Genomic DNA, 144179 nt, shown 5'->3' with positions numbered 1-144179 from the left:
ATCCTAGGGCTCCTGGGACTTTGAGTCCTTTCGAACGCTCTCTCTCACCCCCAGCAAGGTCCAACAGGGTCCAGCAGAGTCCTTTACAGTGAAGAAGCACAGGTGCCGCGAGAAGTTAAGTAGCGTCTGTGGGCGGGCCTCAGGCAAAAGTGGCAGCAATCCTTAGTCTCCTGGGACTTTGAGTCTATCTGGAACGCTCTCTCTCACCCCCAGCAAGGTCCAACAGGGTCCAGCAGAGTCCTTTACAGCATTCCATACATTTACAGCATTCCATACATCATCTGTTCTTTTTGCTTTTGTTGCCGTAAGTGGAAAGGATCTGCCCAGGTGTGCGTGCCATGCTCAATGTGCCACTGGATTCAAGCTAGCCTGTCTGATAAGGTGGTGATACCCCACAATCGGTCCCAGGAAGCTTGCTTCTGATCTTGGGGGACCTTGCCTATCTGATCCACGATGCTACATGACTCGCTACACACCCCCTATCCTCTCCCACAATTATTTTTTTGATCGTGGGAGAGGATAGGGGGTAAGTAGCGAGTCATGTGTTTACACATTCACTGTTTTGTAGAATATGCACGTAGCATCGTGGATCGGGCAGTTAAGCTGTTTATTTTATTTGTTTTAGAATTCCCTGATTCCCTGACGAAGAGCCTTATGAGCTCGAAATGCATTGGACAGATCAACTTCATGCTTATTTTTTGAACCACATTGATTTAAATCCGTGCATACCGTTGTACGAAGCCTAGAATGGCATACAGTTGGTATTTGAAACGTTGAATAAAGATTATGGATTGAATTCCACTGTCTCCGTTGTGATGAAGTAAAAAACGTGAAACACAATAATGGATGGTGAAAACAAGAGAGTATAGTTCTACAGTGGAATACCGGGATTATTTGGATACGTTTTGGGGGACCAGTCCCCGATTTTCGCAGTGCGACAGTGATGAGCACGAGATGAGTGCTCACTTCTACCATCAGCATCTGGATGATCTTCATAGTGAAATTGTTAAATGAGCCTCAATTCTTCTTTTCTTCTTCCAAAAGGAGTGGTGATGGTGAGACAAAACCTGCTCATCAGTCTTGTATAACAAACTATGTATTGTTTGTATTAGCCAAATCTCAGTGACAAAATGATGGGCCCCCTCTACTGAACGTGATGAGGGGCCCCTTAATTTGCCATATCACACTATATTCATTGTCCTTGGGCTGAATAGAACCCCTTGAAGGTCGGGGGGGCCCTGAAGCATTGCTCACCCCAGCACCACAAGGGCTGCAGGGGCCTGTGTTCCACCCCTGCTTAACCCTAATGCTAAGGAGTGGCAGTACAGAATTATTTATAGTAGGTAAATAGTTCCTCCGCCATTTTCAGCAACATATATTTGTTGTGTGTCTGACAGTAATAGGAAGCTGACTTGAAACTCACTGTCAGGGCTTCGTGATGCAAAAAGGGGATCCAGGTTCTCATGTGGTCTTAACAAGAGAAGTATTTGACTTCCTCCCAATGGCAGCCAGAAGGTTTTTAATGAAGGCACTTCAACACATTTGTAATACTTCCCATGTAATAATGTATAGATAAACATTAGAAGAAGTTATGGCTTTTTTCTGTGAAAATACAAATTGTTCAGCTCATTGACATATTCAGATTTACAATCTTTGTCTTATACAGACAACATTATGTTTGAGTGAATGATTGGGAAAGATAACTGAGTAACAATACACCAGCAAAAAGACTGAACACACAATCTAGAATCGAGGGATAACAGTTTCTGGATAGAGTACTTAATCTGTGTGGTGGAGGAACATGACCTGATGGCTTCAGCTCTGGATTCTGCATTTCCTTTAGAAATCCAAGGAGTTTCTTTGGCCATTGATTTTTAACTCAGGCTCTGCCTCCCAGTGTGAGCACTCTTGTCTTCAGCCATCCTGAACCCTGCTGATCTGATATAAAAGGGAGATTTGTGTAACTAAGACTACTTGCCAGCTGTCAGGTATGATGCAGTTTTACTCCTGACACCTTTTAAAACATAAATTTAAGGTCTGAAATGTCCATTGCTTTAGTTCCTCAATTTTTTTTCAGAGGTCTGTGGCCGGCTTTTCACCATATGACATGCTGTGTCAGAGGGCCGGTGGTTTCTGGTTCCTGTGCACGGTATAGAAAGCAGTGAATAAGCCAACCAGCCCCACAAGAAACCATCCACAGCTCAGATCCTCTGTCCAAAAGCCTGGTTTTAGAAGTTTAACAATGGAGGGTGAGGAGGGATGGACAGCTCTGCAGGTGAACAAGAGGTGCAAACTAGAAGACGAGGAGGGATACAAAGCTCTGCAGCTCAAGGAGGGGAGGAAATCCGAGGACGTGGAGGGATATAAAGCTATGCAGGTTAACAGGAGGAGCAAACTAGAGGACGAGGACGGATACGCCGCCCTGCAGTTCATGGTGGGAAGAAAACCAGAGGACGAGGAGGGATACACAGCTCTGCAGCTCAAGGAGGGGAGGAAACCAGAGGACGAGGAGGGATACACAGCTCTGCAGCTCAAGGAGGGGAGGAAACCAGAGGACGAGAAGGGATACACAGCTCTGCAGCTCAAGGGAAGGCGAACACCAGGGGATGAGGAGGGATACACAGCTCTGCAGGTTAATAGGAGAGGCAAACCAGAGGAAGAGGAGGGATACACAACTCTGCAGTTCATGGGAAGGACACCAGATGACAAATGTGAAGATGGACTGAGAGGTGAGGCCTCACCTTATCCCTGCTACCTTCCCTCTTCCCTCATAACATATGCACATACATTCCACCTGAAGTGAGAATCAGCATCTTTTTCTCACTGAGTGGAACATGCAAGCACTGAGGATGGATATTCCCATCAGAGGCAGTCCCATAGAATAGTAATTTCCAAATAGAGAATTGCGTTAAGACCTGAAAAGTATCCCTTTTTATAGTGCATTTTATGGCTTTGATGTATCTGTATAATGCCCCTAACCTTAAGTTATGGCAACTAGTTCTGGTTACCTGACTACTCTTGAGTTTCCCATTGCAGTGAACAACACCGTGGTGTGTCTTCATTCCATCTGGAGAACAATTTCTGCTTGTACATGCCTTCGCTTTTTATGGCGTGATGTATGTGCTGCTGGTGCAGGGCTGCTCTTTGTTACATATTCCTCTATAACTAGCACAATGATTAAATATAACCTTATAAGAAGGTTTTAGCTGATGTTAGCAAAGGGAGAATATTTTTTATCACATGCACTCTTACCAGGAGCCATGAGCAAATAAGCGTTAACTATGTATACTTAAAACTCTCTCAGAAATGCAAATGGGACAAACCCATTCCTGTAGGCCAACCCCACGGGGTCAGACAGCCCGTCACCAGCACTGTAGGCCAATAAACCACATTCATGTTACAATGTCGCCTCCACCCATCTTCACATGTCACTACCTGCCCGAGGCTTAGCCTACAGCCTTTCAATCATAGGGCCACATGTACGTAGCTTTTTATTATTTCGCAAAAGGGTCACTTTGCAGAATCGGAGTGTTTGTGACTTGAAAAAGCTTTTTTCTATGTACATAGGCCCCTTTTATGATTCAGTAACCTATTACTGAATCGCAAAATGGGCTAGCGATTCGGTATGACGATGGGGCGTGTTAATGGCGTCCCTTCCTATTGGCGACTTGCAGTGGTATGTAAGAATGTTGTGTGACCGAAATGTGGTTGTAAAATAGCCACATTTTACCACCAACTAGAAGTTGGGGTAACCCATTCACAAATGGAATGGAGTACCCAGGGGACCTTTTCCCCTTTGTGAATGGATGCAAAAAGTTGTTTAGAAGCAGGCAGTTGTGCCATGGACCACTGCTTACTCTTACAAAATGAAGAAAAAAAATCATTTTTGTTTTTTTAAACATATGCCATTTCCCTTTAAGGAAAATGGCTTGCATTAAAAAAATTTGATTATTTAAAAGCAAACACAGACATGATGGTCTAGGCCACTATCACTGTGTTTTTAGCGATTCCAAATGGGTCGCAAATTGCGACCTACCTCGTGAATATTAATGAGGTTGGTCAATTGTGACCCCATTAGGAATCGTTAAATGTGTCAAAGACAAATTAGTGCAAAGGTGTTTGCAATTGCCTGATAGTGAATCGCAAAAACTTGCTATTACGTAATTGCAAAATGAAACCTAAGAACAGGTGGCCCATAGTCCTCTATTCTGAAATGAAAATGACGGTTCTAGGTGAGATTTACATTGAAAATGCATTGCTGTTGCTGCCGTTTAGAAAAAATATTAAGACATGGTTGTTTCCTAGAATTTGACTCTGTCCTCTGAGTATTGCCCATTCCCTCTGTTGCCTCCCTGATTAATGCTAGTTCTCTAAATTACGTATTGCAGTGCCAGGGTACGCAGGGGGTGTTTGTTGCGCTCAATAAATATTATATACATACATACTTTGGACTGCCCCAGAGATCAAAGAGGGAGCATTGTTGGATAGACTATGCAAAAGGAGTGAAAAAAAGGACAGAAAATACATGAAGGATATTGTAACAGAAAATAAGACACTAAGGGGCCGATGTAGGTAGGCATTTACCAGTCGGTAACGGTCGAATTCAGCCGTTACCGACCGGTAAATGACTTTTCCAATGTAGGGGGCATGTATTTACAGATTCGGTATTTTTACCGAATCTGTATTTACCGAATCGTTAAAATTACCTAATTGGTAAATACAGACTCAGTAAAAATACCGAATCTGTAAATGCAGATGTAGGTGGTGCTTTAAACAGTGCCACAGGCCCCTAAGAATTTGTTATTTACCATGTAATACTATTGCATGGTAAATAACGAATTCAGGTGTACATGCACATCTGTGCATGTACACCTATGCCATGTGACACACAGACATGCCCTTAGGGCATGTATGTGTGCCACATGGCACAAAAGCCTGACATTGGGGTGCTACAGGGTGTCAAAGTGACACCCCGTTCCCCCTGCCAGGATTCGGTATTTACCGATTCGGTATTTCCCATTGATTCCTATGGGCTTCAAGGCTTATAGGAATCAATGGGAAATACCGATTCGGTATTTACCGAATCGGTAAATACCGAATCTTACAGAATTGGTAATTTTAAAAGAAAAATTACCTACATCTGCCTACTTCCAATTTACCTACTCTTAAATACCGAATCGGTATGATTCGGTATTTAAGAGTCGGTAAATTGGAATTACCTACATCGGGCCCTTAATATGGGAGGAGGATGAACTGGAAAAATGTTGAAGGTTTCTACACCTCTTTGTACTCAAAATGTCATTGCTGACTACTTTTTTGATTTTGTTTTTACATGAAAGTTATATTATGACCTTAATATCTTTGGAATGTTAATATCAGAAGATATTTTTGGGATAAAAGATACTTTTGAAGTCTTGTTCCAAATGTAACACCAACAATGTTTATTAATGCATTTCTTAATATTGAAGCTTTGTGTCAAAAGTTGTAAAGGGCATTTATGATGGTAAACAACCTGAAAGCACAGCCGGTATGGCAGATTTTCTGTCATTACATGTGTAGGGTCAGAGGGAGGTAAGTTTGAGTGTAAGGTCAGCTGACCAAGCAAAATGAATAGAACATAAATAACCATAAATAACCATGCAGGGCACGAGTCGGGGTTACAAGCGGGCGGACGTTGTCCACCCACTATTTTCACAGGGTTAACGCTGTCCACCCTGAAAAGAATTTGGGCCCCACTGAATAATGTGCTGAACTGGTCCCGGTGTAATTTCCAAACAACAGGACACTTTCAGCAGCGCCTGCACGTTGTCTGCTTTCCATTTGCCACAAGCAACAACGTGCAGGAGGGGACCGGGCTTTCTTCTTTTACACTCCTTCTGGGCCCATAACAAAGGCCTAATTTGAGGGTCATCAAGCCCCCTTTTGTTCGAGTCTCTTCTTTGCTGGAGACAGTCAGGAGTTTCACACCTGATGCAAATGAAGTGGAGGGAAAACAAAGGCAAACACCTTGTTAGCACTTCACACTTACTTAAGAGAGGCAGCTTTTCACTTCCTTCAGTCCATGGTTAGGAGATACACATGCACTGTAAGAATGTCAGATGTGTTGTTCTTTCCCAGTATTTACACAAAACAAATTGCATTTATATAGAGCTTACTTCCCCTGAGGAGACGTTGAAATAATTTAAGTACTACTATATTTTCTTGTATAGCCCTACTCATCCTAACGCATGGTTTCAGAGCAATTTACATGAACACGTGCATATTACATGTACAATAAATTATATAAGTTTGTAAATGAATGAACAATATGTGTTACATAAACCTGGGGATTGCAAGGTGTAGAAGTCACATGTCATCTTCCATAGCTCACAGTGCTATTATCCTCGCAACGCGCTTCAACATAGGCATGATAGACCTGCTAAACATACATTTGAGGACTTTAGATCTGATGTCACTTCTTGTGATGCCACTTCCTGTAAAGTCGTGGCTTGTGATGTCACTTTCTATGATGTCAATTTCTGTGAAGCCATGTGTGATGTTGCGCGCCGTGATGTCACGTGCCGAGATGTCGCGCGCTGTGATGTCACACACCGTGATGTCACTTGCATATTGCCTAACTAGGTTAGTCCCCCTACTTCTGTTTTTTAAGACTTGCGCCCAGTAAACACATAAGTTTGTGAATACTTAAATCGTTTCCACTGACATTCCAGTCATAGAAATACATAGAAAGTTACTGCTAGAAAGGGAAAATGGAACTGTGCTTCCAGGGCAAGCATAGGAATAACACTCCTCCAGAATCCACGGAGGTATAAGGGGTTGGGAAGCTTCACAAAAGAACCATATTGTCTCTGTGGAGTAAAACACATCAACAGTTAATTGTGCCAGTGCACATCTCTTACCACCTACAATGTGGAAAACCTCCTGCCAAAGGCTTCCACACAGCTGTCAGGGAAAATACATTGTCGAGCAGACTAGCACCTATTGAGAGCCGATGGAACATTACTTCTCTTCTTAGAAACAAACATTGGTAATTGGTAGGAGACTTGTGAAAAAAACTTCGGTCCCCGGTACTTATTCTTTAACTAATTGCCCACAGACAAAGTTTACTTGTGGTTTGACAGCAGCTGCGACATTCAGTACATGTTGAGACAACTGATGCCTTCTTTGTGGTAGGAAGGGATGCTGTTGCTGTATAAGAAAGTGCGCGAAAGTTGCAGAGACAGAACTGAAGCCAAAATCACCTAAACCGCAGCACTGCATGGGAAGCGCCTCGCAGACCACTTCTACACCCTGTCTCGCGCGCAGAGAGCTGCGCACGAGACGGCTCGGTTCCCAATTAAATATTTCCATCCAACACAGCTCGCATCCTGGCACGTGAGCCAGTGGTCAGCACCAGCGGTAGAACAGCGCCACCTCATGTTCTGCTAGTGAGACTGCTCTGTTCACCAACAGCGGTAGAACAGCGCCACCTACTGGTGTGCTAATGCGGCTGCTCCTGCGTCAGTCCCGCAATGGTGAAGAGGGCTCAAGGCCTCTCGCCTGCTTCCTATCCGACAGGGTTGGTATCAGTTAATACCAGTCCTGATGCTAGTTATGAGCAGGGCCCAAGTCCTAAAAAAAGAAGTGGGGGGACGCTGACGTCACTGCACAATCAGGCTCATTGCCTCCCCTCGATCACCCCTTAAATGCGAATGCATCAGAGAAGCCAGCGCGTAAGCAGCGTTCTGAATGGGCTCCGATCTCGCCCCAGAGAGGCCAAAGAGTGAATGTGTGGCTCCATTTGCTCCAGCAGGTGAAATAAGTGGAGGGACGCCGTCCACCCGCGTGGTACCCCGACTATGAGAATCAGATCGAGGCGTGGGAGACATTTGACAATGCTCTCGTCTGTGCAATTCAGTAAAATCCACCTTCACTGGTAGAAACGAGAGTTGCAAATATATGCAGACCCTGTGGCGAGGTCTGGTGCCATGTATTAAAAAACACGTTGACAGAGTTTTCTATAGCGCGAACTTGACCCGAACCGGGTATCAGAGCGCTTTACATAGCATCAGTTGCATTACATGAGGACACATCAATTTTTGTTAGGCACGGGGAGCTGAAGTGATTTGCCCAGAGTCACAGGATGTTCAGCTGTCCATGCCGAGACTCGACCCCAGGTCCCATGGCGACAGCCCTAGCAGTTAGGACAACTCGGAATTGTCGAAATTGGACGTCTCTATTGTTCATTGAGTGGGGCACATATGATTTTTTTTATGCCATAGTGATTGGTTTGGTTATGGCAAACATGTCAGGGCAGTAAAGTTATTATGAAGGGAACTACTTTTGTACAGATATGCTCCGTGTGAACAGAATGCTGTCACTCACAGTGAAGTTATCCAATGGCTGAAGTGGGCCGACCCATTGCCCCATGCTGTGTACTGTAGTTGGCTAAAGAAAAATGCGAATGACACAACAACAGACCTGTGGTGGTTTAATGGCTTACTTAAACTATGTAAGGAAAAGAAAAGCTGTTCTAAATTGGCTATTATTTGGGTGTGGTAAAATAGTAATATGGATACAGCAGAAGGTGGTGTTTTCCCGCTGCGATTCTCCTGTGTATGGGATCCATAGATTATAATGGGAGTCAGCACAATACTATTGCTAGCTTTCCACTGTTCTGGCCTGAAAATCATCTGGAGTTTCCGACAAATTTTGCAAGGTTTATTTAGTGCACTTTTGCCATTAAAAAATTGCCAGGTCACGGAGACATTTGAACAAGATTTAGGACGCTGTTTCGAGTGAAAACCCAGTTTGTGCTGTTTACATTTAGGTGCAGCTCATCATGACGGAGCCCTGCAGCAAACTGTTTTATTTGTTATTTCCAAAATGAAATTCCCGAAGCAGAATTTTCTGTTTTAAAATAAAATAGAAAATACTCCCATCACCACGAGAGTCCTCATACATGATGAGGTGAGCATTTAGCAGTTTTCACTGCCCCTTGCCACCAGAGTGGTCTTGGCGGTGATAGGCAGTAAAAACTGTCCTGAAATTCTACGCATCTAAATTAGGTGGGTGGAATTAGAAGTCTGCCTCTTTATTCCGTAGGGCCACTAGAGGATACCACCAAAATATATATGAGGGCCTAATTGCTGTCGCTGGTGTCAAACTGGCCAAGAAACCGACGATTTAGGCGAACCATTTGGTACATATCAAAATACAATATTTATTATTTATTTATTTTACTATGGGCTGTAAAAAAAGAATGAGTGACCTGGATTATTTGTCTTAATTTTCAGCAGCCGAAGTGCAGAAAAATGCATTGAAACTGTGATCGGGACTGCCTTGGGGCAGGGGAAAGTGAGTGCGTGTGTGGCAGTGTCAAAACATGACTAAAACGAACAAAATATTCTGTAACTATTCTTTTGTGCTTTCACTTGAATTTGAATTTGAATTTGAGTCGGATTTCTAAAGCGCATAGCTACCCATGGGCGTCCCAGCGCTGTTGCTCAACATGCTAGATCCAGGGAAGGGGGGATGTTCAGGGGAAGAGCCAGGTTTTTAGTAACCTACGGAAGGCCAATAGGTTGGTTTCCCTTTGGATATTGAGGGGAAGGGCATTCCATAGCTTTGAGGCGTTGTATGAGAAGAGGCGTCCCCCTGAGCGTGCTCTTCTTATTCTGGGGACACTGGCCAGGGAGAGGGTACTTGATCTCAGCTGTCTATTGGCTTTGTGAGGTTTGATGAGCGGTCTCAGTATGGGGGGGCCTCTGCCATGAAGGTTTTTGTGCGAAATACAGAGGGTTTTGAAGATAATTCTTTCATGAATTGGGAGCCAATGTAGTGATGTGAGAGCAGGTTTAGCGGAACATCTGGGCTTTGTCCCAGTGAGGAGCCTGGCTGCTGCAACCTGGACGTGTTGCAGTTTGTTGATGACCAACTGTGGGGCCCCTAGGTACAGGGCATTTCCGTAGTCCAGTCTTGAGATGATTAGGCCCTGGATAAAGAGTTTTCTGGACTGGAGGGGGATTAGGGGGAGGATTTTCCGTGCTGTCCGCATGAGGCCAAAGCATGTTCCCGCGGTTTTCCTCGCTTGGGCTTTAAAGTTGAGGTCTTGGTCAATCCAGATGCCTAGGCTCTTGATTTCCTTTTTAGGGGTGGGGGTGTTCCCATGCAGGGTGGCCATAAGATGTGGTAGGGAGTTTACATGGGTCGCCAAGAAGTAAAATCTCTGTTTTCTCCTCATTAAGTTTAAGGCGAGAGGCGCTCATCCATTTTGAGATGTTCTGAAGGCAAGTGGCTAGGTTGTCCAAGTATTGGGCCGACTGATTTAGGGAGACGACAAGTTGGATGTCGTCGGCATACATGACTACCATTATGCCAAAAGGTGTCACGATATCTTCCAGAGGGGACATATACACATTAAAAAGTATGGGGCTCAGGGAGGAGCCCTGGGGGACCCCACACTGAAGGGGTAATGCTCTGGAATGAGCATGCCCGTCAGCTACCTAGAAAGTTCTATGCTCCAAAAAAGATTTGAGCCAGGCCAGGGTGGTGCCAGTGACTCCCACTCTGTTAAGTCGGTGGATGAGGATGGCGTGTTCCACGGTGTCGAATGCAGCGCTTAAGTCCAGGAGGATCACTGCCACTGATCCCCCTGCATCCAAGATGGTTCTTGCTTCTTCGATCACGGCTATGCGGGCGGTATCTGTGCCCTGCCCTGGTCTAAACCCTGTCTGGGAGAGACGCTGGAGGTCATTGAACTCCAGAAAGGTGAAAAGCTGTTGATTAACACATGTTTCAGCCACCTTGCTGATACCGGGGAGACGTGAGATCGGTCTAAAGTTGGCCAGATCTGAGGGGTTAAGGTGGGGTTTTTTCAGCAGTGATCTGATTATGGCCCTTTTCCAGTTAGGGGAGGAATTGATTAGGTTGGTGAAGAGGAGGGTCACCGTGGGGGCTACCAGTTTTATTTTATTCAAGGGGGCGGGGTCTGTCGGTGCTCCGCTCTTAACTGAGTTTAGGGTGGCTAGAAACACCTCCGTGGTTACCTGGGAGAAGGAGTCAAGGCAAGGGGCATCGGATGCCATAGGAGAGGATGGCAGGTCTGGGAGGATGTGGAGAGTGGGGAGGGTTTTTAAGATGTTGTTAATTTTAGAGGAGAAGAACTCAGCTAACTGATTACATCTGGAGCCTGAGGGATCAGCAATAGGCTGTGGTTCAGGTACTTTCGTCAATAAACGGTTGATACGGTAGGTTTCTTTAGAGGAGTAGGCTGCAGCTTCGAAGAAGGCAGCTTGGGTGTTTTTTAGGCTGACTTTGTAGCGCTTCATGGCTGCTTTGTATTCTCCTTTACTCTTTGCAGCCCAATCCTTTCTCCATAAGCGTTCAAGCATTTTACAGTTTTTCCTTAATTCGCGCAGCTCGGGTGTAACTTTTGCTAAGCTGCAAAAATGGCCCTGTAACAAAAATGGCCTCCACCCGTGCGGACCACTGGGGGATTGCCCGGTGCCTGCTACGGCCAGTCCGGCCCTGCTCTTTCCTCACTTACCCTAGAGTTAACACTAATTTTAGCTGCTGTGTGTCACGTACACACCTTAGCGCCATAGCGCAAAGGTGTGTGCCTGAATCTATCATCGGTTTTGTACAGGAAGGGTGTCCTTCCTGTACAAAATACTGTGCCTGGACAAGTTTCTGTTCCTACTTTGTATGTGTGCTGCACATTGCATCACACATGCATAGTCGGAAAAGCACCGAGAAATTAAAACATTTCTCCTATTAGCTCCTCCTTTGAAGTGGCGTTAACCTTTGGCATAAAACCCTGTTTACATTTCCTTGTAGATACAGTTTTGAGTCAAAAAGCATGGGTTGTTGCATAGGAATACCCATGTACCACTCACGTGGCACCCCTCTGTGCTAATTAACACAATTGGTGCATTGCACTGTTTTGCCCTACTTTTAGGATGCTTTCCGGCACAAAACAAGTTTTGTGTTTGAATGTAAATTCCCCCAAAACATTTTGTACTGGTTAGTGTCGCTTTTGTGATGCTAACCCAATGCAAATTGTTTGAAAATCTACCCCAAGACTTCTGAAGTTGAGCCGTAAAGCTGCGTCAAGGCATCACCCACTTTATAATTCATTCACATGCCATTTACTCACCACACACAAGACTTTCATACTGCCAGCAACCGGCCCAATCAAACAGATCAGTGCACATCAACATAACTCCGCCATGCCAGGGCCCAAAACAGTTGTAAACCATAGGACAGATTTATGTCTAGAAATGTTGACAGTTGATGCATCCACAACCACCTGTCAAGTAACCGCCTCCCTCCCGAACATTACCACACCCATTGCTAATGAACCTTTACTAAAAGCTCCCATACAGTCATGTCTTACATGCGTCTTTAGCTCACTCACTGTAGTAAATCCAACTCCTTTCAGTTTTTGGATGCAAGTTTTGGGTGTCCGGGTATGCCACCGAGGCTCCATTACTCAAACTGAGTGAGCATATCCACCTTTGAAACTAAGGCAATCATGCTGGGAAATACTGCTGAAGGTCCCTAAATAAAATATTTGAAACTATAAAGAACTGTAGATTTTGACACACATGGTGATCCAAGAGAATATAGCATATGTCCCATCCACTGTTATGTGAAGTGCTGTGACTGTAATGCACTTATCACACAGCAAACTGAACATCTACTAAGTTCTGATGAAGGATCATTTTGCCCTTACATGTAGCATTGGGTGCAGCATTCTCTGTTGTTAGAAATTGGGTTTCTTCTAGTGGGCAGAGGTATGCACCCTATCCAAGCAGGAACCACCATGTCAGGGTAAGATACACACACACTTAAAGTATGTCTGTGCTCACCCTCTGGTAGGTTGGCACACAGCATTCAGGCTAAACTAACAAGTAAAGTATATGTGCATGCACAAACAGTAACACAATGAAAACAGCACAAAAGGACTCTACACCAGTTTAGAAAAATAGCCAATATTTATCTGAGTAAAACAAGTCCAAAATGAAAAAAATCTAATAAGTAGAAGTCAAAGTATGAATTTTCGAAAACATAAATGTGTTTGTGGTGCTTAAAAATGGATAGCGCCAACCAGGGCTATCCGGTCATGCTTGACCAGAGCAAATCCCAAAGTTCAGACCAACTGCGATGGAGTGCGGGACAGATACAGGAGCCATGAAGGCTTGCTAAACAGTACCTTTGATGCTTTGAATATGATGTGTGGCACAGTAGAGGGGATACGTCACTGTCAATTGTGAAGATGCCAGCAATGCGAAGGTCCTGAGCTGCATAACAGTGAAGATGCATCGAGGATCAAGCTGTGATGGGCAATGAGGTGATGTGTCATTGTCGAAAGGCTGAGCTGTAGGTAATGCGTATATCACAAAGCGATGTATTGGCGCTGGGCTGCCTAAAGTCAATGGTGCGTCAAAATCCGGGGGCGTTGAATGGGGGTGTGGGGGGTGGTGATGTGGTGTTTGCGGCTCGGGCCAACAGTCAGTGTTGTAGGAAATGCGATCCGATTGGTGCAACGTCGATGATGTGTGGATTCTCTTGGGTTGCAGCAAAGAAACTCACTTCCAAGGGCCTAGGACTGAATTGGCACCACTTGACAGAGCAGGAGTCACAGCAGACAGCGCCCAGGTGCAAATACCAAGATGCAGGGTGAAGTCTTTGATATCCATGAGCAGGAGTAAGTCATCAAGCCCTTAGAGAAACTTAATGTCTGGGATGTAGAGAGTCAGGTCCAGTCCTCCTCACTCCAAGACAATAAGCAGCAGGCAGCAGGCCAACACAGCAAAGCAGTTCAGCAAAATGGCAGTCACTCCTAATAGCACAGCAACCCTTCTTCCTGGTAGAATGACCTCAGTTCTGGAAGTGTCCTGTTATGGTGGGGTCAGAGACCCAATACCTATACCCAAATGAGCCTCTGAAGTAGGGAGACTTCATGGAAATGCTTTGAAGTGCGCAAGACCCTGCCCCTCTCACTCCCAGACAAGAAGCAGCAGGCCAACACAGCAAAGCAGTACAGAAAAGTGGCAGTTGTTCCTGGCAGCACATAAGTCCTTCATCCTGGTGGAATACCCGAGTTCCAGAATTGTTCTGAAATGGGGGGGTCAGAGAACTAGTAATTATACCCAAATGAGCCTTTGAAGTAGGGAGATCTCAAAGTATTGCTTTGACGTACGCAAGATCCTGCCTAGGCCCAAGACTCACTACAGGAGGGTATGCAACCCTATATGCAGGGGCAGGACCCAGCCCTTTGAGGTAGAGTGTCAGCTCCTCCCTTCCATCCTGCTCAGGAAGACCCATCACCATGTAGATGGCCACTCAGTCACACCTACCCTTCCTTTGTGTGGGGCTGCCTAGAGAGTATGCAGAAAGCCAACTGGCATCCACCCTAGATGTGTATTCCAGAGGGGCACCAAATGGGTTAAGTAAGAAAATGCTAACTTTCTAAAAGGAAATTACAAGACCCAGATATGTATCTGGGAGAGCCAAGTGCACTACATACAAATCACTTATAATAAGTGTAAACAATTTATATCTAGAGTGCTTGTTAATGTTATTGCAAAAAGTAATGTTCTTGAAATAGTAAACCATCTGGAATTAGTGCATCCTAAATTCACAATCATTCTGCAAACATGAAAACGTGTTAAATCTGCTGTAATTTTAATGGTACCAGATAGTTCATAAAGTAACTAAAAGAAGGTTTAAAAACAACAAAAACGCTGACAACATGATGTTTCCCAATGCATGTCAGGCTCTAAAAGGAGCCCTTCTTCAGTCTGTTACAAATTAATAAACAGAATTGTTGCATCCTATGCATAATGCTAAACCTTATCTAAGACAACTAAATTGTCAACAGGGCTTCAAGGAAGACGGGACGATTGTGTTATGGTCAGTAAGGATCTCAGTGTTAAACCTCATGCTCTACCCGATGTTACAAATGAAGGAAGTGCATCCAAAACAATCCACCTGAAGAGCTCAAAGAAATGTGCAACATGTGCTTGTGTTAAATGGTGCTTATGGAGCACCAAGGTGTTTTCATTTGTCGCCTGAAGTGGTAAGGGTATGCCCAGACTTGGGTCCCGTGCTCATCATGCTACTGGAGTCAAGCTAGCTCGGCAGATGAGGGGTGATACCCCGAAACCAGTCCCAGGATGCCTGTTTCCGGGCCAGGGAGGGACAGGCCTGCCAGTTCAGGCTGGACTTTTCCTATCAGGAGCAGGGTCAAGACTGATTTGCATATGCCTGGGTCTAAACTGGAAAGGCATGGCAGAAAAACAATGGATTTGGGTGCAGATCTCTGTACTGAGGGTGAATGCTTGACATTGTTCAGCATTCAGTCCAGCAATTGTTCTTTTTGCATTTGTCGCCCTAAGTGGGATGGTATGCACTCTCCTCTGGGTAGAGGACATGGCGCAGTGGGCAGAGCTGCCGACTCAGGAGCTGGGGATCTAGGTTTGAGTCTCTGCATTGGCGCAATATTCTGTGTTTCAGGGCAAATCACTCAATCTCCCCGTGCCCATCGGCAGTGCCTGGATACCGTCAAGGGTGATAAGTCACACTATATAAATCTAAAAACAAACAAACAAATTCCATCCATAAATTGTTCTTTTCAGATTGAGTCTATATAGTGTTTGCGCTGTTAGGTGATCTGTTGTCTGTACTTTGTGGAATCTGACTCCTCCTGTGCTTTGAATTGGCTTTTTTTCCTGAGTCACATAAAAATTGTAGCCTCCAAATGGCTAATAGTTGATGCATGTCCCAACTTTTTTCAAATGTTGACCCCCCTGGAGTATTGCCCCGGGAATGAGCAGCAATGCCCAGGCAGTTCTTATGCACAGCTGTTCCCCCTACCTTTCCATTTTCTGTGAGACGCGAGTCATCGGCCTTCCTTTGCTGATATGTAGTGTGCACTTTACAGTGCTCCTGGGGCACAAGCAGGACCGACTGGAGTGCTCCTGTATCAGTATGCATTCGATGGTCCACCCGAGGCAGAAGCAGGCATCCACTCAAGCGTGCCTTTTTGTTGGGAAACCCGTGTGCTGAGGTTTTTCCCAGAGACCAGCGGCTTTTCCAAGGACTCACACTGCACTGATGGTAAGCACTGAGTCCATGGAAAACCTGTTCCTTGGAATGCCGATGCCAGTAAGTTACTCCAGTTTTTGGTTCGTCATGTCGTTGTCTAAAAGTGCTCAACTTAAGTGGTCATTGTAATTGGCCGAGAAAAACATTTCTTTGTTGCTCGTTAGTTGAGCAATGTCAGAGGAGTTGTCATAGTTTCTGATTAGCTGTTAAACCGTGTATATATTGTGTATTGGACGTGATGTGTCTGAGAAGGCCCGCCCTTTCCTTCATCAGTGAAAAGGCTTCTTGACTCCTCACACGTGCTCCGCTCTGTGTCTAGGAGAGTCGATCCCAGCCGGATGAGCTCCAGAGCCATGAGAGCACCGCTGGTGCTGGTGAGTGTACTCTTCCTCCAGGCAAGCATCTTGTGACTGGAATGGCACTGCAGCTGCATTATGGCACCATGCAGTGTCCAGAGCCGGAGCGGCAGTGCTGTATGGGGTCCCCATGTGTGGATTCTCCCACCATGGTTCTGGGAAAAGCATGGGAAGAGAGCTTCTTATAGGCGTGGTCACGATCCTCCTCCTACTCCCATCTGTCTGACAGTGGGCTCCTTGATGGGGAGGTGCAGGGCTGACCCTCTGCGGAACTACACTACCCCTAGGTAGATTGCCCCCCACTGCTCCGTGAGGCTATACACTCTCACAGCTCCCTCAACTCCAAAGGCCCTTCCCCTCACACAGATACTGGGCCCACTGCTCCACGAGGCTGTACCCTCAAACAGCTCCCACAACTCCACAGAGATGTCCCCTCTTACTGGCCCTGCATCCAATGCTTTGCGAGGCTGTACCCCCCACCAAAACTAGACAGGGCAACTCCCTCTCACAGATCCTGCGCCCACTGCTTTCCAGGACTCCACCTGTCCCCAACTGCATATTAGTGCCCTGTGGCTAGAAGAGAGCTGCTCTTCTTTATGCCCTTCACCCACAATTCTGTGAGGTTAGAGAACCCCACCATCATGCCCTGGCTGCACCCACAGATCTACAGGGCTAGTGTTCCCCTCAGGTAAGTTAAACATCCACTGTTCTGCGGATTACCTGCTTCCACAGACCCTGCACCAAAAACTACACAGGGCTCTTCTCTCCCACAGAGCTTAGGTCCACAGCTCCACACAACTAGAGTCTACTGGGGTTGGCTCACGATGTGCCGTTAGCAGGACATTTGGGGATGGACAAGACCTATGACAGGCTAGTCACCCACTTTTATTGGCCCTAAATGCACAGGAGCTCCGATGCTCACTTTAGGACCTGCCAGACTTTCCAGGCAAGTGGTAAGTGTGGAAGGAAGAACAAGGCTCCACTCCAACCATTCCCCGTCGTCAGTACCCCATTCCAGCGAGTGGGAATTGACATTGTGGGGCCTCTGGACCCCAAAACAGCCCTGGGCAACAGGTTCATCCTGGTCTTGGTGGACCATGCCACCCGGTACCCTGAAGCCATCCCTCTGAGGACAGTGACGGCCCCGTGGTGGGACGAGCACTGTTGGGAATTTTCTCACGAGTGGGATTCCCTCTAGAGGTGGTGTCTGACAGGGGCACCAATTTCATATCCAAGTATATGAAGTCTCTTTGACAAGAGTGTGGTGTAACCCACAAGTTCACCACCCCTTACCACCCCCAAGGAAACGGGTTGGTTGAGAGATTCAACTGAACATTGAAAGGCATGATCATGGGCCTAGAAGGACCGATGAGGTGTAAGTGGGACGTCCTCTTGCCATGCCTACTCTTTGCGTACCTAGAGGTGCCACAGAAGTCGCTCGGGTTCAGTCCCTTCGAGCTTCTGTACGGTCACCCGGTCCGCGGACCTCTGAGTCTGGTTAGGGAAGGCTGGGAGCAATCTCCCAGAAAACCTCCCCAGTCTGTATACAGTTACATGCTGGCCTTCCGAAACCAGAACAGGCGATTCAGGCAACTTGCTGAGGCAAATGTCAGGAAATGTAAGTCCCCTTGGGCACATGAATCTAAGTAGAACTACTTACAATAACACACTTCACTAGGTATATATGTAGCAATCACAAAAGTCAACGCAAAAAAGTTAAAATACAATCAATGCATATCACAAATTTATTAAACAAGACAGACAGTAAAAATGACCAATATGATCCATGTCGCGAGAACATATATCAAAATAACATAATTCAATCATAAAAACACATTAAAAAGGGAGAAATATAAGGAAAAGTGAAGTTCCTATTAGTAAAAAAAGGAGACACAAGAAATTAATGATTCAGAAAAGGGGGTGGTGATGAACAGAGTGCCTGAATTAAGCAGACCACTCTTACCCAGTCCAAAGATCAGGGCTTGATCCATCACTGTTTTTAGCTCACTGCACCATCCCAGCTCAGAACTTGGCTATATGCAAATTAGTCTGTTCCTGTCCCAGTGCATGATGGGAACAGGGCAAACCAAACTACCAAGCCAATTCTTGTACTGGGAAGGAAACAAGCTTCCGGGGACCGGTTTCTGCCATTTCAGGCGTCTTCGGCCCGGCTTGCTTGAATCCTGATGGTGCAATGAGCAAGGGACTCACATCTGAGTATACCCTTCCACGCTTATGGTGGACAAAATGATTCAGAAAAGGGGGTGGTGATGAACAGAGTGCCTGAATTAAGCAGACCACTCTTACCCAGTCCAAAGATCAGGGCTTGATCCATCACTGTTTTTTAGCTCACTGCACCATCCCAGCTCAGAACTTGGCTATATGCAAATTAGTCTGTTCCTGTCCCAGTGCATGATGGGAACAGGGCAAACCAAACTACCATGCCAATTCTTGTACTGGGAAGGAAACAAGCTTCCGGGGACCGGTTTCTGCCATTTCAGGCGTCTTCGGCCCGGCTTGCTTGAATCCTGATGGTGCAATGAGCAAGGGACTCACATCTGAGTATACCCTTCCACGCTTATGGTGGACAAAATGATTCAGAAAAGGGGGTGGTGATGAACAGAGTGCCTGAATTAAGCAGACCACTCTTACCCAGTCCAAAGATCAGGGCTTGATCCATCACTGTTTTTTAGCTCACTGCACCATCCCAGCTCAGAACTTGGCTATATGCAAATTAGTCTGTTCCTGTCCCAGTGCATGATGGGAACAGGGCAAACCAAACTACCAAGCCAATTCTTGTACTGGGACAGGAACAGACTAATTTGCATATAGCCAAGTTCTGAGCTGGGATGGTGCAGTGAGCTAAAAAACAGTGATGGATCAAGCCCTGATCTTTGGACTGGGTAAGAGTGGTCTGCTTAATTCAGGCACTCTGTTCATCACCACCCCCTTTTCTGAATCATTTTGTCCACCATAAGCGTGGAAGGGTATACTCAGATGTGAGTCCCTTGCTCATTGCACCATCAGGATTCAAGCAAGCCGGGCCGAAGACGCCTGAAATGGCAGAAACCGGTCCCCGGAAGCTTGTTTCCTTCCCAGTACAAGAATTGGCTTGGTAGTTTGGTTTGCCCTGTTCCCATCATGCACTGGGACAGGAACAGACTAATTTGCATATAGCCAAGTTCTGAGCTGGGATGGTGCAGTGAGCTAAAAAACAGTGATGGATCAAGCCCTGATCTTTGGACTGGGTAAGAGTGGTCTGCTTAATTCAGGCACTCTGTTCATCACCACCCCCTTTTCTGAATCATTTTGTCCACCATAAGCGTGGAAGGGTATACTCAGATGTGAGTCCCTTGCTCATTGCACCATCAGGATTCAAGCAAGCCGGGCCGAAGACGCCTGAAATGGCAGAAACCGGTCCCCGGAAGCTTGTTTCCTTCCTAGTACAAGAATTGGCTTGGTAGTTTGGTTTGCCCTGTTCCCATCATGCACTGGGACAGGAACAGACTAATTTGCATATAGCCAAGTTCTGAGCTGGGATGGTGCAGTGAGCTAAAAAACAGTGATGGATCAAGCCCTGATCTTTGGACTGGGTAAGAGTGGTCTGCTTAATTCAGGCACTCTGTTCATCACCACCCCCTTTTCTGAATCATTTTGTCCACCATAAGCGTGGAAGGGTATACTCAGATGTGAGTCCCTTGCTCATTGCACCATCAGGATTCAAGCAAGCCGGGCCGAAGACGCCTGAAATGGCAGAAACCGGTCCCCGGAAGCTTGTTTCCTTCCCAGTACAAGAATTGGCTTGGTAGTTTGGTTTGCCCTGTTCCCATCATGCACTGGGACAGGAACAGACTAATTTGCATATAGCCAAGTTCTGAGCTGGGATGGTGCAGTGAGCTAAAAAACAGTGATGGATCAAGCCCTGATCTTTGGACTGGGTAAGAGTGGTCTGCTTAATTCAGGCACTCTGTTCATCACCACCCCCTTTTCTGAATCATTTTGTCCACCATAAGCGTGGAAGGGTATACTCAGATGTGAGTCCCTTGCTCATTGCACCATCAGGATTCAAGCAAGCCGGGCCGAAGACGCCTGAAATGGCAGAAACCGGTCCCCGGAAGCTTGTTTCCTTCCCAGTACAAGAATTGGCTTGGTAGTTTGGTTTGCCCTGTTCCCATCATGCACTGGGACAGGAACAGACTAATTTGCATATAGCCAAGTTCTGAGCTGGGATGGTGCAGTGAGCTAAAAAACAGTGATGGATCAAGCCCTGATCTTTGGACTGGGTAAGAGTGGTCTGCTTAATTCAGGCACTCTGTTCATCACCACCCCCTTTTCTGAATCATTTTGTCCACCATAAGCGTGGAAGGGTATACTCAGATGTGAGTCCCTTGCTCATTGCACCATCAGGATTCAAGCAAGCCGGGCCGAAGACGCCTGAAATGGCAGAAACCGGTCCCCGGAAGCTTGTTTCCTTCCCAGTACAAGAATTGGCTTGGTAGTTTGGTTTGCCCTGTTCCCATGATGCACTGGGCCAGGGACAGACTAATTTGCATATAGCCAGGTTCTGAGCTGGGATGGGGCAGTGAGCTAAATAACGGTGATGGATCAAGCCCTGATCTTTGGACTGGGTAAGAGTGGTCTGCTTAATTCAGACACTCTGTTCATCACCACCCCCTTTTCTGAATCGTTTTTGGCCACTATAGGTGTGGCAGGGTATACTCAGACATGAGTCCCTTGCTCACTGCTCCATCAGGATTCAAGCAAGCCGGGCCGACGAGGCTGAAATGCCAGAAACCGGTCCCCGGTAGCTTGTATCCTTTCTGGTGAAGAATTGTCTTGGTAGTTTGGTCTGCCCTGTTCCCATGATGCACTGGGCCAGGGACAGACTAATTTGCATATAGCCAGGTTCTGAGCTGGGATGGGGCAGTGAGCTAAATAACGGTGATGGATCAAGCCCTGATCTTTGGACTGGGTAAGAGTGGTCTGCTTAATTCAGACACTCTGTTCATCACCACCCCCTTTTCTGACAAGAAATTAATGAGCACAGTGAAGCTTTGCGTCAAAAACTGTTTTCTATCAAAATATAATGTGTTTCTCCTTAAGCATCGACGCGTTTCGGTGAGCCACACTGATATTGTCACCTTCCTCAGGAAAATGTATTACCATCCCATTAAAATCTGTAATATTAAAAATATATATACATATAAAAAACAGTGTTTTTATGGTCTGCTAAACACACTTAATGCATGTTACATTCACTTTTTTTGACAGAGCCATTAATGTTGCTACATATTCCTAATCGCAACACATTTATCACAAACAATGAGCCTCTAAACATTAAATCCTGTTGTTCAACCATAGATTACATGTTAGATCTCACACAATGTATAACAACAGTTCAACGTACAGAAATACAAATCAGTATAATAAGCTTATCGCATCATCATAATTTGAGGTTCATCTAGCATACCGAAGAATAGATATTACTGTAGACCTAGATATGTGTTGTAGTGTCATATCTCATAAGAATGAAAATTCTTTAAATGAAAAACATCAACAGACATTTAAGAGCAGGCAGGCTGGTAGCCTCATTACTGAGCAAATGAATGCATAGAGAGAAGTAGACCAAAGATTAAATGCAGTCTGGTTTGTACCGAAGAAGGTCAAACGTTATTCTTTGTCAGGGTTGTGATACGCTGGACACACAGATATACATGTTATCAGAAGGGGGATCCAACTAGGCACAAGGACAACATACAAGAGTCCTGTCACCTACTCGGTGAACTTGCAAACTCCCAGGAACCCTTTGAGGGTCCTACATGTTAACCGCCTTAAGCCCCACTTGGAGAGGTCCGAAGTGGGCATGCTGTTGGCCACCGATGATGGAATGGAAGAGGAGACCGTGCCTGTCCCGGACCTCTTGGTAGCCTCCGTGCGAGATGGGTCAGTGGACGGAGTTCACCTCTCACCCTCCCTGACCCCGGAGCAGCAGGATGATTGCTGCCAGTTGCTGGGGCAATTCTCTGACTTGTTCTCCCTGGTTCCTGGTGTCACAGATTGGTGCGTCCATGATGTGGACATGGGAGACAGTTTGCCGGTGAAGCACAAGGCTTACCGTGTGACTGACAGGGTATGAGCATGCATCAAGGAGGAAGTCTTGAAGATGTTTGCTCTTGGGGTTATTGAGTCCTCCAGCAGTCCTTGGGCCAGCCCAGTGGTCTTGGTCCCGAAGGCTGCGACGCCGGCAGCCACACCCGAACTACGGTTTTGTGTGGACTATCGAGGACTCAATTCAGTCACAAAGACTGACGCGCACCCCATCCCCAGAGCTGACAAGCTCATCGATCGGTTGGGGGCTGCACGGTATCTCAGCACGTTTGACTTAACGTCTTGGTACCGGCAGATCACCTTAACTGATGGGGCCAAAGAGAGGTCAGCGTTTTCAACACCAGATGGGCATTACCAGTTCCGGGTCATGCCATTTGGGATGAAAAACACCCCTGTCACCTTCCAGAAGTTGGTCAACCAGGTGTTGCTTGGACTTGACGCGTTCAGTGCCGCCTACCTGGATTACCAGGATGACATCGCAGTGTTCAGCAGTACGTGGACGGAACACTTGTGACACCTGTAGGAAGTGTTGACAGCACTGCGCAAGGCAGGCCTCACGATCAAGGCAAGCAAGTGTCAGATCGGGCAGGGTTCCGTGGTGTATTTGAGACACCAAGTTGGGAGAGGCCAGGTGGCGCCCCTTCAGCCCAAAATTCAGACCATCCTGGCTTGGGAACCCCCCAAAGCCCAGATGGAGGTGAGGGCCTTCCTTGGCCTCACCGGGTACTACAGGAGGCTCGTCAAGGGGTATGGCAGCATTGTTGCCCCCTTGACAGAGCTGACTTCGAAGAAGCAGCCCCGGAAAGTGATCTGGACTGTCGCCTGTCAGGAAGCATTCGACACTCTGAAGACGGCCATGTGCACGGCGCCCGTGCTCCTGATTTCTCCAAAGAGTTCTTAGTGCGGACAGATGCTTCAGAGCATGGGGTAGGGGCTCTCCTTTCACAGATGACTGAGGAGGGCTGGGACCAGCCGTAGCCTTCATCAGTCGTAGGTTACTTCCACTGGAATAGAGGTGGAGTGCGATCGAGAGAGAAGCTTTTGCTGTGGTCTGGGCCCTGAAGAAGCTAAGACCCTCATTGTTTGGGTCTCACTTCCGAGTTCAGACAGACCACAGGCCCCTCAGGTGGTTGATGCAAATGAGGGATGAAAACCCAAAACTGTTGAGGTGGTCCATTTCTCTACAGAGTATGATCTTCACGGTGGAACACCACCCTGGCATAGACCACGCCAATGCTGACGGTCTGTCGAAGTTTTTCCGCCTTAGTGATGAGGAACTCCCTGGGTAAGGGTAGTTCTCCCCACATTTCTGCTGGAGGGGACACGTGTTAGACCCGGCACCTTGGCGTAGGTCTCCCTTCCACTTTTTGCTGATGTGCCTCAGATGTTTCGCTGGTGTTCGATGCTCAGGGCACTGCGCCACGGCCAATCCGTGCCGCAGTGCAAGTGCGCCCAAATGTAAAGTGTATCCGTAATTGATATTCCACGATTGGCTTATTTGGTTTACTGTCAGTCCCCAGTAACGGGCACGAGGAGTGCAGGGGCGTGTAAATACAAATGCCGCTAGTGGGCTTGTAGCGCTGGTTGCGCCACCCACAGAAGCCGCCCTGTAACATGTGTCTCGGGTCCACCATTGCAGACCCTGCGTACAGTCTGGTACTGCCACGCTGACTGCACAAGTGCCCACACTTGCCCGTCCCTAAACCTCCCCTAACCTTCATATCAGTCACCCGTATGGTAGGCCTCCGGGCAGGGTGCATTGTAAGCGTAAGGTAGGACAAGCCTAGAGTGTGGCATGTCCTAGTAGTGAATTACCGCCCTTTTGGTTCTTCTCTATTGAAGGGCTACCTGTTCTCTTAGGCCAAGATGGGCTGTCGGAACTATTACAAGCTATAGTCCCGGCAGGCTCAGGGAACACGGTGGCACGTCGAGTTTAGTGTGCCTGAACTCAGGATAATAAAATACTTCCTTTTGTAAGGTTTATTTTAATATCCTGGGTTTGCAAACGCTACTTTTAGAAAGTTAGCCTTTGCTCACCTAACTATTCGGCCCGAGTCTCTGCCAGGATGTGTATCTGTTGTCTGGGTTGTATGAGTGACAGGGCTGGGGAATTCCCGGGGACAGTCTGGGCCTCCAGGTGGTGAATAGGGTGCTTACACCAGGATGGGTGGGCGGAGTAGTCCTTGACTCTAGATAGGGTTGTACTCCACCACCACAATGCTGGCTCCACCTCCTGTGGAGCGTCTGATGTCCCTGCCCTGCACCTGAAAGAAGACGGCAGCTTCCTGTAAACAGAGCACTCCAAAACCGGGATGAACTAGGCTCAGGCCCCCTGGCCTGCAAAGACAAAAGAAACGCAGTTTAAATATAGGAGCTCCGCTCCTTACAAATCAGATCCAGTTTTGACCACGAAGAACCTCTGCCTGACTAGAAGGACCAAGAGAAGCTTAAGGACGGAAACCAGTCTCTATCCTGTAAGACTGGCCTGCAGTGGTGCCTTGCTGAGAACGGAGAGGAAAGGACCAGAGAGGACTTTGTAGACTCGTGCCTGAAACTATCTCCAAGGGCTTGATTGCGAGCTTGCCCCCTGAACGGGACCCCAGGACCATTGGGTTCTATTCTGCTTGTGCCCGTCTGCTGTTGGGCCTTAAGTTCTTATTCCCTCGCCGGAGTTGTGACTTTGGTGCCTTCGCCCTCCAAGGTCGTGACAGCTTGGAGCCTGGTCACCCTGCCGCAGAGAGCCCCGCTCATCCCTGAGTCGCTCTTCGCTTCAGTGCCGGGCCGCCCGCTCTCCTGTCACTTCGCCTGCTACGGAGCGCGTTGTGTGCCTCTCATCTTCTCCAGCCAGAATCTGCACGGAGCGCATGCCATAGCCTTGGACGGTCCGTACGTCGTAACGTACCCGACTCTCTCGCTTTGCCTTCCTGCATACCAAGGCTCGTGCCGCACCCCAAGAAAGGCCTCCCCGTACAGTGGTACCGGAAGCCTGGTGCTGCACCCGTCTGCCCGAGAACGCAACGCCCCTCACAGATCCACGAGTACGACCTGGCATGCTAAGAAGTAGTACGCCCCGCAGGCCTGAACAGCGTCTCGCCCCGTGAGCTGCATCGACCCCCGGATGGCCACAACCCTCCACAGTCCTGCTCCCCCACCTCGCACCTCGAGGGGGCTCCGAGCCGGAGAGATCCTCTGGAGAACCGTCGGCCTCGTCCCGGGTCCGCCCTCACCAGTAGCCGCGCCTGAAATGCCTCAGACACCCACAGCAAGGTACACTTGAACTCCGTCTCGAGTTCATATCGGATCCAGAGTCCGCAACGTTCTGTTTTCCCTGTCATCGTACCTTGCTGAACAATGAACATTGAAAGACTAAATTGCCTATCTAAATGTGGTGGCCTCAAATCGCTAAACGTTATATGGTCTTGTGATAACTCTGCAGCTGAAGTATTTTTACATAAAGTTGACGTATTTTTGATACAACCTTACGACTGGTGTCCATTTGTGGTGGGTCAGTGGGTTTACTGTGTATGATCATAAATGCTTAACTTACTATCGCCCTGAAGATTAGCCTTGTCTGCTCGTGCCACACTACCTAGAGGGTGAGCAGGGGCTATTCGAAGGAGTAGTTCCCTTGCCCTGACTATAAGAGGAGGCCCCTGCTTGTCGCAAGTACGTACTTGTGCCAACCAGAGTCCCCCGAGTCTAACAATCAGCATAAGATAAGGCGTATTTTGGCATACCCAATAGTTGCTAGGAGTTTTTAAAGTGCAATAGCCAAGGGGTGGCCCAGCCCGGCCCTCCTTTGGCCTCAGATGGCCCCGCCCTCGTCCCAGGCTTCCCCCGGCATGCGCCCGTGCACGTTCCGCGCAGCGGGTGCTGTGAGAAGTTAAGTAGCGGCTGTGGGCAGGCCTCAGGCACAGGTGGTGGCAATCCTAGGGCTCCTGGGACTTTGAGTCCTTTAGAACGCTCTCTCTCACCCCCAGCAAGGTCCAACAGGGTCCAGCAGAGTCCTTTACAGTGAAGCAGCACAGGTGCCGCGAGAAGTTAAGTAGCGTCTGTGGGCGGGCCTCAGGCAAAAGTGGCAGCAATCCTTAGTCTCCTGGGACTTTGAGTCTATCTGGAACGCTCTCTCTCACCCCCAGCAAGGTCCAAAAGGGTCCAGCAGAGTCCTTTACAGCATTCCATACATTTACAGCATTCCATACATCATCTGTTCTTTTTGTTTTTGTTGCCGTAAGTGGAAAGGATCTGCCCAGGTGTGCGTGCCATGCTCAATGTGCCACTGGATTCAAGCTAGCCTGTCTGATAAGGTGGTGATACCCCACAATCGGTCCCAGGAAGCTTGCTTCTGATCTTGGGGGACCTTGCCTATCTGATCCACGATGCTACATGACTCTCTACATACCCCCTATCCTCTCCCACAATGATTTTTTTGATTGTGGGAGAGGATAGGGGGTAAGTAGAGAGTCATGTGTTTACACATTCACTGTTTTGTATAATATGCACGTAGCATCGTGGATCGGGCAGTTAAGCTGTTTATTTTATTTGTTTTAGAATTCCCTGATTCCCTGACGAAAAGCCTTATGAGCTCGAAATGCATTGGACAGATCAACTTCATGCTTATTTTTTCAACCACATTGATTTCAATCCGTGCATACGGTTGTACGAAGCCTAGAATGGCATACAGTTGGTATTTGAAATGTTGAATAAAGATTATGGATTGAAATCCACTGTCTCCGTTGTGATGAAGTAAAAAACGTGATACACAATAATGGATGGTGAAAACAAGAGAGTATAGGTCTACGATGGAATACCGGGATTATTTGGATACGTTTTGGGGGACCAGTCCCCGATTTTCACAGTGCGACAGTGATGAGCACGAGATGAGTGCTCACTTCTACCATCAGCATCTGGATGATCTTCATAGTGGCATTGTTAAATAAGCCTCAATTCTTCTTTTCTTCTTCCAAAAGGAGTGGTGATGGTAAGACAAAACCTGCTCATCAGTCTTGTATAACAAACTATGTATTGTCAGTATTAGCCTAACCACAGTGGCATAATACCAAATGATGGGCCCTCTCTACAGAACGTGATGAGGGGCCGCTTAATTTGCCATATCTCACTATATTCATTGTCCTTGGGCTGAATAGAACCCCTTGAAGGTTGGGGGGCCCTGAAGCATTGCTCACCCCAGCACCTCAAGGGCTGCAGGGGCCTGTGTTCCACCCCTGCTTAACCCTAATGCTAAGGAGTGGCAGTACAGAATTATTTATAGTAGGTAAATAGTTCCTCCGCCATTTTAAGCAAAATATATTTGTTTTGTGTCTGACAGTAATAGGATGCTGACTTGAAACTCACTGTCAGGGCTTTGTGATGCAAAAGGGGATCCAGGTTCTCATGTGGTCTTAACAAGAGAAGTATTTAACTTCCTCCCAATGGCAGCCAGAAGGTTTTTAATGAAGGCACTTCAACACATTTGTAATACTTCCCATGTAATAATGTATAGATAAACATTAAAAGAAGTTATGGCTTTTTTCTGTGAAAATGCAAATTGTTCAGCTCATTGACATATTCAGATTTCCAATCTTTGTCTTATACAGGTAACATTATGTTTGAGTGAATGATTGGGAAAGAAAACCGAGTAACAATACACCAGCAAAAAGACTGAGCACACAATCTAGAATCGAGGGATAACAGGAAACCCTCTTATTTCTGGCTGGAGTACTTAATCTGTGTGGTGGAGGAACATAACTAGTTGCCTCAGCTCTGGATTCTGCATTTCCTTTAGAAATCCAAGGAGTTTCTTTGGCCATTGATTTTTAACTCAGGCTCTGCCTCCCAGTGTGAGCACTCTTGTCTTCAGCCATCCTGAACCCTGCTGATCTGATATAAAAGGGAGACTTGTGTAACTAAGACTACTTGCCAGCTGTCAGGTATGGTGCAGTTTTACTCCTGACACCTTTTAAAACATAAATTTAAGGTCTGAAATGTCCATTGCTTGAGTTCCTCAATTGTTTTTCAGAGGTCTGTGGCCGGCTTTTCACCATATGACATGCTGTGTCAACTCAGAGCGCCGGTGGTTTCTGGTTCCTGTGCACGGTATAGAAAGCAGTGAATAAGCCAACCAGCCCCACAAGAAACTTTTCAAAGCTCAGATCCTCTGTTCAAAAGCCTGGTTTTAGAAGTTTAACAATGGAGGGTGAGGAGGGATGGACAGCTCCGCAGGTGAACAGGAGGTGCAAACTAGAAGACGAGGAGGGATACACAGCTCTGCAGCTCAATGGAAGGAAACCTGAGGACAAGGAGGGATACACAGCTCTGCAGCTCAAGGAGGGGAGGAAACCTGAGGACGAGGAGGGATACACAGCTCGACAGCTCAAGGAGAGGAGGAAATCAGAGGACGTGGAGGGATATATAGCTATGCAGGTGAACAGGAGGAGCAAACTAGAGGACGAGGAGGGATACGCCGCCCTGCAGTTCATGGGGGGAAGAAAACCAGAGGACGAGGAGGGATACACAACTCTGCAGCTCAAGGAGGGGAGGAAACCAGAGGACGAGGAGGGATACACAGCTCTGCAGCTCAAGGGAAGGCGAAAACAAGGGGATGAGGAGGGAGACACAGCTCTGCAAGTGAATTGGAGAGGCAAACCAGAGGAAGAGGAGGGATACACAACTCTGCAGTTCATGGGAAGGACACCAGATGACAGATGTGAAGATGGACTGAGAGGTGAGGCCTCACCTTATACCTGCTACCTTCCCTCTTCCCTCATAACATATGCACATACATTCCATCTGAAGTGACAATCAGCATCTTTTTTTCACTGAGAGGATCATGCGAGGACTGAGGATGGATATTCCCATCAGAGGCATCCCCATAGAATAGTAACTTCCAAATAGAGAATTGAGTTAGGACCTGAATTCACAAAGAGTAACCCTTTGTATAGTGCATTTTATGGCTTTGATGTATTTGTATAATGCCCCAAACCTTAAGTTATGGCAACTAGTTCTGGTTACCTGACTACTCTTGAGTTTCCCATTGCAGTGAACAACACCATGTTGTGTCTTCATTCCATCTGGAGAACAATTTCTGTTTGTACCTGCCTTCGCTTTCTATGGCAGTGATGTATGTGCTGCTGGTGCAGGGCTGCTCTTTGCTACATATTACTCTATAACTAGCACAATGATTAAATATAACCTTATAAGAAAGTTTTAGCTGATGTTAGCCAAGGGAGAATATTTTTATCACATGCACTCTTACCAGAAGCCATGAGCAAATAAGCGTTAACTATGTATACTTAAAACTCTCTCAGAAATGCAAATGGGACAAACCCATTCCTGTAGGCCTACCCCGCGCGGTCAGACAGCCCGTCACCAGTACAGTAGGCCAATAAACCACATTCATGTTACAATGTCGCCTCCACCCATCTTCACATGTCACTACCTGCCCGAGGCTCAGCCCACAGCCTTTCAAACATAGGGCCACATGTACGTAGCTTTTTATCATTTCGCAAAAGGGTCACTTTCCAGAATCGGAGTGTTTGCGACTGTAAAAAGCTTTTTTCTATCTACATAGGCCCCTTTTATGACTCAGTAACCTATTACTGAATCGCAAAGTGGGCTAGCGATTCGGTATGAGGATGGGGCGTGTTAATGGCGTCCCTTCGTAATGGCGACTTGCAGTGGTATGTAAGAATGTCGTGTGACCGAAATGTGGTTGTAAAATAGACATGTTTTATCACCAACTTGAAGTTGGGGTAACCCATTCACAAATGGAATGGAGTACCCAGGGGACCTTTTCCCCTTTGTGAATGTATGCAAAACGTTGTTTAGAAGCAGGCAGTTGTGCCATGGACCACTGCTTACTCTTAAAAAATGGAAAAAAAAATCATTTTTGGTTTTTAAACATATGCCATTTCCCTTTAAGGAAAACGGCTTGCATTAAAAGAATTTGATTATTTAAAAGCAAACACAGATGGTCTAGGCCACTATCACTGTGTTTTTAGCGATTCCAAATGGGTCGCAAATTGCGACCTACCTCGTGAATATTAATGAGGTTGGTCAATTGTGATCCCATTACGAATCGTTAAATGTGTCAAAGACAAATTAGTGCAAAGGTGTTTGCAATTGCGTGATAGTGAATTGCAAACATTTGCTATTACGTAATTGAAAAATGAAACCTAAGAACAGGTTGCCCATAGTCCTCTATTCTGAAATGAAAATGACGGTTCTAGGTGAGATTTACATTGAAAATGCATTGCTGTTGCTGCCGTTTAGAAAAAGGATTAAGACATGTTTGTTTCCTAGAATTTGACTCTGTCCTCTGAGTATTGCCCATTCCCTCTGTTGCCTCCCTGATTAATGCTAGTTCTCTAAATTACGTATTGCAGGGCCAGGGTACCCGGGGGGGTGTTTGTTGCGCTCAATAAATATTATATACGTACATACATTGGACTGCCCCTGAGATCAAAGAGGAAGCATTGTTGGATCGACTATGCAAAAGGAGAGAAAAAAAGGGACAGAAAATACATGAAGGATATTGTAACAGAAAATAAGACACTTAATATGGGAGGAGGATGAACTGGAAAAATGTTGAAGGTTTCTACACCTCTTTGTATTCAAAATGTCATTGCTGACTACTTTTTTGATTTTGTTTTTACATGACAGTTATATTATGACCTTAATATACTTGGAATGTTAATATCAGAAGATATTTTTTTGATAAAAGATACTTTTGAAGTCTTGTTCCAAATGTAACACCAACAATGTTTATTAATGCATTTCTTAATATTGAAGCTTTGTGTCAAAAGTTGTAAAGGGCATTTATGATGGTAAACAACCTGAAAGCACAGCCGGTATGGCAGATTTTCTGTCAATACATGTGTAGGGTCAGAGGGAGGTAAGTTTGAGTGTAAGGTCAGCTGACCAAGCAAAATGAATCGAACATAAATAAACACGCAGGGCACGAGTCGGGGTTACAAGCGGGCGGACGTTGTCCACCCACTATTTTCACAGGGTTAACGCTGTCCACCCTGAAAAGAATTTGGGCCCCACTGAATAATGTGCTGAACTCGTCCCGGTGTAATTTCCAAATAACAGGACACTTTCAGCAGTGCCTACACGTTGTCTGCTTTCCATTTGCCACAAGCAACAACGTGCAGGAGGGGACCGGGCTTTCTTATTTTACACTCCTTCTGGGCCCATAACAAAGGCCTAATTTGAGGGTCATCAAGCCCCCTTTTGTTAGAGTCTCTTCTTTGCTGGAGACAGTCAGGAGTTTCACACCTGGTGCAAATGAAGTGGAAGGAAAACAAAGGCTCACACCTTGTTAGCACTTCACACTTACTTAAGAGAGGCAGCTTTTCACTTTGTTCAGTCCATGGTTAGGAGATACGCATGCCCTGTAAGAATGTCAGATGTGTTGTTCTTTCCCAGAATTTACACAAAACAAATTGCATTTATATAGAGCTTACTTCCCCTGAGGAGACGTTGAAATAATTGAAGTACTACTATATTTTCTTGTATAGCCCTTCTCATCCTAACGCATGGTTTCAGAGCAATTTACATGAACACGTGCCTATTACATGTACAATAAATTATATAAGTTTGTAAATGAATGAACAATATGTGTTACATAAAACTGGGGATTGCAAGGTGTAGACGTCACATGTCATCTCCCATAGCTCACTGTGCTATTATCCTCGCAACGCGCTTAAACATAGGCATGATAGACCGGCTAAACATACATTTGAGGGCTTTAGATCTGATGTCACTTCTTGTGATGCCACTTCCTGTAAAGTCGTGGCTTGTGATGTGCCTTTCTATGATGTCAATTTCTGTGATGCCATGTGTGATGTTGCGCGCCGTGATGTCACGTGCCGAGATGTCGCACGCTGTGATGTCACACACCGTGATGTCACACACCGTGATGTCACTTGCATATTGCCTAACTAGGTTAGTCCCCCCACTTCTGTTTTTTAAGACTTGCGCCCAGTAAACACATAAGTTTGTGAGTACTTAAAAATCGTTTCCACTGACATTCCAGTCATAGAAATACATAGAAAGTTACTGCTAGAAAGGGAAAATGGAACTGTGCTTCCAGGGCAAGCATAGGAATAAAACTCCTCCAGATTCCACGGAGGTCTAAGGGTTTGGGAATCTTCCCAAAAGAACCATATTGTCTCTGTGGAGTAAAACACATCAACAGTTAAATGTGCCAGTGCACATCTCTTACCACCTACAATGTGGAAAACCTCCTGCCAAAGGCTTCCACACAGCTGTCAGGGAAAATACATTGTCGAGCAGACTAGCACCTATTGAGAGCCGATGGAACATTACTTCTCTTCTTAGAAACAAACATTGGTAATTGGCAGGAGGCTTGTGAAAAAAACTTTGGTCCCCGGTACTTATTCTTTAACTAATTGCACACAGACAAAGTTTACTTGTCGTTTGGCGGCAGCTGCGACATTCAGTACATGTTGAGACAACTGATGCCTTTATACATAGCCTTGTTTGTGGTAGGAAGGGATGCTGTTGCTGTATAAGAAACTGCGCGAAAGTTGCAGAGACAGAACTTAAGCCAAAATCACCTTAACCGCAGCACTGCATGGGAAGCGCCTCGCTCACCACTTCTACGTCCTGTCTCACGCACAGTGATCTGAGCACGCGACGGCTCGGTTCCCAATGAAATATTTCCACCCAACACGGCTCGCTTCCTGGCACGTTAGCCAGTGGTCAGCACCAGCGGTAGAAGCGCCACCTCATGGTCTGCTAGTGAGGCAACTCTGGTCGCCACCAGCGGTAGCACAGCGCCACCTACTGGTGTGCTGATGCGGCTGCTCGTGCGTCAGTCCCGCAATGGTGAAGATGGCTCAGTCAAGGCCCTCTCCCCCTGCTTCCTATCCGGCAGGGTTGGTATCAGTTAATACCAGTCCTGATGCTAGTTATGAGAATCAGAACGAGGCGTGGGAGTCATTTGACATGTTCTTGTCTGTGCAATTCAGTAAAATCCAACTTTCACTGGTAGAAACGAGAAATGCAAATATATGCAGACCCTGTGGCGAGGTCTGGTGCCGTGTATTAAAAAATACGTTGACAGAGTTTTCTAAAGCGCGAACTTGACCCGAACCGGGTATCAGAGCGCTTTACATAGCATCAGTTGCATTACATGAGGACACATCCATTTTTGTTAGGCACGGGGAGCTGAAGTGAATTGCCCAGAATCACAGGATGTCCAGCTGTCCATGCCGAGACTCGAACCCAGATCTCATGGCGACAGCCCTAGCAGTTAGGACAACTCGGAATTGTCGAAATTGGACGTCTCTATTGTTCATTGAGTGGGGCACATTAGATTTTTTTTTTATGCCATAGTGATTGGTTTGGTTATGGCAAACATGTCAGGGCAGTAAGGTTATTATGAAGGGAACTACTTTTGTACAGATATGCTCCTTGTCAACAGAATGCTGCCAGTCACAGTGAAGTTATCCAATGGTTGAAGTGGGCGGACCGATTGACCCATGCTGTGTGCTGCAGTTGGCTAAAGAAAAATGCGAATGACACAACAACAGACCAGTGGATTTAATGGCTTACTTACCCTATGTAAGGAAAAGAAAAGCTGTTCTAAATTGGCTATTATTTGGGTGTGGTAAAATAGTGATATGGATACAGCAGAAGGTGGTGTTTTCCCGCTGCGATTCTCCTGCGTATGGATTCCATAGATTAGAATGGGAGTCAGCACAATACTATTGCTAGCTTTCCACTGTTCTGGCCTGAAAATCATCTGGAGTTTCCCACAAATTTTGCAAGGTTTATTTAGTGCACTTTTGCCATTAAAAAATTGCCAGGTCAGGGAGACATTTGAACAAGATTTGAGCCGCTGTTTCGGTTGAAAACCCAGTTTGTGCTGTTTACATTTAGGTGCAGCTCAACATGACGGAGCCCTGCAGCAAACTGTTTTATTTGTTATTTCCAAAATGAAATTTCCGAAGCAGAATTTCCTCTTTTAAAATAAAATAGAAAGTGCTCCCATCACCACGAGAGTCCTCATACATGATGAGGTGAGCATTTAGCAGTTTTCACTGCCCCTTGCCACCAGAGTGGTCTTGGCGGTGATAGGCAGTAAAAACTGTCCTGAAATTCTACGCATCTAAATTAGGTGGGTGGAATTAGAAGTCGGCCTCTTTATTCCGTAGGGCCACTAGAGGATATCACCACAATATATATTAGGGCCTAAATGCTGTCGCTGATGTCAAACTAGCCAAGAAACCGATGATTTAGGCGAACCATTTGGTACATATCAAAATACAATATATTTTTTTATTTTTATTTTACTATGGGCTGTAAAAAAAGAATGAGTGACCTGGATTATTTGTCTTCATTTTCACAGGTGAAGTGCAGAAAAATTCATTGAAACTGTGATACCGACTGCCTTGGGGCAGGGGAAAGTTAGTGTGTGTGTGGTAGTGTCAAAACATGGCTAAAACGAACAAAATATTCTGTAACTATTCTTTTGTGCTTTTACTCTCAGGTTACATAAAATAACGCCAAATGTGTATCCTTTTTTTCCAACATCTTGAGGATTCTAAAAGTACTTAGGAGTGTGGATTCTCCTGGAGGGGGTCGAGAAAATTGGTGAAATATGGCAAAAGTTTGAATTTTTTTAGAAAAATAGGGAAAAAAGGGTTCCAGATAAAAGTGTATTTTTTTTCCTAAAAATGACATCAACAAATGGTTTGCTGTACTAAAGTCACCATTGTCCCATCTTTCAGGAACATGCAGGGCTGAATCAAAAAACCTAGGGGCACATGTATAAGCCCTTATCGCCTAGGGGTATCCAAGGTGGGCTGACTTGCTTGTCTATTTTTTTAAACCCAGAATCTGTGTCAAATCTCAAATTTTGACTATAAAAACACATTTTCCTCACATTTCTTTGATGGAAAATTCTAGAATTTGTGGGGAGTCGCAAATTTTCATTCATCCCGCATTCTCCTGTGTCACCTGATAAAAATATTTCCTCACTTCTGTGGGTTGGCCCATGCTTGTGACAAAAACAGTACAAAAGGGGGTGATGATGGACAGAGCATCCGAACCAATCAAACACTCACACCCAGTCAAAAGATCTGGGTAGAATCCATCACCGTTCTTTAGGCCACTCTGCCACCCCAGTTCAGACATGGCTATATGCAAATCAGTCTGACCCTGTGCCTCATGGGAACAGTGCAGCCCGAACTGCCAAGCCATGCCTTCCCTGGACCGGAAACAAGCTTCCGAGGACCGGTTTCTGGCATTACAGCCGTCTTCAGCCCGGCTTGCTTGAATCCAGTGGCAAAGTGAGCAAGGGACTCACGTCTGAGCATACCCTGCCACACTTATGGCGGCCAAAAGCGGTACAAAAGGGGGTGATGATGGACGGAGCATCCGAACCAATCAAACACTAACACCCAGTCAAAAGATCTGGGTAGAATCCATCACCGTTCTTTAGCCCACTCTGCCACCCCAGTTCAGACATGGCTATATGCAAATCAGTCTGACCTTGTGCCTCATGGGAACAGCGCAGCCCGAACTGCCAAGCCATGCCTTCCCTGGACCGGAAACAAGCTTCCGAGGACTGGTTTCTGGCATTACAGCAGTCTTCCTCACATTTCTCTGATGGAAAATTCTAGAATTTGTGGGGAGTCGCAAACTTTCATTCATCCCGCATTCTCCTGTCTCACTTCTGTGGGTTGGCCCTTGCTTGTGACAAAAACAGATCAAACGAAGGTCACTGAGAGTCCCATGGCAAGGGCTCCGATTGATTTTGGTTTGTGCCATTCCTGTAGCGGGCACCAGGCCCAGCCACAGAATTGGGCAGTGTTTTTATCGTCACAAGTGGGCTAATGCAGAGCAGTAGGAATTTTGTGGATTCCTGCGAATTCCAGAATTTACCATCACAGAACCTAAGGAAAATGTGTGACTACAGTCAGAGTTTGAGGCCTGCAGAACATTGTGGGTAAGAAATTCTCACCGGATCCATGCAAGGCACACCACCCTGGATACTCCTGGTTGACTGTGGTTTGTAGGTATGCATGGATGGGGGTTTCCTTTTCGCTGTTCGTTTGAAGACGAGAAGAGCGCAGGATTCTGAGACTGGAAGAGGGCTGCCTGCCGCCAAAGATTCGACCGCAATAGCGCCTACACCTGGGGTCATGACTACACCCCCCCAGGTTGCACCTGTGCCCACACACCTGCACAGACTCGGGGGGAGGCATGGACATCGCGCACATAAGCGCAGACACAACCCCATGAAGTGGGTTCCTTTTCGCTGTTCGTTTGAAGAGGAGAAGAGCACAGGATTCTGAGACTGGAAGAGGGCTGCCTGCCGCCAAAGATTCAACCGTAACAGCGCCTTCATCCGGGGTCAGGACTACACCCCCCAGGATGCACCTGTGCCCACACACCTGCACAGACTCAGGGGGAGGCGTGGACATCGCGCACATAAGCGCAGCATCTACCCCTGTGAAGTGGGTTCCTTTTCACTGTTCGTTTGAAGAGGAGAAGAGCGCAGGATTCTGAGACTGGAAGAAGGGTGCCTGCTGCCTAAGATTTGACAGTAACAGCGCCTACACCCGGGGTCAGGATTACCCCCCCCCCAAGGTGTACCTGTCCCCACACACCTGAACAGACTCAGGGGGAGGAGTGAACATCGCGCACATAAGCCACTCCCCATACTCCGAGGCGCGGGACGCGGGTCGAAGCCGGGACGAAGCCAGGGACCAAGGGTGGGCCTGTTTGTGCCTGTTCGTGACCTGGAGGGACTGGACTGGGCTACCCTCTTTACAACTCGGTATTTCCAATGTGTATTGGTGTTAGATCTGGGGGTCTCTAGTTGGCAGAGGTAGGTACCACTGTCCAAATAGGGACCCTTGCTTCTAGTCAGGGCAAGGAGATAACCCTCTGAGATAACCCCTGCTCACCCTCTAGGTAGCTTGGCACGAGCAGTCTAGGCTAACCAGAGGCAATGCGTAAAGTATTTGTACCAACACTTACAGTAACACAGTGAAAACACCACAAACTGACTCCACAACAGTTTAGAAAAATAAAGATATTTTTAATCTAAACGACACAAGACCAAAACGACAAAAATCCAACATACACAGTTCAAGAATATGGTTTCAAAAAGAGTTCTTAAGGTTGCGTTAAAATTCTTTAGGTTGCAATAGAATTCTCTACGTTGCGATAGAATTCTCTACTGATGCGTGAAAAGTTCATAGTTGTGTCACGTTTACTCACAGTACCTTTTAGTTGCAACAAAGTTCCAAAAGCAGAAGCTGGTGCGGTGGAAAACAAGCGATGCGTTGCTCCTGAGACCCTGGGGAGGCGATGCGACAGCCCCGCTGCAGCAGCGGGCGTGTTGCGACGAATCCGGTCTGTATGGGGAGGAAGGCCACTTGTATGGATTCCGATGCGTAGGTTCCGTAGGAAGTCTGTTCTCGCAAAGGCACGATGCGACGATCTCGTAGGGGCGTCGACGATCTCCGGGGCGACGATGCGCGGTCCAGCGGTGATCCTCTCTCTCGCAGCTCCTCGATGGTTCTGCGACGATGCTCGCAGCGACGTGATGCGGTCCGCAAGCAAGCGGTGCGGCGTTCTCACCCAGGGACGACAGGCTCTGCGACGACTCTCGCAGCGATGTTCGATTCTCCCGCACCGGTCTGGTGCGTCCCGCAAACGAAGGATGCGACGTCTCTGGCAGCGGCGTCAGGCGCTGCGACGCTCTCGACCTCCGTAGCGGCTGGAAACTTCTCGCACTGTCGGGGATGCGCTCCGCAAACGAGCGATGCGACACTTTTCAAGTTCAAAAGTCACTCAAGCTTAGTTTCAAGCTTCCCAGCTCAGGTACAACTTCCAGAGGCCCCACAACTGGATCAAGCACTCTAGGAAGGACAGAACTCTCTCAGCAGAGTTCAGGGAAGCTGGGGGTGAAGTCCTTTTGTTCCTGGGACTTCAAAACAGGGAGCCAGCTCTTCTCAGGCCCTTGGAGATTCCTTCAAGACAGGGGATACAGCTCAACAGCAAAGTCCTTCCCCTCTCCTTGGCAGCAAAGCAACAGGTCAGTCCAGCAGAGCAACAGCAGGACAGTCTTCCTTCTTCAGTTTCAGCTTTCTCCTTGGCAGAGGTTCCTTCTTGATTTCCAGGATGATCTAATTTTCTGTTGTCAGGGGTCCTGTACTTATACCCCTAAAGTCTTTGTTCTCTTGGTGCATGTTGGCCCTGAGCCCGGTCTGAACCAGTTCTGGGTGGATCCTGAGCACTTTGTTTTGCTGGCTGATCTTTCCTTTCAGAGTGAGGGGCAGGGTCCTCAGCCGCCCAGCAGGGGGGTGGAGCCAGCATTGTGGAAGGCAGGCACAGCCCTATTCAGCCCAGGTGCTAACTCCTCCCACCACTCCAGTTGAAAATGCAGTCATTCAACCTAGTGCTGACTCATCCAGCCTCCTGGGGAATCCCCCAGCCCCTGTCACTCTCAAACCAGACAGTCAATACACAAACAGGCCCAGGCACACAGAAGGGTCAGACAAGAGAACAGCAACTTTCTAAAAGGGCTGTTCTCAAACACAGGATTTAAAAACAACCTTTCCTAAAAGATGTGTTATTAAATTCTTAGTTCAGGGATACTAGATACTTATGTCCTATCTTGTTCCTATGGGAAGAAATGCTGTTAACCACTGTAGCCAGCATCCCCCATGTTAACCTATGGAGCAAGATAGCCTTACAGTAGTGAAAAACGAAAATGGCTGCCATTCACTACCAGAGCATGTCACCTGCACTAGTACATGCTCTACCTTTTACATACACTGCACCCTGCCCAGGGGGGTACCTTGGGCCTTCCATAGGGGTGACTGATGTGCACAAAAAGGGAAGGGTTAGGCCTGGTCAGTGGGGACACTGACCAGGAGGACATGGCAGTTTTAACTGCCCATAGGCACTGCAGTGGCAGGCCTGAGACATCATTTTAGGGCTACTCCTGTGGGTGGCACAATCAGTGCTGCAGGCCCACTAGTAGCATTTGTCATCACCAGCCCTGGCACACCCAGTGCACTTTACTAGGGACTTCATGGTGATACAAATATGCCAAACATGTATATCCAATCAGAATAACAATTTACACAGAGAGCATATGCACTTTAGCACTGATCAGCAGTGGTAAAGTGCGCAGAGTCCTATTGCCAACAGCCACGGGTCAGGAAAAATAAGGGAGGAAGAAGCAAAAAGTTTGGGGATGACCCTGCAAGAAGGGCCAGTTCCAACACAACCCCCTTCCAGCCTAAAGCCAGGGTAGACCAAACGATACCTCGATGGGATTCCCTGCTTAAGGCGATAGAACACGGAAACTGGCCCACACAGCAGGGCAGTCCTGTTCTACGCCGTCCTAAACCCAGTTGGATCACTCTATCCATACTCTCAGAGTCCACCATGCCAATCCATGTGGAAACCTTCTCTTCACCTGTGGACACCACCTGTACAGCACCTAACCTTAATTTACTCACAGGTGTGTCCCAACAGACCGACAGCAAGCCACAGTGACCACCAACAGTGATCAGGGATGAGACCCAGGCCTCATGCCTCTCATGGCTCTCAAACCCCTGTGGCATCAGACGTTGGGGGGCAGTAGCCCCAGGTGCTTGGCACCCTTTGTCCACTCCCTCTCTTGACAGGTCAGGTCTGACATCCTGGCACTGACCCACGAGTGTCGGACCAGTATCCGGCGGCTGGACAAGAGGCTGAGGTGGGCTTCCCCACACCAGGTCCTCCTCTTCCTTGGGGCTCTGTACCCTCCCACCTGGAGCGGTACCCCCTTCTAGAATAGCCAGGGCACCTGTGGCAGGTGTCCCGCACCATTCATCCACCAGTTCAGGGGTGCTATCCTGCAACTGGTTTTCCAGGTCAGGGGGGATACCCCGGGCCTGGCCCTCAAACCTAGGCTCCCAAGCCTCCAGGTCAGACAACACCTGAACCTGGCTTCCCCACCTAGGGTTTAACCCCTCAGGTTGTACCGGGGTCAGAGGCGAGGACTCCCTCCCTCTGTACCCCCTTCCAGAGCGCTGCACCCTCCCTACTGGAGGGGTACCTCTGGGAACCATATTGGTCAGGACACTGATTACAGATGTCCTTCCTTCCAGGTCAGGCAAATCCTGAACCTGGTCTCCCAACCCAGGGACCAAAACCTGCGGTTGTGCATTTGCCTGGCACGCCAGGACTTCTGGGGACTCACATAGTACCCCCTTGAGGGTGACACACAACTCATGTGTCCTGTGACAGTCTGCCTGGCGCAGATCTCCCGACCCCTGTCCACCTGACAGCGCGGGAAGATCCCCCAGGACAGAAGTGAGGTCACCATGGTCACTCACTGGGGACTCAGCCCTTCTGACTGGTCCCTGACCCACTGGCTCTCCCACTGGGGACTCCTTCCCCCTCTCACCCCTCAGTCTGGACTTCTGTACCCTCCTAAGTGGAGCGGCACTGCCAGACACCAGAACTGATGGAGGCCTGGTTACAGGCACTCCCCGTTCCCCAGACACTAGGAGATCCTCCTCAAATGGCCTACAAGTACAGTCTAGGTCCCCAACCTGGTGTTCCCCTAAGGAACCCTCCAGGCCCTGAGACTGGGTTTCGGGCACCATGAGACACGCCGTCCCACACTCATTCCTTCTCCACTGAGACCGGACATGAGCCCCTACACCCCTCCCACTATACTGGGACCTACCTGGGCTACACTGAACCGCTTCCACCTCACAGGTCTGGAAGATATCTAAGCCACTCCTTTTGGGATCACTCCCCAATGCCTCCTCAGACTCTCCGGAATCCACCAAGAGGTCTGCCTCCATCGCAAGATCTCTGGGATCAGAGAACTCACACTCCACTGGGTGCTGGCATAGCTCTGGAAAACAGGGACTTAAAATATGCTCTCCAACAAATGAATCACACAGCCCCCCACAGTTGTTAACCAAGCTACCCTTTGCCTCACCCTCCAGTGCCTCACACAAGTACCCCACACCACTCTCCTGAGACTGGCAAGACAGTATCTGACTGTCTCTGTCACACAACCCACACTCTTCTGGCTGGTCTTCACACACACACACCAAGGTTTCTACCATGGGGGAACCCCTCTCCCTGTACCTCTCATCTAGAGTCAGTAGAGTGTCCCTCCCACCACTAGGAATATGGTCCCCTGTGCCAGTCCCCCAATCTACTTCAGGGACACTGCACTCCACTGGAACTACATCATAAACCGGAACCCCCTGGTGTATGTCGACCCCCTCCCTCAAGTCAGGCGCCACATCTCTGGGTGTTTGTACCTTTCTCTCAGCACTGGATATCATAACCATGCTGCCACCATCTGAGCTGGACTCCACCTCCAACTCAGCAAAGCTCACCTCCTGAGCTACCCATGTTTCTTCTGCAGCTGAGACCCTCATGGCCTCACGCCTCTTGAGCTCCAACTCAAGCTTCCTCATTCTTACTTCATGAGCCAAGGTCAATTTAAATTCCTCCAGGGCACGGGCATTTTTTCTCTCCTCCGCCGCCCTTTCCATTTGCTTCAGCTCCATTTCAAGCCTCAACATTTCTAAATTATGATCTCTAGCCCTTTGGTTTTCCTCCAACTCCTCTGGGGAAAAACTTTCAGCTGAATGGTTGCTGCCAGCCCTTGAGGCTGCTCTGGACACAGACAGATCCTGTGGCTTGAAACCATTCCTTTGTCCATCCTCATCCACTTCTGCATCATCTGTCTCCCCAGCCTCTTTGGTCTCCCACCAGGCCCTTAAGGCCTCTTGTAGCTCCTCCTTCTTGGAGCGGCGCTTCATGGGGCATCCAAAGTTCCTGCAGAACTGCCTGAGTTGACCTACTTTGTAATCACTTAACATTTCAATATCAAACTCCAATTCTGCAACATCACTTGCTGGTTTACTATTCAGAGACATGATGCTTGGATTCCTTCAGGGTTACGATCAAAAATAGAACAAAAAACAGTAGTATGCGGTGGCGTAGTGGTCTGCACTCACTAGTGATGTACACCAATTACTGTGGGTCAAGTACAAATACAAGTTCAAATCCCACCACCTGACCACCAATGTTAGATCTGGGGGTCTTTAGTTGGCAGAGGTAGGTACCACTGTCCAAATAGGGACCCTTGCTTCTAGTCAGGGCAAGGAGATAACCCTCTGAGATAACCCCTGCTCACCCTCTAGGTAGCTTGGCATGAGCAGTCTAGGCTAACCAGAGGCAATGCGTAAAGTATTTGTACCAACACTCACAGTAACACAGTGAAAACACCACAAACTGACTCCACAACAGTTTAGAAAAATAAAGGTATTTTTAATCTAAACTACACAAGACCAAAACGACAAAAATCCAACATACACAGTTCAAGAATATGGTTTCAAAAAGAGTTCTTAAGGATGCGTTAAAATTCTTTAGGTTGCGATAGAATTCTCTACGTTGCGATAGAATTCTCTACTGATGCGTGAAAAGTTCACAGTTGCGTCACGTTTACTCACAGTACCTTTTAGTTGCAACAAAGTTCCAAAAGCAGAAGCTGGTGCGGTGGAAAACAAGCGATGCGTTGCTCCTGAGACCCTGGGGAGGCGATGCGACAGACCCGCTGCAGCAGCGGGCGTGTTGTGACGAATCCGGTCTGTATGGGGAGGAAGGCCACTTGTATGGATTCCGATGCGTAGGTTCCGTAGGAAGTCTGTTCTCGCAAAGGCACGATGCGACGATCTCGTAGGGGCTGCGACGATCTCCGGGGCGACGATGCGCGGTCCAGCGGTGATCCTCTCTCTCGCAGCTCCTCGATGCGATGGTTCTGCGATGATGCTCGCAGCGACGTGATGCGGTCCGCAAGCAAGCGGTGCGGCGTTCTCACCCAGCGACGACAGGCTCTGCGACGACTCTCGCAGCGATGTTCGATTCCGGTCTGGTGCGTCCCGCAAACGAAGGATGCAACGTCTCTGGCAGCGGCGTCAGGCGCTGCAACGCTCTCGACCTCCGTAGCGGCGGGAAACTTCTCGCACTGTCGGGGATGCGCTCCGCAAGCGAGCGATGCAACACTTTTCAAGTTCAAAAGTCACTCAAGCTTAGTTTCAAGCTTCCCAGCTCAGGTACAACTTCCAGAGGCCCCACAACTGGATCAAGCACTCTAGGAAGGACATAACTCTCTCAGCAGAGTTCAGGGAAGCTGGGGGTGAAGTCCTTTTGTTCCTGGGACTTCAAACCAGGGAGCCAGCTCTTCTCAGGCCCTTGGAGATTCCTTCAAGACAGGGGACACAGCTCAACAGCAAAGTCCTTCCCCTCTCCTTGGCAGCAAAGCAACAGGTCAGTCCAGCAGAGCAACAGCAGGACAGTCTTCCTTCTTCAGTTTCAGCTTTCTCCTTGGCAGAGGTTCCTTCTTGATTTCCAGGATGATCTAATTTTCTGTTGTCAGGGGTCCTGTACCTATACCCCTAAAGTCTTTGTTCTCTTGGTGCATGTGGGCCCTGAGCCCGGTCTGAACCAGTTCTGGGTGGATCCTGAGCACTTTGTTTTGCTGGCTGATCTTTCCTTTCAGAGTGAGGGGCAGGGTCCTCAGCCGCCCAGCAGGGGGGTGGAGCCAGCATTGTGGAAGGCAGGCACAGCCCTATTCAGCCCAGGTGCTAACTCCTCCCACCACTCCAGTTGCAAATGCAGTCATTCAGCCTAGTGCTGACTCATCCAGCCTCCTGGGGAATCCCCCAGCCCCTGTCACTCTCAAACCAGACAGTCAATACACAAACAGGCCCAGGCACACAGAAGGGTCAGACAAGAGAACAGCAACTTTCTAAAAGTGCTGTTCTCAAACACAGGATTTAAAAACAACCTTTCCTAAAAGATGTGTTATTAAATTCTGAGTTCAGGGATAATAGATACTCATGTCCTATCTTGTTCCTATGGGAAGAAATGCTGTTAACCACTGTAGCCAGCATCCCCCATGTTAACCTATGGAGCAAGATAGCCTTATAGTAGTGAAAAACGAAAATGGCTGCCATTCACTACCAGAGCATGTCACCTGCACTAGTACATGCTCTACCTTTTACATACACTGCACCCTGCCCAGGGGGGTACCTGGGCCTTCCATAGGGGTGACTGATGTGCACAAAAAGGGAAGGGTTAGGCCTGGTCAGTGGGGACACTGACCAGGAGGACATGGCAGTTCTAAACTGCCCATAGGCACTGCAGTGGCAGGCCTGAGACATCATTTTAGGGCTACTCCTGTGGGTGGCACAATCAGTGCTCCAGGCCCACTAGTAGCATTTGTCATCACCAGCCCTGGCACACCCAGTGCACTTTACTAGGGACTTCATGGTGATACAAATATGCCAAACATGTATATCCAATCAGAATAACAATTTACACAGAGAGCATATGCACTTTAGCACTGATCAGCAGTGGTAAAGTACGCAGAGTTCTATTGCCAACAGCCACGGGTCAGGAAAAATAAGGGAGGAAGAAGCAAAAAGTTTGGGGATGACCCTGCAAGAAGGGCCAGTTCCAACAATTGGCTAAATGACACAATAATTCTGTGCTGCTGGATAATCCTACGTATTTATGGCTAGAAAGGTCTGATGAGCGTATTGTAATATTTCGAGTCATCGAGCGGGGTATCTCTACTATCTATATAATCGAAGGGGTATAGTATTTACATAGCTTACTTTCACCCTCTGGTTATAATATCGGAAAATCTAACCCCCCAATTTCCCGCCCACAGACTCAGCAAAAAACTTTAACAACCGCCCAAGTATCCAGCGCAACAGCTATTGATAAAATGTTGCAAAAGGCAATTGGAGCAGTGTCATTGGCAATAGAGAATACCGAGTGACGCCTCTCAATTACTCCCGCAATTTCAGAAGCCATAATGTTACAAGGGTCTACAGTTGTGCCATCTATGGATATTTCTGGCACATTGCATGACCCATTTATTAATGAAATTCCATGTGTCCAGCCCATACAACATGTTACCCTTAGCCCCTGCCCACCTCCTACCCAAGTCTCGAAACCTACCAAAAGGCCCTATAAGGGCCATCCCAGACCCAAGAAATCTAAAAATACGAAGATAATTTCAACTGAGGAACCCAAACAACACGAGGGCCTGTCGGTTGCCTCGGCACCCACAAATCAAACCCTACTACCTCCCCTTTGGGCCTCCCATCTTTTAATTGACTTGCAAACTCACCTAGAACAATTTATTAAGATCCAGTTTAGGTCTGTAATGAGCCGGATCGACAGGGTAGTCTCTTTGTTAAACAACAGGCTTGAGGGTGGAAGTAATCCTCTTCCCCCCAAAAGGAATAACGTTGATGAAACTGATCTAGATAGCATCTCCCGATCTTCCTCAGGACCCCTACTAGTAATGGCTCACACACAGTAAATCCTGTACCTGAGAAGGCCCAGGGGAACCCTAACTTAACTGATCTAAAAACGAGTCAGATAGTTCCTACCACCTCAAACGATGCTATTTTTACAAAGCCTCATTATACCTCCCTAGGAAGGCATCCTCAAGGTAAAAATTCGAGGCAACTAGGACTGACAGAGGTACAGCAAGTTAGTAATTTACAATCGGAACCATCTGAATCTCGACACCCACTACCATGCTTGCACTTGCCCCCTGCAGCTTCACCCTACATAGTCGTTCTTGCGGAGGTAGCCCCCCTATCCTCAGATCGGGATGAAACTTTTTCTGAGCTCAAGAATAAGATCGTTCATTGGCTCAGCAGGACCAGACCATTAACTGGACAAGGGCAAGGAGACATTTTGTTTGCCCGTAGAGTCAGGTGGTTGGGTCTGAAAAACAAGGACATTGACAGGCATTGCGTGGTCATACATTTCAGAGATAGGGGGGTGGTTAACCATATACTCAAGTGGGACAGTTTTGATTTGCATGGCCTAATCCACACCCTCCCCCTAGCCTACTTTTACCCCTTAGACCCAACATCTAGAATCAGTACCATAAATCAATATCCTTTTGGAGCACAGGGAAAAGACTTTATCCTCCCTTTAGAAAACAGATTCAACCCCCTGAATGCTGTAGACTGGCTATCTCCACTACTCACCTCCGAGATTGAGCAAACCACATCTGGTCGAGGTACTTCTTGGGAGATGAAGGGGACAAATAGGCGGTTCTCCTTTATTATGAATAGTGGCCATGCTGGGAGGAAGGCAATGACTCCATCTCGCCCTGTACCCCGATCCCCCGTACTCACCGATTATAATGAAATCGAGATGGCGAGTCCAAACCCTGTGAGGTGCTCCTTTCCTGCTCCCACCACTCCACAAGAGGAGACCCCTATTTTCAAGCTCACTTCATGGAATCTAGCTAGGATTTCCTCAAAATTGGATCACCCGGAGTGGAGAGAATTAATAGACCAGTACGACCTTTGTCTATTTCAAGAAACTTGGGCCCTGACCGCCCCCCATAGAGTGGGTTTTGCAACCTTTTTTACAACTGCTCTTCGGGGGATTATGGGGAGACCTTATGGGGGACTTTGCATTTGGATGGCTACTCACCTGGGTTGCACAGTGAAAGTGTTAGGTACCCATGCCTCTGATATCCTTTCTATTCTTCTCAGCTTCCCAGATGGCCTAAAGGTGGCAGTGGTTAATGTTTACCTTCCTTCTTCACCACCAACAGATGCATCTACAACATTAAACCAGGTAGAAGAACTCTTTTTATCGCTCCCTGCATAGGGGGTGACTTTAACTGCCACTTCAAACCCCTATGAGGCACTACATCTGTTACCCAGGAGGAGTATTCAGCTTGGTCCATTCCTGATTGCTCCATGTATCCAACAAAGGGTTGGACCTCACTTGTTTTACAACTAAATAGATTAACTATCTCATACTCCCTCAGAGCCTGCAACTGAAGATTTCCCACAGATACTCCTGGCAAGGTAACATTTAATAGACCAGGAAAAAGTACCACTATTGACTATAATATGGTCAACCTCGAACTGTGGTCATACATTAGGGCCTTTGCAGTTATCTCGAGAGTAGATAGTGATCACAATCTTCTATCTTTAGACCTTAAGTACCCAACCGGTCTTATCCAAAATCCCCGATGTAAGGATGGATCCCACCACCAAAATGTAATCGCCACTGGTGGAGGTAGACGAATCAGATGGGGGAATTTTGTGCAATCACCTGACAAGGTTGCTGAAATGTACCAGCAAGTTTCAAACACTTTACAGAAAGCTTCCACGTTTCCTGTGGACAAGCTTGAAACTGACCATTTAAATGTATTACACAATATTCATTCCGATTTCATTGACAAATTTGCTACTTTTTTTTATTCTACCGCTATTAATAAGGCTCGGCCACCCGCCAAAATAAATGGTACACTAAATGTGCAGACAGGCGAAATCCGCTCTCTTACGGCAGGTTAAGAGTGGTTCCAGTGAAATAATCAGATAAGCAAGGACTTATTAGAAGAACATTATTGCGAAGTCTAAGCTAGAATGGGAGGAAGATAGACGGGCTGATATTAAAACAGCACTTGATAATCGCGATTATAGGGCCTTCTGGAATCTGGTAAAAACAGGCAGGGCTGATGGCTCTTCTGGCTTAGCCCCTAATGTAAGCGAAGAGGCCTGGACCTTGCATTAAAAAAAACTATTCTCAAACTAACAACTTATCCTCTGAGGCCTCTTTTTGCTCCTCTGAAGAGTTATTAGAGTGCAAAGTTCTCGAACATACAGATTTGGTTGTCCCACTCTGTACCATGATAGAAGCCTTAGTGGCCCTGAGGAACTTACCCCCAGGAAAAGCGCCGGGCCTGGACAGGATTCCGGGTGACTTGTTCCTAAGCGAGCAGAAGGGCCCCGTATATTTGGGTGATGTTTAATGCCATTCTCCGGGGTATGGAGGTACCGCACACCTGGTTAGGAGCAGATATCATTCCCATTTTTATAAAGGGCTCCCCCTTGATCCGGTGAACTATCGCCCCATTAGCTTAATCGACATCTTACAAAAACTGTTTGCCCAAATACTACTCTCAAGGCTACAGCTATGGCTAGACGAACATGAGATTCTTACCCCCTTACAGGCGGGGCTTTGGGCTAAGGATTCCACCACAGACCAACTATTCAGATTACAACTAATCCACTGGAAAGTGGTGATCAAGGGGGGAGGTAGCTTGTACTTGATCTTCGTAGATCTCCGATCTGCATTTGGCCTCGTACAAGCTCCGGGCCACATTGCAAAAAATGGGCATTCCACCTTATCTCTACCATATGCTACAACGCCTGCATCAAGGCAACTATGCAAGGGTGCGCCATGGGAAAAAGGAGGAGCTTTCGGCACCATTTAGAGTTGAAAAGGGGGTAAGGCAGGGGTGTATTTTGGCCCCATACTTTTCTCCCTATTTCTCAACGGCCTGGTTGACCATCTTCAGGGAACAAAGAATTTAGATTCTCCTCGCTTGGCAGACCGCATTGTACCAGCTCTAATGTTCGCTGATGATACGTTACTTCTTTCTAAATCATCAATGGGTATCCAGCGAACATTGGAATTATTCTGCAATTTCTGTTCAATAAGGAACCTGGAGATCAATCTTTCCAAAACCAAATATATAGTTTATCACGCAAGATCGGTAAACTGTCCCCATCCTCATATGAACGGTCTGGCCCTGGAAAGAACCTCCACATTTGATTATCTGGGGATTACCTTCAATGATCGGATGGATTGGCGGGCCCATGTGGCTAAAGCAAACTTAAAACTTGCACAAGTTTCAGGGGGCATTTTGAAGGTACATAATGATTGCCCTCAAAAAATTCTAGGCCCTCCATTAGAAATATATAAGGCCCAAGCAAGGGGAGGTGCGCTGTACGGAGTTGAGCTCTGGGGACATGTCAACGCAACCTCTTTGGTTGTAATTGAGAATGGTTTTCTCAGACGTCTTTTACGTCTTCCCCAGTGCACCCCCCTGCTTCCATTATGTTTAGATGTGGGCTTGCCCCCATTTAGGGATATAATTGCTAATCGCCCCCTATTTTATTGGAGGCGTCTCTGGAGCACCCCCGAGCTAATTAACTTGTAAATGTAAATGTGAATGTGAATGTAAATGTGGGATTCTTGTAAAGCGCACTGTTACTCTACCCGAGTGTCCTGGCGCTGTAGACCGCTGGGGAACCCGTCCTGGTTTTCCCTGTGAGATGGTCCCTTTCTGGGTATCTCCAGGGTGAAACCAGGCATCCCCGGCGTCTGTGGGGGGCCGTTGTACAGATGAGGCAAGCTTAATGCCCAGAGTTACCAAGTGTGTTCCGTGGTTAGAGTAGGCACTGAGGCGAGAATTATCGAGTCCGTTGACCCTGGTCCCAGACCCTGCCGCGTCGGGAATTGAACCCTGGTCCCGGGCCATTCTCTGCTTACAGGTCTGCCACCTCTAACCAGTGAGCCACACCACTCTACACTAACTTCAGGGAGGAATAGAAGCATTTCCTATCTACTTTGGGTGCAGTGAAGATCCCTTGGCTCATGCATATTAAACATCTTTGCTATGCAATGGGAAGGGCTGATCTATGGCTTACACCAAAACAGACATGCCCCTGTATCTCCCAAAAATCTCTGACACTTATACTTAAGGAATACCATCTGGCTAATCTACTACAGAATAGTGCTATAGGGGTGTTGAGCTCAAGATTTCTGGAGGTCAAGTCCACATATCATTTTGAACAATTCTTGGACTGTATTCAGCGCCCCCTAGCAAAAAAACTTTATGTGCAATTCAGACATGGAACACTACCAGTAAGGGACCTTACGAATAAGTGGGCAGGTGCAAATTCTCCACCCAAGGGCTGCCCAGGTTGTAACGCTAGTGTAAAATTGGATTTACACGTTCTACTATTCTGTCCTTTATATGCCAAAGCAAGAGCCAAATGGATTATTCAACTCTGTAAAAACCTAGGTGTCAGGAACTACCAGGAAGTGTATCGTATTTTAAAATATGATTCCTCCCCTTAATTGGTATTTGTGACCTCTAGGTTTTTATTTTCCATGTTGTGCCATAGAAGTGTTAAGCTCAAGGCATGAAATTGCTTCTAGCGCCCAGGTGGTTCCTATCTCTTACCAACAAAGAAGGAGGACGGCAAATGGCCAGACTTAATAGATTAGACCACTAGCCTAGCATCTAAAGTCCCATTTTCAGTAGTAGAACAGCTTTGTGATTATTTACTTTTACCTATATTTTTTAAAATCAATTTTAAGGCATTTTATTGGAAATCTTTCTAGTTTTAACCTCAGAGTTATTATGCTAAAAATGTATTATTATATATTCGTGTATGTTGTGATCAGTCCAATGTTGTTTTATTTTTGTCCTGCTTTTATGGCCTATGGCCGATAATAAAGTATGATGACTGACTGGTATGCATGGATGGTACCACAGCGCACCTCAAATAGCCGCCCTATACCTATTGCTTATCTCTTAACATAGTGAATTAGGCCCTTATGTGTTGTTTCCTCTTGGGCAGCCCACACAATGGTGGCACTGTTCTGATCGGGTGACACATGGGAACTCAGGGTGGTAGGAAATCTGTGGCTCCCATCAGATACTATGTCTTTCCCTCACATAAACATGTTGAAAGTGTATGTTTGTTACCAAAGTTTGACATTTGCAAGGATTTCTGGTAAAATTACCTGGTGAGAACCACTCAGTCATGCACCCCTAGACTCCCTTGGTTGTCTAATTTTAAAAAAGGTGGCAGTTTGTCTAGGTGCTGACTGAGCTAGGGCCCAAAATCCACAGCTACCAACATGGGGGAATCAAAAACAAGGAGTTCTTAGTAAGGGGCATATTTAAATTTTGGCTGATAAAGAAGGCTGCATCGCCCTGGTGGAGGACTTAAAATCTGCGATGCTGAGATGACTACACCCACCAACTTTAGAAATGACCGCCAAGCTGGCTTTCAATTCAAAAGAATTGACAGGTGCTGTTGAAATAGTGGTTCCTATAAATGCCTTTTTACGTTTTTCGCACTACTTCATCATCAACATGACATCCATCAATTTTTCCCTTATTGCAACGAGGGTCCTTACCACCACATACATAAATCTCAAACTAATTTTCGAAAGTTAAACTACGAATTACACTGGTTGGTCTTAGCACCTGCACAAATGGTAGCTTCAAAGGACAAATACTTGTCAAAGTATCTGAATGTACTGGTATGGTGGCTCATTGGACTAATGCGCCCACTGCAGGGGTCTGTGTTTGACCTCATGATCACAGTTTCAAATTTTGTCGCATCCACTCAGCCTTTCATCCATCTGAGGTCGATAACATTAGTACCATTGAGTTGGGAAACAATAAGAATCTGTTATTCAGCGCCAAGATACCCAAGGGTGAATGTGAACTTTACTAATCATGTTATGTTAATATTGAAAATGAGGGCCAAATTTTCAAATGCTGCATGTAACGCAGCGCAGCCCCCAAAGAGGCTGCACTTCGTTGCGTGCCAGGGAGAGAGCAGGAAAGCACCATATCTTCAGAGATATGGCTCTTTCCCAGGGCCAGCTAGGAACCAAAACCAGCCCTGGCAAAGTGCTCGGCCGGCACCCCCGGGGGGTTGAGGGTGCCACCGAGCTCTTTGCCAGGGCCGTATTTCAGCCAATTTTGTTACAGGGCCGTTTTTGCAGCTAAGCTGCAAAAACGGCCCGTAACAAAAACGGCCCCCACCCGTGCGGCCCACCGGGGGATTGCCCGGTGCCCGCTATGGCCAATCCGGCCCTGCTCTTTCCTCACTGTCCCTAGAGTTAACACTAATTTCAGCTGCTGTGTGCCACGTACACACCTTAGCGCCATAGCGCCTAGGTGTGTGCCTGAATCTATCATCGGTTTTGTACAGGAAGGGTACCCTTCCTGTACAAAATACTGTGCCTGGGCAAGTTTCTGCTCCTACTTTGTATGTGTGTTGCACATTGCATCACACATGCATAGTCGGAAAAGCACGGAGAAATTAAAACATTTCTCCCATTAGCTCCTCCTTTGAAGTGGCGTTAACCTTCGGCATAAAACCCTGTTTACAATTCCTTGTAGATACAGTTTTGAGTCAAAAAGCATGGGTTGTTGCATGGGAATACCCATGTACCACTCACGTTGCACCCCTCTGTGCTAATTAACACAAATCATTGGTGCATTGCACTGCTTCGCCCTACTTTTAGGATGCTTTCCAGCACTGAAAGTAAATTCCCCCAAAACAATTTGCACTGGTTAGTGTCGCTTTTGTGATGCTAACCCAATGCAAATTGTTTGAAAATCTACCCCAAGACTTCTGAAGTTGAGCCGTAAAGCTGCGTCAAGGCATCACCCACTTTATAATTCATTCACATGCCATTTACTCACCACACACAAGACTTTCATACTGCCAGCATCCGGCCCAATCAAACAGATCAGTGCACTCACATCAACATAACGCCGCCATGCAAGGGCCCAAAACAGTTGTAAACCATAGGACAGATTTATGTCTAGAAATGTTGACAGTTGATGCATCCACAACCTCCCCAAATGAAACAACACAGTTTGACTACATTTTTACCACCTGTCAAGTAACCGCCTCCATCCCGAACATTACCATACCCATTGCTAATGAACCTTTACTAAAAGCTCCCATACAGTCATGTCGTACATGCGTCTTTAGCTCACTCACTGTAGTAAATCCAACTCCTTCCAGTTTTTGGATGCAAGTTTTGGGTGTCCGGGTATGCCACCGAGGCTCCATTACTCAAACTGAGTGAGCATATCTACCTATGAAACTAAGGCAATCATGCTGGGAAATTCTGCTGAAGGTCCCTAAAGAGAACATTTGAAACTATAAAGAACTGTAGATTTTGACACACATGGTGGTCCAAGAGAATATAGCATAAGTCCCATCCACTGTTATGTGAAGTGCTGTGACTGTAATGCACTTATCACACAGCAAACTGAACATCTACTAAGTTCTGATGAAGGCTGAACATGGCAAGCAGGACAAGCATTTTGCCCATACATGTAGCATTGGGTACAGCATTCTCTATTGTTAGAAATTGGGTTTCTAGTGGGCAGAGGTATGCACCCTATCCAAGTAGGAACCACAATGTTAGTCAGGGTAAGATACACACTTAAAGTATGTCTGTGCTCACCCTCTGGTAGTTTGGCACACAGCAGTCAGGCTAAATTAACGAGAAAAGTAAATGTGCATGCACACACAGTAACACAGTAAAAACAGCACAAATTACTCTATACCAGTTTAGAAAAATAGCCAATATGTATCTGAGTAAAACAAGTCCAAAATGACAAAAATCTAATAAGTAGAAGTCAAAGTATGAATTTTCTAAAAAATAAATGTTTTTGTGCTGCTTAGAAATGGATAGTGCCAACCGGGGCTATCCGGTCATGCTTGACCAGAGCAAATCCCAAAGTTCAGACCAACTGTGATGGAGTGCGGGATAGATACAGGAGCCATGCAGGCTTGCTAAACAGTACCTTTGATGCTTGGAATATGATCTGTGGCACAGTGGAGGGAATACGTCACTGTCAATGGTGAAGATGCCAGCAATGCGTCGGTCCTGAGCTGCATAACAGTGGAGATGCATCGAGGATCAAACTGTGATGGGCATTGAGGTGATGTGTCATTGTTGAAAGACTGAGCTGTAGGAAATGCGTGCATCACAAAGCGATGCATTGGTCCAGGGCTGCCCAAAGTCAATGGTGCGTCAGAATCAGGGGGCGTTGAATGGGGGGCGGTGATGTGGTGTTTGCAGCTCGGGCAACAGAGGCGATGTGTCAGTGCTGTAGGAAATACGATCAGATTGGTGCAACGTCAATAATGTGCGGATTCTCTTGGGTTGCAGGAAAGAAACTCACTTCCAAGGGCCCAGGACTGAATTGGCACCACTTGACAGAGCAGGGCTCACAGCAGACAGAGCCCAGATGCAGATACCATGATGCAGGGTGAAGTCTTTGATATCCATGAGCAGGAGCAAGTCAACAAGCCCTTAGAGAAACTTAAGGTCTGGGATGTAGAGAGTCAGGTCCAGTCCTCCTCACTCCAAGACAAGAAGCAGCAGGCAGCAGGCCAACACAGCAAAGAAGTTTAGCGAAATGGCAGTCACTCCAAATAGCACAGCAACCCATCTTCCTGGTAGAATGCCCTCGGTTCTGGAAGTGTCCTGATATGGTGGGGTCAGAGACCCAATACTTATACCCAAATGAGCTTTTGAAGTAGGAATACTTAATGGAAATGCTTTGAAGTACGCAAGACCCTGTCCCTCTCACTCCCAGACAAGTGGCAGCAGGGCAACACAGCAAAGCAGTTCAGAAAAGTGGCAGGTGCCACTGGCAGCACAGAAGTCCTTCCTCCTGGTGGAATGCCCTCAGTTCCAGAAGTGTTCTCATATGGCTGGGTCAGAGACCCAGTAATTATACCCAAATGAGCCTTTGAAGTAGGGAGACTTCAAAGAATTGCTTTGAAGTACGCAAGATCCTGTCTTGGCCCCAGACTCACTACAGGAGGGTATGCAACTCGTTATGCAGGGACAGGACCCAGCACTTTCAGGTAGAGTTTCAGCTCCTCCCTCCCATCCTGCTCAGGAAGACCCATCACCATGTTGATGGCACTCAGTCACACCTACCCTTCCTTTGTGTGGGGCTGCCTAGAGAGTATGCAGACAGCCAACTGCCATCCACCCTATATGTGTATTCCAGAGAGGCACCAAATGGGTTAAGTAAGAAAATGCCAACTTTCTAAAAGGAAATTACAAGCGATAGGCCTCTGGGGAGCAGGGTCAAGACTGATTTGATTATGCCTGGATTTAAATTGGAATGGTATGGTGTGCAAAAAACGATGGGTTTAGGTCTAGATCTCTGGATCTCTGTACTGGGGGTGAATGTTTGACATTGTTCAACATTCTGTCCATCAATTGTTCTTTTTTCATTTGTCGCCTGAAGTGGTAAGGGTATGTCCAGACTTGGGTCCTGTGCTTACCATGCTACTGGAGTCAAGCTAGATCGGCAGATGAGGGGTGATATCCCAAAACCAGTCTCAGGATGCTTGTTTTCGGTCTAGGGAGGGACAGGCCTGTCAGTTCGGGCTGGAATTTTCCTAACAGGAACAGCGTCAAGCGTGATTTACATATGGCTGGGTCTGATCAGGAATGGCAAGGTGTGCAGAAAAACAATGGATTTGAGTGCAGATCTCTGTACTGGGGGTGAATGCTTGACATTGCTCAGCATTCAGTACAGCAATTGGCATTTTTGCATTTGTCGCCCTAAGTGAGATGGTATGCACTCTCCTCTGGGTAGAGGACGTGGTGCAGTGGGCAGAGCTACCGACTCGCGAGCTGGGGATCTAGGTTTAAGTCACTAGATTGGCGCAATATTCTGTGTTTCTGGGCAAATCACTCAATCTCCCTGTGACCATGGACAGTGCCTAGATTCCATCACGAGTGATAAGTCACGCTATATAAATCTACAAACAAACAAACAAACAAATCCAGTCCATGAATTTTACTTTTTAGGTTGAGTCTATATAGTGCTTGCCCTGTTAGGTGATCTGTTGTCTGTACTTTATGGGAGTCTGACTCCTCCCGTGCTTTGAATTGTTTTTTTCCTGTGTCAAGTAAAAATTGTAACCCCCAAATGGCTAATAGTTGGTGCATGTCCCACTTTTTTTTAAATGTTGCCCCCCCCCCTTGGAGTTTTGCCCCGGGAATGAGCAGCATTGCCCAGGAAGTCCTTATGCACAGCTGTTCCCCCCAGCCTTTCCATTTCCAGTGAGACGCGAGTCTTCGGCATTCCTTTGCTGTTAGGCAGCTTACACTTTACAGTGCTCCTGGGGCACAAGCAGGACCGACTGGAGTGCTCCTGTATCAGTACACACTCAACGGTCCCCTCGAGGCACAAGCAGGCATCCATTCAAGTGTGCCTTTTTTGTTGGGAAACCCATGTGCTGAGGTTTTTCCCAGAGACCAGCGGCTTTTCCAAAGACTCACGCTGCACTGATGGTGCATGCTGAGTCCATGGAAAACCTGCTCCTTGGAATGCCGCTGCCAGTACCTTACTCCAGTTTTTGATTTGTCATGTCGTTGTCTAAAAGTGCTCAAGTGAAGTGGTCATTGTAATTGGCTGAGAAAAACATTTCTTTGTTGTTCGTTAGTTGAGCAATGTCAAAGGAGTTGTCATAGTTTCTGATTAGATGTTAAACCGTGTCTATTGTTTATTGGAAGTGATGTGTCTTAGAATGCCCGCCCTTTCCTTCATCAGTGAAAAGTCTTCTTGACTCATCACCAGTGCTCCGCTCTGTGTCTAGGAGAGCTGATTCCAGTCGGATGAGCTCCTGAGCCTCATGAGCACCGCAGGTGCTGGTAAGTGTGCGCTTCCTCCAGGCAAGCTTCTTGTGACTGGAATGGCACCGCAGGTGCATATGACACCATGCAGTGACCAGAGATGGAGCGGCAGTGCTGGAGGGGGTCACCATGCGTGGCTTCTCCCACCATGGTTCTGGGAAAAGCACGCGCAAAGAGAGCTTCTTATAGGCGTGGTCATGCTCCTCCTCCTCCTCCCATCTGTGTGACAGTGGGCTCCTTGATGGGGAGGTGCAGGGCTGCGGAACGACAGCACCCCCGGGAGGTCACCCCCCACTGCTCCGTGAGGCTAATCACTCTCACAGCTCCCACAACTCCAAAGGCCCTTCCCCTCACACAGATCCTTCACCCACTACTCCAGGAGGCTGTAACCTAAAACAGCTCCCACACCCACAACTCCACAGAGATGTTCCCTCCCACTGGCCCTGCATCTGATGCTTTGAGAGGCTGTACCCCCCCCCCCACCAAAACTCCACAGGCCAACTCCCTCTCAAGATCCTGCGCCCACTGCTTTTCAGGTCTCCTCCTGTCCCCAACTGCATATTAGTGCCCTGTGGCTAGAAGAGAGCTGTTCTTCTTTAGGCTGGGCACCCACAATTCTGTGAGGTTAGAGAACCCCACCATCATGCCCTGGCTGCACCCACAGATCTACAGGGCTAGAGTTCTCCTCAGGTAAGTTAAACATCTACTGTTCTGTGGATTAAAGAATTTACAATAGAGGTCTTGGATACAAAACCGCACCTATTTTTATCCTGGGAAAATGTATGGCTTGGTGCAACGGTCAAAGGAAACAAGACCCCTTAGTTTCCTAAAGTAGTGAAAGAAACTTTCACAACAGACATCAACATGTAAAATTTGACCAGCACACAAGAGAAAGGCTTGGCAGTTTGGGCTGGACTGTTCCCATGAGGAGCAGGGTCAAGACTTATTTGCATATGACTGGGTCCAAAATGGTGTGGTGTGTTGAGGAAGAAAATGATGGATTAAACCTAAATCTGTGACTGGGGGTGAATGTTTGATTTGTTCAGCATTCATTTCACTTCATTTCATAATCTTTATTTCGGCACAATAGAACCATAAAAGATACATAAAACATAAGTTTACATTATTACAGGTCAATATAAGGGGATTAATGATTTTACAAGATAGCAGAGATACGGTTAGGAAATCATTACATTTAAAACCTTAATTTAAATAGATTAAAAAGGCATCAAGATATAAAATACACATGGAATTCATTGCTTCAGTCCATAATCTTCAACATTTTCTAACATTGATAACATTTTAAGATAAAAATATATATACACGGCATAATCTAGACAAAGTAGCAGCAGCCTTTTATGACTGATTGCTTCAACATTAGATCATAATTCCGTCTAGAGCTTCAGACCCACTTTATCACGTAAAATATTTATTGCAAGCAGAAATCTGCTAACGGCCAAAATTATCACCTGGCTAGTGTCAGTTTTTAAAATCCTTTCCGCGTCTTCATATGAGCGCACTCCTAGATTTAAACAGAGAGGTTTAATCCATCTTTTTCTAATTACCTCATAAGCTGGGCAAAAAGAAAAGAATATGCGACTCATCTTCTCTTGTTTTAAATGAGCACATAGTGCATAAGTCGCTAGTCTTTTCAGTATGGGTACTTGTCCACCTGGCTATAGTCACATTCGTTTTCAGGATTCCATACCTAAATTTCATATATAATGTTTTAGCCAGAGGTGGCTGGACCTTGTCCAAAAACTGTTCAAAATGAGCACTATCTTTAAATGCGAGGAACTTGCTTATCAGTGTTCCACCAGCTTGTTCATTTAACAAACTGTGTTCAATGTATGCCCAGAATGCAGATTTCAATACCCTTTTTGAGTTTTGGGTCAATGTCGATGGCTCATCCCAAAACTGCGCTAAACCAATCCTGTTTAACCATGTACAAACATGTTTTAACCATATGTTAGTATTGTTCCGATCTAATCCCATTATTTCTTGTAGACCATCTTTATAATCTGGCAACTCCGGTGTAGACTAGAGTCTTACCCACAATGATAATGGTCTCAGGATAGTATAATGGTCCTTGCATTTCATATTTAGATCGAGCATAACTGGTGTACTTATCGGCAGTCTCAGAAGCGCCCTGTAAAATTTATTTTCGCTAATCACAAAAGCATTCCTACTCGCGGTCCCCCATATTTCTGCTCCGTATAACGCAACGGACTGGGCTTTGAATTTAAAAACCTCGAGTGCCGGAGAAACAGCCTTGCTATGGCTGTTCTCATGCTTTTCCGTAATTTGGAAAATATTCTGAGTCAGAATCATTTTGCTTTTTTCTACTTGGGTTTTCCACGATAATTTTGAATCCAATGAAACGCCCAAGTATGTAAAATTCTGTACAAATTCCAACTTTTGGCCAGATTCCCCCTAAAGGTTTTATGAGGATTTATGGCCCTATATTTAGTCTTGTTAGTGTTGATCTCAAGACCCTTTCTGTTGCAATATGTTTGGAATGAATTTAGTAGGGATTGTAGACCTCTGGGCGTTTGAGATATTAATATAGTGTCATCTGCAAAAAGGAGGGCTGGAACTCTTTCAGTTTCGGTGCGTCGTTTTTGCAGCCCTCCAGATATAATGGGATGTCATTAACAAACATTGAAAATAATGTGGGTGCCATACGCATCCTTGGCAAACCCCCCTCTTAATAGGGATAGAGTTTGTTAGTTGGCCCTTTGGGCCCCATCTAACTTTAGCATAATTATTTTTGTGCAACCTCATAATCTGTTGCAAAAGGCTAACGGGGCGCCCTTGACAATTTAATGACTCGCATAACAATTCACAGGGAATAAGATCAAATGCAGCCCTGAGATCTATAAAAGCGACATAGAGATGCCCCTTTCTTATATTATCATACTTCCAACATAAACAACAAAATCTAAAAACCTGTTTTTTAGTACTTATTTTGGGTCCGAAACCTGCCTGGAACTTGGTAAGGACAGCATTTTCCTCAATCCATGTGTTCATACGGTTTAAAATATGCCTTGCATACATTTTTTGTAAAATATCTATTAAACTAATTGGGCGATAGTTAGCTGGATCATTCCTATTGCCCTTTTTAAAAATTAAAACGATTTCCGCCCCCCTCCATTTATCCGGGAAATTCACGCCCGCTGCTACGGCATTACATAAATAATTAATGTAGGGCCCCCCGACACTAATTTCATGCTTATATAGATCGCCCGGAATTTTATCCAGTCCAGGTGCCTTCCCATTTTTTACTACATTAATAGCTAATATTGTTTCCTCTAGATAGAATTCTAGTTTAGCTTCACTAGGGCGTGACAGTAGCTGATCCTTAATTGAGACCCCAACATTATCTGGTGCTCTATATAACTGAGTAAAATGTTCGACCCAAGTAGTCTTGTCAAGAAAAACATCCTTAACTACTCCGCCCGTATTATTCCCTTTGGCCACTAATCTCCAAAACCCCACTTGATCCTTGTTCTTGGCAGCAATAAGCAATTCTGACCAGTTTCCCTCATCCCAACTTATTTTCGCCTTCTCTTGTATTTTCCTATATTCCCTTTAGCTCCCTTCATTTCAATCATGTTCTTATTTTTTATGGTTTGCAGTAATTTGGTCTTTCCATTGCGGCAGTCCTTATCCTACCAGGGTTTCCCGCTTGGCATAGTATTTGGGTTTTTAATCGTTTTATTTGGCATTTTTGTTACCAACGATATTAATGATTTAAAAAAAAACCTTGTGTAAGTCTACAAATACACTTCCTTTGAGTGGTATGGTTAAGTGTCTACAAAAAGTATCAGCCAATATACTGTAAATCTTTGCTAATGCTTCGCCATGCTCAAACATATGAGCCCATTTTAGTGAGCGACGATTATTACTGGCTAATACATCATCACTGCTTACATTGGATGCTTCGTTATTCGTAGTTGTACCAGGCAATAAACTATTATGAAGTAACAGTTGGAGTGTGCGATGGTCACTCAATTCTAGGCATAATCTCCAGGTCTGCTACGTAAGTCCAGATATCAAGAGAAACCATAATATAGTCAATTTTGCTTTGGGAATTACTCCGAAAAAATGTAGAGGCCTTTAATATATCTGATGGAAAATGGCCGTTACAAGCTCTCAGCCCGTGAGTAGCTGTCAACCTCATGATTTGTAGGGCTAGTACCGTGCAGGGAACCGGATTGATGTTATGTAATATAGGAATATTGTTATCACTATCTTCATCTTCAAAGATGTCTCCAAGCCCTATAATGGGCTCGTAGTTACAGTTCAGGTCACCGCCTATTATTATACTTGTCTTTACCTTCAAACAATTTAAAAATGCGTCCATCTTTTCTAGTGTCAGTGAATTTTTTGATAGGGGACCTGGTCTGTTATACACATTGAGTAGATGTAGCACCCTTCCTTCCTTCTTTGTTATTCTTATTCCAAGTATATCTATTGAATGTATACATAATTCTGTGTTTCTAATCTCAAGTGTTACTTTTACCCATATTACAAGCCCCCCCGAGGGCCTTCCACTTACAGAAGGAACTGCATCTATGTAAAATGTTCTATACCCCACTCTATGTGGAGTCTTTATCGCCCAAGTTTCCTGCAAGAGGCAAATATCACTTGTTTCAATATACTCGCTCCACTCAAGGTCACTAACATTTTTCCTAAGTCCCGCTATATTCCATGAAATCAATTTCAATCCTAGTGAATTGCTAACACTCGTAACTACCATGGGTCCATCTGTCAGGATATGACTTGTGTTCGTGATTTCCTTTGACAATACTGCTTTACCAGCCATACTTCATGTTGTATTTTGAGGCTCTAAACCATCCCCACCCATATCTAACTCAGTTACTATTAATAGTTTGGTCTATGGTACAATAATTGGAACAGTCTTTTCCCCCTCTGTCTCCATTTCTATCGGTACCACCAGCAGTTCATCTCCCAAAGCTGTTGGCGGATGCAGTCAATCGACAGCCTCCAAGGAAGATAATTCTTGGAAACTGTTGGAAGTGTGAGGGAAAGAGGTGTTATCATGGTTCCGGGTTGTTTCTACCCCACCAGGTCTATAAAAATACCCCGGAGGAAGGGCATGGATGTTAGTGTTCTGCATCAAGATTCTCAGTAAGCTACGAACTGTGTGGGGACGCCTAAAATTTATGACTATACAATCACCTTGTATATTTTTCCTAGAGTCCCCCACCCACCCTACTCTGTGCACCATTAGGATTTCATTCATTTAGTGGTCGATTCCGATTCAGGAAAAACCGCTCCGAATAGCCGTTCGGAGCGTTTTTCCTGTACGAATCGTACCCCGCAACGTCCCGCGTATGTACGTCGAAGTACGATTCGTACCAGGAGCCGGACTCCCTATGAATCGTACAGAGACCGTACCACTCGAATCCCCGTACGAGTCTCCATCGGAACCCGCTGTACGCGACATCTGTATGGCTCGCGGCTGGTTTATACGACCCAGCAAGTACGATATGTGTCGGGTACGCACCGTACGACATTTTTTTACAGGAGCTGAAAACAGCCGTAAAATCAGAGTTCGCGCCGAAACAGGTACGGAACGCCCCCCCGGGTACGGTGCGTACCCCCCATGATCGCAGGGGTACGCACCGTACCCCATGTACGCTGGGTGTACGGTGCGTACCCCTGCGATCATGGGGGGGTATGCACCGTACCCCATGTACGCAGGGTATACGGGGCGTACCCCTGCGATCATGGGGGGTACGCACCGTATGGTGTGTATGTGATTGTGCGCTTTTCCGTACGAATCGCCCTTACCTGACGTGGACCGTACGGATCGCGTCCTGATGCCCCGGTCCGGATCGTACTCGTCGGGTCGTACGGCGTGTGTACGAGTCGTACGGAGAGGGCTCCGGATACGATGCGTACAGACAGTTTTTTTTACCGGATCAGAATCGACCCCTTTATGTGGGCTAAACCTTTTAAACTTTTGGAGCCAATCCACAGCTTTGTTTCTAAAATTGTGCCAGGTTTCACTTTGGTCCCTCCTTAAAGCTGGTATACCAGTTAGTATTAGAACATACGGGCATGCAACTGGGGGTAAATTTAAAATATCAGAATTGGGGATTAAGTCAGTTCCTTTTGTACTAAATACTGGCACCCTTATAATTTCATTTTCAGAGTGATCTATTCTCTACGTAATTAGATATATTTTCTGCTTGATGGTTAGTCTTACTATGTGCCTCCCTATCCCTTACTGATTCTACTCTTTCTTCCACAATGCCAGTACTATTCGGGAGATCTGTTCTTGGTTGAGCTAAAGATTTTCCATTGTGTCTGGCTTCCTTATTTTCAGTGTAGGTGGTCCTATACTCGGCAAGTAGTTTAGCCCCTTCATCAATAATGTTACTCCCATTTTCAATCATAGTATCTAATTTAGCTATGGCCTGGTTTATCTGGACAATTTTACCATCTATGTCCCTCATTCTAGTGCCCAAGCAATTGTTTATTTGAGCCTGGACGGAATCTAAAGTAGTCTTGAAAATATCCGCCACAGTTTGCTCTATTGTTTTAACCATACCATCAATTCTACTAGGATAAGGAGGATTATCTATCTCAGTTTGGGTTCCAAAGGACCTACTTGAGATCTCCCTATGTTCTGGCATTTTGGTGTCCCCTTTGGGTAGTCTCCCTGACCCCCCTGATTTCCCATTTTTATTAACGTGTCGTTTTCCCTGCGATGTGTTCTTTGATCTTTCTTTTGTTATTCCCCCCTGCTTTAAGGCTCGAAGCCTTGTTGCTGTTGCTGGTGTCTTTGGCGCATCCACATAAGGAGAACCATTTAGGCTTAATGTGGGATTTGTCACAGGGCTGCCTAGAGCAGGGGAAGGGGATACAATACAATTGCAAAAGGTCGATTGTGATGGGGCAAGTAAGATTGGTAGGCGGGATTCCTTGTATGTTGGCAATTTAGATGAATCTAAGGATAATCTTCTCTCAACCAGTTCAATTTCGTGACTTATAAGTGATTCTGCTCTTATGATAAAGTCATCAAGTATCCCTGCTGTACCCTTTTGTTTGTTCTTGGTTAGATGTTAAGTATATATCACTCTGCCGCGCAAGATTATATTTCTTCCCAAAGCAGCCCTACAATATTAAAGATTAGACCTTATTCACGGGCTGGAAAAAAAAGAAAGAAACCATAGCTCAATAGACAGTCACAGATCTATCTGGCCTAATGGACAGTAGTATTAACTGTTCCATTCACTTTCTCTTATGGCACTAGTCTTTAAGATTGTTCCCAGTATCTTATTAATGCAATCTGCTAGAGGTAACCACCCAAAATCTATCAACATTAAGTACTAGACGCCGCAATTCGGTGATCTTTTTCTTCTTAACCAAATCACCCCCTGGCTTGGTAAGAATCTAACACAAGCTCAAAAATAATTGGCAATAGGTAAAACATTATCATAAGATAAGGTGTATTTTGTCATACCCAATAGTTGCTAGGAGTTTTTAAAGTGCAATAGCCAAGGGGGTGGCCCAGCCCGGCCTCCTTTGGCCTCAGATGGCCCCGCCCTTGTCCCAGGCTTCCCCCGGCATGCGCCCACGCGCGTTCCACGCAGGGGGTGCCGCGAGATGTTAAGTAGCGGCTGTGGGCAGGCCTCAGTGTTACATGTAGAGGGGGTCCCTGTTGCTAGACAAACAATTCTAAAGAAACCGTTTCCGTCTTGATGAAGTAAAAAACGTGAAACACAATAATGGATGGTGAAAACAAGAGAGTATAGGTCTACGATGGAATACCGGGATTATTTGGATACGTTTTGGGGGACCAGTCCCCGATTTTCGCAGTGCGACAGTGATGAGCACGAGATGAGTGCTCACTTCTACCATCAGCATCTGGATGATCTTCATAGGGAAATTGTTAAATGAGCCTCAATTCTTCTTTTCTTCTTCCAAAAGGAGTGGTGATGGTGAGACAAAACCTGCTCATCAGTCTTGTATAACAAACTATGTATTGTTTGTATTAGCCAAATCTCAGTGACAAAATGATGGGCCCCCTCTACAGAACGTGTTGAGGGGCCCCTTAATTTGCCATATCACACTATATTCATTGTCCTTGGTCTGAATAGAACCCCTTGAAGGTTGGGGGGCCCTGAAGCATTGCTCACCCCAGCACCACAAGGGCTGCAGGGGCCTGTGTTCCATCCCTGCTTAACCCTAATGCTGAGGAGTGGCAATACAGAATTATTTATAGTAGGTAAATAGTTCCTCCGCCATTTTAAGCAAAATATATTTGTTTTGTGTCTGACAGTAATAGGATGCTGACTTGAAACTCACTGTCAGGGCTTTGTGACGCAAAAGGGGATCCAGTTTCTCATGTGGTCTTAACAAGAGAAGTATTTAACTTCCTCCCAATGGCAGCCAGAAGGTTTTTAATGAAGGCACTTCAACACATTTGTAATACTTCCCATGTAATAATGTATAGATACAAATTAGAAGAAGTTATGGCTTTTTTCTGTGAAAATACAAATTGTTCAGCTCATTGACATATTCAGATTTCCAATTTTTGTCTTATACAGGTAACATTATGTTTGAGTGAATAATTGGGAAAGATAACCGAGTAACAATACACCAGCAAAAAGACTGAACACACAATCTAGAATCGAGGGATAACAGTTTCTGGATAGAGTACTTAATCTGTGTGGTGGAGGAACATGACCTGATGGCTTCAGCTCTGGATTCTGCATTTCCTTTAGAAATCCAAGGAGTTTCTTTGACCATTGATTTTTAACTCAGGCTCTGCCTCACACTGTGAGCACTCTTGTCTTCAGCCATCCTGAACCCTTCTGATCTGATATAAAAGGGAGATTTGTGTAACTAAGACTACTTGCCAGCTGTCAGGTATGGTGCAGTTTTACTCCTGACACCTTTTAAAACATAAATGTAAGGTCTGAAATTTCCATTGCTCGAGTTCCTCAATTTGTTTTCAGAGGTCTGTGGCCGGCTCTTCACCCTATGACATGCTGTGTCAGAGGGCCGGTGGTTTCTGGTTCCTGTGCACGGTATAGAAAGCAGTGACTAAGCCAACCAGCCCCACAAGAAACCATCCAAAGCTCAGATCCTCTGTTCAAAAGCCAAGTTTTAGAAGTTCAACAATGGAGGGTGAGGAGGGATGCACAGCTCTGCAGTTCCTGGGGAGGACGCCAGATGTTAGGGAGGGTTGCACAGCTCTGCAGCTCAATGGGAGGAAACCTGAGGATGAGGAGGGATACACAGCTCTGCAGCTCAATGGGAGGAAACCTGAGGATGAGGAGGGATACACAGCACTGCAGTTCAAGGAGAGGAGGAAACCAGAGGACGAGGCGGGATACATAGCTATGCAGGTGAACAGGAGGGACAAACCAGAGGACGAAGAGGGATACATAGCTATGCAGGTAAACAGGAGGGACAAACCAGAGGACGAGGAGGGATACACAGCTCCGCAGGTTACAAGGGAGGACAAACCAGAGGACGAGGAGGGATACACAGCTCCGCAGGTGAACAGGAGGGACAAACCAGAGGACGAGGAGGGATACACATCTATGCAGGTGAAAAGGAGAGACACACCAAAGAACAAGGAGGGATACACAGCTCCGCAGGTAAACAGGAGGGACAAACCAGAGAACGAGGAGGGATACACAGCTCCGCAGGTTAAAAGGGAGGACAAACCAAAGGACGAGGAGGGACACAGCACTCCGCAGGTGAACAGGAGGGACAAACCAGAGGACGAGGGGGGATACACAGCTCTGCAGTTCATGGGAAGGACACCAGATGACAGATGTGAAGAAGGACTGAGAGGTGAGATCTCCCCTTACACCTGCTACCTTCCCTCTTCCCTCTTTACTCTAGCACATGCACATTAATTCCACCTGAAGTGACACTCAGCATCTTTTTCACTGAGAGGATCATGCAAGGACTGAGGATGGATATTTCCATCAGAGGCATCATCATAGAATAGTAACAGGGTACCACTTTGTTATGGTGCATTTTATGGCTTGATGTATCGCTATAGGGCCCCCAAACCTTCAGTTGTTGCAACTAGTTCTGGTTACATGACTCCTCTTGAGTTTCCCATTGCAGTGAACAACACCATGTTGTGTCTTCATTCCATCTGGAGAAAGATTTCTGCTAGTACCTGACTTCGCTTTTATGGCAGTGGTGTATGTGCTGCTGGTGCAGGACTGCTCTTTGCTATATATTCCCCTGTAACTAGTACAATGATTAAATATAACCTTATGTGAAGATTGTAGCTGATGTGAGCCAAAGAAGAATATGTTTATCACATGCACTCTTACCATGAGCTATGAATAATAAGAGTAACTATGTATACATAATCAAATGGGATAAACCTGTTCCCCCACAGGGTCAGACAGCCCGTCACCAGCACAGTAGGCCAATAAACCACATTCATGTCACAATGTCTCCTACACCCGTCTTCACATGTCACTCCCTGTCGGGGCTTAGCTCACAGGCTTTCAAACATAGGGCCACTTGTATGTATCTTTTTTTCATTTTGCAGAAGGGCCAATTTGCAGAATCGGGTGTTTGAGACTGATTCCCCATTAGGAATTATTAAATGTGTCAAAGACACATTAGTACATAGGTGTTTGCAATTGCCTAATAGCGAATCGCAGAAATTCGCTACTAGGTAATTGCAAAATGAAACCTAAGGACATGTGGCCCATAGTCCTCTATTCTGAAATGAAAATGACGGTTCGAGGTGAGATTTACATTGAAAATACATTATACTGTCCCAGAGATCAAAGAGGGGGCATCGTTGGGTAGACTACTCAAAATGACAGGAAAAAAAGAGACAGAAAATGCATGAAGGAAATTGTAACAGAAAATAAGCCACTCTTAATATGGGATCAGGATAAATGGTAAACATGTCATAGTTTTCTACACTTCTTTGTGCTCAAAATGTCGTTGTGGATTGCATTGTTCATTTCGTTTCACGTGACAGTGATATTGTGACCTTAATATCCCTGAAACGTTAATATAAGAAGATATTTTTTGGGAGAAAAGATACTTTTGAAATCTCGTTCAAAATGTAATATCTACAGTGTTTATTAATTATTTTCTTACTATTGAAACTTTGTCTCAAAAGTAGTAAAGTGCACTTATGAATGATGGCAAACAACCTGAGAGCACAGCTGGCATGGCAGAATTTCTGTCCATACATGTGTAGGGTCAGAGGTGGGCGAAATTGAGCTGACCGAGCACAACGAATGGAACATAAACAAACACATGACTTTGTGAGTACTCACAGAGTGATTCCAATGTCATTCCAGCCATAGAAATACATGTAAAGTCACTGCCAGAAAAGGAAAATGTAACAATGCTTCCAGGGCGAACATGGGAATAACACTCCTCCAGATTCCATGGAGGTATCAGGGTTTGGGAATCTTCACAAGGAAACTTAGCATCTCTGTGGAGTAAAACACATCACCAGTTCAATGTGCTAGTGCACAACTCTTACCACCTACAATACCTCCTGCGAGGGGCGCAACTAGGTGTTAATTTCCGGGGGGGGGCTAACATGGCAAATGAAGGGGCGTGGCTATTGTTAATCAATGGGGCGGGGCTAAAATGTCAGATAATCAGGATCGATTAATGCTCAGGTCAAGCGGAGAAAACATGCAACCCTAAAATTACCCCTCGCACCCCAAAACCCATTACCACCCTGAACCCTGAAATCATCCCCCTAGAACCCCAAACCCACGCTGATCCCTACAATTACACCCTTACCCCCCAAAACCCATTCCCACCCTGAACCCTAAAATTTCCTCTGGCACCCCAAAACCCATACCCGCACTGATCCCTAAAATTACAACCTTTCCCCCTCAAATTCATTACCACCCTGAACCCCAAAATTACCCCCCTGGCACCCCAAAACGCATACCCACCCTGAACCCTAAAATTACCCTCTGGCACCCCAAAACCCATTACCACTCTGGACCCTAAAATCACCCCCCTGGAGCCCCAAAACTCATACCCGCACTGATCCCTAAAATTACACCCTTGCCCCCCAAAACCCATACCCACACTGAACCTTAAAATTACCCCTGGCACCTCAAAACCCATACCCATGCTGAACATTAAATTCTCCCCTGGCACCCCAAAACCCATACCCACTCAGAACCCTACAATTACCCCCTGGCACCCCAATCCGTAACCCACCCTGAACCCTAAAATTACCCACTAGCACCCCAAAAAATTAACACTACAAACTTACACTACATTTGCATATTCGGAGGGGACTCTCCTCTTTAGAGAAAGATCCATGGCCCTGTTCACCATTTATCTGGTGAGCTGTGCTGTGGATGTGAATTCCCTACAAGTGCACGGACAGCAGGGGGAAAGGGATGTCCAGTGCAGGTGAAGCTTTTTCTTTGTAAATTAATTCCTGCTGGCGTCATAGTCCAGGGTTTGATGTCCATGCACTTGTATGGAATACACATCCATACAAGTGCACAGACAGCAAACCCTGGGCTATGACACCAGCAGAAATTCCTTTACAAAGGAAAAGCATCACCTGCACTGGCCGTCCCTTTCCCCTGCTGTGTGCATCTTCCCACTCCCACCCCATGCTGAACACATCAAGTGCTTAGGTGAAATCCCTGCCTTCAGGCAAGGATATCACCTCAGCGCCAGTAAAGGAAAACAAGAGGTGGGGGCAGGGGGTTTACTTGATACTGTTCAGAGGCTGGCTGTCTGGCTCAGGCTGCTTGGCCTCTCAGAATGCATCAATAAAAATGACATTCTCAGCTCCGATGCGCAGTCATTTCAGTGCGTGTCAAATTAGCCCGGGCTGAAGAAGACCACGGGGGGGAGGGGGTGGCTGAAGCCCGGTGAGCCCAATGGGTGTTGCGCGCCTGCCTCCTGCCCTAGTCTGGATCCACACCGCTTCGTGGGGCAGTTTTTTGGCAAAAGCCCTTACAGAGGCCGCGCTGTCAGGGAAAATGCATTGCAACTTATGACAGCCGATCTAGCATTGCTTCTCTTCCTAGAAACAAACCTTGGTAATCGGAAGGAGGCTTGTGAAAAAAACTTTGGGCCCCTGTACTTAGGGCCTTATTTACAAGTCCCTTGCGCCGTCAGTTCGTCACTTTTCCCCATGTTAAAAGTGACGTACCGGTGGCACTAGGGGCTTGTAAATAAGCCCCGTATTCTTTTACTAATTGTACACTGACAACAATACGTGTGGTTTGACAGCAGCTGCGACACTCCCTGTACATTTTGAGACAACTGATGCCTTTAAATACAGTCTCCTCTGTGGCAGGATGGGAGTGTAGTGTTGCCGCCTGTGGAGCGTACCACAGCGGCACACGCCCCCTCCCACTGTTTCCCTTTTGATTACCCCTCTAGCGTGAGGGGGCAGTTGGTTGAGCCCGACGTGTGCGTGGGCAAAGTAAGTAAGCAATAAAAGGCCCAGGGCTCTGGGCGTGGTCAAGTAGTTTACTAGCCACCAAAGTAAACACGTGTGTCCTGTGCCGTCTGTCTGTGAGGCCTGCACTGCGACACCACACTGGCGACGAGGTGGTTGCACTTCCGGCCCCTGCGTGCCCTCCAGCTACCGCTTGTTCCTCCTCGCCGGCAGCGCGTGCAGCGCGCCCCCCGGCGCCCCTGTGCCGCCTCCAGCCCGGCGTGGCTCACCTGGCGCCTCCGTTTGGCCTGCCGAGGATCCATTCGGCGCTGCGTGTCCCCGGTGCGCCTCCGCCCAGCTGCTCCTGCCGCCACCGGTCCTTCGCCGCTCCGCGGCCCATGACATTGCTGCCAGGTACCCCCATGGCGTCTGCCCGCCGCCCGCTGCCCTGAGGCCCGTCTCTGCAGCCGGACCCTGTCCCGGTGGAGCTCCGTGGGGCCCGCGCATGCGCTGTACGCGCCAAGAACCACGCGTTGTACGTGCTACGCTGCCGGCCTGCTATTCCTCACGCATTGCGCGTGTCACCGGCCCTGCTAAACCTCACGCATCTCGCGGAGTCTGCCCCTGGTGTCCTCCTGTTTACCGGCAAGTCCTCTGCAGGCCCTGGCGCCTGTCTGAACGCCGCTAGTGCCTGTCTCGCTGGTCCATCATGGCCAACATTCTGCCTCTGGAACCATTTGATGTCACCGGAAGCCCCCCTTCTCAAGCCACCCGGTGGAAGAAGTGGGTGGAGCGGCTTGAAGTCTACTTCGTCGCGGCTAACATCGCTGTGACCCGCCAACGCGCCATGCTGCTGCACCTGGGGGGAGAAGCCATTCATGACATCTCTAAGGATATTACGGAAGGTGCCCTGCCCCACACATACAAGACCCTGCGGGATGCCATCACGAAGTACTTTGAGCCCTTCACCAGCGCGGATTACGAGCGCTTCCTGCTCCGTCAAGCGCGACAGCTCCCTGAAGAATCCGTAGATGTTTTCTACGCTCGGCTCAAGAAACTGGCCAGCACGTGCACACTCCCGGATGCGGAGGATGAAATTCGCGCCCAATTTATCCAAGGGTGCGCATCCCTGAAGCTGCGTGAGAGGGTGCTAGAAACGGACGCCATGTCCATGCGCGACATTATGGCCCTAGGGCGGTCTAAAGAACTCTTCAAAGCCCGTGCGGCCCACATGGAACCGAAAGCTGCAATAACGGTCAAGACGGAACCGGTGTGTGCCATCAAATCGCAACCCGCGGATGACCGGACGAGACACCCCAGAAAAGGACGGCCGAAACCGGCCCAACCCGCGAAAAATGCGGCGTGCATGTGGTGTGGGGGTGCCACCCCCCACAAAGGCGCCTGCCCAGCCCAGGGCAAAGTCTGCAGTGCGTGCGGCAAGGCCAACCATTTTGCGAGCGTCTGTCTCTCGTCGCAAAGGAAGAAGCAGGGTGCTCCACCCAGGATAGTGCGTCAGATGGCACCGTTGCCAAACACACCAACGAGCAGCGACATGGACGACGATGAAGAAGACGCTGCATCCGTCCATGTGGTGCGCATGCTCAACACCTTAGCAGCCATGTCTTCAGCCGAACCGATGTGCACCGTCCAAGTACATGGCCAAACAGTCAGAGCCCTCATCGACACAGGCGCAACGATAAATCTCATGGCCGCTAGTGTCTACCAGAACCTTGAAAATGCGCCAACGCTCCACCCCACGAGAGTGTTTGCCTACGGAACCCGGCGCCCCCTGCGCCTGTGCGGAGTATTCCGGACAACAGTGTCCCACGATTCGACACAGCTACAGGCGAAGATCTACGTCTCCCGAGAAGGATCAGGTTTCCTCCTCGGTTGCAGAACAGCACGAGAGCTGGGGCTCATACACTTCGCCCTGACAGTGCAAGCCCAAGGTTTGGACCATCTGGTTTCGGAACATTCCTCGCTATTCGAGGGCATCGGATGTTTAAGAGGCCCCCCTGTCCAACTCCACATTGACCAGTCAGTGGCCCCAATAGCCCTCCGGCACAGACGGATCGCTTTTCACCTCCGGCCCAAAGTCGAAGCTGAGTTGAGGATGCTTGAACAAGCCGGCATCATCGAACGTGTGACAGGACCCACACCATGGGTGTCCCCCATTGTAGTTGCCAAGAAGCCAAAGCAGCCTGAGGCCGTAAGGATATGTGTGGACATGCGCCTCCCCAACCTTGCAATTAAGAGAGAACGTTACCTGACGCCGACCATCGACGACATCATCGGGGAGCTCGCAGGATCCAAGTGGTTCTCCAAGATGGACCTGAGGTCGGGATACCATCAGATTCCCCTTCATCCAGACTCCCGCCCGATCACGACCTTCTCTACCCACGCAGGCCTGTGGAGGTATACGAGACTCAACTTTGGCATATCGAGTGCAGCCGAGGTGTTTCAGAATATCATTCACAACGTCTTACAAGACCTCGACGGAGTGCTCAACGTGAGCGACGATATTCTGGTACACGCCCCGACCCTAGAGCAACACCTCAGACGCCTCCAGGCAGTATTCAATCGGCTAAGAGAGCGAGGCCTGACTCTTCATAGAGACAAATGTGAGTTCCTCCGCAAAGACATCAGTTTCTTTGGGTATAAGTTCTCCGACCAAGAAGTAGGGCCTGACCCAGAAAAGGTCAAGGACATACACGATGCGCCAGCACCCGAATCTGTCACGGCTGTCCGCAGCTTTCTAGGCATGGTAATATACTGCGGGCGTTTCATCAAGGACCTGTCCGACCTGACAGGGCCCCTCCGCGACCTCACGAAGTCAAATGCCACCTGGACGTGGGGCCCGGAACAACAGGAATCGTTTGAAAAGACGAAGGCAGCCCTGTCAGCAGACACCACCCTGGCCTATTTCAATCCGCAACATGATTCGCAGCTGCTAGTGGATGCCAGCCCCACAGGCCTTGGGGCCGTCCTATCGCAACAACAAGCATGCGGAGAATGGGCACCAGTAGCGTATGCCAGCCGCACCCTGACGCCCACCGAACAACGCTATTCCCAGATCGAAAGAGAGGCCATCGCCATTCTATGGGGGTGCCGCCATTTCCACATATACCATTATGGACATCCTTTCTCAGTATTCACCGATCATAAGCCCCTCATACCGTTGTTCCAAGGCTCATCTTCTCGTCCACCTCCGAGAATCGAAAAGTGGGTATTACAGTTGCAGGAGTTCCAGTTCACAGTGGAGTTCCGGCCCGGCACACGGAACCCAGCGGATTATCTCTCAAGGCATGCCCGTCCAGTCACCGATGCTGAAGCAGCCGAAGCAGCGGCCACAGAAGAATACGTCCGGCTGATCGTCGAACGGTCACGACCACGGCCTATGTCTTTGGAGGAGGTGGCGAGTGCCACCAAGAAAGATGACTGCATCCAAATAGCGATCCGCGCCCTAGAGTTGGACGATTGGAAGGCGCTACAAAGCCCAGCATCTTTCCGCACCCCAGACGCCCAAGTGGCCCTAAAAGCCCTGTATCAAGTCAGGCATGAACTATCCATCTCAGCCGAAGGATGCCTCCTGCGCGGCCCTCGCCTGGTACTGCCCAACAGCCTCACCCAACGAGCTGCTTTGCTAGCCCACGGGTCACACCAAGGGATCGTCAAGTCCAAGAGCAGACTCCGGAGCAAGTTGTGGTTCCCGGGGCTCGACAAAGCGGTTGAGGAGGTGGTCCAAAGTTGCCCAGTGTGCCTAGCGACGAGCCTACCAAACCCTCCGGCACCCGTGATCACTGAAGAAGGGCCAACGTCCCCGTGGGCACGAGTAAGTGCAGATTTCGGCAGTCTCCCTGGGGGCAAGTACATGCTTGTAGTGGTGGACGACTTCTCTCGCTATCCCGAAGTAGAAATTGTAACATAAACAGCAGCATCTGAGGTAATCCCGAAGTTCGAGAAAATTATTGCCACCCATGGGCTCATGGAGGAGGTCCGCACTGACAATGGACCCCCATTCAACGGCAGTGAGTTCACAGAGTACCTGCAGAGCCACAGTATCAGACATAGACGGATCACCCCAAGGTGGCCTCAAGCCAATGGTGAGGTTGAAAGGCTGATGAGGACTCTGAATAAAACAATCCAAATTGCAATAGCCGACGGCCACTGTCTGGAGCTGGCTATCTATCAGTTCCTCCGTGAGTATTGCCTGACCCCACATTGCACCACGGGAGTGTCTCCAAGCCGACTCTCTTTCAACCGGGCTATAGCCGACACCATTCCACACCACCCATCGTGGGAGCTAGCCCCGATCCCCAAGAACCGGTCCATGGAACAGCGCGCCAAGAACAACCAGAAGGCGTCCCGGAAACGGAGGGCAGCAGACAGCCCGATCCAAGTTGGAGGCATGGTCCTGGTAAAAGACCGCCATCCGGGTGGGAAATTCCGTCTGCCCTTTGAACTTGATCCCTGGAGAGTGACGGAGGTAAATGGGACAATGGTCACTGCCGTCAAAAATGGAGAAACCGTGACAAGGAACATTTCGTTCTTTAAACGAACACCCGAAGCAGGAGAGGACCTGGAATCAGACAACTGGCATCTGACCCCCCAGCACCGACCGTCGGAGCTGACGGACGCAGACACTCTGGCGAGCCAAGCCCGTGACCTCACTCCAAGAGAAGAAGAACCAGAGGGACCAACAGAAGATCCCAACTGCAATGAGAGAGAGACAGGAGACCAGTCCCAGACTGCGGCAGAAGAACAAAGCCAAACGAGATACAGTCTACGCCCGTGGCCCAAGCCTTCCCAGAGGTATCGGGACTTCGTGGCCCAGTGTTGGCGCTGAACTGATCAAGACAGCTGACCCCGCCGAGAATAAAGTAAGACTGTTCTGATTTGTACCCCCTGTCATTTTCCTTTCAGAAACTGCGTCAGAGACTTTTGGCGAACCTTGTTAAGCATAAACTGCCATATTCATCGCAGCACCCCTAGTGACTATGAAAAGACTTTTGTGTACTGTTGTATCCCAGTTTGTCTTATCCCTAGGCAAAGGAGGAATGTAGTGTTGCCGGGTACCACAGCGGCAAACGCCCCCTCCCACTGTTTCCCTTTTGATTACCCCTCTAGCGTGAGGGGGCAGTTGGTTGAGCCCGACGTGTGCGTGGGCAACGTAAGTAAGCAATAAAAGGCCCAGGGCTCTGGGCGTGGTCAAATAGTTTACTAGCCACCAAAGTAAACACGTGTGTCCTGTGCCGTCTGTCTGTGAGGCCTGCACTGCGACACCACACGGAGCTGAGTTTATGAGAACTGTAGCCAAAATCACTAAAACCGCGTCAAAGCGCGGGAAGCGCCTCGCTCACCACTTCTACATCCTGTCTCGCGCGTAGAGAGCTGCGCACGCGACGGCCTCGGTTCCTAATGAAGTATTTCCATACAACAGGGCTCGCTTCCTGGCATGTGGGCCACGTGTTCACCACCAGCGGTAGAACAGCGCCACCGCCTGGTCTGCTAGGGCGGCTGCTCGTGCGTCAGTGCCGCAATGGTGAAGAAGCCTCAAGGCCTCTCCTGCTTCCTATCCGGCAGGATTGATATCAGTTAATACCAGTCCTGATGCTACTTATGAGAATTAGAACGAGGCGTGGGATGATTTGACATGTTCTCGTCTGTGCAATTCAGTAAAATCTACCTTCACTGGTAGAACGAGAGATGCAAATATATGCAGATCCTTTGGTGAGGTCTGATACCCTGTTATTAAACTGGTTGGGATTATCAAAACTAAACGTTTCTATTGGGCATTGAGAGGTGCAAATACGATTTTTTATGCCATAGTGATTGGTTTGGTTATGGCAAACATGTCAGGGCAGTAAGGTTATTATGAAGGGAACTACTTTTGTACAGATATGCTCCTTGTGAACAGAATGCTGTCACTCACAGTGAAGTTATCCAATGGCTGAATTGGGCTGACCATTTGCCCCATGCTGTGTACTGCAGTTGGCTAAAGAAAAATGTGAATGACATAACAACAGACCAGTGGTTTTAATGGCTCACTTACCCTATGTAAGGAAAAGAAAAGCTCTTCTAAATTGGCCACTATGGGGGTGTGGTAAAATACTGATATAGATACCGCAGAAGGTGGTGTTTTCCCGCTGCAGTTCTCCTGCGTAAGGATTCCATAGTTAGAATGGGAGTCAGCACAATACTATTTATTGCTAGCTTTTAACTGTTCTGGCCTGAAAATCATCTGGAGCTTTCCACAAATTTTGCAAGGTTTATTTAGTGCACTTTTGCCATTAAAAAATTGCCAAGCCAGGGAGATATTTGAACAAAATTTGAGACGCTGTTTCGGATGAAAACCCAGTTTGTGCCGAGCCGTTGAGACCAGCAACTGGCCAAGAAATTGATGATCTAGGTGAACCATTTGGTAAATATCAAAATACTATATTTATTTATTTTAATACGGGCTGAAAAAAAGAATGAGTGACCTGGATTACCTGTCTTCATTTCAGTAGCTGAAGTGCATAAAAATGCATTGAAACGATGATACCGACTGCCATGGGGGCAGGGGAAAGTGAGTGTGGCAGTGTCAAAACATGCCTAAAAAGAACAAAATATTCTGTAACAATTGTTTGGTTCTTTCACACTCAGGTTACATAAAATAACACCAAATTGTTGTCCTTTTTTTTCAACATCTTGGGGATTCTAAAAGTACTTAGGGTTTGTGGATTCACCTGGAGGGGTCCGAGAAAATATGCGAAATATTGCAAAAGTTGAGTTTTGGTAGAAAAATAGGGAAAAAGGGTTCCCAATAAAAGTGTTGTTTTTTTTTCATGAAAATGACATCAACTAATGGTTTGCTGTACAAAACTCACCATTGTCCCTTTTTTCAGGAACATGCAGGGCTGAATCAAAAAACCTAGGGGCACATGTACAAGCCCCTATCGCCTCGGGTTATCCAAGGTGGGCTGACTTGCATGACTATTTTTTAAACCCCGAATCTGTGCCAAACCTCAAATTTTCACTATGAAAACATATTTTTCTCACATTTCTGTGATGAAAAGTACTATAATTTGTGGGGGGTCACAAACTTCTATTCATCCCGCATTCTCCTGAGTCACCTGATAAAAATATTATCTCACTTCTGTGGGTTGGCCCATGCTTGTTACAAAAACAGATCAAACCAAGGTCACAGAGAGTCCCCTGGCAAGGGCTCCCAATGACCTTGGTTTGAGCCATTCCTCTAGCGGACACTAGGCCTGTGGTAAATAAATAAATAATACCTCTCTTTTTGACTAGACATATATCATAACAGATAGCTCAATAAATAAGAGTCAAGATTCGAGGTAGTAGGAGTTTTGCAGGTTTAATACAGCATAAGGACAGGAACAGGACAACCTGCATAGGAATAGGATGGCAGGGCCCAGCAGCTGCTGGGGCTGGATCTGGGATGAGCGCGCTGACTTTTAATAACAATACATGAGCATATATACATAACGCAAACACATAGCATTACATTGCAGTAGGCGTAGCAGTGGGTGGAGCAGAAGGCGTGACGCGTAGCAGTCGCGAAAGATAAGGGTAAAAAGAGGTGTAACAGGGCGTATACATAGACATGTGATGCAAACGTAACAGAATATGTCATGAATAGGGCGGAAACCATGGAGGGGGCTACCTAAGGAGCCGGGACCTCTAACCTGATGGTGCGCGCAAACTGGCAATGACGTATCACTAGGAGAAACTGGGGGCTATGAACTCTGTGCTAGGAGCAGAGACTGAAGTCTGGAAAGTCAGGGCGACATGTACCTAAACAGTATCTAGTATCTGATGTTTAGGGAACATGTTGATATAAACTAGAAGTTAGGAGGGGAAAGGCTAACTTGATTCTAAGACTGGACCATGCATTATTCTACATGTAGTGCGTGATGAAGAATATTAAATGACCATTAAGTGCAGTATTTCTCTAACGTGGAGACGTGAAGGCTAGACAATGACGGAAACTATTGATGCGATTCAGTAGCTTAGGAATGCAGAGAAGGAGGACTGAACTGATAACTGGAATCATAACATACTCTTGGCAGACTCAGAGACTGAGCCAGGCTGCACCGGGCACTGCAAGGCAGGAAGTAAGTGAAGGGTCGAGGATACAGGTGGGGGCTGTATCGCTCCTCAGCGAGGCTTCAGGAGACAGGAGCTGAATCTGGTGTCCAGGCCCTTTTGAGGCCTAGAAACGGGGACTTTATAATAGAATAACGTGCACACTGAGAAACGTGGCAACGTAGCTTTACATAGGCCTGATATTCGTAGTATTCACGAGGACTGGAAACTGACATACTAGAGGTGGACACAACTATAATTGCGTCATTAATCGGACATGGGGAATACATATGCATATTGAATCATGCACACATAACATATGATGGATGACACGTAGGGACACAGAACATAGCAAAATTTACTTTTCCACATTCCCTCCTTGTCACTACGTTTCCATCAGGAAACATCAATTTTCATGATACCATCTATCATTTCATACAGTATCATTTGCTCGTCTCGAATTATCCTGGAACGGGATTTAGAACGGGGCTTGGGACTAGGAATACAAGAGGTAGCACAAATGCCGCAAATCGCAGGGCCACATTGTATACAGAGGCAGCAGCTGAATATGATCGCTACTGCAATACCTAGGAAGGACAAGACTTTCCATCCCCATGCGGAAATTATATTCCAGAACCAACCGGACCATGTCCAGGTGCCTGGATCTTGGTGTATCAGATGGGCAATTTTATGGAGTCTGGTTATAGCTGAATAAACAGACGGCGCGTTATTTGGAATGAAAATGCAGCAACTAGATCCGATGACTCTACAGGCCCCGCCCCTATCGGCCAGTATGACGTCAAGGACGAGACGATTCTGTAAAACGACAAATCTCATAGCAGATTGCTCTTCGGTTAAGTTACCTAGAGCAGAGGCAGTCTCATTTACTACAGCTTCGAGGGTTCTGGTTAACCTACGGATCAGTTTACTATTCTGGATAGGTCCTATAAAGAAAAAGAAACCTCTGTTGAAATCTGTATACTGTTCTAGAGCAGTTTCAGTATAATCGACAATTGGAGACTCCCTTCTATGTCTAATGTGTACTAGATGTGTGTTTCTATGATAATCAGGTGGGGCTAGGAAAACTGGTGGCAGTAGGAAGGCAATGTAACAGGTTCCCTCCCAATCGAGGGGCAGACGAACATATGCGGTTTGACCACAAATAAAATAGGAGTGACGTGAAGCTTTAAAGATAGATTTCCCACTGTCACTATACTTGACAATAGTAGTACATTCACTATGTCCTACATGTACAGAACCCTTATTTCGGACACATAATTCGCCTTTGACTGGTAGTACTGAAATAGCGGGTAAGTCTGGAGTAGTATCAGACTGAACATTCAGGACCATAAAATTCGAAGAATAAGTACCTAAATTATACACTTCATTTTCTAGATCTAACCCGGTTCTGTGGGGAAGACCTTGCTTGTCTGGAAAACATGTACTGTTAAGAAAAGACATATCTGTTAAGGATGACGTTAACGTGGACCATGCTCCACACGAACCATTATGTGAAAATGGATAAGGAAAAAGTGGCAGAACTCCTTTCGGTGTCTGGAAAGGGGGGAGTCGACCACACACCCAACAATTAGTGGTATTGCTGGACTGGTGTGAGTAATGTAACATACGGATGAATGAGTTATTTCTCATAGCGAGGCGGTAAGAGAGTTCATGAGGAGGCAGATCACTAAACGTGTGCTCTACTGTAGCATTAGCAGACTTATTTACATGAAGAACTGGGAAATACAAGAAAAATGCGTAACTGGTGCAGGAAATCATAAGGCTGAGAAATAATATGAAACATAGAAAAACGATACATCGGATTGAGTTTTGACTAACTCTCTCACTATGGGGGTCTATTTTATACATGTCAGAAACAGTCTAACCGTTTCACCTAGGGGAGGACTTAGACAATCAAACTGACTGACTTATTTTACTAGACCTTAATTTCTGTTTATACTCTTGCTGCGGAGTTTTCTCTAACAGGGGAGGGGTTGTAGCAATGTCTTTTGCGGGACAGTCCTTGAGAACAATATTTTGGCAATCCTTCAAATCCTGGGAAATGTTCTTTAAGACGGGTTTCAGTCCATTAAAAAGTTTGACATGAGAAAGGTGTACCCAGCCTTTGCGTCCTTCCAACTTCACGGCTGTACGGGTGGTGAGGAGGACCTGTCGGGGCTCTTTCCAACGAGGCTCCAGCGGACTTGATCTGTCAAAGTTGCGGACCATCACCATGGATCCTGGAACGATTTCGTGCGGTGCCACCTCGGTATTGTCTGGAAATGCGGCGGCAACCTGTGAACGACATGAGTTGAGGGCAGACATCAAGGAAGCTAGGTAATCTGTCAGCATATTACTTGAAACATCGGTAATACTTCGGGGTCTAGGAGTACCCCACATGTTAGGGGGGCGGCCGAAAACGACCTCATACGGGGACAGACCTGATCTGGAATGTGCGACCATGCGCATATAAAATAAAGCGACTGGCAGAGCTACTAGCCAGTCCACACCTTTTTCTTTACACACTTTTGCAATACGGATTTTTAGAGTCTGATTATGTCTCTCTACGAGACCGGCTGCTTCAGGATGGCGTACACAATGAAACTTCCACTGGTACCCTAGCAAAAGGGAAACATGCTTCATGAGTTCAGATGAGAATGGCTGACCGTTATCAGAATATACGACTCTAGGGAGTCCATAACGAGGGAAGAACTCACGAACCAACTGCTTGGCAGTGGTCGCGGCTGTGTAATCTGGGACTGGATATGCTTCTGTCCACCTGGACAAAGCGCATACAACTACAAGGACATACTTGAAACCTCGACATCGCTCCATCTGAATATAATCCATCTGGAGGACTTCAAAAGGGTGGTCAGGGGGCTGGAATCCACCTTGTTCCACCGGGACACTTTTACCTGGATTAAACTGACAACATATCATACAGGTACGGACTTTCTGCTTGGCTGCAGCTCGTAAATGCTTGTTGAACCAAATGTTCTGGATACTGTCTAACATAGCTTTTTCTCCTAAATGTGCTGGACTATGTGCGGTATTGATAATGACTTGAACCATAGAGTCGGGGAGAAACCATGTGGCTCTACCCTTCGTTAACCATCCTTGATCTGTCTGGACCCCTCCTTGTTCGGACCATTTCTTGATTTCTTCGGGAGTAGCATGTAACTGGATATCTATGACATCTTGTGTAGGGTCCTTAACTGTCATGCATGTAGCCGGATCTGGAGTATGTGTCTGTGTCGGATTAACTTGAATGTCTGGAGTCTGTGCTGTAAGCTTGGCTGTGCGATCTGCTAGATCATTACCTTGGGAAATAATGTCAGTAACTTTCGTATGTGCTTTGCACTTCATGATAGCGATAGATGTCGGTAAGTGTATGGCATCTAACAGAGCTTGAATAAGGAGACCATGCTGAATCTTGGTTCCATGAGAAGTCATGAAACCTCTCTCCTGCCAGAGCACTCCGAAGTCGTGTACGACTCCAAATGCGTAACGTGAATCTGTGTAAACATTAACTTTCAAGTTCTTGGCGTGTATGCAGGCTTGTGTCAGAGCAACTAGCTCTGCTGCTTGAGCGGACAGGGTGTCAATACGGTGTGTCTCAATAACTTCAGTGTCAGTAGTCACTGCATACGCGGCGACTAGTTCTCCTGTACTAGTTCTCATACATGAACCATCCACATAAAGTGTCAGGTCGGGGTCTGGTAACGGAATATCTGTCAGATCTTGTCTTGGCTTTGTCGTAATGTTAACTACTTCCACACAGTCGTGTGGGTCAGGATTTGAATTAACTGATGGTAACAGTGTAGCAGGATTCAGGATGTTGCAGCGTCTGATTTCTATGTGTGGCTGGAACAGTGTCAGTTCATAACCTGTTAAACGTGCAATTGTCAAGTGCTGAGTTTGTGTTCGGTTTAAAAGAACTTCCACGGAATGTGGAACTTGTACTGTCAAGGTATGTCCTAAGACTATGGAATCACTTTGTCTGATAGCTAATGCTGTGGCTGCAACTGACTTGAGGCACGTAGGCAGCGCCTGGGCTACAGGATCTAATGTGCTCGAAAAATAAGCACAAGGCTTGTATTGTCCTGCTTGATCTTGTGTGAGAACAGATAATGCTGTACCTTCACGTTCAGTAACGAAAAGTGTAAAAGGCTTACTGTAGTTCGGTGTCGCTAGAACTGGAGCTTGGCATAAAGCTTTCTTTAACTCATTGAAACTAAGTGTATGTTCAGATGTCCAAGGGAGAACAGTCGATACGGCTGCCTCCTGTGTCGTTAACTGTATCAGTGGTTTGGCTAGAAATGCATACTGAGGAATCCATTGTCTGCAGTAAGAAGTAAGGCCGATAAAAGCACGTACCTCCTTCTGTGTCTTGGGCTGAGGAAGACTCGCTATTAACTGGATACGGTCTGGTGTCAACTGCCTACCCCTCTTGGACAGTAAGTGTCCTAAGTAGACCACTTGCTGGACACAGAATTGAAGCTTAGAAGGGGACACCTTGTGCCCCATCTCGGCTAGGAAATACAAGACTGTAAGGGATGCTCGCTCGCAACCACGTTCAGAACGGGCTGTGATCAGTAGATCATCGACATACTGGAGCAGGGCAGTGTCAGTTGGCATGTGAATGTTGTCTAGTTGTCTCTTGAGTGCTTGGCTGTAAATACTAGGACTTTCTGTGAAACCTTGAGGAGCTCGTGTAAACATATAGCTCCTTCCATTTAAACAAAATCCGAAAAGGAACTGGCTGTCTGGATGAATAGGAACACTGAAAAATGCGTTCTTGAGGTCTATGACAGTGAAGAACGTGGCTTCGGAATCAATGGCCGTTAATAGGGAAGAGATGTCTGGGACAACTGGGTACTGAGGAATGATACATTTATTAAGCTCTCGTAGGTCAATCACTAATCGATATACTGGGGGTGCATTTGGATCAGTACGTTTCATGACTGGAATGATCGGAGAATTACATACATTGGAGTCAGTTTCTACAACCACTCCTTGAGCAATAAGCTCGTCAATAATTTTGGATAAGGCTGCTACAGCCTCTGGTGGCAATCTGTACTGTCTGATTCGTGGTAACACTACACCTGGCTTGAGAGTCACACGATAGGGTGTGATTTGCATATAACCTACATCAGTTGGACCTTGCGCCCATAAGTGCTGCGGAACATTAGACAGTCTTGAATCAAAATCTCGTAATACATAGTGACCCTTGAAGTCTCGTAGGAACAATCGTATTCCCTCTGGGGAACAGCATATAACTGCACCTAACTCTTTCAGTGTCTTAATGCCTAATAGATTTTCTGGACATGACTTAGTAAGTAACAGATCAGTAGTGCGGGACAATGGACCTACTTCTAGAGTAACTGGCTTTGAAATCTCATTTACGATAGGTTTTCCTGAAAATCCAAGGGAAACATTTCTTGAGCCTGAGAGCGGAGCCCCTGGAACTTCGGCGTGACTAATTGTGGTCCTACTTGCCCCTGTATCAATCAAAAACTTTCTGTCTTTCCCTAATACTTGACTGTGAACATAGGGACCTTCTTGATCTACAGGTATCTCGATGAGAGGCAAGCCTACCTCCCTCTCTAGGCTGTTTCATGAATACTGCTGGTACTCTGGATACTCAGACTGTGCATACTGGTACATCTGCGATGTAACGTGCTGTGTTGCAGCAATAGGCTGCGGTGCGGTAACTGTCTGTGGTGCATTCTGTGGCTGAGGAATCTGTGAAACTTGTTCTTGTCTAGGCAGACGTGGTCTTTCTTTAGTCTTACCAGTAGCTATGTTGTGTTTCAGGACTGCACACTCATTTATGAAATGACCTGGCTGTTTACAATAATTGCAGTTCCCTTTAACGGGAGCTGCAGGATGACTGGCTTGATTCGGACCCCTCTTCTGACTGTCTTGAGGAACAGATTGTGCAACTAGTACTTTCATTTTCGTGTCTTTCATACGTTTTCTTTCGTGTTCTTGCTCTTCCCTGATTCTGTTCTGGTGGTATTGAAGCATTTGCAACATCTGGGACGGGGTATTAGCTTGCCAGGTACTTTCGACTTTCAGAACTCGATTTTTAATTTGTGGGCTTGAATTCTCGACTAATTTAGTAACAAAAAGGTGAGGGTATGACTCACTACTTGTCTTGAGGCCACTGTTGATACTGAAACATTTTTCAAATCTAGAATAAAAATCACTAATATCCTCATCTTGCTTCTGTTTACAGGCTGAGATTGCATCCCAGTCTTCTTTTCTAGTTGTCAATAATCTAGGTAAAACTTGTATTAATAATTCTGGTAATTCTTTACATTTATCTCCAAGACCGGTACCTGGTACTCGTGCCTTGTCTTCAGCTTCTAGGACTGCCCAATCGATCTTTTTCTCTCCCACCTCCCATTCTTTTTCCTTGAGCTTTTCATACACCCCTGCGGGCAGCAGAACCTTTAACATTTTAATTATATCTGGGTACGTGTATTCTCCCATACGGAGCATGTCTTTTAATTCTCTATGGAACCCTGCTGGATCTTTGTCATGACAGGGAATTAATTTCTTCATCTCGAGGAGGTCCATCTTTGTAATCGGAGTGTAAACAAACACTCGCTGCATTTCGCCACCCGTTCCTTTAACTGGGTGGACTTCTCGTAACGGATTCTGTCTCTCCATGTAAAATGGTTTACCTTCTGGGGGTGAGGCATGAACAAAATGCGGGTTCAGAAACGTTCTATATTTGTGGCGCTGTTCTAGAATGACACTAATTAAGTCGGTACCTAGACCTTTCCATCTATACTGGAGTAACTCGTTCAGGACATCATGTAACGGACCTGGATCAGAGTGCTGACCCTCATACAATGTAATGAGGTGCTGAATCATATACATACCCGCCAGTCGTTGTTCGGCTGGGGGCATTTTCAGAAACATTTGTGCCACTATTTCGTCTGGAAAAGTGGTAGAATCAGTAATCCATCGGACTGCTGATCGGGCTAGTTCTTGTTCATGCATGGTACTTAACTGACTGTAACCGATTCGTGATTTCAGAATGTGATCGGTAGCTTGAAACACTTGTTCTAGAGAACCTTGTTCTGGTGCTGGAGAATGAAAAATAGACTTGTGTTCTAAGCGTAAATGGCGATCTGGAAATCTAGATTTTCCTACATACGCTATTCTGGCGGGATTCTCGTCCTCTACCTCTTCAGTATCAGAGTTACTTTCTTTCTCGCTTACTTGTGCTGCTTTACGTTGTTCGTGTATCTTTATTATTTCTCTACGGATTTTCTTGTACATACTCTCCATAGCACCGACGGTCTTGTGCTTACCCTCGGCTATATTATCACTCCACCTTGTCAGGATTTTCATTTCGGCCGGATCTTTAGACGGGTAATCTTGTTCTCTTATTAGACAATTTATCAGAAACTTTAATATCATGAGCTGGATCTCGGCTTTCCTTTGAGACATGGCCTCGCTAATGCTTTCTGGATCATCCCCTGTACGGATGAAACGATATATTCTGTCTAGATCTTCTTTCATATTCGGTAAGGTGATTAGATACTCGGCCACCTTTCTTACGCGGAATGAATATAAAACCATATTATCCTCGCCTGGGACTGGATCATAGCCGCATTCGGCAAGGGATTTTCTTATTTCTGCTACAGTCTGATGTCTGGGCGTACGCTGTGACGCTTGTGCATGTAATTCGGCTAACGTTAAACGCTTGTGTGGCGGCGGGGTTTGAGGAGGACCTCCCCCTGCGGCCCCTAAACTGGAGTCTAGGTCTACTGAGGCTCTTCGTCCTGGCAGAGTGGGAAATGGAAATGTAGGCTGGACTTGTATGGCGGGCTGGACCGGGGGTACCGTAACGGGTACTCCGGTGTCTGGAGGAGCGGGAAGTGCCTGATTTACAGGGACTGGTGGAGCGCGAACAGGATTTGCATATTCTGGGACTGTGTCGTCCAAATAGGACGAAATAAAAATATCAGCTGCGGTCTGTTTGTGACGTAGCTTGGTCGGAACTAATGGTGGCGGGAAATTACTGGATGCCTCTGGGGTCGCTTTTGGCAAGCCCTCGGCAAGGAGAGGATACATACCCCTAATAAGGGCATGCCTCTGTCTGTCTGACTGTTCGGCTTTGACTTGTTCACCAATCTCGATTAGTTCTTTTTCTTGTGCTCGTTCTAAGGATTCTCTACTTAATTCTGACTTTCTGATTTCCTTTTCGGTTCTTTTATGAGCTTCTTTGCGCCATAACTCGATGGCATCTTTCTGTGACTGTCTGGCTTTCTTTTTCCATAATGCTTCTTCTACTCGCATGATGCATTCGGCATCCCATGTACCCGATACGGGCCATCTATACTTTTCTTCTAACTGTTTGGTATACTCTACCCATAAATCTAGATACAATATGGCGCTTATGCCATGCTTCTGATACATAAAGTGACCTGGACTGTCCCTCGGCGGAACAGGAACTGCTTCTTCTAACAAACCCTTTCTAGTTTTTAGCTGACGTAATCTCGAAAAGAGAGACATTGTAAACTTGAATCGGAACACAATACAATACACGAGAAACAATAACAATTTGGAGAACAATTCAGGCATACCACGACATTGGAAATACATTGAACAACATCATAACATAACAGTTCGGACAGAATATTACCTGGAATACTGAGAACAGAAACACAAGAATTTCTCGAGAACGGAACAGACTAGAGTTACTGGATGCACTGCTGAAACAGTACGGAACATACCGGTCCCATAAAGGGACGCATCAAGACCCGTATCCACCTAGGTGAACACTTCGTTTGTGAGTCTGTGTACCACCAACCCACGGACCAGAGTCAATTTAGATTGACCCTGTCTAGATACTACCCCAGTAATGGTACTCACCGGGCAGCGAGAACGGAAGGCCTCGGACTGAACTGGACTGCTACGACGACGGACGACGAACTTCGGACTTCAGTTACGGGTGGGCCTCCGGATACCTCGGACCTTGGACTCTTGGCTTGGGCTCTGGTCGGGACTCGCCGCGTTCCTCCACCGTCTCGTTTGGATGCTGGACCGCCTCCTCCATCTCCTCCGTGGGCCTGAGGGATACTTGAAGCAGAAATATCTGCCGGTGCACAGAAGAGTTCCGTCACGACTGCAGAGGGTCAGGGGGTCGGCGTGGCTTCACCGACGCGTGGGGAAAGGGCAAGTCCCTGTTCGGGCGCCATTATGTGGTAAATAAATAAATAATACCTCTCTTTTTGACTAGACATATATCATAACAGATAGCTCAATAAATAAGAGTCAAGATTCGAGGTAGTAGGAGTTTTGCAGGTTTAATACAGCATAAGGACAGGAACAGGACAACCTGCATAGGAATAGGATGGCAGGGCCCAGCAGCTGCTGGGGCTGGATCTGGGATGAGCGCGCTGACTTTTAATAACAATACATGAGCATATATACATAACGCAAACACATAGCATTACATTGCAGTAGGCGTAGCAGTGGGTGGAGCAGAAGGCGTGACGCGTAGCAGTCGCGAAAGATAAGGGTAAAAAGAGGTGTAACAGGGCGTATACATAGACATGTGATGCAAACGTAACAGAATATGTCATGAATAGGGCGGAAACCATGGAGGGGGCTACCTAAGGAGCCGGGACCTCTAACCTGATGGTGCGCGCAAACTGGCAATGACGTATCACTAGGAGAAACTGGGGGCTATGAACTCTGTGCTAGGAGCAGAGACTGAAGTCTGGAAAGTCAGGGCGACATGTACCTAAACAGTATCTAGTATCTGATGTTTAGGGAACATGTTGATATAAACTAGAAGTTAGGAGGGGAAAGGCTAACTTGATTCTAAGACTGGACCATGCATTATTCTACATGTAGTGCGTGATGAAGAATATTAAATGACCATTAAGTGCAGTATTTCTCTAACGTGGAGACGTGAAGGCTAGACAATGACGGAAACTATTGATGCGATTCAGTAGCTTAGGAATGCAGAGAAGGAGGACTGAACTGATAACTGGAATCATAACATACTCTTGGCAGACTCAGAGACTGAGCCAGGCTGCACCGGGCACTGCAAGGCAGGAAGTAAGTGAAGGGTCGAGGATACAGGTGGGGGCTGTATCGCTCCTCAGCGAGGCTTCAGGAGACAGGAGCTGAATCTGGTGTCCAGGCCCTTTTGAGGCCTAGAAACGGGGACTTTATAATAGAATAACGTGCACACTGAGAAACGTGGCAACGTAGCTTTACATAGGCCTGATATTCGTAGTATTCACGAGGACTGGAAACTGACATACTAGAGGTGGACACAACTATAATTGCGTCATTAATCGGACATGGGGAATACATATGCATATTGAATCATGCACACATAACATATGATGGATGACACGTAGGGACACAGAACATAGCAAAATTTACTTTTCCACAGGCCCAGCCACACAATTGGGCAGTGCTTTTATCGTCATGAGTGGGCTATTGCAGAGCTGTTGGAATTTTGCGGATTCCTGCAAATTCCAGAAGTTACCATCACAGAATCAAAGGTAAATGTGTGATTACAGTCAGAGCTTGAGGCCTGCTGAGCATTGTGGCTAAGACATTTTCACTGGATCCATGCAAGGCACACCACCCTGGATACTCCTGGTTGACTGTGGTTTGTAGGTATGCATGGGTGGTGCCACAGCGCACCTCAAATACCAGCCCTATCCCTATTGCATATCTCTTAACATAGTGAATTAGGCCCTTATGTGTTGTTTCCTCTTGGGCAGCCCACACAAGTGGGGCACTGTTTTTATCGGGTGACACATGGGAACTTAGGGTGGTAGGAAATCTCCGATTCTATGTCTTTCCCTCACATAAACATGATGAAAGTGTATGTTTGTTACCAAAGTTTGACTCAACCTTTCATCCATCGGAGGTCAATAAAAAAGAGTACCATTGAGTTGGGTAATGATAAACTTCTGTTATTCAGCGCCAAGATACCCAAGGGTGAACGCAAGGTTTACAAAGTCACATGTTATGTTAATATTGAAAACGAGGACCAGATTTTCAAAAGTGGCATGTAACGCAGTGCAGCCCCCAAAAGAGGCTGCACTGCGTTGCGTGCCAGGGAGGGAGCAGGAGAGCACCATATCACAGATATGGCTCTTTGCTCCCCTTTCCCTAGCGTTAACTCTAATTTCAGCTGCCAAGTGCCACGTACACACCTTAGTGCCATAGCGCCAAGGTGTGTGCCTGAATCTGTCATCGGTTTTGTACATGAAAGGTACCCTTCCTTTACAAAATACTGTGGCTAGACAAGTTTCAAAGCTGTTCCCACTTTGTTTGTGGGCTGCACAGTGCATCACACATGCATAGTCGGAAAAGCACAGAGAAATTAAAACATTTCTCCTATTAGCTCCTCTTTTGAAGTGGCGTTAACTTTTGGCGCAAAACCCTGTCTACAATTCCTTGTAGATACAGTTTTGAGTCAAAAAGCATGGGTTGTTGCATGGCAACACCCATGTACCACTCACGTGGCACCCCCTCTGTGCTTCTTAGCACACATCAGTGGTGCATTGCACTGCTTTGCCCTACTTTTATGTGCTTTGCAGCACAAAACAAGTTTCGTGCTTGAAAGTAAATTCCCCAAAAACATTTTGCACTGGTTAGTGTCACTTTTGTGATGCTAACTGAAAGCAAATTGTTTAAAAATATACCCCAAGACATCTGTAGTTGAGCTGTAAAGCCGCGTCAAGGCATCACCTGCTTTATAATTCATTCACATACCATTTACTCACCACACACAAGACTTTCGTACTGCCAGCAACTGGCCCAAGCCAACAGATCAGTGCACTCACATCAACATAACGCCGCCATGCAAGGGCCCAAAATAGTTGTAAATTATAGGACAGATTTATGTCTAGAAATGTGTATAGTTGATGCAAAAATGAAAAAAAAACAGTTTGACTCCATTTTTACCACCTGTCAAGTAACCGCCTCCATCCTGAACATTACCAAACCCATTGCTAATGAACTTTTACTAAAAGCTTGCATACAGTCATCTCTTACATGCGTCTTTAGCTCACTCACTGTAGTAAATCCAACTCCTTCCAGTTTTTGCATACAAGGTTAGGGTATCCGAGTATGCCACCAAGGCTCCATTACTCAAACTGAGTGAGCATATCCACCTTTAAAACTAAGGCAATCACCCTGGGAAATTCTGCTGAAGGTCCCTACAGAGAACATTTGAAACTATAAAGAACTGTAGATTTTGACACATATTGTGGTCCAGGAGAATATAGCATATGTCTCATCCACTGTTATGTGAAGTGCTGGGACTGTAATGCACTTATCACACAGCAAACTGAACATCTACTAAGTTCTGATGAAGGATGAACATGGCAAGCAGGACAAGTATTTTTCCCATACATGTAGCATTGGGTACAGCGTTCTCTATTGTTAGAAATTGGGTTTCTAGTGGGCAGAGGTATGCACCCTATCCAAGTAGGAACCACATTGTTAGTCAGGGTAAGATACACACTTAAAGTTCATCTGTGCTCACCCTCTGGTAGTTTGGCACACAGCAGTCAGGCTAAACTAACGAGAAAAGTAAATGTGCATGTACACACAGTAACACAGTGAAAACAGCACAAAAGGACTCTATACCAGTTTAGAAAAATAGCCAATATTTATCTGAGTAAAAACAAGTCCAAAATGACAAAAATCTAATAAGTAGAAGTCAAAGTATGAATTTTCTAAAAAAATGTATGTTTTTGTGCTGCTTAGAAATCGATAGCGTCAACCGGGGCTATCCGATCATGCTTGACCAGAGCAAATCCCAAAGTTCAGACCAACTGCGATGGAGTGCGGGACACATACAGGAGCCATGCAGGCTTGCTAAACACTACCTTTGATGCTTGGAATATTATGTGTGGCACAGTGGAGGGAATACATCACTGTCAATCGTGAAGATGCCAGCAATGTGTCGGTCCTGAGCTGCATACCAGTGAAGATGCATCGAGGATCAAGCTGTGATGGGCATTGAGGCAATGTATCATTGTTGAAAGGCTGAGCTGTAGGAAATGCGTGCATCACAAAGCGATGCATTGGCCCTGGACTGCCCAAAGTCAATAGTGCATCAGAATCAGGGGGCGTTGAATGGGGGTGGGCGGTGATGTGGTGTTGTAGGAAATAAGATCAGATTGGTGCAAAGTCAATGATGTGCGGATTCTCTTCTCTTGAGTTGCAGCAAAGAAACTCACTTCCAAGGGCCCAGGTCTGAATTGGCACTACTTGACAGAGCAGGACTCACAGCAGACAGAGCCCAGGTGCAGATACCATGATGCAGGGTGAAGTGTTTGATATCCATGAGCAGGAGCAAGTCAACAAGCCCTTAGAGAAACTTAAGGTCTGGGATGTATAGAGTCAGGTCCAGTCCTCCTCACTCCAAGACAAGACGCAGCAGGCAGCAGGCCAACACAGCAAAGAAGTTTAGCGAAATGGCAGTCACTCCAAATAGCACAGCAACCCTTCTTCCTGGTAGAATGTCCTCGGTTCTGGAAGTGTCCTGATAAGGTGGGGTCGGAGACCCAATACTTATACCCAAATGAGCTTTTGAAGTAGGGATACTTCATGGAAATGCTTTGAAGTACACAATACCCTGTCCCTCTCACTCCCAGACAAGTGGCAGCAGGGCAACACAGAAAAGCAGTTCAGAAAGTGGCAGTTGCTCCTGGCAGCACAGAGGTCTTTCATCCTGGTGGAATGCCCTCAGTTCCAGAAGTGTTCTGATACGGCGGGGTCAGAGACCTTGTAATTATACCCAAATGAGCCTTTGAAGTAGGGAGACTACAAAGAATTGCTTTGAAGTGTGCCAGATCCTATCTTGGCCCCAGACTCACTACAGGAGGGTATACAACTCGATATGCAGGGGCAGGACCCAGCACTTTCAGGTAGAGTGTCAGCTCCTCCCTCCCATCCTGCTCAGGAAGACCCATCACCATGTTGATGGCACTCAGTCACACCTACCCTTCCTTTGTGTGGGGCTGACTAGAGAGTATGCAGAAAGCCAACTGCCATCCACCCTATATGTGTATTCCAGAGAGGCACCAAATGGGTTAAGTAAGAAAATGCCAACTTTCTAAAAGGAAATTACAAGCGATAGGCCTCTGGGGAGCAGGGTCAAGACTGATTTGAATATGGCTGGATTTAAACTGGAATGGCATTGTGTGCAAAAAACAATGGGTTTAGGTCTAGATCTCTGTATCTCTGTACTGGGGGGAATGTTTGACATTGTTCAACATTCCGTCCATCAATTGTTCTTTTTTCATTTGTCGCCTGAAGTGGTAAGGGTATATGCCCAGACTTGGGTCCCGTGCTTACCATGCTACTGGAGTAAAGCTAGATCGGCAGATGAGGGGTGATACCCCAAACCAGTCCCAGGATGCTTGTTTCCGGTCCAGGGAGGGACAGGCCTGTCAGTTCAGGCTGGACTTTTCCTAACAGGAACAGGTTCAGGACTGATTTGCATATGGCTGGGTCTGACATGGAATGGCATGATGTGCAGAAAAACAATGGATTTGGGTGCAGATCTCTGTACTGGGGGTGAATGCTTGATATTGTTCAGCATTCAGTCCAGCAATCTGTCTTTTTGCATTTGTCGCCCTAAGTTGGATGGCATGCACTCTCCTCTGGGTAGAGGACGTGGGTCAGTGGGCAGAGCTACCGACTTGCGAGCTGGGGCATGTAGGTTTGAATCAACTGCTTTGGCGCAATATTCTGTATTTCTGGGCAAATCACTCAATCTCCCTGTGACCATGGACAGTGCCTAGATACCATCACGGGTGATAAGTCACGCTATATAAATCTACAAACAAACAAACAACTCCAGTCCATGAATTTTTCTTTTTAGGTTGAGTCTATATAGTGCTTGCCCTGTTAGGCGATCTGTTGTCTGTTCTTTGTGGGGTCTAACTCCTCCCGTGCTTTGAATTGTTTTTTTCCTGTGTCAAGTAAAAATTGTAGCCTCCAAATGGCTAATAGTTGGTGCATGTCCCACCTTTTTTAAAATGTTGACCCCCCCCCCCTGGAGTTCTGCCCCGGGAATGAGCAGCATTGCCCAGGAAGTCCTTATGCACAGCTGTTCCCCCCAGCCTTTCAATTTCCAGTGAGACGCGAATCTTCGGCATTCCTTTGCTGTTAGGCAGCTTGCACTTTACAGTGCTCCTGGGGCACAAGCAGGACCGACTGGAGTGCTCCTGTATCAGTACACACTCGAGGGTCCCCCCCCGAGGCACAAGCAGGCATCCATTCAAGCGCACCTTTTTTGTTGGGAAACCCGTGTGCTGAGGTTTTTCCCAGAGTCCAGCGGCTTTTCCAAGGACTCAAGCTGCACTGATGGTGCACGCTGAGTCCATGGAAAACCTGCTCCTTGGAATGCCGCTGCCAGTACCTTACTCCAGTTTTTGGTTTGTCATGTCGTTGTCTAAAAGTGCTCAACTCAAGTGGTCATTGTAATTGGCCGAGAAAAACATTTCTTTGTTGCTCGTTAGTTGAGCAATGTCAAAGGAGTTGTCATAGTTTCTGATTAGCTGTTAAACCATGTATCTATTGTTTATTGGACGTGCTGTGTCAGGGAAGGCCCACCCTTTCCTACATCAGTGAAAAGGCTTCTTGACTCCTCACGGGTGCTCCGCTCTGTGTCTAGGAGAGCCGATCCCAGTCGGATGAGCTCCTGAGCCTTGAGAGCACCGCTGGTGCTGGTGATTGTACTCATCCTCCAGTCAAGCATCTTGTGTCTGGAATGGCACCACAGCTGCATTATGGCGCCATGCAGTGTTCAGAGCCGTCCTCCTCCTCCCATCTGTCTGACAGTGGCATCTTTGATGGGGAGGTACAGGGCTGACCCTCTGCCGAACTACAGTACCCCCAAGGGCGGTCGCCCCCCCACTGCTCTGTGAGGCTATACACTCTCACAGCTCACACTAATCCAAAGGCCCTTCCCCTCATCCAGATCCTGCACCCACTGCTCCACGAGGCTGTACCCTCAAACAGCTCGCACAACTCCACAGAGATGTCCCCTCCTACTGGCCCTGCATTCAATGCTTTGCGAGGCTGTACCCCCCACCAAAACTCCACAGGGCAACTCCCTATCACAGATCCTGCGCCCACTGCTTTGCAGGACTCCACCTGTCCCCAACTGCATATTAGTTCCCTGTGGCTAGAAGAGAGCTGTTCTCCTTTAGACCCTTCACCCACAATTCTGTGAGGTTAGAGAACCCCACCATCATGCCCTGGCTGCACCCACAGATCTACAGGGCTAGAGTTCCTCTCAGGTAAGTTAAGCATTCACGGTTCTGTGGATTGCCTGCTTCCACAGACCCTGCACCACAAACTCCACAGGGCTCTCTCCTCCCACAGAACTTGGGTCCACAGCTCTACACAACTAGAGTTCCCTTACTGCAGGTACTTCATCTACTGCTCCACTGGGATATGGTACTTCTCAGACAGATTGTAGAGTCCTGGCTCTCTGGGGCTTGAATATCCCCCTGTATCCCTGCCTGCACTGTTCTGTTTGGATCCAAGGTGCTAGAATATTGCCTCTGCATGCCCCTCCCCCATTGCTTCATTTTCCTAGCATGCCACTTCCAAGAGCCCTGCATCACCTACTCTTCTGAGCTCCCCCTCCCACAGGTACTGCACCCATTACTTTGTGAGGCCAGAGTAGCCCCACAAAGAATCCGCATTCACTGCTGTGCTGGGCAAGAATACCATTTGCACATTCTCTGCATCCATTTTTTGACCTCCTTTTACATACCAACTGTTCTGTGAAGCTAGAGGAGCCTTCCCGCAAGCCCTGCCCCCACTAGTCTAGTGATAAAATATCCTTGTTTCAAACCTGCAGCAACTATTACATGGAGCTAGAGTAACACTCCTAAACTCGCACTCTCACTGCTCTATGGGGCTGTTCAGTCCTGTACCCACTGCTCCACAGAGCTGTCCACTCCTTCAGGCCACACATCCACCCACTGCCCGTCCCAAAGGCCACATACCCACTGCTTCATGAGGTTGGAGTGCCCTTTCCCGAGGCTGCACACCCACTGCTCTGTGGGACTAAAGTAGCTTTCTAAAAAGCCCCACACCCACTGCCCCAAACTGCTGCCCCCTCCCTCATGCACCGCATTCACTGCTCAGTGAGGCTAGAGAGTTCCTTGTGCAGGGTATAAACCCATTGCTCTGTGGGGATGTCCCTCCTGCAGGCATTGTACCCACTGATCCGCAAAAGGTCAGGTACCTCTTTGCAGGGTCCATACCCATTGCTCTGCGGGGCTTGTGTACCACTTCTGGAGGCCCGACACCCACTGCTGTCTGTGGCTAAATACCCTCCTGCAGATTCTATTCACCCGGATCTACAGGGCTAGAGCACCACTCCTGCAGATTCTATTCACCCGGATCTACAGGGCTAGAGCACCACTCCTGCAGATTCTATTCACCCGGATCTACAGGGCTAGGGTACCACTCCTGCCGATCAACTTCTATTTATCTGAAGTGCTAGAATAATCTACGAGGTCCGGCTGAGGGAGAACCTAGGTGCTGAGCGGGTGCCAGGCGTCGCGGGCGGTGTGCCATTTTCGCCTCCACACCCCTCCCGAGACCTATGGGGTGTGGATCTTTTAACTAACAAACTATAAATGTTCCTCTGATTTTGAGGGAATTCCCACAACTTGTTGGTTTGTTTTTTGCACTTATTAGTTTTTACACCCAATTTTAACTTTCACGTCCTCTGGTAAGGGTGGTCCTTAGCGCGCCCACACCGCTGAGGTACACTCCCCACGGTCCTGAAGAAAGCCCAGTAAGTAACACATAACGGGCAGAAACATGTCGACCCCACTTTAGTGGAAATAACCAAACAATTTATTTGGTAATTTCCCAACACATATTTTTAATATGTCAGGCTGACCACTTAATAAACTTTTTACGTGGTACTCAACCTTGACATTTTTAAACTCACATTTTTTCACATTACTGTCACAAAACCAGCTCCGCAGTATTCTGGCGTTGTAGCATACCAGAGAGGCATTCGGCTTCTCCTGGTGGGCCCGTTGATGAAGCATGTCACCCAGGGTGGTGAGTGAGGGCTTCCTGTAAACTCCAATGTGATTTACTAGTTTCACCTATCTTTCGTATTTGTGCTCACGCACTTATTATGACTGACACTCTTCTGTTGTTTGATAAAGATTTACCCGGGGGACTGAGAGTGCTCCTATTTCCCTCTCTCTCCTATTGTTGAGTGCTATAATAATGCCTCAACAGGCCTGCACCCACAGCTCGATGTCTCTCCTGTACCCCTCCCACTGGTCTTGCACCCGCTACTCTTCGAAGATGTCTCCTCCCACAGACCCAGCATCCAGTGCTTTGTGGGGCTAACATACCATTCCTGTCGGCCCCGCACCCAGTGCTCTGTGTAGCTCCCCCTCCAGTAAGCACCCTCAAACTGATTCACGGGGCTACAATACCCCTCACGCAGACTGTTCACACACTGCTCTATGGGGTGAGAGTATCCTTCATACAAGGATAATGTACTGTTCCTACTGCCCAGCACCCACTGGTCTGCAGGGCTGCCAACACCTGCTGGCCCTGCACTCACTGCTCAGTTTTAATCTCTCGCCCCGCTCCACAGGGCGGCGCTATCTTTGTTTAGTTTTTTTGTGTAGCGCAGAACACAGCCAGACAACACCCAGCTCATTTATATTTTGTAGAAAGATATTTGTCTGATGAAAGTGTATAATGCCAATGTTGATGATGCTGCATTGTTTGGAACAGTTCTGAGTGCGGCCGCGGACCACATGGGCCCTGAAATAATCCTGGTTGGGGATCTCAACTGTGTACTGGATGATGAAATGGACCGTCTACCCCCAGGGCTGAAACCAAGCCCACAATGATGAGCGCTCCTCAATAATTGATGGAAGGACTGGTACTGCCAGACGTGTGGATGGCATGATGCCTTCAGGCTAAGGCTTACGAATGTATGATGTTACAACGCATGCCTTTACAATGCAGTTTTTACATTGCAACATCCTTTAGAACGCGTCCTTTTACATCGCATGCCATTACAACGCATTTTTTAAAACTACATTTACAACGCATTCTATTACATCGCATTATACCTTTACAACGCATACCAACACAACGCATACCATTACATTGCATTTGAGGTAAGTGTTAGATAGTGTGGGGGTAAAAATTACTATTCTAACTTTAGTGGGTGCAACAGTACGGTAAGTTTTTGATAGTGTAGGGGTAGAAATTACTATTCAAACTCCAGGGGGCGCAACAGTAGGGCAAGTGTTTGATAGTGTTGGGGTAGAAATTACTATTCTAACTCCAGGGGGTGCAACAGTAGGGTAAGTGTTTGATAGTGTAGTAGTAGAAATTACTATTCTAACTCCAGGGGGTGCAACAGTAGGGTAAGTGTTTGATAGTGTAGTGGTAGAAATTACTATTCTAACTCCAGGGGGTGCAACAGTAGGGTAAGTGTTTGATCGTGTAGTGGTAGAAATTACTATTCTAACTCCAGGGGGTGCAACAGTAGGGTAAGTGTTTGATAGTGAAGGGGTAGACATTATTATTCTAACTCCAGGGGGTGCAACAGTAGGGTAAGTGTTTGATAGTGTAGGGGTAGAAATTATTATTCTAACTCCAGGGGGTGCAACAGTAGGGTAAGTGTTTGATAGTGTAGGGGTAGAAATTATTATTCTAACTCCAGGGGGTGCAACAGTAGGGTAAGTGTTTGATAGTGTATGGGTACTATGCGTTGTAATGGTATGCGTGGTAATGACATGCGATGTAATGCCTGTGTTGTAGTTACATGCACTGTAATGTCATGCATTGTAGTGACATGCAATGTAATGGCGGTGTTGTAGTGACATGCATTGTAAAGGATGTTGCCTTGTAATGACTGCGTATTAAATGTAGTGCAATGTAATGACTGCGTTGTAAAGATTGTTTCCCAAGGCTTACCCTACCTTTGTCCCAGCTATTGGGACACATAACCACATTGACTATTGCCTAGTATCAGGCACCTTGGTGCAATGTGTGGACAGTGCGTCTTACTTGCTGCACTATCTCTGAGCATTCACTGTTCCTAGTATCGTTTCAATTGCACAGAGAGACACCCAGGGTGTCGTTATGGAGGATGAATGTGTATGAGCTGTCGCACCGGTGTTTATCGGTACAGTGGCATAAGTCCTTATTCACTATTTTACTGCAAACTGGGGTAGCACAGCCATGAGAGCTCTGAAATGCGAAGCAATGAAAGTGGTACTACGCGAAGAGTGCATGAAAGTGACCTATGGGGTCAAACAACAACTTAATACAACACAGGGTAGGCTTTAGCAGCAGTTGGGTTTTCTGGAGGTGGTTAAACAGCCTCTTCGTTTGCCTGACTGGAAGGAGTGCAAGTGAGAATTATTGGAAACCTGGGACAAATGTATCCGATCCAATTGCAGACAGCGCCTCCACATGGAAGGGGACAAGGTACGCTTATCCGCGGTGAGACCCATCGCTTGCTCATAATGGAGATTCGAGATTCAGAGGGACATTTAGTGAAGTCATAGAAGGCATCATAGAGATATTTGCACAACATTTGCAGGGGGTGTACAGGGCCCCACCAGACATTACCAGTCAGGTAAAGAAGTCCAATTACCTGGCAAATATCAGAATGGCCTCCCTGTCCTGGGAGGAGAATAATGGGTTAGATGGCCCCATTACTATGGAAGAAATTATGCTGCGATATGGAGCTTGAAGATGGCCAAGGCCTCCGGGGGAGACGGCCTTCCAGCAGAATTTTAACAAAGCACAGCTGGGTGATTGACTGACCGGTTGCTGGAGGTCTTTAATGAGGCATATAGTAGGGGGATACTCCCCGCCTCCATGAGGCAGGCAATCATAATTATGCTCTCCAAACCCGTCAGCGATTGCACAGAGGTGAAGTCTATTGCCCTTTATTGATTCTCAATGTGGATTTAAAAATACTTAGGGGCATATTTACAAGGACGGCGTTAAAACTATAGCCGCTTTAGCGGCAGGAAACTGCCACTAAAGCGGCGATAATGGGCTTGATAATAGACTCTTGAGAATTCCAGAGAATTCCAATAGAAGCCCATGTTCGGGTGTAAACCTGGGTTTCTATTGGAATTCTCTGGAATTCTCAAGAACCTATTATCAAGCCCATTATCCACGCTTTAGCGGCAGTTTACTGCCACTAAAGGGGAGATAATTTTAACGCCGTCCTTGTAAATATGCCCCCTAGTAAAGTATTGGCTACAAGGCTACTGGTGGACATGCCCCAGCCGATCGCTGATGATCAGTGTTGGTTTATCCCTTGCAGGAACACACTTTGTAATCTGAGGACACTGTCCTTGGTGATGCATTCCCTGATTCTAGTCGATGACCGGTACACATCGGTGCTGCTGGACATCGAACAAGCGTTTAATTTCCTGTACGGGAATTTCTATGGGGGGACCGATATTAACAGGGTGCAATTACTATACAGCAACCCCTTGGTGTGGGTGCAGGTGCGGGGCGCAGTGTTGTGATGATTCACTCCGAGTTGGGAGATATGGCAGGGGTGCCCCTTATTGCCCCTACTGTTCGTCCTGGCAATGGATCCCCTGGCTTGTCGATTGTGGACCGTGATACAGGGGTGGAGGATAAACATAGGGGAGTCCACACACGTGGTCTCCTTATATGCTGATGATGCCTTACTGTATTTGCACTGCAGCATACTCAGTCGCTATTATGTTGGTGGTTCTAACCGAATTTGGCCATTTATCTGGTAGACATGTCAATCTTACTAAATCAAAACTATTTCCATAGAGGCAGCTAGCAGGAGCATTAAGGTAGGTTTTACCTCGACTAAACCTTCCCTGGGAGACAGAGGTAGTGCGATACCTGGGATTTAGAATCACGCATTGTAACTAAGGGCAGAGTGATAGATGGTTTGAAACCCTTAATCATTTGCTGGAAAACGCTTGATCGTGTCTTGATGGGGAAGCTGGCATTAGTGAAGATGATCATATTACCTCACTGTCTCCATATTTTCCAAGGGATCCTCTTTGAAATCCTCAAGAGACACTTTGTAGACCTGGATAGGTTAATAGTGGAATATCTATGGGCGGATGGGATGAAGAGGGTGCACAGACATAATATCGACTCCAAAATATCGTTTGGACAGAATATCGAGTTTGAAATATCGTTTGGACAAAATATCGACAGAACAGAATATAGACAGCCAAAATATCATTTTTAAGGTAAGTGAAGTAATATCGACTGTAAATAATATAGAAAGTGAAAATATCCTAGTATATAATCTAGATAGTAAAAAATATCGTTTTTTAAATAATATTTAATTATTTATAGTGTTTTTTCATGTTATAATATGTGTGAAAAGTGTCATTTTATGTTATAATTATTTTTAATTAATGATTTTTTAAAATTATTGTGTAATTTTATTCTGTAGCGGGTTGTGGGTTTATAGGGGAATAGGGTGGGAAGTAATTTAATTATAATTATTTACATATGTAAATTTATTTATTGGTAGTAATATTTAATTAATTGGTAATTAAATAATATGTGTTAATTATTTAAAATTTAATTGGTAATTAATTTAATTTAATTGATTAATTGCTAATTATGTAAATTTAAATAATTTATTTCCTGTAGCGGGTTGTGGGTTTATAGGGGAATAGGGTGGGAAGTAATTTAATTATAATTAATTAAATATGTAAATTTAATAATTGGTAGTAATATTTAATTAATTGGTAATTAAAAAATATTTGTTAATTAATTAAAATTTAATTGGTAATTAATTTAATTTAATTGATTAATTGCTACTTATGTTAAATTAAATTATTTATTTCCTGTAGCGGGTTGTGGGTTTATAGGGGAATAGAGTGGGAAGTAATTTAATAATAATTAATGAAATAATACCATTTATTTAATTGTATTTAATATAAAATAATTGTAAATTAAATTTTAATTATCAAATAAATAATTGGTAATTAGTTATAAATTAGTATTAATAGGTAACTAATTGAAATATTTATAGTTAATTAGTAATTTTAATATATTAATTATTATGTTATATTAAATAGTTAATCATTTTTAAATAAATTTATATTGATATTATTTTTTAATTTATTTATTAATATATGAAGTATTTACTTTCTCTAATGTTGCACCCACTGGAGTGGGAATAGTAATTTTAACCCTTACGCTATCCAACGCTTTCCCTACTGTTGCACCCACTGGAGTGGGAATAGTAATTTTAACCCCTACGCTATCCTACGCTTCCCCTACTGTTGCACCCTTTGGAGTGGGAATAGTAATTTTAACCCTTACGCTAACCAACGCTTTCCCTACTGTTGCGGGAAACATCCTTTACAACGCAACTTTTACAACGCACTACCATTACAACGAAACTTTTACAGCGCAAAAACTATTACAATGCATGTTTTTACAACGCAGATACCTTTACAACGCATACCATTACAACGTAAGTATTGGTAAGTATATAATAATTTTTTTAATGTACATTTTTGTAATTTTTGGGTAAAGGGGTATTTTTAGGGTTCAGGGTCAGTTTTTAGTTTTTGGGTAAAGGGGTATTTTTAGGGTTCAGGGTCAGTTTTTGGTTTTTGGGTAAAGGGGTATTTTTAGGGTTCAGGGTCAGTTTTTAGTTTTTGGGTAAAGGGGTTATTTTTAGGGTTCAGGGTCAGTTTTTAGTTTTTGGGTAAAGGGGTATTTTTAGGGTTCAGGGTCAGTTTTTAGTTTTTGGGTAAAGTGGTATTTTTAGGGTTCGGGGTCAGTTTTTAGTTTTTGGGTAAAGGGGTATTTTTAGGGTTCAGGGTCAGTTTTTGTTTTTTGGGTAAAGGGGTATTTTTAGGGTTCAGGGTCAGTTTTTAGTTTTTGGATAAAGGGGTATTTTTAGGGTTCAGGGTAAGTTTTGGGTTTTTGGGTAAAGGGTTTTTTTAGGGTTCAGGGTCAGTTTTGGGTTTTTGGGGTACAGGGGTACAGTGTAAAAATAAAGTAAAATTAAATTTACATTAAATTAATTTAATGAAATTAAAATAAATTAAAATATATTAAATTAATTTTAAATAATTTAAATTAAAAAAAAATATTATATACTTGCCAATACTTACGTTGTAATGGTATGCGTTGTAAAGGTATCTGCGTTGTAAAAACATGCGTTGTAAAAACATGCGTTGTAATAGTTTTTACGTTGTAAAAATTTCGTTGTAATGGTAGTGCGTTGTAAAAGTTGCGTTGTAACGTCATATATCCACTGTTGCACTCTTTGGAGTGGGAATAGTAATTTTAACCCCTACGCTATCCAACGCTTTCCCTACTGTTGCACCCACTGGAGTGGGAATAGTAATTTTTACTCTTTTGTATTTGTACGTTAATAATATTGGCTATTCACTCGCTCTCCAGCAACAGCTGTACAATGATCACCTACGGTTGATAGTTAAGGGGCACATAGCAGAAACCCAGAACAGGGTTTACGAAGTGGGAGATAAAGCAGGGAAAATGCTGGCATGGCTCGATAAACGAGAGGGCAACTCCAGGGGGATCCAAGGTCTAAAGGATGAACAGGGAGAGACGCATGCTGATCCGAGGCGGATAACAGAACTGCTTGCGTCACATTTTGAACAAGTATATACCCCGGCTCGCGTGATAACACCTGAATGTGCCCGGACGCTCTTGGCACAGATCGCCGTTCGAACCCTCTCACCGGAGGCGTCATGCGAGCTTGAGGCGGACATTACAGCAGATGAAATCCAGCTGGCCATTAAGGCGCTAAATCCGGGCAAGGCGTTGGGGCCCAACGGGATACCCATAGAGTGGTATCAAATGATGCCGGACACCCTCGGCAAATATCTGTTAGAGATGTTCGAGGACTGTTTGGAGAAGGGTACCCTCCCACCGGACCAACGTACGGCTACTATAATACCGATCCTCAAACCGGGTAAGCCCCCAGAGGACTGTACCTCATATCGACCCATTTCCTTATTAAATGCGGAAGTGAAAATCTTGGCCAAACTGCTGGCGCTGAGAATCTTGCCCCATCTGTCCTCGGTTATACACCCGGATCAGTCCGGGTTCATGCCACACAGGAACACAGCGATGAATCTACGGCGGCTGCATGGTATACTAGCCAGAGCTGACAACATCCACACGCCGGTAGTAATCCTGGCACTTGACGCCAAAATGGCATTTGACCTGGTGGAGTGGGAGTACCTCTTCGAAACACTGACACGTATGGGGTTCGGGCCCCGTTTTTTTGCATGGGTCAAACTGCTATACACAGCCCCAGTGGCTCAGGTGGTGGCGAATGGCCACATTTCCCGCACTTTCCAACTGGGTCGGGGCACGCGACAAGGATGCCCTCTGTCGCCCCTGTTGTTTGCCATCTCCTTGGAACCGCTGGCGACTCACATACGAGCCTCCCCCCTCCTCAAGGGCATACCAGGGCCCGAAGGTTGGGAAGACCGTCTGTCCCTATACGCGGACGACATGCTGCTGTATCTAACGGACCCCGAGATGGGAATACCGGCCTTGTTGCGCATTTGTGACACGTACGGTAAGATCTCCGGCTATACGCTGAATTGGTCCAAATCAGAGGTTTACGTTTTACGTGGCCCAGCTCCGGATCTCGGCGACGATTGCCCGCTGAGACTGGCGGGGACATCTTTTAAATATCTAGGTATACACGTCACTAGGGACCCGACGGAATTCATAGACAAGAACCTGAGGCCGCCTCTGGATAGACTCAAGCGGGATGTGGAGTTTTGGTCTGGCCTGCCGTTGACGCTTCTCGGCAGGGCTGCTCTATATAAGATGATGGCGTTACCACGCTTCTTATACGTCCTTGAAAACTCTCCCTATCCGGTGCCGCCCAAATTCTTCCAGAAAGTAGCGGCTCTGGTCTCCAACCTACTTTGGGGTAACCTCCCGGCGCGTGTGGCGCAATCCAAGTTACGCAGAGACTGGTATGGCGGGGGCATTGTGCTACCGGACCTCAAACTGTACTATTGGGCCGCACACCTGAAACCCGTTAATCAATGGATACACGCACCGCACGATGAGCCGGCATTCCATTCGGACAGGGTGCAGCTGGGAACAGATAGTCTGTTGGGCCCACTATATGATCGCCGCAAATTATGCACGCTGACGGGCCCCACCAAGATAACGGTGCAGACGTGGCACGCAGCTACGGCGACGCTGGGCTGGACGGGGAAAATTACGAGAATGACTCCGCTGTGGGACTCTCGCATGCTGGGTAACCTGAGGAACACCAAGGGGTTCGCACGATGGGACACAATAGGCATTTCCGTTGTGGGTGACCTATGGGAGAGGAATGGGGTGATCCCTTTTGCCCGGTTAAAGGAACTCTATGAGCTCAATGACAGGGAACTGTACAGATATATTCAAATACGACACGCGCTGCTCGCAGCCATTCCAGCAGACACACAGCTCCCAGATTCTTCACCCTTGGAGGATCGCCTACTTACCGAACACATGCTCGAAAGGGCGACTTCCCTAATATACCGCAAGCTACTCAATAACAGCCCTGAACCCACTTCACGTCTGAAAGAGAAATGGGAGGGGGAGATTAATGATATGGATGACCATGAATGGAATGAGGCACTTGGGTCCCCTAGAGAGGTGGGCATTTCGGCGCGCATGCGGCTGGTGCAATTCAAGATCCTGCATAGGGTATATTACACAAGGAAAATGCTGCATCACATACATAGGGCGCCCCATCCATACTGTCTCCGGGGATGTGGGGAGGTGGGCACTTTTTTCCATACCATATGGGACTGCCCCAAGATCCAGGAATACTGGAGACAGGTGCTCCGCACGCTTTCACAGGCACTGGAGCACTCCATATTACCTGACCCGAGGAGATGTTTGTTAAATATATGGGAACCCACTGACTTGAACCGCTACGAGAAACTATGGGTCACAGCGGGGTTAATGGTGGCAAAACGTGACATTGCACAGCGCTGGGGGGCAGCAGAACTACCAACCAAGTCCCAATGGTGCTTAAACATGGATCGAGTAATGTTAATTGAGCGAGCAGTATACGTCAGCCGTGCCTGTCCCGGGAAATGGAATAAGATATGGCTGAAGTGGAATGTATACAGGGGGGACATCTGCGAACCACTGCGTGAAGATGAGCAGGACGATTCTGAGGATGAGGAGGGAGAGGAGGGTTGAACTTGGTCGTGAAGGGGATGGGGGGAGGGGGCCGGGACCGCTGCTGTAGCCTCTTCTTGGAGCTTAGGCAGTTGGGCTAAGAGGGATAGGAGTGGGTAGGGAGGATACAGGAATGTGAGTGCTGTGAGATGCTGTCAAATTCCCTTATTCCCAAGAGACACTGAAGTCCTGAAGTGCACGAGAGAATGCTTCACCGCACTGTCATTCCTAACTGTTATTTTTCTAAGTTTATTGTTGTTTATAACAGAAAAACACAAAAATGCAAAAATACATCAAAACCTCATGTCTTGCATTTAATAATGGCTCGTCAGGCACTTTTACACTTTTCGGTACTCTCCACCGTGCATTGGTTGTGAATGTGATGTCGATATCCTTTCTGTTGGTGGCTATGATATACAATGATCCTCTGATAGCGGCCGGCCCACAGGGTTGTGGGCGTTCCGCTGTGTAATGTGCAAAGTGCAATAAAGGTTTTGTTATAAAAAAAAAAAAAAAAAAAAAATAATATTGGCTATTATTTAATTACATTTTGTTACTATATATATATATGTTTTAAGAAATATGAATAAAAAATATTATTTTTTTACTTTCATTAATTATTTAATTATTAAAAGTTATTTTAAGTATTGTTAAGTATATTTTAGTAATTAATTTTTTATATTAATGAAATTAAACATTGTTTTTATTAAAGTCGATATTTTTTACAACGATATTTTTGTAAACGATGTTTTAAACTCGATATTTTTGTACTTACCTGTTTGTACATAGAAAGTCGTAATTTTGATAGTCTATATTTTGTCAACGATATTCTTGAAGGTCGATATTTTGTCACTCGATATTATTTCAGTGATCCGATGAAAAGGGTTAGTTCGGCCACTTTGAAGAGCCCATGGGGTAGAGGTGGTCTTGACTTGCCCGCCCTGGAAATTTACTTTCTCCCTGTGTGGTTACAGCATACGGTAAACGGGTTGGACGACCAGGACAATTGGGAAAGTAGGTTATTGAAAGTTCATGCAATGGCATTCCATTGCCCGAGGTGTTGCTGATGTGGACAGGAGCCCCACCCACCGTGCCCTATGTGGTCAGACAGGTTTGTGGGATGTGGCAAAGAGCAGTCAGGATGGTGCTGCGGAGGGCTCCTGTTGTGCCCGATATGAAATATCGGGGTGCTTCACCCATTTAGATTCTTACTATGTCTGTGGATAAATGGAGGGCAGGGGGTTCTACTACACTTTGAGATCTATACCCAGATGACAGGTTCATTACCATAGCGGACGCCATAGATACATTTCAGCTTGGATCAGGACAATTCCTCCAGTTCGCTAAAATCGCAGCAACTGCACGTGGAATAAGGCCATCTTTTCCAGATTCTCTACAGATTTCCCACACGCTGCATGCTCTGTTGGCCATGGAGGGTGTGTGGAGGCTGATTTCCCATATCTACGGAGCTCTGCGGGAGGATGCTCCCCTGAAAGAGCTCCAATTCCAACACAAGTGGCAGAGGATCTTGGAGACACCCCTCTTGACGTCCCACTGGGAGGACATCAACAAAGGGGTAAACTCTGTATCTACCAATGTGAAGTTTAAACTACTGCAATATAGTGTGATACATCAAATCTATCTCAAGCCCAAGAGGCTTCACACAATATACCCGGAGCACTTCCCTAACTCCCCCCATTGTAGGGGAGACAATGCAGACTTTATACATATAATTTGGCGATGTGTGGGCTTGAATGAATATTGGAGGGTTGTCCTCACTACACTGGAAGGTGCCCCGGGATGGGAGATACCTAGGGAGGAGGTTTACTGTTTGCAGGGGCATAAACCCATTAAGAAAAAGAAAATCTAAGCAGAAAAATTCTCATCCTGGGCCTAGTGCTGGTGAAGTGCAGGATTGCCTTTGGATAGCTCTCGCAGATGGCACTTAAATTAACAGACTGGCTGAAAGACATGACTGAATGGGTGAATGCAGAAGAAAGACACATGAACAGAACACGAAGAGAGAATAAACTGGCTGACGATTTGCACGCCTAGCCAGCAATGCTCTCTGAGCTATTGGCCCCCCCAGATGAAGTGTCACCGTAGGTATATATGAAACAGATAAGGCAGCAAAGGCAAGGTATAAAAATGAAAGGTGCAAAGACCTCGTGTCAGTATGTGGAGACTTGAAGGCACAGCCAGGCAAGGTGGGAGAAGTCAGCCGTGGGCGCAGAGCAGCGCAGGCATCTGTCACTTGCAATAAGTCCTAACTTGTGCAGTTGGGCTGGAGTCCAAAATAGCCTATGAATGTACTTAAAGTGAATAAGGCGCAAACGATAATTTGGGGAGAGACGTTTGATCTGATTGCAATAAGACAGGCAGTAAGCTTGAGAGATCAGGAGGGTAAGGATGATATATGCGGTCCTGGGTTGCCGACCGGACCAAATTAGGGTGATTAGCAGAGTGCAAACCTTGCGGAAGAAGTGGGCAGTGAGAGGGGTGGGGATATTGACGAATACATACATTTCAATATTAGGGCTGTAGCATTCTCATAGAATGACAGACACAGGTTAACGTTTGAAGGTTTATATAAGACATTTATAGGAAAAATACACAGATTATGCCTTCAATAGGATTAGTAGCAAAGCATACAAAACGTAAGTACAAAGAACTTAGTTAAATTCTATATGAAATCCGGCATAGATTCACCTTATTGGATTGACAAATGGAGGTTCCAGGGAGAGAAAAGTGAGTCCTTTTATAAGACGTTAGACAATGGTTTTCATACAAGTACATGGTTCTCAAGGTCTACACCAATGAGGAAAAAGCAATTAGAAAAATTTGACTAAAGAATACATTCAAAGATTCTCTAATGGTACTATTATCTTGGGTTCAATCGTTCTCAAGCGTGATTGTTGATACATTTTATAATGATAGCCTGGGACAGTTGGAATGTCCTTGGTTAAGTACAGCATAGGGTGACGTCTCTGAGAATACTCCCTGTTTATTTGTGTAAAGTATGCAATTTTTATTTAGTGCAAGAAATATTAGTAGTAGTTGTCATGCGGTATATATTATGATGTCAATTCAAGAAACACAGTTTATGTTAGCGTAAGCTCGGTTTCTAATGTATTTAAAGCAGACAAAAGGAAAACAGCTCTCACAATGACAAAAAAGAGATGGCCCAGAGGAGGGGGGCATTTTATGGAGCTAATCTATTTAATTTACAAATTGAGACAGACATCTTCATCATCATCAGAGAGATGCCCTGAGGAAGACTGTGAGATTGTGGAGCTTGATTTTTTTCTTCTAAAGTGCCATTATTACGGTTAGTGCAGCAGGCACAGTAGCACCAGGGGCCAGGAGTGGTAGGGGCCACTGCACCCCATTCATGGCTATTTTACAACCAAAAAGCGAAATAGTACCCATTAGGGCTCCAGTACACCTTGCTGTCCAGGGAACACAGGCTAAGCCACAAGGGACACATGCAGGGCTTTTTTTCCTTTTATTATAACAGGTCAGGCAGTCTGCTTTGGGCCTCAGGCCTAAGAGTAATGGCCCAGTGGAGTGGGCAAAGAAGACAAGGCTGCAGGATCACTGGTGATGAAGGTGCAGCGGCACTGGGGTACAATGGTGTGAGGGGCCAAGTAAACCCCAATTATGGTTGCGTTACTATGCTTTCTTCCTTGCATTTTAGGTTTGAAGCAATAACACAAGGGAGGCGAAAACTGAAGCAAAGAAGGCACCATAGCATGGACACAGAGATGTGGTGGTGACTGAGTGATGCAAGACATTGTCCTCTGCTTTTAACAAAGGACTGAGACAGCTGACTTTGCTAGGTAGTACTTTTCATTAGTGAACCAGATGCAGAGGCACCTGTGAGGGGCCCACTACATCATGAAGGGGACAGAGAGTCTATTTCAAGAGTGGAGTAATGGTGAGTCATAGTGGAGAAACAGTGAAAGAGGCACAGGAAACACAATGCCACTCAAAGCCACTGCTATCATTGCTGCGACTGGTGCAGTTAATTGGAACACAGGAGTGTGAGAGGATGATATCACCCCTATTATGTGGAGCAAAGGTGTTTGGCAATTTTCTATTTTTGTTTGATGCATTTGCTCTTTTATAAGTAAAGTCTCAAATGTATTAGGGATTATGATCTAGAGAAAAAGGACCACTAAAAAGATCTGATAAGCCCCACCCTCCTGCACTCAGCCCTGTCCCTCCCTCTCCCCAAACCTTGACATAACATTTTGGAGGTATACCTGACTTCAAAACATCTTATTTAAAGGGGGCTCTTAGCAATGAAGTTTGCAATTCTCTGGAATGGAACATTGCACAATAGAGTGAAGGATCTGCAGGGACTGCAGCAGGTGGTTTAGTATTGGATTATTATTTGCTTTTATTGAAACAATATGGCCCTGAACAAAGATTCTGCTTTTTAGAAAAAACTATTACTCAGAATATATTTTTTGATCTAAGTAATACAAGGCTGTTCACTAATTTTTGAAGACATTTGACTGTAGAGCAGCATGTAGCCATCATTTGGGAAGGGATGGCAAGGAATAGGTATGGCAAACTGATAAGTGACCCCTCATCTCTCACTGGCTGTAGTTCTTCAGATGTTTTTTGCCTGAAATATGTAACCACAATGGTTGAAATTGTGCAGACTTGTGAATCATTAATGGAATATTACTTCATTGAATTTTACAGCTGCCCCCGAAGGTCCCCATCTCCAGAGACCTGCCCTGTGGATATTTGTCTCACTGACGGGGCTGCTCGTCATCGCTGTTGTTGCGTCAGGCATTTGGAGTAAGTGCATAATTACACAGACCATTTTACAGAAATATATCATGAAGTAGATGTTTATTACTGTATATTTCATACCAAGTAATAGTAGAAGTAGCTCAAAGGAGCTTCAATAATCCAATTGTGGCTATCAGGAGTTAAAGGCCAATGTTGTATAAAATCAACTTCTCCAGTTCAGTCACCACCAATGTATTATCAATCAATCCCACACACACATCACTAACACACACACAAGAACAATCCCACACACACATACTACACTGACATTTGATAATTACCTCTTAACTTACCTTTCCTGATAATCATCACAACTTTACATTTTGATCAAATCAGCAAAGATCTCACCATGATGCAAGTTCAAGAAAATGAGAGGGCACTATGCTGTACCTACTGAGCAGGCAAAGATAGAGGGCTACCAATGATCATTAGTTTGCATTCATCTGTGTGATGATGTTAAAGAAACCCTTTAGATTGTGAACATAGGGGGCATATTAGCAAGGGCTTTATCGCCGCTTTAGCGGCACTTTTTGCTGCAGAAGCAGCAATATTTTTATTGCCCTTGCCGCAAGCTGTCGCTAACAGGCGTTAGCGACAGCTTTCTGGCGAGATGGGCCGATTTTCCTATCGCCTTGCATGCCAGCGATAATTATCACTAATGACATGCAAGGTAGGCGTTCCCAACTAAAAGCGACTGAAAACAGTCGCTAACACAACTTCCCCCTATTATCAACGCAGGCGAAGCGATAAAAAAAGTTGCGCTAAGCGCGATTATCGCTAGTATTTAACACCTGCTCGAAACCTGACTTACCTATATTTCTCAATAGGAGGTGGATATTCAGGCTAAGTCCACCATGGTGTTAATGCGTGAATATCGCTGGATTTCCAGTGATATTTAGGCATTTTGCTGGATATTTTAGCACAGTGGCGATAAACGTTGCTAATAGCATGTTTTCTCCGCTAAAATATCCAGTGATAGGCAGTGGTAAAAATAAAGGTGCTAAGGGCGTTTTGCGATAAATATTGCAAATTCTTGCTAATATGTCCCATAGCGAAAAGCAAACACTCCTCCACTTCATGGAAACATCTTTTATTGGGCCCTATCACCCCACCTTAGTAATATATCCAGTCCAGGATTTTCCTTTCACAAATCAGTACATTCTGAGATTTGCGGTCTTTGTTTGCATCAGCTTAGTCAAGCACATTAGTGTGCATGTAGTAAAAGTACACAACAGCACTTGTGATATATTACTGCTCTAAAGTGATGTGGCAATCTTGTTGAAGAACAAATTCCGAAATTTCTGTGTGATTTGTAAAACACCGTTGATGAAGCTGTCTTATTTTCACCCCAAAACTATCCAGCATTCCTTTCCTGGCAAATCTATTTGAAAAGGTTTGTTTCCAACTTAGAAACACGTTTATGCATTCATAAACCAGTTGAAGTAGCCTTAAGCAGGCCCTGTCTTAAAGACATAAGTACTACACAATTTTCCCAGTCCCTTTGTCCTATTTGTTAACCGCAGCACCAATATTTATAATGGTATTACACAGTGGTGGGTGTACTGAATAGGATAGAGTGGCAGAAATACTCTCCAGGATACAGATAATTTATGTTCTGGTAACATAGCTCAATGGTTTGCAGTGCCCACTCATATATACAAGGACAGAAGTTCTGCCCCAGAGAACAATCCCCAGCAGATAGTTACTGGCCCAGTACATTCATATTATATTTAGACCACCGCTCCTTTCTCATCACAGGCACCTCTACTTTCACTGTGTTGTTTTAGTGTCATTTTGTTTTTGATTTAATACTACATGTCATGAAACCACCATGCCATTGTGAAAGTTTTATTCAATAGTAATGTTTATTTAAGTGTTTTTAAGTTAGCTTAACAAGGCAACAGATCTAAATTATTAGTCCTTAGTCTGTTTGCATTGACATTCATATTAACATTGCTGAAGATAATGTGACTTTTAAAATTTAATGAACAAGTTTTCAACTTTCTTTGTTCTCTTCTGTGTTTTTCCTTATCATAAAGTAGATGAAATGGGATTCCTTTAACTCTGTTGTTTTCTTGTACTGAATAAAATGCATTTATTTGTGTGCTTTAGGAGGTAGCCATGTTTTATTGTTCTTATTTCTTGCAACATTCAAGACATTTTGACTAAGTTCAATGCTCTATTACTCCACAAATATAGTATTACCATGTCTTGCAAAACCATTTCCATATGAGCTAATTTTTATTATGTTTGTAAAATAAGCATCACCGACTGTTTGTATTACGTATTTACAAAAAGTCATTGGTTATTGGCACTATTGCATCATTTCACACTATGTCCAGGGTGTAGTTTTCACTGTCTGAAACTATAAAATATGCCCTTTCTGCAATGTATGCCAGCCCCCTCTGCTTGCTTTCTTGAAGGCAGACTCCACCTTAGCAAATTTATAATTATAGACAATTCCCTGCCTTTTAAACTGGCCAGTCTCCATTGTGGACTGACTGCTGATTTATAATTAAACCTTATGGATCTTTTCTCACAGGCAGACTGCATCTAGGTACTTTTGCGGATATATATTTAGACTCTCCTTTAATTTACGAACTGAGTAGATTTATGCTAGTTCTTTGTTGATCTATATTTTCGCTTATGCTGATTCCCTTACGTTATGGCCTCTAGAAATTGGCTTAATTTATAAGCCTTATTGATGCTAATTTGAATCTGACTCTCTTTGCCTTCAGTAATGATTCTTCAATTTTGAAAAAAATAGTCATGGTTTAGACTTTGAATTTTGTCCGGCAAAGGTTTCTATATTAATCCCAAAGGCCACCATCCTCTGGGATTTGCATGGTCCGTTCTTGTGCACAGGCACTTTAAATTTTTCAATGAAAAGCGCATAAAAATGTGGGTCAATGATAGAAAGAAGTATAACAAGAAATGTGGAGCAAAATTGTTGTGTCATATTTTGGTACCAATTAGTAGATGCAAATCTTTGTGCAAAACTTAATTACAAATTACACCCAAAAATGATTAGATGTTAAGGAATCCTGCAATCACATGGATTAATGCTGGTGTCTGGAGTTGCATTAGATGAGTACCAATAGGATTTGTTTGAAACGGGATGTCTTGTGACTGGTGACTTGTCTTTTGCGGATTGTGAGTGCATTGTCTTGTGACGTGTGATTTAGAGAAAGTTACTTCTTTTGCGCCTTACCCAAGAGTGGGTTATGTGAATGGCGATTTGTTTTATGGATGGATTAAATACTGCATTGCATTGTAATGTGTTACCCAAAATGGCTAAAACGGTTTATATTGTGCTCTTGATGAGGAGATAGTGTGACTTGTTGTAAATTATGAGCAAAGGTTTCTAGATTTATCATAAGCATTACAGTTCTACTAAAATCAAGGATTTTAAGACAGCATAATAAGGTTATCTGCTGAATAAAGGCCAGGTTATACGTTAAAGTCCTTTTGGTTTAACCTTCAATAGACAAGCAGTGTATAAACAAATCCTGGGTAGGCGTGCTTATTCTTATGTGCACAAGGATAGACATGCTGACTCTAGGAGTAGGGAGATTATGTGATCTGCCCAGAATCACAGGATTTTGAGTGGACACCAGGGCTCGAAACTAGTTCTCCAGTTCCAAAGTCAGCAGCTCTGGCTGTAAGGCCATATCCTCCCTGAGATTAATAATGTGAATAATGCACAAATGAGAAATTACCCTTGACACACCTGTGAAAAAAAATGGACAATGTTAATGGAACGTGTGTTTAATTTTAATGCATTTTAAAATGTGTCCCAAATGGTTTCCCAAATGCAGCTATATATGAATCAGATGGTACAGAATCGGATGGCACAGTCAATGGCCTCTTCAGCTCCATTCAAACAACAGCCCACGCAAAAAAAATACAGAGTTTGGAATAAAATTTCTGATTTTAGCAAAAACCTTCTGTGATTATTGATAATTTTCCACAATTTGCAGCTAAACTTGGATTTCCTACAAGGCTGATGTGTGTAACTGAGGGGGGAGGAGGATTGTATGCTTGATGCAGTCCTAGATGTAGATCAGAATGGCCCTTTTGTGGAAGGAGTAAGGAATGGCCATCTAGAATTTTTGTTGATCAATACAGGTGCTACACACACCATGGTGGAGGATCACAACTTACCCCTCTCAGGAAAGTAGTCCAGGTTGTAGGCATTTCAAATGGACAGGTGACTAATAAATTGCTAGCTAGTGTCCTGCTAAAAATGTGTTCAATTACAAATGATTATGAATGAATAGTCAGTAAGCTGATTCCAGTTAAATTGTTGGGGGGGATATCTAAGGTGTAAACCTAACTGCTAAATTTACTGCATACTGGATGGAATCGGTATTCAGACAAATGATGAGGAGTCCGAGTTTAACAAAACTGCAAGAATCAAGAATTAAAATGTTGCAGGTTCTTCATACATACTACAATTACTATTCATCCGTGGTCAAGGTGCCACTTGAAAAAGCTTCTGAATTAAAGTTTTCACTGGTTATCTACAGAAACATGCAAAACTAAATTTGTCATATGTAATGAAAGCATCAACAAGATTAGCTGCAAATAACATTAAAGGTATTACTTTGCATCACATAGTAATGCGTACTTATTGAACATGGCAATAAACTAGAATACAAGAAACTATTTGGTGAAGATTGCCATGATGTATCAAGCGCATTGAAGAAACCTAAGTTTTTAATCATCGATGAGGTGAGCATGGGATCTAACTTAATTCAAGCTTTCATACACTTAGAAATGCAGCAGATTTGAATGCACAAACTACGATGTCCTTTTTGTAGGAAAGCATTTAATTGTATTTGGTGACCTATTGCAACTCACTCCTGCAAAAGGATAAACTGTTTTCAAAACACTTGTGCATATCAAAACAAGAAATTCTCTGGGGAGTATTGGAAATGTCAGTATTTGTTTAAACTTTAAATACAAGGAACTAGTGAAAAATATGCGTCAAGCATCTTATGTAAATTATGCAGACATACTGAAGGACATAAGAATAGGAGTTCTAACAAAAGAGCGTAAAAGTGCTTTGAAAAGTCGTCTTATCAAGATACTTTTTCCATCGAATATTACAGCAGCGGAACTACTGCACAATTTCATTGAAGAACAGAAGTCTACAGTTTATTTAATGCCAACACTTCAAGAGCGCTCTAACTTCAATGAACATTTACTGCAACTGGAGAAAGAAGACATTTTGAAAATTGCTGCTATTGAGGAAATGGTAAAAGGGTAGAAATACCATCAAGGGATTCTGATTATAGAGTTTAGATATTTTTGATGATTTTAATGTAAGACCCACATAAATGACAGTCTTTAAATAAATTCAACAGCTTTTGTTAATGAATTAATTTGATATAGTCACACTATGTGATCCAAACATAGAAAACAAAAAAAAAAGAAGAACACGGGTGTATGTAAAAAGTTGTATTTTATACGTATTGTAAATCATAAATAGGGTACTGAAAGTATATCATCAGGAATACAAGAAGTGCATATATTAGACATCAAACAACTTCATTGTAATCGTTATGAATGCTTTCCTTCTGTATTGCAGTTTGCTATTTTAAGTCCAGGAAGAACGAGCGTAGGTCGACGTTTCGGTCTCTATAAATAAAATGCCGAGACCATCTTCAGGACAGAAAGTCATAACGGTTACAATGAAGTTGTTTGATGTCTAATATATGCACTTCTTGTATTCCTGTTGATATACTTTCAGTATCCTATTTATGATTTACAATACGTATAAATACAACTTTTTACATACACCCGTGTTCTTCTTTTTTTATTTTCTATGTTTGGATCACAAAGTGTGACTATATCAAATTAATTCATTAACTGTTGAATTTATTTACAGACTGCCATTTTTGTGGGTCTTAGATTAAAATCATCAAAAATATCTAAACTCTATAATCAGAATCCCTTGAAGGTATTTCTACCCTTTTATCTCCTTGCCCAAACCCTCAAGGGTATGTTGGGTTGCTCATTGTGTTATATATCATTGCGAAAATGGAACATCAAGGAGTCACAATACTACTCACAGATACACTACAAGTACAATTGGATCTCCTGGAGGAATCTGTCTTGAAAACTGCAGGAGTAGAAAGGATTTTACATGCAAGCAAAAATGGTTGAATAATTTTGCACTGTAATTTAAATGTACAGGAAGGGTTAGTAAATGGTGCAATAGGTAAAGTAATTGATTTTTATTAATTTCCCACATAAAGATGAGGTTGAATACTTAGCCATAAAATGTGAGCATATTGATGGCATGAATCAGATTGGCCGTTGTGTTGCTGGTGAAAGACTATGTGCGTCGACGGCAGTTCCCACTCTCTCTAGCGTATGCTGTAACTCTCCATAAGTCACAAGGTTTAACTGTAGATGCAGCTTCTGCTAATATTGGAAGTACTGTATTTAGAGAAGGATTGTCATATGTTAAAGAAATTTAGTGCAGATGGAAGCTGCGTAAGAGAGTACAATTGGTTAAGAAGTATATACTCATTTAGACCAATACCCTCTAGAAGAGAAATGGATAATCTGTCCAAAATAGAAGATTACAAAAGAGTGTGCAGATGCTGAGAAAAAAAGAGGGGGGGACACAAAATAATCTAGAGGGCTTTAGGAACATTAAACTGAATAATTACAGCGCTATTATGGGATACCAGTTGGAAAACAGTTCAGGTGTCAACTGCTATGCAAATATTGTTCATAATGCACTGTTTTGTTTACAACATCTAGTCAATCAAATTCAACAAAAACAAGGTAAGAGAATGTGTTCTGCACTGTAGAACTGTATCTCATTCTGCTTCAGGTATCCAAGATTGTTTAGATATATGCAGTGGATCAGTAATGTTTACTCTCAACAGCCAACATGATGCACAGAAATGTATTATGGTTATGTTTGGAGATTTAGATGAAGAAGATGAAACTATTGATGACTTATTCAGAGTTAGTTACACACAGAGCCATGATTGTGAAGATTGTGATTTTTCACCTACCACTAACATACATTCTAAGCATTTTCTCTATTTAACATTACCAGTTCAAAGTACACACATACACACACACACACACATATACACACACAGATATACACACACATATATATACACACATATACACATACAAACAAATATACACACAAATGCACATACACGCATACACACATATATACACATACACATACACACATACTCATACACACATATATACACATAGGGATATACATATACACATATATACACACAAACACACAAATATCCACATATAAATATACACACATATATACACATACACACCTATACACATACACACCAATAAACATATACACATATATGCATACACAGATATACACATACACACATATACACACACATAAACCCACATACAAACATATACACACTCATATATACAGCACTCATACACACACACACGTATATAACACATATGCACATACACACATATACACACACACACACACACATACACATACACACATATATACACACATACACAGTAACAAATACACCCATACATATACATACATGTACACATACATACACATACATGTACACATGCATATACATACATATATTCATACATATATACATATACATATATACATTAGCCCAACAAAGGCCCGAAAGCTTTTAGAAGCGCACGAGACAGCAGATGAAACCCAGAGGTTTAGTAACAATGCAGGAAACTCGCATCAGCATTCCTTGGGGAAATTAACTGTGACCAGATGCGTTTCGAGTGTTCTTCTCTTTCTCGAAGGTCATTAGCAAGTATGCATTTGTCGCAGGGAGTTTGAATCACACTTTATGTACTGCCCATGGTGGGCCGTGCTTGGTGCTCACAATGACTCCTGGGATCTGTAGTCTTTGTCTCACGCAACTCACTCCCTTTAGTAGGTCCTGCATCACAATCCATACTATTAAAAGCATTGTAAAACCCTCAGTGGGCCCCTGAATGCATTTAGCGAGTTGAAAGTGTCCCCATCTGCTGTGCTGCATGACGAGTGAAGACACAGTTCTCACCTTGCAGCCTCCTTTCATTTTGTGGATGGTACAACCTCCCACGACAGGACTGCCGTGTAATTAATTAGTCCAACAAAGGCCCGAAAGCTTTTAGAAGTGCACACGACAGCAAATGAAACCCAGAGGTTTATTAACAATACAGGAAACTCGCATCAGCATTCCTTGGTGAAATTAACTGTGACCAGATGCGTTTCGAGTGTTCTTCTCTTTTTCGAACGTCATTAGCAAGTTGGAGGAGTGCCACTATGCGGAATTCCACAGAGTTGCCTAAAATCTCAGTGGAATTCCACTCTGCTCCACCCTACATGCAGGCGACAGACCTGGAGGGTTCCTAACCCCCAGACTGCCACCTGCTTTGTAGCACTTACCTGGGTTTGGGATTCTCTGCCATTCCTGGGCTGTCCTCCCATGTAATGGACTCCTCGGTGGAAAATCAGTCCCCCTACGCTGTATGTCTTGGTAGGACTGCGCATGTGTGCATATGCACAGTCCTCCAAAGACATACAGCGTAGGAGGTTCACTTTCCACCGAGGAGACCAGGACAGAGGAGGACAGCATGGGTATGGCAGAGAACGCCAGAACCACGTAAGTACTGAAAATATTATTCTATCTATCCAAAGTTTTAACAAAACTAATGACAGTGTACATTTGTAGAAATGCTGCAGAGGTAAAGGTGATTACAGAAGGAACATGAGAAGAGATTTAGCAATTCCAAGGTACATCCTTGACTTGGGGTGGATGAGAAGAGAAAATAATTATATGTGCAATGTGTAAAAAGCATAATGAAAGGTAAACATTCAGAGGTGTTTGCAGCAAGTGAGTATAGCTATATTTATATAGTTGACCAAGATTATATGCTGGATGATAAACCTATTAGTAACTTGGAAGTGTTCTGCTATCTTGCATTAGTCTTTCCAAGTGCATAACATGTAGTTGAGATGAATGACATGAATGAAACAATCTGAAAAACTTTAAATGCTGGTTTGGTTTAATGCTTATGGATATGTTTGGTATGCCGATTCCCCAGATTGGTATAGCTTTGAATTATGTTAAGATTAGAAAGTTATCTTCTCTAGTGGAATGTTTGGCTATGAATACTGCAAGTGCATTAACTAAAATTAAATCATAGAAATGTGTGCATTGGTGAATCAGAATTGTCATGCTTTAGATATTCTTATTGCGGAGTAAAGTAGTGTGTACAGTGTATTAAACCAAACGTCCTACAATGTGGTACACTTCTGCCTTATAATAGCTTGCCAATTAATAAGAAAATTAATAATGTAGATAATATTTCACATGATGCTACAAAAAAAACTTGGGGATGATTGCTGCATGGGAAAGAATTGGTTCATGGTTCAGTACTATTTGGAAATGAACTGCAAACATTGATGAAGGGCTTGGTGATGTGAATGGGGGCTATTAGAAACATACTAACCCCATCTATTTTAATTATTCTTAGTCTGATTGATCTATGTGTTTCATAAACTTTTTGGAGAGTATCTATTTTAAGGTAGGTTTTAAATGTGATTGTGGAAAGATGAAGAAGAAGAAGATGACAAGAAAAAGAAAGAGGGAAGATATTTAATTTGATGGTATCAAAGGCCAGGTTTGTGATGAAATGAGGGCCATGGAGAAGATAATGTTAAAGAAACCATAATTGCTAGATGAGTTGTTGCATAGTAGAGATGGGTAGTTTCTGATGATTTTAAAAATCATGAGAGGGAAGAGCTATGAAAGTATTTTTATTAATTAGAAAATAATGTTTATTCACACGTGTTTAAGTTAGCAGGCCCCTATACCTCAATGAGAGGGTGACTGCCTTACAATAGTACTACCCCTGTTTCTTTTTTGTTTTAGACATTTAAAAACTCTCTCTCTGATTTTACTTATTATGTATATTTTTGCAAAGTCGCTCAGGACACGGGGGCTAGTGTTGTTTTATGTTGTTCTATGCTGATTTAAAGATGCTGTTTTATGTTGTTTTATGTTGATGTGTATCAAATGGAGGTAAGTTCCACCCTTTTATGATTTTCACAAATCAAATAAAGTATTCTTCTTCTTCTTCTACTAAGTTAGCACAACTAGGTCACACATTTAAATTATTGGGCCTAAGCCTGCTTGCACTCTCCTCATATATAAAGTTGCAGAAGAAAAGGTGGCAAATACCATTGCGAGAACAAGTTTCCTACATGCATATTTTTCTTCTGTGGTTTTCCTTCTCATAAAATAGATGGAATTGCATTTCCTTTATTGTGTTGTTTTCTTGTAATGAAACAAAGTATGTACTAGTGTGCCTTATGAAGAAGACATGTTTATATGTTCTTGTACATAGCAATGTTCAAGACCTTTTGCCTATACCTGTTCATTTCTCTATTTATTTAATAAATTCACTGCTATTAAGTGTTGCAAAAATATTTCCTTATGAGTTAATTCTTGTATGTTTGAAACATAGACTTTTTCACTATGGCTTTATTTCATACCATGGTAAGTGTGTTTGTTTAATGTCTGAAACCTAATAAATTTGGTCCCCTTTCTGGGATGTGTGCCAGGCTTTCTGCTTGCTATCTCGTACGCAGACTCCACGTCAGCAAATGTATACTTGTAGACCTTCCCCTGCCTTTTGAACTCAGCGCTCTCCAAGTTGGACTGACTGCTGATTTATATTTCGACCTAAGTCTCTTTCATCTGAGGCCGATTTTATATTGCTAATTTATGTTTAGACTCTCCATTGACTTATGAACTGAGTAGATTTCTGCTAGTTCTTTGCTAAACTATATTGTGGCTTATGTTAAGTCTCTAAATTATGGACTCTCATTATTGAGTCTGATTTGAATTTGACTACCTAACTATGGGGTAGATTGGGATCGCGGTTTTCCCGCATCCTCCGGGCCGGCGGAAGCCACCGCCGGCCTGGAGGATACGGGAAAGCCGTTGCGGAGCCTCAAAAGAACCACCACCATATTAGGATGGCAGTGGCTCTTGAAATCTGTTAGCAGCTTTTCCGCTGCGGTCGGCTTCCGACAGCGGCGGAAAAGCTTTAACATGGCTGGCGGTGTCTATCAGACACCGCCAGCCATATTAGGATGGTGTAAGATGTATGCTTTTCCGCGGCGGCTTTTCCGCTGTGAAAAAGCATACGGACCTTCACTTCGGGGGCCCGTTGCGGGCCCCCTGGGTGAAGGGGGTTGGGATGCACATGGGGGGTACCTATGGTACCCCCCTGCATTTGTGTGAACAAAGCAGCAGGCACTGCGCGGTGCCTGCCGCCTTGTGCATGCAAAAGCGATGCATGCATCTTTAACATTGCGGCGGGTGCAGCTTGAAGCTGCACCCGCCGCAATGTTAAAGATGGAGGATGTCACCGCCACCCTGGCGGTCACATCCTAATCTGCACAGAGGGAACGCCGCAGCCCATGCGTACCCCTATATTTGCCTACTTCAATGATTCTTAAAGTTTGAATACATGGGTTTTGACAATGAATTTTGTCATGGAAAGATTCTATTCTAACTTTAAATACCACTGTCCTGTGGGACTAACACAGCCCCGATACTGCATATTGGTCCTTTAAATGAATCAGTGAATAGAGTCAACAGCATTACCCTAAACGTGTTTCTCTAATATTGTAGATGTTCTCAGTCTACATTATCAAACTTTCATGATTACATGACCGTAGTGGTTTCCCATTCCAAAGCGGTCAGTCACAAGGGTTGGGATGGTGTGTCGCACTAAGGCGTGGAAATGAAATCTAAAAGATTGCCTGCTTTCTGTCTCTCACATTTGCTCATGTTTGCATTCTGCTCTAATAGCTTCCTCCTCACCTGACCTCTCTCTTGCTTCAGTGTTCAGATTACAGAGGATGGATGAGTACCTGATGAAGCAGAAAGGTAAGAGTAATACCTGCAGCTTATCAGGTATACTTTCAACATTTTATTTCAACAATTGTTTATGCTGCTTCATTTAGTCAAAGTGGAATACATTTCATGAAGGCCTCTTTCCATTTTATAGTTTAGGTTCATATGCTGAACATATGGCCAGTTGGATCCCCAGAGGTACTTACATTGTAAAAGGGCACTCTTCTCCCACTCCTAGAACGATTAACCCATATCCATCTCACAGCTCTCAGAGTTGACCGGGGCTGATGCCTCCAACTGATCTCCATTTCTGTACATCATGGACTCCATCATGGACAAGGAGGAAGAGCCCACCGGTCAGTTCCCATCATAGAGAGGGCTAGCCAGTGTACCAGCAGAACATGCAGTGTAATCAACAGAAATGTATGCATCAGACCATCAGGCTAGATCTCAGAACAGGTAGACAAACTATCAGGGGCCCAGTCTGCTAGAGGCACAGTCCAGTTCAAGAGTAGGGCCAGAGTTACTAAGGACTTGCATGATGCAAGTCACCTGAAGGCAATGTAAGTCCTTAAATGGAGTATGTAGAGCCATGCAAAGAGTGGTTTGCGACTCCTTGCGTGACTTTGAAAAGAAATGTAATGCAACTTAGTGGCTTGCATTACATATCTTAGTATAGCTTAGCATATATCTTGGTAGATATAGAGCATTTCTGCTCTCTGTGTTACACACTACACAGTACAAAAATCTCTCTTGCTGTGTTGCTTTTTTTGGAAATGTTAGTAAACCTGACCATTGATTTGACTAAGAAACGAAAATGAGACAGAGACATCATCAGAACAATACAGAGCATTCCAAACAGGTATATATACCTCCCCTATGTGGCCTCATTGGACAGTAAAGCTTGCACATCCATGGGACTGGTGCCTTGGGAGACTATATTCAGAACTTTGATGACAGGGATTCTTTACCCAAGAGAAAGAGAAAGTTGAACTTTGGTACTACTTTTTTCGAGTCCTAGATGCATACTCCATGCTGTAGATTAAGCAGCCTAAAGGCTGTCAGCGAAGATTTGATTTTCCCTTGTAATGTGTTGTCGACTGCCACTGCCCTCAATTCAACTTGAAATCACAGAACCCTATGCAACTTCCCAGAACAATTAATTTGAGACTAGCAGGGTCATTTAGACCCTGACGGGTGGTGGCATGTCCTGGCTGTGAGGATATCCAACCATATTTATAGATTCTCACCCGGCAGACAGGGATCATCTCTGTTCCATCAGCAGAGTCACCTGTGCACCAGTTAAATCCCTGAAGCTTTTCCGAATGGACGCCATGTTTGTTTTTCCATCTTTGTTTGGTTTCAAGGAACAGACTTCCAAAGCGCAGTCTCTTTCTCAAAAAAAAGAAACCAGTGGCCCTAATTTTTTTTGTTCCTGTGCTTGGGAACAAATGTGTTGTTATTTACATAGTGGACATTGGTAGGGAAACATTAGCAGACATCACATCTGCCTGTCAGCCTATGCCCCACTGAGCCATGGGAAGGTCAGGTTTTCCTTCGCTGTAGTTTTCTCAAGCCGGCTGCTGTGAAAGGGACAGCAATCACAGACAGGAACAATGTTGAACTGTCACACAGGAGTATTTATTTTTTGCTTTATAGAAACAATCTCTTCCTTTTTCAGTTTTGTTTCTGGAAAATACGAGTGACTGAGTTCCATGACACGGTGACAAAAAGTGTTCCAGCCTTGCCCACAGAAGAATGGAAATTACCCTCTGGAGTGGCGAGGGCTTGTAATGAAGTGGCTGTATGTCAGCTGCCCCATTGGCCTGATTGGTTGTCCAAACAACATCTCAGTATTTTAAGATAAGGCAAATTATATTCAACAATAATTGGCAGCAAATTCTAGTATGATGGCCTATCACCTAATCAGAAAAATATACCAATTGATAAATAAAATAAATCCTATAGAAATAATAGAAATATTTATTCAAGCAAAATGGGTCACTGCTTCATAATTAGAGTACCACACATTGAAACAATGACACGAAAATACAACAAGTATCAAATTTGCCTAATCATAACTTGTAACAATCCTCACTCAAATAAATACCTTCTATAGGAAAGTGACCTTTTTGGTCTGATCAACCACAATTTTTCTGGACGGATGCTGCTGGTTGTTTTACTCTGCCATGGTGACAATGCTTACCACTTAGGCCCCAGTGCATGTGTTTGGGCTGCTAAAGTTTGACAAAATTGTCTAACTCCTCACTGGCATTCTTTACATTTCTATATTACTATAGTATATGGTGTGGAAATACACCCATGTCATGAAAAGTTGAATGTCACCCGTTGACTGCCATACTTATTGTGCCATCCTCTAGTGTGACAAAGAAAAACAAGGCTTCAAGATTATCACTGTAGCCTGACTACAATTTAGTACAATTAAAATAACCCCTTTGAATCGATAACAACTTCCATTTGAAATGGTATTAAGTCATCCCTCTGTAGGCCTTGTAGTATGGTGCATGGTCTTTGGCAGTCGGACATGCAGAAAAGGAATATTACCATGTCCGTACAGTGACAAGGTCCTAAAAACTATTTTCACAGTGAAAGGGCTAGTCGTACTATATTGAAAAACAGACTAGAGATTAAATACTAATACTGTAGCTCAGGAATGGGACAAGCTAGAACATTAATTAAAACACTTTTTAGGTAAAGGTGACTTTTAGAAGAGTTTTTTAGAAGAGTGTAAGTAAACCAGTGTCTATCTCAAGGACACATTATCCAATAGGTTGATGACAGTTTGTTTCTTATTTAGAGATATAAGGCCTTCAAAAGTGTGTAAGGAAAGCTGTGGTAGGTCAAACAATGTTGCTTTACCGAAAGTCCTGCTACCAAAGGAAAACATTTGTTTCAAGTACCTAAACAATTTTTAACAACCCCATAACATGAGGACATAAGTATCTGTTCTCTCTAAAACATCATGGACACATTTCTACTTTTAGATAAAGAGAGTCTCTTTTTACTGTATAGTGACATTGGAAGTGTAAGAAATTGGGCTGTTGGTTGACTGGGGCGTGAGCCCTGGTCAAGCAGCAAACACAGTCCTTGTTAGGACGAGGCAGATGTCAGCTCTAAATTAAACTCATTACTCATATAGTAGCTTGGCACAGAGCAGTCAGGCCATGTGTAGAGTATTTTTGTGACACTTTAAACAGTAATATAGTGAAAAACACAACGCAAAAGGATCCCACACCAAGTTAGAACAATAGAGTTATTTTTTATAACTTGAACAAGACCAACACGACAAAATCCAATCGGTAAAACCAGATGCATGCAATTTTAAAGTTTTAAGTGAAAAATAGCGCCAAAAATGCACAAAGCGCCAACTGTGGATATTGGGTGGCACAGTCGGCTAGACCATGGGCTTGCTATAGGGACCCAGTTAGGTCCGCTGAACAAAGTACCTTTAAACCTTGTTTGCAGAACGTTGCACGTGTCCACGTTGATAATGCATCGTGTGATGTGACAAGGCTGCAGTGTGAGGTCCTGCATCATCATTGATAATCCTGTCAATAATGGCTTGCGATACACAGTCTGGCGTCGAGGATTCGTCGAGGAGTCAGGGCAACGCACTGGTTCAGAAAAGCTGCGGGGCTGTGATGCAAAGTCTGTCATCAAGGCTGCAGTTAACAAGTGATGCGAGAGACTGCTCCTGGGATGCATCACTCAGTGGTGGTTACCATGAGTTGGTGGTCTGTGATGCTATGCGGATCTTTGCACTTGAAGAGACCCAACCAGTGACGATGCTGCAGCGCTTCCGCTCACGGTTGGTCACACAGCAGATGAGATGCGTCAGTTCTTCTGTATCCACAGAGGCCGATGGAACACATTAGGCGCACTTCCAAGGGTCCAGCGTGGAGGCGGCACAACTTGGCAGAGTATACTCACAAATGGCAGAGTCCAGCTGTTGGGTGGAGGTTGTTGGAACCTTCTATCCCTCAGGCTCAAATCAGGAGGCCAGCCAAATAGACTTTGGGGGTCACTCTGGGGTCCAGGGTTTAACAAATGTAGGTCCAACCCTTCTCGCCCAGGCAGGAGGGCAGCAGCTCAGCACAACAGTTCCTTCAGAGTATCAGTCAGGCAGAATTGCAGTCCTTTCAACAGCACCACAGTTATTCTTCCTGGCAGAGACATCTACTTCCTCCCTGTCCTGGGCCAAGCTTGTGTGGGTCACAATAGCCTAGTGTCAAGCCATTTGTGAGAGTGCTCAGGCAGGGCCATTGTGATATGCAAGTGTGGTATGTAAGAGCTCTTCGCCCTTGTTAACTCAGAGTGGCCCTTATTGCTAACACCAGTTCTCCCTTTGTCCCATTGTCTGGGAACAATGCACAAAGACCAACTGCCAGTTACACCTAGTCATGGAACCCAGGAACAGGCTGCAACACCAAGTGGTTAGGAAATGAAGATGAAAACTTGGCATTGTCAGAATTGTGAATACAAATATGAGTTTACCATTAAATAGGGCTTTTAATTACAACTATTTGAACACCAACTAAATATTCATACCTGCTTGTAATTGAAAGCTATCCCTTATGAAATATAATAAGGTAACCCAATGTTTTTCTATAGGAGAGGAAGGCCTTGCAGTAGCGAAAAACAAATTTATGAGATTTTCACAAGTGCATGTAAGACTGAAAGGTGCATGTCCTACATTGTAAATACATTGCACCCTGCCCTCTGGATTGTCCTCGCTAAACCCAGACTCATGCCGGCGACGCTTCGATCCTTGATTGACTACTGAGACACACCAATTATATTTATTCCTGGTCCGTACTAGCACACCGTTCTGACATTTGCTAAACTGTACTGGATGCGATTTAAAGCACCAATTTCCCCCCCCCCTTCTCTCCCTTGACTGCGGCAGCCCGATCACACATTGAGCCTCATTTTTTCAGCCTAGCCTTGCAAGACTAATTCCTCAGTATCCCAGACCACTTCATGTTCATTACTAATCTTCATCACCTACGTCGTGCGACACCCGAGTGGTTGCACTTACTCTCGCCTACGAGCAAGTACTTGTTTAAAATTTGTAACCTGGTCTTGATGATGGCCTAAAATCAATACAGGCCGAAAACGCCGTCGACCTTGCAGCGCATTTCAAGGTGCCATCCGCGTGGTCCCAAATGCCAATTTTGTCCATTGATGTATCAAATGTTTGGGTACCAATAAGAGTTTACTGTATATATCATTGTCTTTTTCTGCACGTTCTCCCGCTGTATATATCCCTTCACCTGTCACTTGCGCCATTCACCTGCGTCACGAGCCCTTTTGCACAGTTTTGTACAGGTTACATGACATTTGATATAACGTAGTGCTTTTGTTTTGATCTGTTAACCAAATATGTGTAAAAATATTTTTTGCATTCAATCTTTTATGATTTCTTGTCTCCCTTCCCCCATTTTAATTTCCCATTTCTTGAAACATGCTATGTGCATAATCTTTTATAATTATCAACAAAATAATACCTTCTGGGACATTGTTGTATGCTATATACTCTGGACTGTCCAAGGCATATTGTAGGGGTGACATATATTAAAAAGTAAGGTATGGGCCTGGGGTAAAGGTTTATATTGCCAGGTTGAAATAGCAGTTTAAAACTGCACATACAGGCTGCAATGGCAGGCCTGAGATATGTTTAAAGGGCTACTTAAGTGGGTGGCACAATCAGTGCTGTTGGCCCACTAGAACCTTTTAGTTTAATGGTCAAAATAGGACCACACTTTACTATACTAGGGACGTACAGGTAAAATAAATATGCCAACTGGATATAAGCCAATTCTACCATAATTTAAAGAGAGCACACACAAGTTAGCATTGGTAAAAGGCACAGAGTCCTAAAGCCAACAAAAACAAATTCAGTAAAAATAGAAAGAGGAAGGCAGAGAGTCTGGGGATCACCATGCCGGAAGGACCAAGTCCAGTACACAGAATATGGAAAGTACACAATTGTTCAAATTGAGCCTTTTTCGGATATGGCCAAATACCCAGCCAAACCTGCTCATCTATGCAACTCTCAACTGAATTGCTCTATCTTTTGCTCAACTGCTCATTCATTTTTGCCTTTCCAAAGCCATCCCTGGCTACATTCTGTGAAGCGTAGCCATACCAATGGCAGCGTACTACTCAAATGGTAATTGCATAACATAACATAACATAACATTACATAACATAATGTAGCATAACATAATGTAGCATAACATAATATAGCATAACATAACACAGCATAACATAACATATAGTTACTCCATGATGTCAACACCCTACACAACCTTAATATACTGCCCAAACTTTCTGATAGTCCTCACCGCACAACACTTTATCGAAAAGATGAGTTATCTTTTTTGGGTTCAGCTAAAATTCCATGAACCAAGGGTTTTGTTAGAACACTAGTTTTCAGCATGCAACTATAGTAACCCAAATAAATAAAGAATGTAATGTCAAGTTTGTTCATGGAAACCAGCCAGGTGAACATTCTTTGCTTTTCTTCTGCCTCTTTTATTTTCACAGTGGTGGCGCACAACTGCTACCATAGTTGTGTGGTTTGAAACTTTATAAATGACAGTTCAATTTCTCCTTCGACAGGAGCTCATCCTATGCCATATTGTCCTCTGCACTGGGAGCAGCATGGAGGAAAGTGCTACCACTTCCCAGTGATCATAACTCTGAAGAACTGGAGAGAGAGCCATGAAGACTGCTCCTCCAGGGACTCCCGCCTGGTGGTGATAGAAGACAAGTCAGAGCTGGTAAGTCATTAGAGATACAGGAGCAGGTAGAGCTGGAAAGACATCAGTGAAACTAGAACTGGCATAACTGGTAAGGAATCAGTGATACTGAGCAGGGAGAGCTGCAAAGGCATCAGTAATACAGGAGCAGGCAGAGCTGGTAAGGCATCATCGATACAGCAACAGATAGAATTATAAAACACCATCATGAATTAATCATAATATAGGAGCAGAAAAACCCGGAAAGTTTTCAGCCATACAGGGCCAGGTAAAACAGGCAATTTTTAGGTAATTCAGAAGCAGGGAGAGCAGACAATGCTTTGGTGATGCAGGACCAAGCAGGACTGAAAGTGCTTTGGTGATTTAGGACCTTGTAGAGCTAGGAATGAAACAGTGGGTGAGTACCAGAGAGACCAGATATACAAGTTATACAAGATAGATCGAATCTAGTAAAGCATCGCTGATTGAGGACTAGAATCAGGGAAAGCTGTTAAGACGTTAGTGGTACAAGACATGGCTGAGGGTATTAGTAATACTAGAACGGGTAGAATTATATGGCATCAAAGATACAACTGTGGGAAGAGCTGGTAAGGCAACAGTAACTGAGAACTTGAAAGAGCTAGTAAGTTGTTAGTGATATAGAGCCAGAAAGGCAGTGCTGGCAAGAAATTGCTTGCAAAGATGTAGGCTGATCTGTTATGAAGGTATGTATACAGTTTTAAGCAATGTTGCAAGGCAACAGTGAAAGGACCATGCTGTGAGTAGCAGCGATCTAGCAGCCGGCTACTGAGCAGGCAGAGCTGGTAAGACATCAATCATAGAAGATCAGACAGGGCTGGTAGAGCATCAGTGTTACAGGACCAAGCAGAGCTGGAAAGGCATCAGTGACAATGGAGCAGGTGGAGCTGGTAAGACGTTATTGCTGCATATGTGTAGTGGTAGCAAGACAACAGTGAAAGAACCAAGTTTAGCTAACAAGGCTAAAGTGATATGGCAGCAGGCTGAGGTTAAATTGTTGAAACACTGTGTTTTCATGCAGATCCATCAAATTCTGTCAAAGTTATGAGTAAATCTAAAGTATTTTTGAACCACATCCTCTTCCCCACGCCCTGTGGACTATTATGAAGCCTAATAAAGCTGTGCTGGGTATCACTTGCTAGGTACCTGCCACGCTTAGCACAGAATAATCAAACAGCAGCAAAGTCATAACCAAATTAACACTGTATTGAACTCCCTTTTAATTATGGCCCCCATTCTGAATTTGCAAAAACCTTGACATACCAATAGAAAACCAACTCTTCCTAGGTTATGCAAAATTTTGGGCAGATTCATTACTCAGTGCCAAACTTGAAACTATAAACCCCCTTTTTTAAAGGTGCCCATCTTTATAAAAATGCAATAAAAAAAATATAATAGAATTCTGAAGATACTAAGGGTCTGGTTTAGATTTTGGCTGAAGGGTTACATCATAACAAATATAATAGCTATCCCGTCCTCTTTATTACAAGGGCATTATATCCAATGGCACTAACAATATGTGGGTGGGATATCGCCATCTTTATGAACGAGTAACCTGCATGCCGAACCCTAAATTAGGCCTGATTTAGGATTTGGTGGGCGGGACTGCACCCCTCAGTATGGTAGATTACATTATCTCCGCCTCTCTGCCAAATTTAGATCTGTTGCATTGGTTCCCTTGCAGGTTTAAAATGATTGGTGAATGCCACCTCTGGTTTTGACAGCCGTTCACCAAACTAAATAGGAAAGGTAGGGTAATGGCCTTCCTCCGACTGCCACGCCTCAATTGTGCTGTCGAAGGAACTTTTCCATCAACATAGCAATTGGGGGTCTGTTGACAGAAAGCTTAGGCTCCATCCAGGTCTAATGAGGGGGCAGACCCAGAGTTTGGCAGACAGGGTACTCAGTTGCTTTTGCTAGAGAGTATCCTGCTCATCAAATTTGTAGATCAAGCCTTAAGTGTCTGACAAATTTCACGCATCTTCAGCAAATGGTGCCAAAGGTACGAGCAAATTGGCAAATGGCATTGCTACTGACATGATATAAAAATGTCTTAAACCCTTCAATCCGCGGGACACCCTTCTCCCATTGAAAAACGAATGGATGAATTTGAGCAAATAAAAAAAAGCAGCATATAAAGCGTTTGCACTTTCATACTGCAACATTTCAAATGTGAGCTAAAATGGTAAATGATACACTTCTCACCACCCATTTCTGAGATGAGCACTATGGCATCCTACCTTAGAGTCATGCTTAAACACTGTGTGTGATTTAAACCATATCTGGCTCACCTCTACATTATTCATTCAGCAAAATGCAATGGCTCAACATCTTCAGAAAAGTTCTAGAGATAGATATCCAGACCTTATAAACGTCCTTGATATATAGAATGTGTCTATTGCACTGTACTACACCTGGTAAATATGGGCACATGAACATCTATCCAATAGTGGGTAATCTGTTGTCAACAGAAGCTTTGCTTTTCTCACATTTGTTTTGCAGCAAACTTTGGCTTTAAGCCACAACATACATTGAAACATGACTCTGCAACCCACATCAAGTATGCCATGCCTAAATCTTTTTAAACATAGAGTACTACTTGTACCCTAAACTTGACAAGTTTGTAAACGATGCATCATGTAACTTTCAATATGCGCAAGGACACTTGCCTCAAAGGCTTACAGTATTTTCATCCTGTGCACCCACACATGCACACACAGCAACTCTATGATGTATATAAACATCAGCTTGTTACTAACAACTTTCTTTTTTTAAATGATGCATGGGGTTATGGAATAATGTGAATAGCAGTATATTTGATGATGTGATCAGTGATGCCATCAATGATGTCATTTGAAATGTCATGAGTGATGTCATCAATGATGTAATTTAACATGTCATGAATGATGTAAAGTGAGGTCATAGGCAGAGCTGCAAAATATAGGTTAGTTCAGTAAACTTTAATTGATGAAGTACGGGGTTCTTTGGTTAACATTAAGTGCCTGACTCACAAAGGTAAACTTATACTTTTGTTTAAGTTTATGACTGTTTGCCATCCGCATTTGCCATCCGCAACCACCACCACCTCATCAGGGCGGACAAGAGGACCTCCTTCAAAAACCGCCTCGACAACAACGCACACAATAGCAAGGAGCTCTTCAACATCGTGAAGGAACTCTCCAACCCCAGCTCCAACACCAACGACATCCCGCCATCGCAAACCCTGTGCGAATCCCTCCCCACCTTCTTCCACCGCAAGATAGCAGACATCCATGACCGCTTCAACACCTAGACAGCCCCAACAGACAGCAACACAACAGACCCTCCGTACACCATCGGCCACGACCCCCTGCTAGCCTCGGCCAGCGTGAGCCCAAGTCTGAACTGGGGTTATTTGCATATGGCCATGTCTGAACTGGGGTGGCGGAGTGAGCTAAAGAACGGTGATGGATTAAACCCAGATCAGTTGACTGGGGGTGAGTGTTTGTATTGTCAACGCTCAGTCCATCATCCCCTTTGTTTTTTCTTTGTTCGCCCTAAGTTGGCAGGGTATGCTCAGACGTGAGTCCCTTGCTCACTTTGCCACTGGATTCAAGCAAGCCCGGCTGAAGACGGCTGTAATGCCAGAAACCGGTCCTGGGAAGCTTGATTCCGGTAAATGGAAGACATGGCTTGGCAGTTCGGGCTGGACTGTTCCCATGAGGCACGGGGTCAGACTGATTTGCATATGGCCATGTCTGAACTGGGTTGGCGGAGTGAGCTAAAGAACGGTGATGGATTAAATCCAGATCAGTTGACTGGGGGTGAGTGTTTGTATTGTCAACGCTCCCTCCATCATCCCCTTTGGTTTTTCTTTGTTCGCCCTAAGTTGACAGGGTATGCTCAGACGTGAGTCCCTTGCTCACTTTGCCACTGGATTCAAGCAAGCCCGGCTGAAGACGGCTGTAATGCCAGAAACCGGTCCTGGGAAGCTTGATTCCGGTCCAGGGAAGACATGGCTTGGCAGTTCGGGCTGGACTGTTCCCATGAGGCACAGGGTCAGACTGATTTGCAAAGGGCCATGTCTGAACTGGGGTGGCGGAGTGAGCTATAGAAGGGTGATGGATTAAACCCAGATCAGTTGACTGGGGGTGAGTGTTTGTATTGTCAACGCTCCGTCCATCATCCCCTTTGTTTTTTCTTTGTTCGCCCTAAGTTCGCAGGGTATGCTCAGACGTGAGTCCCTTGCTCACTTTGCCACTGGACTCAAGCAAGCCCGGCTGAAGACGACTGTAATGCCATAAACCGGTCCTGGGAAGCTTGATTCCGGTCCAGGGAAGACATGGCTTGGCAGTTCGGGCTGGACTGTTCTCATGAGGCACAGGGTCAGACTGATTTGCATATGGCCATGTCTGAACTGGGGTGGCGGAGTGAGATAAAGAACGGTGATGGATTAAACCCAGATCAGTTGACTGGGGGTGAGTGTTTGTATTGTCAACCCTCCGTCCATCATCCACTTTGGTTTTTGTTTGAGCATTGATGGCACCATCAAAACCATGCAATCAATCCACTCCGGCTCTCCGTCAGACCCATTCCCGCACCACGTCTTCAACAGAGCAAGCAGCTCCATCGCACCCCACCTGCGCAACATCATCAATCTCTCCCTCGAGACCGCGACCTTCCCAGAGATCTGGAAACGCGCCGAGATCAACGCCCTACTCAAAAAACCTAAGGCAGACCCAAGAGACCTCAAGAACTTCCGGCCCATCTCTCTTCTCCCCTTCCCGGCCAAGGTCATCGAGAAAACCATCAACAGACAGCTAACCCAATACCTCGAAGAAAACAGAATCCTGGACCCTTCCCAGTCAGGGTTCCGTAGAAACCACAGCACTGAGACTGCCCTCATCGCCGCTACCGACAACATCAGGACCCTGCTGGACAACAGCAAGACCGCAGCACTCATCCTCCTAGACTTCTCTGCCGCATTCAACACCTTCTGCCACCGCACACTACGCGCACGCCTCCACGCCGCAGGGATCCGAGACAAGGCTCTGGACTGGACCACCTCATTCCTCTCCGGTAGAACCCAGAGCATCCGCCTCCCCCCATTCCATTCCAAAGCCTCTGAGATCATCTGCGGTGTACCCCTGGGATCCTCCCTCAGCCCGACGCTGTTCAACATTTACATGGCCCGCTCGCACACGTAGCCCGACAGCACGACCTCAACATAATCTCCTACACCGACGACACTCAGCTGATCCTCTCCCTAACCAAGGACCCCATCACCACCAAAGCCAACCTCTACGAAGGAATGAAGGCTGTCGCCGACTGGATGAAGACCAGTCGTCTGAAACTGAACTCGGACAAGTTGGAGGTCCTCATCCTCGGTTCCAACCCTTCAGCCTGGGACAACTCCTGGTGGCCGACGGCACTGGGGGCAGCCCCGACACCCAGCGACCATGCACGCAACCTGGGAATCATCCTCGACTAACTGCTCTCAATGACCAAGCAAGTCAACGCCGTCTCCTCCTCCTGCTTTAACACCCTCCGCATGCTCTGCAAGATCTACAGATGGATCCTGACAGATACAAGAAAGACAGTCACCCAGGCCCTCGTCAACAGCAGACTTGACTACGGAAACGCCCTCCACGTGAGAGCCCCGACCAAGCTCATCAAACGACTACAACGCATCCAAAACGCCTCGGCACGACTGATCCTCGACGTACCACCCCACGCCACATCACCCCCACCTGAGAAACCTGCACTAGCTCTCCGTCAACAAGAAGATATCCTTCAAGCTCCTCACCCACGCACACAAGGCACTCCACAAGACCGGCCCAGCTTACCTCAACAGACGGCTCTCCTTCTACATCCCCAACCACCAGCTACGCTCCTCCGACCTCTTATTCGCCACCGTCCCGTGCATCAAGAACAATCACCGGTGGGAGATCCTTCTCCCATCTCGCCGCCAAGACATGGAACACCCTCCTACTGAGCCTACGACAGACCCAAGACCTGCTGAGTTTCAGGAGGATACTGAAGCCCTGGCTGTTTGATCAGTAGCGCCCCCCCCCCAGCGCCTTGAGACCCTCGCGGGTATGTAGTGCGTTATACAAATGATTGATTGATTCACAAAGAGATTCATAAGTAGTACCTTTACAAGTGCAAAGTGTGCACACATAAAAAGAAAGGACAGCACTATCTTTTTATATGCAGAGCCCCCGTACTCATAAATATACTACTTTTAAATCCCCTTGTGAATAGCAAACAATCAGACCCTAGGTATTATCTCATTTCAAAACCTTACTTTATTATTTTTTCAGTGGATTTCATCATTTTCTTAACATTTTATTTAACTAAACACCAAGCCACTCAACTCTAATCCACTTTACACCACTCCACTCAAACCCACACTACTCTATGTCACTCAAATCTTTACCACTCAATCAATTAATCGGGGTAATTGTAAAGCATGGCTTGTCACTCTGGGGGTCTCCAGGCACTGAGGTCCTGAATGCCATGCGGTTCTGAAGAACCATGTCTTGAGCCCCTTCCTGAAGTCATCAAATGAAAGGAAGGTGGGCAGGTGGAGGGGGATGTTGTTCCAGGACTTGGAGGCGAGGTAGGAAAAGTAACGACCTCTGCTGCGGCTCCGTGATTTGGGAGATGTGTGCCAGGGCAAGGGGACACACTCTACTCCACTTTATGCTATTACACTCTATGCCACTCCATTCTATGCCACTTCAATATACGCCACTCCACTGTACACTGCTATACTATACCGTACTCCACTAATTAACAATCCTCTCGACTGTACACCACTCCACTCTACACTATTCTGCTATGGCACACTACTGTACATCACTCCACTCTATGCCACTGCATTCAATGTTATTCCACTCGACAACACTCCATTCTACGATACTCCACTCTATGACACTCTGCTCTACAGCAATCAGCTCTATGCCTCAGCACTCTATGCTATTCCACTCTACCCCACTCCACTCTACACCGCTCCACTCTAGGATAATACACAGCGTGCTACTACAGTCTACTCCAATTCACTCTACACCTCCCCATTCTACAACATTCCACTCTTCACCAGTCCACTGTATGCCACTCCACTGTACAGTATTCCACTCTTCGCCCCTCCACTATACTTCATTCCACTCTATGCCACTCCATTCTATGCTATTCCACTGTATGCCATAACACTGAACCTCTCTTCACTCCATGCCACTCCACTTAATGTCACTCAACTCTATACTATTCCACAGTACATCACTCCACTCTATATAGCTCCACTCCAACCCACTCCAGGGTATGCTGTTCTACTGTACCCCACCCCATTCTACACCACTCTACTTTAGGCTGCTCACTATACCCCACTCTACTGTACAGTATTTCACTGTACGCCACTCCACTCTGACACTCCATTGTATACCACTACACTGTATGCTAATTGATCTCCACGCTATTCCAGTATATGCAACTCCACTGTAGGCCAATCTACTTTCCGCTCTACGCCACTCCACGCTTCTCCACTGTACGCTCTGCTGCACGTTACTGCAATCTATGCTATTCCACTTTATGCCACTCTACTGATCGCTATTCTAGTCTACAGCAGTCCACTATACACTACTCCACTCTACACTACTCCATTATACGCTATTACACTGTATGCTTCTTCACTTTGTCACATCACTTTACTCCACTCCAACTTCAAGCTATTACACTCTAGGCCACTCTACTCTATACTGATTGTCAATGCCACACCATTACATACCACTCCAGTGTAAGCCACTCTACTGTATGCCACTCCGCTCTGCACTATTTCAGTGTACGTTTTTCCATAGCCCTTGCGATATCCAGCTTATAAATTGTGGTTTGCAGCCTATCTAGGGTAGCATTGTATTGTTCTCTCGTCTCCTGAACCTCATCTAGTAGTTCTGATCAAGTACCAAGGGAATTATTTAAGGCATGTAATCTGTCTTCCCGATTCCGGAGTTCCTTATGGAACTCATTCTGAGTACTGGCCATTTTGCCAATACACTGCCCTTATATCATGACCTTAAAGGCCTTGCATTCTATTATACTTGAGGATGCGGAACCCTGGTTATTAGTGAAGTAGTCAGAGATCGCCTCTGCCAGGCAATTGCGGTGGCATGCATCTTCCAGAGAGACCGGATTGAGCCTCCATGTAGGGGCGGGTGAGCGCTCCCCCATCAGTGTAAACGTCCATAAAACAGGGCTGTGGTCAGATAAGGTGCAACCTACATATTGATAGTAGACAATATTTTGGGTAAGTCTTCAGGAGCACATGAAATGATCTCTCTGAGTATGTAGGCGACGGACATGGGAGGAATCTGAGAAGACACTTTTGTCCTCGTATTGTGTCCTCCACATATTAACCAGCCCCCAGTGTCTCACCCAGTCATGTAGACCCTCTGCCAGTTTACCCAATGCTGTCCCCAATAGTGGGGTAGTCAAGCGACCCAGTTGTACATCTAGTACACAATTAAAGTCACCCACTAGCAATACAATATCTGATGGCAGGCCAGCTACGTGGGTAGAAAGGGAGTGAAAGAAGGCGATCTGGTCCTGGTTTGGGACATAGATACTCCCCAATGCAATTTCTTTTCCAAACAGTCTGCTCTCCAAAAGGACAGTTCTACCTTCCCTGTCTATAAGTGAACGGGTTAGCTCAGATGTTGTCCCGGCCCTTATTCGTATTAAAGCCCTTCTAGTGTATGCAGAATCAGAAGCTGGTCCCGCCATCTGTGCCTCGTTCTATCCACTTCAGTCCTAGCTAAGCACATCTCGTGGAGCATGGCCACCTGAACTCCCTTCCTTCTGAGATACCTATGGATATTATGTTTCTTGGAGGCTGATCCCCCCCGATATTCATTGACATAAATTTCACTGCTTCTCTATGGTCAGCCAAGCGAGATAACAGAGTACCATACCTTCCACCATTCCCTGGAATCCCTCTCCCCAACACTCCATCCCCATAACAGATACAAAGGTCCATGTACAAACTAAAAACAAATTAAGGAAAAAAGGGAAAGCATAAACAATCCCCAACATTAACTCCCAATCTAAGGGCAGCTCAGCAACGCTGGCTGTCCTAACTATTGATTACAAATATACTCTTAGTGAACATCTCCCCCAGTCAGCCTATAACGCTTCCCAAGAAGGGGCTGGCCAAGAGGGGTGTACCAAACTCACTGTACCAGCCCAACACCATTTTGACAAACCAAAGTTCTTCCAGTTAACATTCCGTACCGCATGCAATGTAGTGCATACAGGGACCATTAGATGAGTATGTGTCCTGGACCGGCCTTTGCCCTCTTCCTCCCACCCAAGCACTCCCCAACTTTGCATCAACAGAGCTACACATGATAAAGTGTATCAAACTATGTCATCTGCTGTCTGGGTCATTACCACATAGAGTCCATTCTCATCCTCATGTGAGGACATCGAGTCAGATCTTACTGCTGCTCAGTCCATTTCAGTCTTTAAGGAAGATGAGCCACTCCGGGACCACCCTGCACAGCCCAACGTGGGAGTCTGTGAGTGCACCGTCAGGAGGGCAGTCCCTGCTTTGTATGCTTCCAGGCCGACTCCGGGTCCTCGCAAAAAAGCGTGGAGCTGTCACGGACTATCCAGAGCCTGGAGGGGAACATTAGGAAGTACTGCATTTCCTTCTTCCAGAGACCACTAAAAAAGAGGTCCTTTTGACTTGCACTACTGCTATGTAATCTGTAAATATGTAGACCCTACCATTGTCGACAGCAAAGTGGCCTCCCGAACATGGTCTCTTCAGTATAATATCTCGGTCAGGTAGTGAAGTAACCTGGCCACTACCAGCCTGGGGGGCCAGCCCGGGGCCAGTGGTTGTGAGGGGTCTTGGTAGGCTCGCTACATTGTGAAAAAGGGAATCAGCAGGCCTGGGGGCACCTCCGCCCACAGTCAGGTCTCCAAATAAGCCACCATGTCCCCTTTTTCAACCCTGTCTGAAAGACCAACTACTGGTATGTTGCTCTGCCTATTGGGCCCTTCATCACGTCTTTCAGGGAGCTGAACTCTCAGTCTCTGTCCGGACATTTGGCTTGTAAGTGGTGTGAATTCAGGTATCTGTTCCATGTGCGTGGTCTCCACAGCTTTGACTCGGTCTGCCAATTTATGGTGTTCCACCCGCAATAGGCCGGGCCCACGAACACTTTGCATAGTTCAGCTTAACTGTCAGTCATGGCCGCCAGGATCTTGTCCAGTTTGGGCTGTATGGGATCCACAGAAGGAACGGCTGCACCATCTTCAACAGCAGCATCGCGAGAAAGGTGCTGGGTCTCGTGGGGCCCACCCTGGTTTGGTTCTGTTTTTTTCCATCTGTGTTTGCATAACGGGCCAGGCACTTTGAAAGTTTTGTGCCGCTCCACTAGAGAGGTGTGGGCGTGCCTTCATTGTGATACCAGGAGCTGAATGGTGGCTTCACACGCCGCCTAGCCTCACCAGTCTCTCAGAGGGGCAACAGGATGGTCTCACAGGACCCGGATTCAGTTTAGGGTAAAAAGCAGAAAGGAGGGTCACAGGGTATCTACCAGCTCAGAGTGAAACTACAGCCCAAAGGCCCCGGCATGGCGTGGCCTGCACTAGTCAGTCCCCTCAGAAGCAGTCCTGTGGTGCAGGTAGGTGTGCTGTGAGGGTCCCCTATCCGGCAAGGGCCCTCACTCTCTGCATGCACCCAGGCCTCCTTTCACATGCAGTGTCATGGTGTAAAAGGCACCATGCCATCTCAGACGGGTCCCAGACCTGCTCTCAGCTGAGCACAGTACACCTATCCATGTGGCTTCACCCGCATCTCAGCACCTTGCCAGACCGCCCTTGCTGTGCATCCGCTCGGCCGGAGAAGAGTCGACATCCACCGGGGACAGGACCATTGGCACGGCTAGTCTGCTCTGCGGTGCGTGCTGTCCAAGCACCGGTCCCAACTCCTGTTCTCAGGAACACTGCTGTTCCAAGGGGCGTGTAAAGTGTTACATTTTACTTTATTAGGTATTGTGTTTTTGTTATTCATATGTATTTCTTCTATGTTTATCATTACTGTTGTATTCCAAGTTCTGTTTCATCATACTAGCATGCGCAGCCCTGTAAGTGCATATTTTCAAAGGCTGCATTCTTCAAAGTTCTTGTCTACTCCGAGGCTCCAACTGTTGAATAGCTCATTCAGCAGTTGGGCTTTGGTGTGGACAGCTGTACTCCCGTGTAGCTGCTGTTATCCTGGATTAAAGCAAATCAAGAATAACCTTTGATGTCTTCGTCTTTCAATGTAACCCGCACTTTACATTTGGCAAGGAGCGGGCAGCAGCTGCAGTAATTTTGTGCAGATCATTGTCCTTCACTTCTCATCTTTACCCGGTGTCCTCCAAATGTGGGTCAAATGCTGCTCATCGGATTAAACACCTGCGGTCACTGAGTCTCTTTTCCGGGACTGGATGTGACCCCCAAATCGCCTCTTATTGAATTAGGAGGGTTTTCCTGATTTTTCAACAAGCTGGAGCCGTCTTCTTTGACATTCACCCCATACGTCACATGCTCAACAAAATGTGATGAGGTAATCACTCTACGTGCCTCCATCTTTGAAGGATTCATAACGTGAGTTGAAAGCCACACATTTCATTGCATGTCAATGATCAACTAAGCTTTACGCTTCAGTAATTTCAGCTGTTTCCTCATAACACAATCGTTTGGTTACACAATCGGTTTAAAATTTTGAAGCTGTTTCATTCTCATCTTCACTTTCACCGATTCAAAAACGGAAAAAACAAGGTATTTAAAAAACAATAAAAATATATATTTTTACTTCTCTACGAACTTAAATTGGAGAATTTCTCATTCATTTTACTAGCCTCAGTCTACAGTTTTACAACATTGACTTTATGTAAGTGTAACTGCTTTTACATTTTGTATCAAACCAATAATTAAATATGGCATCAAATCAACAAGTTGTTCAATGAAACCACTTTCTTCCAGTCTCAGGTAAACCGAAACGTGGTTTCGCAGTTTTGAAAGTTATTTAGTTGCACTTGATGCTGAGGAATATTGTCCAAAACGCAAAGTAGCCATATTATATAATCATTTAGGAAGTGCTCGACGACAAATATTTGACAATCTCCCAGCCTCCATTCCTCCCACAGGAAACGGTGAAGGTTGGAATGTTTACACAGATGCTGTGCAGAGATTTAATAAAAGGTTTCTTGAGCAACCCAATGTAATGCTGGAACGCTTTAACTTCATGAAACTGAAACAAGATTCAAACGAGACAGTGGAGGAATTTATTTCAGTACTTAAAAATTTGGCTGCGGACTGCAATTTTGGTTAGAGACCAGTTTGTATATAGTTGTTACCACAAGAAAATTCAAGAGCGTATTCTAAGTTGTGGAGGTCCAACCTTGTCAGAGGTTTTAGACATGGCTAAAATTATTAAGAGGGCCATCATTTCTCCAAAATGTATAGCAAACAATGGTGTCTCCCCTGTCAATTTAGTGCAAAATGAATCTGTGATTAATGCTATAGCAGTAAAAAACAAGTTTGCAAAACCTTTTCAAAAGAGAACTAATATTATGTGTTACAGGTGCGGTTCCAAGACACATCTGGCTAATAGTCCCATTTGTGCAGCTCTTGGTAACAGGTGTACCAATTGCCACAAAACAGGTTCCTTTTATACTGTTTGCAGGAGCAAACAAATGGTTCTTGTTAGTTCTATTTCTTCAAATGAACACCCCGATCCTAATGTCTCTTCGATTGATTCACATTTACAGAGTCTGGATATTAATACTGTGCATGTAATTCCTCCAGTTGTTAAAGAAAAGATTATTGTTTTCTATTGATACAAACATGATGGCAGATTCAGGTGCACCCATCACCATCATTTCTTATTCACTTTTTGATTTGTATTGGGCTGCTAATGTTCAGTTAAAATCTTTAGACATTATTCCAAAAGCCTATTGTGACAAAGACATAGATATGCTGGGTTTCTTTTTCGCTGACCTAACTTGCTTGGGTAAACACATTAACACAAACATTTATATCGCTATTAAAGGCAAAAATATTATTGGATGGAGAGATCTTTCTAAAATGGGTTTGAAGTTGGTTAAAGGGTCAGAAAACCCAGTCCAGCTCAACGAGGTGTCCATTTCTCTAGTTACTGAACACTTTAAACCATTAATTGATAATATAATTTCTGAATTTCCTGATGTTTTCAATTCTTCCATAGGTAAAATTCAAAATTTTGAACACTTAATTATACTCAAGCCTGTTGCCATACCAATCACACACACGCTAAGATCTACTCCTTTGAGTGTAAGGGATGATATAAAAAATTTACTAGACAAAATGGTTTTGGATGGTACTATTGAACCAACTAATTCGTCCCAATGGGTTAGTCCCATTGTTATTGGAAGGAAAAAAGATTCCAGTATCCACCTGTGTGCCGATCTTCGCTTCCTTAATCAAAATATAATCATTGATTATCACCCTCTTCCCAAGATACAGGATTTATTTATTAACTGGCATCAGTGGTTCAATTTACTTCACTTTACTTCATCTCGGTAGTGCATACCATCATATCCCTTTAGCGTCACAATCCTCAGAATTAACCACTTTCATTACTCCCCTTGGAGCATTTAAATATTTGAGATTACCATTTGGTCTGGCCTCTGCGGCCAGTGTTTTTCAAAAATGTATGGATTGTTTATTGAAAGACTTTAAATGTGTACAAGCTTATCAAGACGATGTCAGTCAATCAGTCAAAAACAACTTTATTCATGAAATTATAGCACCATAAAAGCATGCTAATCAAGAGGAATCAATACAAGCTGCAGTTAGATGTCAGAATTAAACAATAAAAATTGAAACATTTCATGAACATTCAGTATGACAGCGCATTATACTTTAAAAATAATGCATATAGCAAGTGACCGGATGCCTAAAATGCAAAGCGCAGATATATCAAATAAATAGTAAAGTGCAAGGTGCAAAATCCTAACAGGATGCGGACATTTCAAACAAGTGAATAAAGTGCATGAAGCTATTAAACGTAAAAGAACAGGGTATGTAACAGGCTATAATTAATCATCAAAGTTTTCGTATTGCAGAGTGTCCAAAAATGCATATGCTTTTCTTTTCCTTATTGCTACTAGTATAAACAGAATAACAGCATTGATAAATTTTTCACTGCACAGGCCACATATAAGCGTATTAGATAAAAACTGAGGTTTTAAAATACATTTTCGGGTATCTTTATAAAAACTACAAAAAAAGAAAAAAAGCATTGTGGATTGAGGTGTTTTACCATCACATTGGCAATACAGGAGTTTATGGCACCACTTTTCCCTTTTGGGGAAGGCTGTTAAGTAGTGAAGCGTGCCTAATCTAAGTCGTGTTAAGTAGAATCTGTGTTGTAAATTCCTAACCTGTGTTAAGTACATTGGTACGCCCCTTACAGGTATAATTTCACAGAAAGAAATAACACTATGCATTTGGCTGCCTCCCTTACGCATTCTGCAGAATCCATGTATCTTAGCTTTAAGTCTATTTTGCTAAAATCTTGGGTAGCTACAGGGTTCTTTCTATCAGTATCTATCTTAGAGAATTTCAAAAGGGTATAGATATGCTCCAACCAAGGGATTTTCTTGCAATAGTCGAGAGGTAAACAGTCCATATTTAAATCTTTGGTAAATTTGGTCTCGTCTTTGCACCATATTCCGTTCCAGAAAGTGAGAGCTTGCCTGTTTATTAGGTCGCTAAGAAAAGATACTGATAATTATCTGTGTACAATGTAGTTCGCAGTAGAGCTAGGCACTGCCAACAATCGTTTCAGGAATTTATTTTCTTGTATTTGAACGGGGTAATATTTACTCTCCCTCAAAGTTTGGCCCCACATCAAACTCCTGTAAAACATTTACTTTGATATAATGTTAAGATTTCCCGTATAGGTTTATTACCT

At 45.4% G+C, this 144179-nt stretch overlaps 1 long non-coding RNA gene across 1 annotated transcript; it reads left to right on the top strand.

The window, feature by feature from the left end:
• Positions 1–29106: 29106 nt before the first annotated feature.
• On the top strand, positions 29107–122413 carry LOC144767759 (uncharacterized). The gene is made up of 3 exons (XR_013598336.1): positions 29107–29280; positions 110368–110466; positions 122379–122413. It is a non-coding gene; the product is annotated as an uncharacterized LOC144767759 (long non-coding RNA).
• The last annotated feature ends 21766 nt before the right edge of the window (positions 122414–144179 follow it).

The sequence above is a fragment of the Lissotriton helveticus genome, chromosome 7 (genome assembly GCF_964261635.1).
Source record: "Lissotriton helveticus chromosome 7, aLisHel1.1, whole genome shotgun sequence".
NCBI classification, from domain to species: domain Eukaryota; kingdom Metazoa; phylum Chordata; class Amphibia; order Caudata; family Salamandridae; genus Lissotriton; species Lissotriton helveticus.
Note: the sequence above shows the minus strand (reverse complement) of the source record. Positions and strands in the feature narration are given on the sequence as shown.